The sequence below is a fragment of the Magnolia sinica genome, chromosome 14 (assembly GCF_029962835.1).
Source record: "Magnolia sinica isolate HGM2019 chromosome 14, MsV1, whole genome shotgun sequence".
Lineage (NCBI taxonomy): Eukaryota > Viridiplantae > Streptophyta > Magnoliopsida > Magnoliales > Magnoliaceae > Magnolia > Magnolia sinica.
Window position 1 is genome coordinate 77,720,681 of NC_080586.1, and position 144,179 is coordinate 77,864,859.

The following is a 144,179-nucleotide window of genomic DNA, read 5'->3' on the forward strand; positions in this document are numbered from 1 at the left end:
CACTCCTCATACCAGTCATACATATGATGCGTATGATGATAAATCATGGATCTATACTAAACATGCATATAGGGATGGGCTCTGCGTATCACAGAAATGGGCCTAGACGGCCTGCAGATTATAAGTATGAACCTATCAGTGACCTTAAGGAGTGTGACAATGCGGACATTTAACCAACATTGTCCTTGCAATGTGGACGTCAAACCAACATTGTTCCCAAGGCTTAGCCCGCCATAAAGCACCATTACACAAACCATAGGAAATCACACATTGCAATGGACTAATATACATCTCATTGGGCCTCGACCCATAGTGCTCAGATACATCAAATGGGCCATCTCCTATGGGCCTTATATAAGTCAAGTGGGCCGCATCAGTGGGCCTTATGTACATTGCAATGGGCCATAACCCATGGGCCTTTAAATACGTTAAATGGGTCGAATCACATGGGCCTTATGTATATACCAAGGTGGGCCTCAATAATGGCCACAAATACACATCCAGGTGGGCCTCAACAACGGCCATATGGTTGAATAACTTGGATGCAACACATGCATCATGGTGGGGCCCATATAGGCCCACCATCATATGTATATATATATATATATATATATATTATATAATATTAATATATGTAAATATATACAATATTATATATAATAATAATATAATATTATATATATATACACATATATATGTATATATATATATATAGATATGTATGTATGTATATCCACACACACACACTCACACACGTGCACACACACCCACATGCATACACATATGCACACACACCCACATGCATACACACGTGCACACACGTGCACATTCACGTGCAGCAGGGAAGGGTCCCACCGTCCAGGACTGTGCGGACGAACACATACATCAAGTAGGCCCCACCGTCCGTCTGGACGGTGGGCATGCAACACATGCACCACTGTGGGTCCCATGCGGAGCCCACCATAGTGTTTATCTTCCATCCGATCCGTTCATAAGGTCACACGGGCCAGGGAGGAGGGGAACAACAATTTTCAGCTTGATCTGGAACTTCTGTGGACCCAGAAAGGGTTTCAATGGTAGAGTTCAATTCACACTGTTTCTTGTGATGTGGGCCGCCCGAGCGCTGGATTGGCCTGATTTTTGAGGGGGGTCCATGTCAAATAGTGGACCACCAAATGGGCGGTGTGGATACAAAATATACATCATGGTGGGGCCCACGGATGGAGCCGTGGGTCCCTGCCTCTTGGCCGCCCGCCCGCCAGCCGCAAGCGCTGCCTGCACGTCCTGCAGCAGCAGCGTCAGCGCTGGTTCTCTCTCTTTCTTTTCTTTTTTTTTGTTTTTCCACGGTTTTTAGTAGATGGGGCCCGCATCGACAAGATCCAATCCGGCCATGTACTTTTTTATGATCTGGCATGTCTTCACATAGTTTTAGATGGTATGACCCACCTGATGATCAGATCGCCTTAAAATTTTGGCTCAACGCCTAAAGAAGACTGGAGAATAGATTGGACGGTGTGGATCACATACATACATCAAGGTGGGGCCTGCATGAGCAGTCCACTAAAAAGTAACCTTTTCTTCCTTTGCTTTTTTTTTTGTTTTTTTTTTTTTTTTGCTAGCCATGCCTACGTCCAGCGTCTCTGGACGCTGGACGGTTTGGGTAAACACCGCCTCATGGTGGGTGTGGATAAACTCATGCATTATGGTGGGTCCCACATGGACGTGGCCCACAGATATATATATATATATATATATATATATATATATATATATATATATATATATATACACATATATTATATTATATATATAATACATATTATATTATATATATTATATATATTGTATAAAATATAACATATATATATATATATATATATATATATATGTATATATATTTATATATATATATAGCATTTGGCCCATCTAAACAGTGGATGGTGCGGATCATCACCTATAATAGGATGGGCCACACCGTCTGATGTAGATGGACGGGAGAGATGTAACACATATTGGTGGGATCCACACCCTTGCAAAGAAAGAAAGAGAGAGAGATAGAGAGAGAGATACACGGTGAGATAGAGGAACCCCGCCACTATGGGCCCTCTTGATTAAATCACATACATCCAAATGGGTCCCACCAACAAGTGGGCCCTAAAATTTAAAATAATGGATAATCACCCACCTTATCTTCCTTCTCCTTGCTCCCTTGGACTCCTTAGCTCCTTACCTTCACTTTTAATGGAGGTTGATGAAAGATGAATGGTTGAGATTGGAGATGAGAGGGTGGGCCACACTTGAAGTTGAGAGAGAGAGATGGATGAGTGAAATTTCTCATGGAATTTGGAAAAGTTGCTAGAGAATGAGAGGGAGAGATAGAAATAATGGATGGAGGGATGGGTGGAGTGATGGTTGTAAGAAAGGAGTGATGAGAGGTATGGTTTAGTTTGAAATTGGTGGAGAAGAGGGATGGTTGAGGTTGAAAATGAGAAAAAGAGGAATGGTGAGGTGGAAAGATGGTGGACTTTTGGAAAAAGAGGGAATGGGTGAAGTACTTTGAGGTATGGTTGCATTTATGGTTAATTAGTGGGACTAATTGTGTAGAGATTCCCTCGAAATCCGCAACGCGCGGTATTTCTTCGGAATAAACGCTGATCGGCATCTTCTTACCTGGGTATCGGTTCGGTGCGCAAGTCACGGCGTTGGAACCGCGGCGACGACGCGGTCGCCAAGACATAAGTTTCAGATCGAGCCGACGTCGGTGCGCGGGACCTGGCTTAGGATCGTGCGCAAACACCGAATACGGTGCGAAGGTTGCCGGAATTTGACCGGAAGGACCGCGGAAGCTAACGGAATGGTACGGATTAGGACACGGGTCTTACAGCTCTCCCCTCCAAATAAAAATTTCGTCTTCGAAATTTACACAATTAACACAAGAAAAATAAATCATAATAGAAGAGGAAGCAAGGCATAGTCAAATAAATATCAGAGACAACATACAACATACAACATACAATCAATCATCAAAGAGATGAGGATAGCGCTCTCGAATCTCAGCCTCGCGCTCCCAAGATGCCTCATCAACAGAATGGTGACCCCACTGAACCTTCACCAAGGGGATGACCTTGGTCCGGAGGACCTGCTCCTTCCGATCAAGGATACGAACTGGCTGCTCGATGTAAGAAGCGTCCTCACGAACCTCCAACGGCTGCCAGTCAATAACAGGAACTATGTCTGACCCACACTTCCTCAACATAGAGACATGAAAAACGTTGTGGACGCCAGACAACTGAGATGGTAAGGCAAGCCGATAGGCCACAGCGCCAATGCGCTCAGTGATCTCGAAAGGTCCTATGAATCTCGGGGCAAGCCTGCCCTTCGCTCCAAATCTAACTACGCCCTTCATGGGCGAGACCTTGAGATACACATGGTCCCCTACATCAAACTCTAAGGGACGACGCCGGCGATCAGCAACACTCTTCTGCCGGCTCTGAGCTGTGCGCATCCTCTGCCTGATAATATCAATAACCTCTGATGTCTCCTGCACAAGCTCATGACCTAGGAGACGCCGCTCTCCAACCTCGGTCCAACAACTCGGAGATCTCCGGTTCGCCATATAATGCCTCAAAAGGAGCCATGCCAATGGTCGCCGATAGCCGTTGTTGTATGCGAACTCACCAATCGCAGATGCTCATCCCAGCTACCACCGAAGTCAATCACGCAGTTCGAAGCATATCCTCAAGGATCTGGTTGACCCTTTCGGTCTGGCCATCGGTCTGCGGATGATACGCGGTACTGAGCTGCAAATCAGTGCCCATAGCTCTCTGAAAGCTCCTCCAGAACTGAGACGTGAACCTCGGGTCTCGGTCAGAAACGATCGAGACTGGTACGCCGTGCAGTCTCACAATCTCCTCAAGGAATAACCTCGCAAGCCGGTCCAAAGGCCATGTCGCACGAATCGCAAGAAAATGTGCCGACTTCGTCAGACGGTCCACGACAACCCAAATGGCGTCGTGACCGCGCTGAGTCGTCGGCAAACCCATAATAAAATCTGTAGATACGTGCTCCCACTTCCACGTCTGGACGCTCAACGGCTGCAATAGACCGGGGGGTCTCTGATGATCGGCCTTTACACGCTGGCATGTGTCACACTTGGCCACAAATCTAACAAACTGGCGCTTACCCAAAAATACTGGCGCCTCATATCACGGTACATCTTCGTCGAGCCGGGGTGGATAGAAAACCGCGATCGATGTGCCTCGGTCATAAGATCTCTGCGCAACTCGGGAATATCCGGGACACACAATCGGCCTCGGCGAAGTCCACCATCGGCACCAATCTGCCAATCTGTCCGACTCCGCATCTGCTCGGTAATCCTGCAACGACTCATCTGTCGCCGAGCCTCAATCACCCTTGCGACAAGAGAGGGTTGAATCGACAGACTCGATAGCTGGACGATAGAAGACTATAGACTAAACTCGAAGTCGTATACTGCTATATCCTCGAGTATCCTCCACTCCTGAATCATCATGTGTGCCACCAGGCCTCGTGGCTGACGGCTGAGGGTATCCGTTACCACATTCGCCTTGCCTGGGTGGTATTAGAGATCAAAATCATAATCCTTCAGGAGCTCCATTTAGCATCTCTGTCTCATGTTCAGCTCAGACTGAGAAAATAGATACTTTAAGCTCTTGTGGTCGGAGAAGAGCTCGAACCTAACCCCATAGAGATAGTGTCTCCACACCTTCAGTGCGAGACTGCTGCCGGCTCCAAATCGTGCGTGGGGTAGTTCAGCTCATGAACCTTGAGTGACGAGACGCAAATGCTACAGTCTACCGCTGCATCGGGACAGCACCCAATCCAATACGCGAAGCATCGGTAAATACCACGAATCCATCACTCCCGAGGGAAGAGTGAGGACAGAGCGAATGTGACGGTCCTTCCGCTCCATAAATGCTCGCTCACGGGCGTCACTCCAAATAAACTCGCGCCCTTCCGAGTCAACCTGGTCAACGGCGCTATACCGGAGAAGCCCTCAATGAAACGCCGATAATATCCCGCTAAACCAAGGAAAGCTGCGGATCTCGGACGCAATCGTGGGCTGACCCCACACCGCCTCAACCTTCGAGGGGTCCATGCGACACCCTCCCTCGTCACCACGTGACCGAGGAATCTCACCTCCTCCCGCCAGAACTCACTTCTCCAGCTTCGCATATAGCCGGTGGGCACGGAGGGTCGCAATGCGACCAGATGATGCATATGGTCCTCACGGGTCCTCGAATATATCGAGAATGTCATCAATGAAGACCACAACAAACCGATCGAGATATGGACGAAAGACCTCGTTCATCAAGCATGAAGACCGTGGGTGCATTGGTCAGCCCAAAGGACATGACCCGAAACTCAAAATGACCATAACGCTCCTGAAAGCCGCCTTCGGGATGTCCTCCTCTCGACACGAATCGATGATAACCAACGCAGTCAATCTTCGAAAAGAACTGTGCACCTGCAGCGCTGATCAAATAAATCGCCTATCCTCGGGAGCGGGTATTTGTTCTTAATCGTGACCGGTTGAGCTCGCGGTAATCCACGTCGAGCCTCAACGAGCCATCCTTCTTCCTAACGAAGAGTATCGGCGCTCCCAAGGTGAACTGCTCGGACGAATAAATCCCAACTCACGCAACTCGTCCAATCGTCATTGTGGCTCACGCAACTCCATCGGTGCCATACAGACGGGGCCTTCGAGATAGGCGCGGTGCCGGGCACAGATCGATCTGGAACTCGATATGGCGGCGAGGAGGCAATCCGGAATCTCCTGGAACACGTCGGGAAGTCGCAGATAACCGGCCACCGATCAATACACAAGGCAATAGGCTCCTCGGCTGCGCACATCATGCAAGATAACGGCTCTCCTCGGGGCTCGGCGATGAAGCTGCGGCAAGCCTGGTATGCAGAATGTGATTGTCCTCGCAGAACAGATAGCGTGGTACTCGCCAAGCCAATCCATGCCCAAGATAACGTCGAAATCGGTCATCGGCAAACAAGTCAGCCGGCAAAAAGATATCACCGACAAGAACCGGGCAAGATGGACAGAGACGGCCCAATACCTGAGGTCCTCCCCAAGGGCGTCGATACGATCAATCCCTCACTAGTAGACTCTGTCGGCAATCCGATCGAATAAGCAGAAGCCCTCGGACATGAATGAGTGAGAAGCGCCGAATCAAATAATACTCGAGCGATGCATGAAGAGACGGAAAGTATACCCTCGACGGAGCTGCATAGAATCTAACCGGGAGGTGCCTGTCCCCTCTGCGGTCCCTGCTGGCTGCTGCCTCTGCGGCGGCCTATACTGCTGTCTCGCTACTGGGGCCTCGGCGGCCGAGGTGGCTGGGTCGCTGCTGCTGCGGTCGCTGCGGCGGCCTACCTTGCTGCTGTGGGAGCTGTTGTGGTGCTCTCGGTGGATGTAGGTGAGGCTGCTGTGATCCTCGACTGCTGGAGATGAGGGCGAGGGCACTCGGACAAGCGATGCCCTGTCCCACCACATCCAAAATAAGTCCTTGTAAATGGCTGCTGGGGGCAGCTCCTGGTGCTTCCGGCGGTACACTGCAGGTGGGTGGCTCTGTACCTCTCGTGGTCGCGCCGCTGGGAGCTCCTTGGAGGGTGTCTGCCTCTTGTCCCCTCCTCTGATCTCTGTCGGCCTGCGCGCCAGCCCACTCTGTCTCATAGATCTGAGCCCTCCGCACTACAGCCTGAAAGGTCGGAAGCTCGTGTCCAATCACACGGCCTCGAAGACCTTAATGTAAGCCGCTCTCGAAACGGCCGGCCTTCCGCCCCTCATCATCAACCATATATGGCGTAAACCTCAATAGCGCCACGAAGCGGGCCGCGTACTGCGCCACAGTCATGTCCCCCTGCACCAGAGTCTCGAACTCCAGTGCCCTCTGGCGTCGAATGTGGTCAGGGAAGTACTGCTCCTCGAATCGGTCTATAAAATCATCCCATGTCCAGACGTAGTCAGGCCCTGCGACGCGGGTAACCGAGGTCCACCAGTGCTCGGCCTCGCCCTGAAAAAGAAACACCGCCAACCGAACTCGCTGCTCGGTCGTACATGACATGGTATCAAAAATCTTCTCCACATCGGAGCGCCACCTCTCAGCTGCGGTCGGATCTGGCTCGCCTTGGAATCGCGGAGGGTCAAACTGTCGGAACTCTCGAAGTAGGGCACTCGCGCGCTCCTGCTCTGCCTGGGCCGGTGAAACAACCGGATGTCTACTCTGCCCCTTAAGTGCGGCCGTCACAGCCTGCAGCATCTGCTGCAACTGAGAAGCACTCACGGATACGGTCGGATCTGCACCGGTCTCTGGTGGAGGTACAGCATCATCAGGATGGGCGGTATGAAGCTCTGGTAGAGGAGCGACATCCTCAGGCTGGGCAGTAGGAATCTCTGGTGGTGGAGCAGGGGTCGTAGGTGGTAGTGCGGGAGCCGCAGGTGGTGGAGCTGAAGTATCCGATGGTGGTGCGGGAGTCGATCGGGTCACTCTCCTGCGCGCCATGTCCTACAGGAAAGAGCGAAGGCGCCTATCAACTTTGAAACTCTCGAAGGCACGCTCGTTAAGGGTCGCTAGGCTATCCGAACTTAGGACTTAATCATTCATAGCAGACATGTAATGTTGTTCTTGGTTATTCCCGAGTTATGCTCTGATACCAACTTCTGTCACGCCCCAAACTCGGAAACCGGGCTCACAAAATTCTCGATCGCCGAATCCGGCGCCGACAGCCTCCGTAGAACCCCATTTTCGGGTCCCAGCACCCATTCACCAGGTTCCGATCCTGGGATACTACAAGGAGGATTTCAAGTCATCAGTCTGATTCATAATGAGCATAACAAAAGCATAACCCACAAACAATAACCACAAGAACACCACCACAAAATTCACTATGATCAAAAACTTTTTAAGTACAATGCGACTGAAAGAAAATAAAATACAATGTAACAAAAGAAACAAAACTCCAGAAGCTCGGCTGCACGCTCCAACTACAACGAGACTATGGCTGCGACTGCGTCCTGACGTCACCTCCACGCATCAATCGTGCATAAGCTTATGGAAAGCTTAGAGGGTGGTGTAAGTGTGTGCGCAATGTAGACGTGCTCAAAATGCAAGGTCAGAGTGATGCGGAATCATGATGATGAGCACATGAATGCAATCAGCCGTACCAAGGCTATGCGGTGCAAGATATGAATGCTATCGGCCATAACACGGCCATGCGATGCAAGATGCAACTCAAGCATGCCAATCCTCAACATGTATCAGTACAGTTCTCATTCTGGATAATCACCGGGGTTCAATACATTCCAAATGGCACTGTGGCTCTCCTAGCCGCACAGTCCAAGTGAGCGTAAGAAACCTCACTATCCGCCTGACCAATAGTCTGCCAATACCTATCCGGCATGTCGATAGCGGACCCATTCGCGAGCTGGTCAAACTCAGCCTAGTATTGCCCCCTACCCTCGGGCGAGTAAGGCCACACTCCTTTCCAACCGACCACGACACAGTGGGAGACGCGGCCTCCTGGTATTCGGCCCTCATGCGCTCGTATATCCACTCGGTCTCGATGTTGGAGTCATCCTCTGGTACCATCGGGTTTAGGGATTTTCACCCAGGGACATCTATGGCGCCCGTATGCTAGAACCAAACATTTCCGGTATCCAATCCAGCCGCCCACGATGTGTTCGTGGAGGCTATGGCCCTGGTGTCACTAGGGCATACAGTAACTACAATCACACAATGCAAGTGCATGAGTCACACTGTCAGTCATGCAATAGTCCTGCGTAACCCATGCGCTCATACTGGGCAACTCCGCCTATCAGGGAGCTCGTAACAGTCTGCTCGAAGGCATATGCTATGATCAATCACTCCTCATACCAGTCATACATATGATGCGTATGATGATAAATCATGGATCTATACTAAACATGCATATAGGGATGGGCTCTGCGTATCACAGAAATGGGTCTAGACGGCCTGCAGAGTATAAGTATGAACCTATCAGTGACCTTAAGGAGTGTGACAATGCGGACATTTAACCAACATTGTCCTTGCAATGTGGACGTCAAACCAACATTGTTCCCAAGGCTTAGCCCGCCATAAAGCACCATTACACAAACCATAGGAAATCACATATTGCAATGGACTAATATACATCTCATTGGGCCTCGACCCATAGTGCTCAGATACATCAAATGGGCCATCTCCTATGGGCCTTATATAAGTCAAGTGGGCCGCATCAGTGGGCCTTATGTACATTGCAATGGGCCATAACCCATGGGCCTTTAAATACGTTAAATGGGTCGAATCACATGGGCCTTATGTATATACCAAGGTGGGCCTCAATAATGGCCACAAATACACATCCAGGTGGGCCTCAACAACGGCCATATGGTTGAATAACTTGGATGCAACACATGCATCATGGTGGGGCCCATATAGGCCCACCATCATATGTATATATATATATATTATATAATATTAATATATGTAAATATATACAATATTATATATAATAATAATATAATATTATATATATATACACATATATATGTATATATATATATATATATATATGTATGTATGTATATCCACACACACACACTCACACACGTGCACACACACCCACATGCATACACATATGCACACACACCCACATGCATACACACGTGCACACACGTGCACATTCACGTGCAGCAGGGAAGGGTCCCACCGTCCAGGACTGTGCGGACGAACACATACATCAAGTAGGCCCCACCGTCCGTCTGGACGGTGGGCATGCAACACATGCACCACTGTGGGTCCCATGCGGAGCCCACCATAGTGTTTATCTTCCATCCGATCCGTTCATAAGGTCACACGGGCCAGGGAGGAGGGGAACAACAATTTTCAACTTGATCTGGAACTTCTGTGGACCCAGAAAGGGTTTCAATGGTAGAGTTCAATTCACACTGTTTCTTGTGATGTGGGCCGCCCGAGCGCTGGATTGGCCTGATTTTTGAGGGGGGTCCATGTCAAATAGTGGACCACCAAATGGGCGGTGTGGATACAAAATATACATCATGGTGGGGCCCACGGATGGAGCCGTGGGTCCCTGCCTCTTGGCCGCCCGCCCGCCAGCCGCAGGCGCTGCCTGCACGTCCTGCAGCAGCAGTGTCAGCGCTGGCTCTCTCTCTTTCTTTCTTTTTTTTTTGTTTTTCCACGTTCAAAACTAGTTTCACCTGCATCCAAACTTCAGGTGAGTCCCACCGAGTACTTTTTTATGATCTGGCATGTCTTCACATAGTTTTAGATGGTATGACCCACCTGATGATCAGATCGCCTTAAAATTTTGGCTCAACGCCTAAAGAAGACTGGAGAATAGATTGGACGGTGTGGATCACATACATACATCAAGGTGGGGCCTGCATGGGCAGCCCACTAAAAAGTAACTTTTTTCTTCCCCATTTTTTTTTTGTTAGCCATGCCTTACGCCTACGTCCAGCGTCTCTGCACGCTCCATAGGCCACGCCCGTCCAGCATCCACTGACGCTGGATGGTGTGGATAAACTCATGCATTATGGTGGGTCCCACATGGACGTGGCCCACCAGATATATATATATATACACATATATTATATTATATATATAATACATATTATATTATATATATTATATATATTGTATAAAATATAACATATATATATATATATGTATATATATTTATATATATATATAGCATTTGGCCCATCTAAACAGTGGATGGTGCGGATCATCACCTATAATAGGATGGGCCACACCGTCTGATGTAGATGGACGGGAGAGATGTAACACATATTGGTGGGATCCACACCCTTGCAAAGAAAGAAAGAGAGAGAGATAGAGAGAGAGATACACGGTGAGATAGAGGAACCCCGCTACTATGGGCCCTCTTGATTAAATCACATACATCCAAATGGGTCCCACCAACAAGTGGGCCCTAAAATTTAAAATAATGGATAATCACCCACCTTATCTTCCTTCTCCTTGCTCCCTTGGACTCCTTAGCTCCTTACCTTCACTTTTAATGGAGGTTGATGAAAGATGAATGGTTGAGATTGGAGATGAGAGGGTGGGCCACACTTGAAGTTGAGAGAGAGAGATGGATGAGTGAAATTTCTCATGGAATTTGGAAAAGTTGCTAGAGAATGAGAGGGAGAGATAGAAATAATGGATGGAGGGATGGGTGGAGTGATGGTTGTAAGAAAGGAGTGATGAGAGGTATGGTTTAGTTTGAAATTGGTGGAGAAGAGGGATGGTTGAGGTTGAAAATGAGAAAAAGAGGAATGGTGAGGTGGAAAGATGGTGGACTTTTGGAAAAAGAGGGAATGGGTGAAGTACTTTGAGGTATGGTTGCATTTATGGTTAATTAGTGGGACTAATTGTGTAGAGATTCCCTCGAAATCCGCAACGCGCGGTGTTTCTTCGGAATAAACGCTGATCGGCATCTTCTTACCTGGGTATCGGTTCGGTGCGCAAGTCACGGCGTTGGAACCGCGGCGACGACGCGGTCGCCAAGACATAAGTTTCAGATCGAGCCGACGTCGGTGCGCGGGACCTGGCTTAGGATCGTGCGCAAACACCGAATACGGTGCGAAGGTTGCCGGAATTTGACCGGAAGGACCGCGGAAGCTAACGGAATGGTACGGATTAGGACACGGGTCTTTCAACTCGTCTTTTATTTTCGTTGTCCCATATGCATTTCATGCTTATTTCTTTTACATTGAAGACAATGTAGATTTTAAGTTGGGGGTGGGCGATTAGATTACCTGCGATCAGGTTACCTTATCAGTATTTTCTTGGTCTTGAGCACAAATTGTGAAATTTTTTTAAATTTCTCTGGAATTTCTTGTGCATTTGAAGTGATTGTGAAGGATAAGGGTGATTTTAACATTGCAAGGTACAGAATGTCGGTAATTTATAACTCTTGGATTCAGCCATCCGTTAGATTTCACAGTTAAGTTTGAATTGTTAACCCATAATTAGAACTTTTAAACATTGATTGAGTCATGATCTAACATATCACATCTCGGTTGCACATTAAGGTTCTGTTTCAACATTGAATGATTAACTTGGTAATCACTAAGCATGAAAGGAACCAGCCTGAAATTTTTAGCATCGGTCTATAACTAAGAATTGAGAAAAAGCGTAAGTCATATTATCTTCATCATAGGTTTGCTCCCTATAGATGAAGATTCGATTCCCCATGGTTGACATGAGAAAAGGGTTAGGTGTGCAATCTTTATCATAGGTTTGCTCCCTATAGGTGAGGATTTAATTCCCTTCCTTGGCGTTACTGTTCATAAAAAAATCAAAAGCTGATAGAATGAAAAGTTAACCTATCAGGCAAGTGTTGGTTTCAGTTGTCATGCATTCCGTTGTTGATTACTAATGATATCATGAAATTGACAATTGGATCTCTTAATGATAGTAAGCCGAGATTACACTATACACTCATGGAACTCAATGTTTAGAATATTCTAATTAATGGATTAATATTTTGAAATTGATTATGAAGTTTATCATGAGCTTGATTCCAAAAAGAAAAAAATTCTGTGCACCATTCATGAATCTTAGAATTCTCGCGTCTCGACGATTTGTTCACAAGTCACTCGGGTTCACAAGAATTGTCAAGTATTTCTGAAATTATTTTTTTCGCATGTTTTGCTCGGGACTAACAAAATGCTGGTTGGGGGTTGTGATGAGGGTCGAATATTACATATCAGACCCCAATTATTACCTAATTTTACGTACATGATAATGTTTAACGGAGTATTTTAATTATATTTTTGTTGCAGGATGAAATCAGGAGCGTTGATGGAAAAAGAGTACTACAAGCATGAATTTGACACTCCGAAGTCACCAGAGCAAGGGACGCACTCAAGGAAACCAATACTGAAGAATTCACATGCCAGGGATCTGAGGAAATCAAGCCGTTCAAGTTAAAAAGGCCCAAAAATGGTCCAGAATGCAAGATCACATGGTTTCCATCATCCGATTGACTCGAAACTTCATACATGGCCTGGAGGCCATAAATAAACCATACATATTAAATTTCAACCATTGGATATCTTGAGAAGTGGCCCAACGGCCAGATCATCCCATTAATTTCCAGCTTGGGGTCCACCTGCAAGCTACATATGCCCCATCTTTGGTATCAACACTTTAAACCATATGGAGAACCATATGGATGGAGGAGATTTGGTGCATACATCATGATGGACCTCACATGTGCACTGCATGCACACAGTGCGGACGCACACCAGCCGTGCACCCATACATTCAAGGTCGGTCAGCAGGCGCTGACCGACGAAATACAAAAAAATGGAAATTTCCAATAACGCGACAGCGTTAAATGCCGTCCGGCGTCGGTTTCAATAGTGGGGCCCAATAATAATCATGTAACAAGATCTGAACCGTCCATTGTGCCTCTTAGGTAGGGAAGACCATCGCCTAGGTGGAATTTCGGCATCATTTCGTGCGATCACATGATCTCCACCATCAAAGGCAGAACGGACGGTAGAGCAGGAAATCAGGTGGACCGCATCAAAAGCTATCCAAAAGTAGTCATTCCCAACTGAAATTTCAAGTAGATTACAATGGATGGCATGGATTTATAATCAGAACTCGATCATGGGTCATCTGACACCACCAACTTCAAACGGAAAGTTCCGTTTTGCTTCTGTCGTGAAACAGGGACTTGCGGTCCCCTGTTGTGGGCTCCACACATTGTTCTAACGGACAATCTGAGCTGTCCATCAGAATCCCTGGGCCCCTCTCATCCAAGCCTAGTTGACAGAGTTGAAAAAGAGAACGAGGATTGATTTTTCAACCGTTCAAAAGAAGAATGAACGGTAGGTTTAAAATCACGTGGGCCGCATCAGCAGACAGTGAAAACAGTTCATTCTCGGTCGAAATTCCGTCTTGCATCCAATGGACGGATTGGATTTATCAAAATAACATCGAAGTGGGTCCCACCAGCACCACAGCGGACGGAATCCGCATACCCTGCTTACGCGCGTCGGACGCTGTCCGATTTCTGCAGCGGTTTTGGCCCACCATACTTGATCAGATGAAAGATCTGATCCGTCCATCATGAAGATAACTCGGAAACGTCCTAAGGGACGATATTTATTTGGTAACTGAGCAAGGGAAGATGGGTGGTTTTTGCATCTGAAACTGGGCTGCGTAAAGAAGTTACGCACGCTGGTGCGTAAAGAATGTTCCACCGACTCTTTGTACACGTTCCAGCACATCTCTCCACCGCCAACACTGCTATAAGAAAGAGGAAAGAAGGCTCGTTTAAGGGAAAAGGGAGAGGAAGAGATCCAGAGAAGAGAAAAGAGAAGAAAAGAGAAGAAAAGAGAAGAAGAGAGAGAGATGTTTTCTTTATATCAATTTTATTTTTCTTTCTTTTTATTTGAAGTCATGGATTGCTAATCTTCTAGCTAGGGCTGAGATGAAGCCCCTAATTTGAATGACTCTTGTAAGTGTTGATTTCATCTGAATTTGATTGGTTTGTTTCTTTCTCTACTGTGCTTAACTGAAATATCCGTACTCCTCCATTCTAAGAGCTCAACCAAAGTTTAGTTATGGACGTTGTTTGGATTACTATTCTAGGTGCTTGTGTCTGACCATGAACAGGTTCCTATAGAGGAAGAAACAGGAATCTACATCTCTTCATGCCTGACCATGGATGGAAAGATGTAATCCATATGCTTTAAGGAATTATACATTCTGTGTGCCCGACCAAGGACATAGAGTGCGCTTTATTTATTTTTGATATCAATCTGAATTAGGGTGAATCAACAAGCAGAACAAGGTTTATGATAATTAGGGGTGGATTCGAAAGTCCTAGTCTTCTCTTTGATTGAACTTTCCTAATTATTCTCGGTTATTTTTCCATTGATTTTTATTTAGTTTACTTAATTACTATCGCAAATATTTGTTGGATTAGTTCAGAAGAGTCTTTAATTTTGAATTGTGACGACCAGTCCTCATGGGAACGATCTCGTAATACGTACCATATCTACATCTGATTCGTATACTTGCGAGTTTAAAATCATTTAAATCAAGTTGGTTTAAATTAAACATCACCTATCCAAGACTAAACGTCATTTTCTTCTTTAAAATAACTTTTATTTATTAATATTAATTAATAATTAAATAAAACAACTAAATAGACGTTCAAGTTGACTCTCTCTCTCTCTCTCTCTCTATATATATATATATATATATATATATATATATATATATACATGGGAGGTTAAGCTGTGTGGGCCTAACTTGATGTGTATCAAACATCCACACTTTACATTTGTTGGCTCACCACTAGGCTTGAGTTTTGTATATGGCTGAAATTTGGTGAGACCCCACATTCATCGGAACACACAATGGATGGTTTGGATGTGTGAACAACATCTTAATGCATGGGTCCTACAAATCATCACGAAGGTTTCAATGGTTGAGTAGCTATTCAATTGTTTTACGTAACCAGGTTCATCTAAGTCATGGGTTGGCCTGATATATATATATATATATATATATATATATATATATATATATATATATATATATATATATATATATATATATATATATATATATATATATATATATAGTTACATAGACCTCATGGAAACTTTTCATGAAATTGAGTTATGTGGGCCCTATCAAGATGTTTGTTGAACATATACCCCATCAATTAGATGCGCCATTTCATGGCAGGCCATGGGTTTAAAAATCAAGTCAATCCATGACTTGTGTCGGCCACACTGCATATAATAGTTGAGAGGGGTTACCGTCTTATTAAAATATTCATAATCATTTATTGGGCCCACCGAGATATGGTTCACAAATCCATCCCATCCATTGTGTGTGTCCCACTTGGATGAGAGGTCATATCAAGTTTCAGCAGGATCCAAAACTTCAGATGGACCTCACAAAGTGCTTTTATATATTTTAGGCATGTCTTCACATGGTTTTAGATGGTATGGCCCACCTGAGTTCTGTATGCAGTTGATTTTTGGGATATCCATTAAACTAAAGGAGACCCATCAAATGCACGATGTTGATGAATGTTGATGTTCGACACACATCACCGTGGGGCCCACACAACTCGACCTCATGGGAAGTTCCCATGATGTCCTATCCAAGACTAAACGTCATTTTCTTCTTTAAAATAACTTTTATTTATTAACATTAATTAATAATTAAATTAAACAACTAAATGAACTTTCTAGCTGATTCTCTCTCTATATATGTATGGGATGTTGAGATGTGTGGGCCTACCGTGATGTGTATAAAACATCCATACTTTACATTTGTTGGCTCAACTATAGGCTTGAGTTTTGTATATGGCTGAAATTTGGTGAGACCCCACGTTAATCCAAGTCACGTCATGCAGTTGAGCATATATTTTATTCACGCTATTCATCCATTTTCCAGGACAACACAACAGGAAAAAATAGGGATTAAATGCATATATATACCATTGAAAACTTCTTAAGGCCACAGTTGTTGATCAAAAAGACACGTGTTTTCCCTTTATTTAGGTCCATGTAACTTATGAATAGGTTGAACAGGTTGGGTGGCAAATAAATATCATGATGGGTTTAGGAAGGTTTCAATGGTGGGCATTAGGAAATGATACACTTGATCTTTTGATCATCTTCTTTTGATCATCTGCCTCATTTTAAATTATTATTATTATTATTATTATTTTTTTTTTCATTTTTGGACTCATGCCATTAGTTATATGAATGGACAGCGGGATAAAACACATACATTGCTTTGCCACTTAGTAACACTAGCCACGTGGGTGCTTGGTTCTGCACTATGCAATCCGGGTCTATTAAGCTTACTCTAGAAACATTTGCGGGGGATCCGTGGTCCTATGTAAGACCGGATCATTCGAGAGTACTCTCTCCATTGAGTAATAAGCAATAAGACATTCAATGGATGGATGAATTTGGACATGTGTGTGTGGGGCTTGGCAAAGTTCATCGGCAAAAGTTTAAGATAGACAGACTAGAAAGTAGAAATAGAATTCCAAGGTCACGTGCTTTATTCAGAACTCACCCATACGCTTGATACAATGGCTTGTAACAAGACCTATCTACCATGAGCGGGGTGCGTATTTTTATTTGAGGACGGCACTAATGTGCCATGCCCATTGCACTAGATAACATAAAAGTTCCATCGACGGTGGTCTAAGCATCCATCAGCACTGTATGAAGATACTCTGCCATGGAAACGGGCTGCAGCCGTTGATGCTGGTTCCAAACTCGATTTGCGGAACCCCATTGCAACTGTCGTCGTTGTACGCCGCACCGGCCTGCCCGTCGTAGGTGAAGATGTAGCCGCCGCTTAAGTCAACGGTGGAACACCCGCACTGGTTTAGCTGCTCCGTATTGCCGTTGCACCCGGGCCCAGAATACGCCGTGAAACTGCTCGCATGTGCATGGTTGCTTCCTAGCACAAGCAGTGCCATGACCACAATCACCATATGGATTGAAGTCTTCTTATGGGCCATCAGATTAAGGGATGATCAAAGGACTCATTACTCTTTAGGGAAAGTAGAAGGTTGGGGTGATGGATGGTGATGAATCTTCTTTATTTATAGGGGGCGAGAGATGGTTGAATGGGTCCATGCATGGATAAAATTATTGTCCTCGCAATTTCGTCTGGGGGAGATGAACGAATGGGTCCATATGCATAGCAACAATTCTTGTTATCGGCAATTTCTCTGCCGTGGAATTTTTCAGGAGATTTAAAAATAAAAGTAACTTGTGATACCATACACAAAATCTCACTAAAAATAAAATATTAAAAAATACTTATTAAATTACTAAGAGTGCGGATCCTCTGCCTGCTCCCTGCCTCCAGCGTTTTCATTGGTCAACGTCACTATAAGTGCCACCTCATCAGTTTTTTAAATATATCAGAAAAAGAACATTTAATAAAAACTATAACGGAGACGTCAAAAGGGAAATCGGATTGGTACTGAGTTACTCAGTACGCTCTTATCGTACTGAGTAAACTCAGTTGGGCCTACTACAAATGCATGTAGTTTATCCACGCCGTCCATTCGTTTTTCCATATCATTTTATGGGTTCAACCCAAAATTGATGTATATATACAAAACTCAAGTGGGCCATACCACTGGAAAAAGTGGAAGTATTGATTTCAACCGTTGAAAAATTTCTAAGGCCCCCACAGTGATGTTTATTTGTCATCCAACCTGTTCATAAGATCAGAAGGACATGGATGAAGGGAAAACACAAATATCATCTTGATTTAAAACCTCTGCTGTCCCTAAGAATTTTTCAATGGTAGATGTTCAATTAACACAGTTTCTGGTGGTGTGGTCTATTTGAGGATTATATATACTCCATTTTTGGGATAAATCCTTAAAATTATGTGTTAAAAGAGATGGACGGAGTGGATAGAATTCATGAATGACACAGGGGCCCACAGAGTTTACTCAGTACGCTTACCGTGCTGAGTTAAACGGAAGCAGTTTGCGTGCTGAGTAACTCAGTACAGTAAGCGTAATGAGTAAAGTCTGTGGAGTCCACCATCACTGTCATTCGTGCATTGTATCAACTCCATCCATCTCTTTTATCATCTAATTTTAGGGTTTTACAACAAAAATTAATCATATCCAAAGATCAAGTGGACCACACCACCTGAAATAGTGTGGATTGAATTCTACCGTTGAAAAGTTTTTGAGGCCCATGGAAGTTTTATATCAAGATGATGTTTGTTTTTTTCCATTCATCCATGTCTTTGTGATGGTATGAACAGTTTGGATGAAAAATAAAAATCATTGGGGGCTTAGAAACACTTCAATGGTGAATATCAATACTTCCACTGTTTCCTTTGGTATGGTCTACTTGAGCTTTTGATATACTTCAGTTTTGGGCTCAACTCCTAAAATGATCTGAAAATATGGATGGACGGCGTGGATAAACCACATGAATTCACAGTGGGCCCAATAGAGTTTACTCAGTACAATAAGACTCGGTACGCAATCCGATTTCACGTTAGAAAGGGATTTCCTGCCAAAGCCTTTTGTAGTAAGATCCTGCGCAAGGATTCCGAATGGGCCCACTGCGATGTTTGTGATAAACCAACCCGTTCATCCATTTTTAGATATCATTTTAGAACATCGTACCAAAACTAATGAATATACAAAACTCAAATGGTCCACACGAGAGGAAACAATGGGGATTTAGTGTCCACCATTGAAATATTTATATGACCACAAAAGTTTTGCATCAGTCTAATATTTTGGTGTTTTCACTTCATCCTAGTAAAAATGATCTTATAAATAGTTTGGATGGCATATAAACATCAAGAGGCCTAGGAAGGTTTCAACGGTAGGAATTTCTTTCTCCACTCTTTCATCTTGTATGGCCCAGTTGAGTTTTTGATCATCCTAATTTTTGGTTACATGTCTTAAAATGAGCTATAAAAATGGATGAATGGATTGAAATTCTTATAAACATCACAGTGGACCCCACCATACATCCCAGCGCTGGAACTTCATGCAAAAGGCTTTCCCCAGTGAATCTGCGTCCACAGTTTCCATTGGAAATGTATTGGCTACTCCCCTGCCACTTGGTGTTATGTAGACCCACCATGATGTATGTGTTTCATCCATGCCATCCATCTATTTTTCTAGATCATTTTATGGCCTGAGACAAAAAATAAGGTATAACCCAATCTCAAGTGGACCACATTACATGAAATAGTGTTGAATGAACGTTGACCATTAAAAACTTTTTGGGGACCATAAAAGTTTTGGATCAAGCTGATCTTTGATTTTTCTCTTCACCTGGGTCTTTATAACCAAACCAACAGATTGGATGTCACATAAACAGTACGGTGGGCCTTAGGAGGACTTTAACGATGGATATCCAATCACCATTGTTTTCCTGTGGTGTGGTCCATATGAGATTTATATCCCTCTCATTTTTGGGATCAACCGCTAAAATTACAAGTAAAAATAGATTAACGGAATGAATGAAACACATACATCATGGTGGGGAAGTGATGTCACCCATTTATATAGGTCCCACTATGATGTATGTTTTGTATTCACACTGGCCATCCATTTGGAGAGATCATTTTAGGGCATGAGCCAAAGAATGAATCGGATCTAAAACTTGAGTGGACCCCACCACAAAAAATAGTGGAGAGAGTCACGCCCACCATTTATTACGACTGAATCCAATCCAAACTTCGTCACTTTGTCTACTGAACCCCATCACTTTGTACTGCAACCCCGTCACTTTGTCTAATGAACCCCGTCACTTTGTACTGCAACCTCATCACTTTGTCTAGTAAACTTCGTCACTTTGTACTGCAACCCTGTCACTTTGTCTACTGAGCGCCGTCACTTTGTACTGCAACCCCGTCACTTTGTCTACTGAACTCCGTCACTTTGTATTGCAACATCGTCACTTTGTCTAATGTATCCCGTCACTTTATGCTACAACCTTGTCACTGTGTGCTGTAATCTCGTTACTTTGTCTAGTGAACTCCGTCACTTTATATTGCAACCTCATCACTTGGTCTACTGAACCTCGTTACTTTGTACTGTAACCTCGTCACTTTGTCTACTGTACCCCGTTACTTTGTACTGCAATCCCGTCACTTTGTCTACTGAACCTCGTCACTTTGTATTGCAACCACGTCACTTTGTCTACTGTACCCCATCACTTTGTACTGCAACCCCGTCACTTTGTACTGCAACCTCATCACTTTGTCTAGTAAACTTTGTCACTTTGTACTGCAACCCTGTCACTTTGTCTACTGAGCGTCGTCACTTTGTACTGCAACTCCGTCACTTTGTCTACTGAACTCCATCACTTTGTATTGCAACATCGTCACTTTGTCTAATGTACCCCGTCACTTTATGCTACAACCTCGTCACTGTGTGCTGTAATCTCGTTACTTTGTCTAGTGAACTCCGTCACTTTATATTGCAACCTCATCACTTGGTCTACTGAACCTCGTTACTTTGTACTGCAACCTCGTCACTTTGTCTACTGTTCCCTGTCACTTTGTATTGCAACCCCGTCACTTTGTCTACTGAACCTTGTCACTTTGTACTGCAACCACGTCACTTTGTCTACTGTACCCCGTCACTTTGTACTGCAACCCCATCACTTTGTCTACTGAACCCCGTCACTTTGTACTACATCCTCGTCACTTTGTCTAGTGAACCCCGTCACTTTGTACTACAACCTCGTCACTTTGTCTAGTGAACCTTGTCACTTTGTACTATAATCCCGTCACTTTGTCTAGTGAATTCAAACCTCGTCACTTTGTCTAGTGAACCCCGTCACTTTATACTGCAACCCTGTCACTTTGTCTACTAAACCCCATCACTTTGTACTGCAACATCGTCACTTTGTCTACTATACTTGTCACTTTGTTTACCGAACCCCATCACGTTATACTACAACATTGTCACTTTGTCTACTGTACCCAGTCACTTTGTGCTGCAACTTCATCACTTTGTCTACTTTACCTTGTCACTTTGTGAAGTACCTCATCACTTTGTGATGAGGTTTTACTAGACAAAGTGATGGGGTTAAGTAGGGTTACTAGACAAAGTGATGAGGTTAAGTATGGTTACTGGACAAAGTGACGGGGTACAGTACACGAAGTGACGAGGTTGCCGCACAAAGTGACTGGGTACAGTTGACAAAGTGACGATGTTGCAGTACAAAGTGATGGGGTTCAGTAGATAAAGTGACGGGGTTGCAGTACAAAGTGATGAGGTTCACTAGATAGTAACAAGGTTCACTAGACAGTGACGGGGTTGTAGTACAAAGTGACAGGGTTCACTAAACAAAGTGACGGGGTTCAATAGACAAAGTGACGGAATTGCAGTACAAAGTGACGGGGTATAGTAGACAAAGTGATGAGGTTGCAGTATAAAGTAACGGGGTTCAGTAGACAAAGTGATGAGGTTGCAGTACAAAATGACGGGGTTCACTAGACAAAGTGATGAGATTGCAGCACAAAGTGACGAGGTACAGTAGACAAAGTGATGATATTGTAGCATAAAGTGACGGGGTACAATAGACAAAGTGACGATGTTGCAGTACAAAGTGACGGAGTTCAGTAGACAAAGTGACGGGGTTGCAGTACAAAGTGACGGGGTTCAGTAGACAAAGTGACGGGGTTACAGTTCAAAGTGACGAGATTCAATAGACAAAGTGACAAGGTTTGGATTGGATTCAGTCGTAATAAATGGTGGTCGTGACTCTCTCCACTGTTTTCTGTGGTGGGGTCCACTCGAGTTTTGGATTTGATTCATTCTTTGGCTCATGCCTTAAAATGATCTCTCCAAATGGATGGACGGTGTGGATACAAAACATACATCATAGTGGGACCCATATAAATGGGTGACATCACTTCCCCACCATGATGTATGTGTTTCATCCATTCCATTAATCTATTTTTACATATGGACCATACCATAGGAAAACAATGGTGATTGGATATCCATCATTAAAGTCCTCCTAAGGCCCACCTTACTATGTATTTGACATCCAATCTATTGGTTTGGTCATAAAGACCCAGGTGAAGGGAAAAATCAAAGATTAGCTTGATCCAAAACTTTTATGGTCCCCAAAAAGTTTTTAATGGTCAACGTTCATTCAACACTGTTTCATGTAATGTGGTCCACTTGAGATTAGGTTATACCTCATTTTTGGTCTCAGACCATAAAATGATCTAGAAAAATAGATGGACAGCATGGATGAAACACATACATCATGGTGGGCCCACATAGCACCAAGTGGCAGGGGAGTAGCCAATACATTTCCAATGGAAACCGTGGACGCGGATTCATTGGGGAAAACCTTTTGCATGAAGTTCCAGTGCTGGATGTATGGTGAGGTCCACCGTGATGTTTATAAGAATCTCAATCTATTCATCCATTTTTAGAGCTCATTTTAAGACATGTAACAAAAAATTAGGATGATAAAAAACTCAATTGGGCCATACAAGATGAAACAATAGAGAAAGAAATTCCTACCGTTGAAACCTTCATGGGCCTCTTGATGTTTATATGCCATCCAAACTGTTTATAAGATCATTTTGACTAGGATGAAGTGAAGACACCAAAATATTAGACCGATGCAAAACTTTTGTGGCCATATAAATATTTCGACGGTGGACACTAAATCCTCACTGTTTCCTCTCGTGTGGCCCATTTGAGTTTTGTATATTCATTAGTTTTGGTATGATATCCTAAAATGATTTCTAAAAATGGAAGAACAGGTTGAATTTATCACAAATGTCGCAGTGGGCCCATCTGGAATCCTTGTGCATGATCTTACTGCAAAAGGCTTTGGCAGGAAATCCGCTCTAACACATGAAATTGGATTGCGTACCGAGTCTTATCGTACTGAGTAAACTCTATTTGACCCATTGTGAATTCATGTGGTTTATCCACGCTGTCCATCCGTATTTTCAGATCATTTTAGGAGTTGAGCCCGAAACTGAAGTTTATCAAAAGCCTAAGTAGACCATACCAAAGGAATAGTGGAAGCATTGATTTTCACCATTGAAGTGTTTCTAAGCCCCTAATGATTTTCATTTTTCATCCAAACTGTTCATAAGATCACAAAGACATGGATGAATGGAAAAAACAAATATCATCTTGATATAAAACTTCTATGGGCCCCAAAAACTTTTCAACAGTAGAATTCAATTCGTACTGTTTCAGGTGGTGTGGTCCACTTGATCTTTGGATATGATTAATTTTTATTGTAGAACCCTAAAATTATATGATAAAAGAGATGGATGGAGTTGATACAATGCACAAATGACAATAACGGTGGGGTCCACAGACTTTACTCATTACGTTTACTGTATTGAGGTACTCCGTGCGCAAACTGCTTCCGTTTAACGTCTCCGTTATAGTTCTTATTAAACGTACTATTTTTAATATATTTAAAAAATTAATGACATGGCACTTACAGTGACGTTGACCAATGAAAACGCTGGAGGCAGGGAGTTCCTGCCTCGGGGAGGCAGAGGATCCGCACTCAATTATTAAATGTATATGTTATGGGAAAATCTGAGCTGAGTCCTACCGAAGCCAACTTGGAGAAATCAAGGAGCAAAGCTTCGGACCGATAGCATCTGACCCACCAGCTCGACTAAGATCAGCTTACTCGTGAAGCTCGGATGGTCGTAAGCAAGCCTCGGCCCGGATGAAAACGTGACTGAGGATTACGCTGAAGGGTTTACTCCAGTAACTCACATCCAGAGAGTCGTTCGGCGCATAACCTCAGGATAACGGCCGATATCAGCGCGCGCGTGGCTCTACCTTGATGGTAGAGATTGTGCCAAGATTAACGGACACGTTTACCTTAACCCGAAGGTATAAATAGATGACATTACTATAGAGAAAGGTATGCAACATCTCACACCATAAGCCCACTCTAAACAACTTATGAGGGGACCCAGCTCCCTCCATGCTGAATTATGAGGGGAACCGCCGTTGCAGAAAAGGGACGTGGTCTGGTTAGTGACCCAACACCAGCCAGCTAGCTATTTTAGGGCGTGAGCCCAAAAATGAGGCAGATCCAAATCTCAGGTGGACCACACCACAGGAAACAGTGGGGATTAAACGCTTACCGTTGAAAACATTTTAGTGGCAATGGAAGTTTTGAATTTAACTGATAGTTGTGTTTTCCCTTCATCCAGGTCTGTATGACCTTATCAACGGGTTGGATAGCAAACAAGCATTACAATGGGCCCTAGGAAGTTTTAACGGTGGATGTTCAATCAACCGAGTTTGCTTGTGGTGTGGACTACCTGTGATTTGGGTCTGCCTCATTTTTTGTATCATGCCCTAAAATAAGCTGCAGAAATGGATGGACAGCATGGAAATCTAGCTGTTGTTGGGTCACTAGCCAAACTGCGTCCCTGGAAAACTGTCTTGTGGGGGCCAAGATGTTATCCATGTCCCCATGGATTAAAAAAATCAGATTGAGAAAACCCGTATGAGCCACGTTAATGATGGGAGCAATATAAAATTATGACTAAAACCACTAATCGTATGAGCCACGTTAAAGATGGGAGTAATATAAAATTATGACTAAAACCACTAAGTTAGTTGGGGCCGGCATGAGTTTTCAACTACACTATTTTTTTTTCCTCCATCTATTCTTTATTCACACGCAATCAATAGGTTATATGAAAATAGAAAGCATGCTGCATGATGCATCTATACAAACTAATCAACTTTGACCCCAAGCATCAAAATGAATAAATACTCCACTTCCAAATCGATCAACTTTGGCAACAAGCATTAAAATAAACAGATACATTCACAATGAACGTATATGCCTAGATTTTGAGGAGAATAATCGTTTACTCAGCCACTTGTAGAATTTGATAATGATCAGGCGATAAGTGAAGGGTAGGGTTCTTCCTCCTAAGATGATTTGCTTTGTGCCTTCCAAATTTTATTTTATTTTTTTTAAAATACCAGTGTAAATCAAACAAAAGGAAAACCTCACAATCGATCACTAAGATAAACTGCAAGAATGCGTCTCTTAAAAGAAATTCTTAATATTGGGTAAAGAATAAATCCAACGTACGAGCATAAACTTGAATTATAACTAAAGATTACATCCAAGAATTACTGTTACTCCTAAGATAAGCTGAGATAAAAGATAAATTGATAGATTTGTTGTTTGATTGGTTTTTAGATTTGTTGATTCAATTTTTTTGCTATATTGATTTCTTCTGCTATATATAGATTTCTGATGTAGCTTATTCTTCTATATCTTTCCTGCATTACTATAATGGTTAAAATAGTCATAAAATCTTTCTAGATCCTTCTCTTATCTTTTTTTTTTTCCGGTGACTATTCCTCTTCCGCTCGGCCAAGCTCTACTTTGGTAGCTAATCATTCATCGACCACACTTCGTCTGCATTTCTTTCATCGGTTTTCTGATGATGTGTAAAATTATTATTTTTAGATGTTTCTCTCTTTAATATAACATATTAACCATTGTCACAGCCTTCCAAATCCTTTTGTCTTTCTTCACACGTTTTCCTCTATCCGTTTCACTTCTGAACACTAATCGGATGCTCGCTTCACTTCTATTAGCTAAGGTTTTGTTTCCCTTGGTTGCCTTTTTATCTTAAACATCTCAACTGCGTTTCTTGTATGTCAACTACAACACTCCTTCAACCATCCACTCACATGGAGAATTAGATTTACACAAGTTGTAATCCCACATAAGGTGCTTCAAGTCTTTGAATATCTTTTCATCCACTCTGTATTCCTCATGCAATACTACATGTCAGCCTCTTACTGGCTCTCTCAAAATAGCCAAAAATAAGGTATAACATCTCCCCCTCACACCACTTTTACTTTTGGAAAAATGTGATAGTAACGTTGTTTCGTTGCCAAACATCATAGTTGTAATTGGTCATTAATCCATGTGTTATTTTCCATTTAATTCTATGTAACATCCCAAATTTTCACGGCAAGAGTTTATACTTGTGCCCGAGGAAATCGAGTGTTAATAATGTAAGAGGATGTCTCAAGGTCTCGCCTTGACTTCCCTCTCATCTAGCTCACATCCAGTTACATTTGTAATTGTAATCATTCATAAGAATAAAATTAACTGTATTTATTATTACATGATTAAATAAATTGTGTAATGCTCTCACAATGGGAGCTTATTACAATGTCTAAGTTGCATAGCAGAAGTATAAATAAAATAAACCAGAAATTATTTTCTTATTCTATTCAGTAAAATCTTCTATCGAGGACTAGTCTTCTGGGTCTTCAACCTGTACGTCACCTACATCATATGTACAGTTGGAGAGGGTCAACGCCCTACTCATAGTGATGGTTATCCTTTAAGATTAATAGAAATTCAAGAGATTTATAAATGAAATGTAAAGGTTCCAATACATCTCATACTCCACCACTACGAGTGGTATCAGTATGCATAACCAATATATGTATGAATGCATGCCTAAACTTATAGTCGATTATCTACTTTTTCTTTGAGGAAATTTTTAACGTTTAGATCGTCTTTTTCACCCGGTTCATTTATTTTGACCAAATTCACGAACAAACTTTCATTGGCCTCCTTCAAACTTTCTTCAAATCTTTTTACTCTGGCCGTGAACTCAGCCCCAACTGTTTTCTTCTTTGGTACTTCAATCATCGGATTTCTCAATGATATAACAAGGAACCAGCCGATAAGGGACAATATCCTTCGACCTGACATCATTAGTTCGAGTCACTTCCGGAATAACTTGCACCATACTTTCTGGGTTCTTTTTCTTATAGTAATTCCAGTAGGGTGATCGAGTTTATTTCTTACAGTAAACTTGATGGGTCCTACCTCTTCGTCATAATAATATGCTTCGTTAGCATTCGATGTGTTCAAGAATGGCGAATTGGTGGAGGGATGATGGGATGCATGCGAAAGAATGGATTCAATTCCTCCCTAACAACGTGTTATTGAAAAGGAGAGCTTGCGATGTCCTAGAGGGGTGAATAGGATAATGTCAAATAATCGAAACTAGTGCTGAATATGTAAATAATACAAAGATCTCAATTGCTTGAGCATTAAAACATTGATTCCAAATAATTCGTAGGACAATGTTTACCTAAAATTTTAGGCAGGACAACTTTATTTCATGAATATCTTTAAAATCAAAACTTCAAACTAGCAAGAGTAAATTAAAGAATAACAATATTCTCCACAGAACTGAAATTAAATATATCCAATCCACCAAAAATAAAAATAAGACATTCATCACATGGCACAAAGAAATATAGTGGTTCGATGCTTTAAAAATAGTCACACCTACTCCACTCCCAAAATTACTTCCCTCATACTTTTGGCTTTCACTATAAAAAGGTTTTCACAGGGTCACCTTAATAACCTGATACAATTCCTTGTGATTTTCACGGGCTATCACAATAAAAACCCAAACTGAGAGTTTACTAGGCTATCTCAGACAAAACTTTAATTGAGATTTTTATAGGATATCTTAGAAAAACCTAACAAGAGTTATAGAAGGTATACTTATCTTTAACCGTAGAAGATGTAGTAGAAGTTTATAGCAGAGGGACCTCTTTCTTCCATGTAAATGGTGTTGTGTTCAATCAGATAGAAAAGGTCTAGGATTCTATAGATTTTAATTTTGTTAAACCCAAAATCTACCTAATTCAATTCTCTTATATCTCAAAGAGAAGTATAGTTTACTCTCTTAGATTAAACTTAAAAGATCTAAGACTAAAGGGAATTGAAAAAACTATTTAAATAAAATTAGAAATATTAATTTCTCATAAGTTATAGTATGTTTTATATGATATTCGCATATGGATTAAACCTAATATAGCATATGGATTAAATAAATAATATTGATATACATGGGATTATATTTTATATAGACATATCCAAGGAGTCTATATTTTTTAATTTAATCATTAGCCAATTCATAAAAACATACTAATTGGATCAGACTAAAACCGTTGTTAATTTAATTTTACAACGGAAATGTTCCATCGCTAATTCACAATTTTTACATAGTGTCTGAAGCGATTACTGATCAATTGGAGGTCGTAGGAGCGATTATATTCCCATTAGAGGTCTCAAGAGCAATTATGAGCGCATCGGAGTTTCGAAGATTGATTAAAGGTCCCAAGAGGTCTTAAGAGCGATTACGGATTGATTAGAAGTCAAGAAAGCGATTACGGTCACTGGAGCGATTATGGACCGATTTAATGGCATAAGAGCATTTACGTTCAAAACATAGGAGGTCCTTGGGTGGACTGATCTTCGGAGTCCATCTAGCAGTTACATGATCAATCTCAGGGATTTTTTATTTTTATGACAGATAGGATTCGTCGCAAATTTGTGACGAATCTGAATCCATCGCATCTCCATCGTAAATTTTCAATGGTTCACATCTGTCCTTTAAATTTTTCGTCATGGCAAATAACGCGAACCAAAATCGTCGTTAGTTTGATATTGCAACAAGGTGGACCTAATGGACATTTTTGAACATTTTGCTTATTGGGGTGAATAGTGATTGAATCCATTATCCCATTAGTGCTCACATGTTTGAAGAAATGCTTAAGTGAATATATTACTCTATTGATGCTTACATGTTCGATGAAATGCCTAACTCGTTGCATAGTAGTATGCATGCTATAATTGCATGATGTAGTGTTTAGTTCATAGCGATGCTTAGGATTTCTACGATGTTGGGTCAGTCGGTAAATCGCCCAAATCAACAAGTGGCCCGAGTTAGGGCGGCCACCTTAGGGTTGTTTGATCGACCCAGGTGAATACGGACAACAGACAGTAGCTAGATTACACAAGATGCTTACACCCAATGCCGGTTACATCGAGGTTCTCCAAGGTCAATCAAATTAGTCCATTAGCTGATTGATCATGTACGTTCACAATGTATAACACAATCAAATTGAATCTGGGATACCCCGTTCCCAATGGATGGTCCATTCATAACCATTAGTGTGATACAGTCCCCTAAGACTCATGAGCGGGGTATAATGGCATGGGACACCGTGTACGAGCTATCGGCCTATGCCGAGGTGACGAACCTTCCTGTAGTGACTAGTGAGCACTAATGGAGGTGATAAACCATTATTCGAACGATCCCTGTCAACTTACCCATCTGATGGTTTTGTGCCAGAGTACCGTTCGAATGACCCGGGCGTGAATGAAATTGAATGATGAACCTTTTTCTTTATGTGTTTTGGTTCTATGTGACAAGCCCGCACCTCGAAATTGAGTGATCATACCCGGTATTGGGTGACGACTCATACCGAGTTGATTCTCATACATTTTGTATTGTTCTGTACATTTGGAATTATTGATTCATTATATAAACGAGTGATACTTAAATTTGGATCAAGGGATACTGGTGAGGAGCCGCTTTCGTACGTAACGAAACACATGATCCGGATAAGGTGTAATGCCTCAGTTTTCAGAACTCGAGTATAACACTCGTTTCTAAAAAACCCAAGTGTTAATAATTAAATAATTGTCAACATTGCAGAATCAGAGAGCAATAGCGTAACCAAGCATAAATAATGCCATATAATCAAATATCAATATTTTAGTCCAGCCAGCTGGGTACCTTAATTACAAAATTCTTAAGTTCTAAAATATGGCAAGGTAAATTAAGAAAGAAAACACTACAACTATTGGTTGAGGCCATAGTATTTCGCAGCGTCCTGGTGCGGCTTTGCCTTATAATATTCTTCCTTCAATCCTGCTGCCACGGCCTCGGGATCTGGGCCGTAGTCGTCCCCATTTAAATTTGCATTCTCTGTACGGTTGAATATTGGATGAATGAGTGGTCAGCTTTGTGAATTCCCATTAAGATTACACACCGCCGCCTTAGGTAAGTATAATATAAAAACATACAAGGTACACAAAATAATACGAAATGTAGTCTTATTATATGCATAGATGTATGACTGCACATCAACTGGGAATGCTCATCCAGTTGGCTTTTGGGCAAAACCCATGCATGTGGTCGGTCACCAGCGAAAGTACATAGTACATGTGTAGTGCCAAACTCACCGAAGGTGGGTCGATAGTCAAAGGTCTGAGAGCTAAGAAAATGATACCATGACTAAGGGCACGTGCTACAACATTCAGAATTAGCCACCTGTTATCGTCCGAATGTTATGAATGCATAATTAGCTCAACCGTTATTATTCCATTTACAACCAGCCAGTTTAGTGAAGCTCAAAGTCACTGCGGGGGACTTGTCACCGAGCGTAGGCCAACGGATCGGGCATAGTGTCTCATAACCACCATTCCTGACCCATGAGTCTACCACCCTAAGATGCTTAATAGAAGCCCATCGATTAATAGCCAATCATAGTTCAACATATGGAACTTACCATCTCACGGTTATGTAGAAATAAATCATCGAAGCTACATAGGGCAAATACTGAGTCGAAGCCACATAGTTCAAATAACAAATCGAAATCATATAGGGAAAATATCAAATTGAAGCTGCATAGGGCAAATATCAAGTCGATGCGATAAAAAGACTATCTTCAAAAGCCACTCAGACACAATAACCTATGGATGGTAGGCCTACTTCAATATTCACATCCTTCAAGATAACCACTAGATCGAGGGCCCATTATAAACACAATCAATCAAGTTACATCCCAAGTATGAGTGTACATTTATAAGTGAGGTTTTCCATTGATTGATGTACCAGTTTAAGTTCCATAAGCAATCCACAAGCATGAAAAAATATGCAAGATAAATATTGAGCATGTAATCTAGCATTTAATTCTAACAACTAACACATGTAATTATAAGATAAAGATATCAATTATCAACCGAAATTAAAATAAAAATAATCACTTAAGCTAATGGAAAAATGGAAAGCTCAAAGGAAAGAAATCATCACCTTTTGTGTCAAATTGCCTACATTGTCGCCAAGAAGTGCGTGCACCCTTAGAATTGAATCCTACCATGAATTATGAAATCTTACAGTTAGATCAATGTTCTATAATTATCTGTGGTCAAGATGATAACCTAGGGTTTTGATTACTTATTTTTAAGGTTTTGATGTAGAATTAGGGTTTCATCCTAGAGTTTAGTCATAGACTTAAATTCTATAATTTGATTTGTAGTTGGTGTACAATAAATTACAATGTTAATTTAATAATTAGAAAATAATTATTAACCTTCGTGCTATAATTAATATTGCTAACATAGTAATAAGAATCATTATGATGATAATAAATACCATGATCTACCATTAAGAATAATATTTAAGAGAGTTAAATAAAATAATACTATTTGATAATTACAATTTTGTTTATAAGAACTAGGTTGAGCACAAATAATCTGCTAATGGCTAACAATATCTAATGTTATCAATCCTCATAAAATAGTGGTAATAATTATAATAATACATTAAAATGAGTCTAGTATGGGAAGAAAGTGTTGACTCACCCACGTCGACTCGGTTCAACCCACGAGAATCCACTTTCTCCTCCCCTCTTCTTTATCCCTTTCTCTTCATGCTGGAACTCTAGCCAGGCTTGGACGAACCCCAAGCCTAACCCGACCCAGCTAGATTCAGTTCCAGATGAGTTAACTCGGTCCCAACCGGATCGACTCAGTTTTCTCTCTCTAGCTTCTCTCATTCTCTCTCTCTCTCTGTCTCTCTCTCCTTTTCTTTTCTCTCATTTTTTTCTTCTTCCCTTCTTCCTTTCTTCCCTACTGGAAATGTCCAGCAGACCTCTAACTCAAACCAGCTGACCCGACAGCGAGTCAGCTCACACTCCAACTCAAACTCTCCATGTATTTTCCTTATGCTAGAGGACTTCTAGCAAGCCTAGATTCAAACTAGGTCCTCCCCAAACCTGTCCTGACTCACCACACATGCCCTGACCCGTCACTGAACTCGACAACGAATAGAGGTGGCAAGGAGCAGCATATCGGTGAGCTTCTGCTGAGTTAACTTGGCCTAACTCGATGTGGCGCACCACCACAACTCGAATCCTCTCTCTCTCTCTCTCTCTCTCTCTCTCTCTCTCTTTTCTTCTTCTTCTTCTTCTTCTTCTTCCCTTTCTTCTTTCAATATTCCCTGGGGTGACCTGGACCGAACCAAGCCCGCCCCAAACATGACCGAGTCAGCAACCTGGTGGGCAGAGCATCATCACAGTGTACCCACACCACCTGCACTCTCTTCCTTCATCTCCTTCTTCCTCTCTATCTTCCCTTTCCTTTCTTCTCTGCTCTCTCTTTTCCCTTTACTAAAGGTCCAATGCCTCCGGGCGACTCGATTCAACCCGACTTGGCCGAGTCACCTGGTGCGACAACCCAACACACACATTGTCTTGATTAGATTTTCACCACAGCAATCCAGATAAGCTTTGGGATGATTATCCATGATCTAACAAGGTTTGGAAGGCTCACATGATGGACATTCAATGGCCACACAACTTAAACAATGACGACTTCCTGACGAGGAAGAAGACAGATCCCAATGCGAGGCAGTTTTCTTAGAACCAAATGCATTGGACTGTCTGATTTGATGGGATAGAGCTAGGGGATGCTGGGTTTCGAAGCTTCGATGAGGTTTTCCCAGTGGTTTTGAGCTTGGAAGTTGGTTGTCGTTTTTCGAGCGTGGCCGCCGAAAATGGAGAATGAGCCTTATTTCTCTATTCTAACGCGCTTATAATGAACCCTAGACCTCCGTAGAGCTGTTGGATTGACAACAAGCGTTCCAGTTTTGATCTGGTAGAAATCACCTCCAAAACGGTGGGTAGGGCTGAAACCGGCCGTGGTTTTACTCGAAAGCCCTAAACCATGTAGCTAGGAGTGAAGGGCTGAGATTCTCCCACTAAATGGATAGCGAGGATGGGCAGATGCAAAAAGGACACGAATCGCCAGCCTGTCGAACAGAACAATTGTCATTTTCGGTAATTATCATGCATGACACCTTTGTTTGGGCCCCGTTTGTGCGCATGCATGTATGCATGAACTAGTATGGATGGCATGGTTTTAGTCGGGCCCACTATCTGAATCTGATGGATGGTTCAGATCATGAAGGTGGGCCCCAATCTATGGGCCATGATAAAAAATTACGAACGTCTGTTCGTCCATTGGCAGAAAACAGTAAAAGAGAGAGGAATCCTTCCTCTTTACAGGAATTCTTGGGTCAAACCCGATTTGACTAGAGGTGCAGTCCATTGCATAGTAAGTGCACCACCCATGGTGCCCACGCAATGCCAGTGTGGGGTCCAACATGATGCTTACATGAAATCAACACCGTTCATTTGCTTAGGGGGTTCTAACTGGGACCCCTGGCTGAATATAAGGCAGATCCTAAACTCAGATGGCCTACACTTACTGATTACATGTTCAATTAGTGATTCTCACCAATCCAATGGTTGGATTTCTTCTAAGTTTGATCACGCTAACTCATAAGGTCTTAGGGTTCAAGGATGGGCTGATCAAAAACTTGGGTGGCCATAAAACTTCCTTTGTGCACCATAAAAGGCATTTTCCAACCATACAACGGTCAGATCAATTCACTGTCAATCATCATCGGTCTGAAGGGGTCCTAAACCAGCCTAGGTGCACCTGGATAGTTAGTATTATCATCTAATAGGCAAATTCACATGATCTAGTGCTAGATCGTTGAACAGGATGCCAAACCTGATGTATAGTAGATCTGACGAATTGGGTCTCAATTTTAAGATGATTTATAGTCAAGGCCTTCCATAGTCCACATTAAACGATTTCAATGGTTTCTAGGGCTATCTAGTTGTGTCTTAAAAGTTGATTTTATAACCTGGTGGATGAACTAGGGAAATCAAGTGTTGGAGTGATAGAAGGAACATTGTGGACCTCTGTGAACGCTGGGGGTTCGACGCTCATGGTTTAGGCGATCTCACTTTTTGTTTTTGTGTGGTTGTGTAGGGGATGATTTGGATTGATGTAAGTTTGGAGTTGACACTAGCCACTTAATCTCAAAATCCTGCAATCGGCTAGAACTTGCCGAATATGTAAGGCTAGAGAAATTCAAAAACTCTCTTGCCTTAAGTTGATTCCTGGTCTTAGATCCGGGATTCCAAGTAAGGGACCTCAGTTACAAAGAGGGAAGGTGTTAGGCACCCTCTTCGCCTGTACAAATGTACGGTCTCTACTTAGCGTGGTAAGAAATCTTAAGGGATAAATGATATGATCGAAGTAGAACTAGGCACACACGGATTTCTGATGTGGCAAGATCCGAGATTCCGGCAAGCTACAGAGCATACGTCCAAAGACGTGTCTAGAAAGATGGGCGTAATGATGCTTATGTAAAAGTAAAGAAGAGCAGACTAGATCACGATGAGTTTCTTATGTGAAAGGATCCGATGTACGACAAGTCAAGAGCATACATTCGATATTAATCTAAAGAAGCAAGGGGATTGAGAAGAGAGAAGATGTTATGATGAATGCTTGAATAGAAAATAAAACGATCTTCGACTTACTCTTGAGTTGGCTAAAATGTGGAATACAACATGATCAATCCGAGTTAGACTGTGGGGTCGAGATGGCTAGGGGGAGGCTAAGGGGTAGCTAAAAGATCAGATCTTGGAGGCTTGGAGCTCATTCTCACCATCTCTCTTTCTCTCTCTCTCTCTCTCTCTCTCTCCCTCTCTCTCACTTGAAAATTTTAGAATGAGATAGTTGTTGTGTATTTATGAAGAGGGGAAGGCTACTTATAGCCTTTTGTGATGACAATGTGGTAATTGTTGGGTTTATTAAGGGTAAAAACTGACATGATAGCTTGGGATTGGTTGAAGAGAGAGAAATTTCATATGACATGCTTTTATAGGCTCTTAGGGTTAGGTAAAATGGTAAATATGGTGAGCTTTAGGGGTAATTCTATATGAAAGTTGACTTTAAAATGAGGGACAACTGTGTGCTTAGAGGGGACACTGTCGGATAGAGAGCGGCAGTTGGATTACTGCATGTGGTAGTGTAACACCCCATACTTTCCAATACTCGAGTGTTACCATGTAGATTAATTTAATATAAACAAATATATATATATATATATATATATATATATATATATGGAAACGCTCACCTGCGAACCAGTTCGTATCTGTTACATACGAATTTTTTTGAGAACCCATCAAACGTGATGTGGATCCAAAATCTGAACCGTTCATGTGAAGCAACACCTTGTGAAACCCCCCAGGACCAAGTTTTACTTTGATTTAGAACTTTGATGGGCCATGAAAAATTAAAACAGTTTCCTCCCTCGATTTGCATTTCTCTTTGCTATGGCCCACCAGAATTTTAGATTACGGTGAAAATTTCTCACGTGAGGTTTCATGGGATTCCGCATCACATGGACCGTCCAGATTAGACACCCATGACACGTGTGCAAAGGTGCGCACATGCGTAGGTGCGCAGGGGAGCATGACTCTCTCTCTCTCTCTCTCTCTCTATATATATATATATATATATATATATATATATATATAATGCAACCTAAATATGTACACTATGAAATGTATACATGTTGTAAAGATTTAAAATTTCATGCTAAAATGATAAGTATGTATTTAATGTATATAAGACATTATGAAAATAATAATATATTAAATAAACGTAATGAATAATAATTTCACAACATAAAATCAAATTATAAATAATAATGTAACATTGACTATCTTTTATAAGTATGTATACAAAAATCATTAGATAATTTAATGGAATTGTATATTATTTAACAATATTATCAAATACAAATACAATTTTAATTAAATATGATATTGTACAATCTTCAATTCATTTATATGTATAATATGATATTGTATATTATGAATTATGTATATTAATGAATGTGTGAACAGCAGCATGTAATTAGTAATATGTTAATATTAAAAGTGTATATATATATATATATATATATATATATATATAGATACGGAAACGCTCACCTGCGAACCAGTTCGTACGTACTACGTACGAACTTTTTTGAGAACCCATCATAAGTATGTGGATCCAAAATCTGAACCGTTCATGTGAAGCAGCACCTCCTGAAACCCCCCGAGCCCAAGTTTTACTTTGATCTAAAACTTTGATGGGCCATGAAAAATGAAAACAGTTTCCTCCCTTGATTTGCATTTCTCTTTTCTATGGCCCACCAAAATATTAGATCGGGATGAAAATTTGTTACGTGGGGTTTTATGGGATTCCACATCACATGGACCGTTCAAATTAGACACCCATGGCACGTGTGCAAAGGTGCGCACGTGCGTAGGTGCGCAGGGGAGCATGACTCTATATATATATATATATATATGAGATTTTAAATATATGGTAATTATAAGTAATATACAAAAATAATAAAAATTATATTAATATTAGCATCAGTTAGTAATATATGACGAAAGCCTTACAAATGGCTCATTAGGATCTTTTAACCATTGACGTCCAACTTTGGAATTATCCAACCACTAGATTGACAAGAAACCATCATACGACTACAAATCACGTTGTGGGCCCCACCTAGGCATTCAACGACCTGATCCATGATCCCAGATCCTGCTTGGGAACTTCTAAATGGATTGGACGGAGTGGATTCCCCATAAACATCACGGTGGGCTCCACACATGTGTTGCTAGTGCACTCGCTGTGCATCAGTCCGGCAACCCGGTCAAAGCGCGCTGACCCGCCCTTTCTCCATAAAAAGAGAGATTTCTCTCTCGCTGCTGTTGACAGCAAACGGACGGGCGTCCGTAGTCAATCCAGACCGTCCATCGCGTTCAGAGATTGGGCCCTACCAAAACCTAGTAGACCCTACATGTATTCATATTAACGTGTGTACACAAACACTGGCGCAAATGGGGCCTGGAAACGCAATGTTTCCAAAAATGGAAACTGCTTCCACTCCATGTTGGTGATCCACGTGAGGTCGAATCCGCCAACCCTGACCGACCATCTCAAAACAATCCTGGCCCTACGAGCTAGGTCTTTTTGCTTAAAAGAAAGAGAAGGTGAGGGAACCGGCCGTCCCTTCTCAAGCTCAAACCCACCGATCCATTCTCTCCAGAGCTTCGATGGAGCTTATCTGGGAGCTTCATACGGTCCATATGGACGATCTGAAAGGAAGAAAACAGAGGAAGAAGAGCTGGAAGGGGAAACGCCATTAATGGCAGCTTCTTCTTCCTCGTTGGAGCCGCACCGAGCTGTCGGGTCAGGACTAGCGGGCACGGCTCGGTTTGGTTCGTGGTGGGTCGAGTTGCTGCCCCACTGGATCCTGAGACCGGGACACTTCATCAGGAGTCCGTTGCTACAGCTGTGGTTGTAGCTGTAACTGAGTTTGAGTCGACTCAACCGGCGTCAGATTGGGCCAGGTAACGCCCTACCTCCCTTCGTGCTCCTTCCTCTCAACGGTCCTAATCCCGCCTTTGTTTAAGATGGACCACCGATCATCAGTGACCATTTCATCAAACAGCAAGGATCATCTGAGGGACGTCCGGCAGGCGTTCTGGGCCGAGCCAGGCTTTCAGCCGTGAAGTGGGCCGAAATCAGCCCACGTTCTGGACTGAGTGCGGTCCTGACGGTAAGCTGAAAATGGCCTTCACCTGGGCCTTGAATCAAGCAGAAATCAGGCCTTTGTATGGGCCGTTGTGTAGCTAAACTCCAGCTGGGCCGTCAAACAGCCCCCAGCTGTTGCATGATGTGGGCCGAAACCAGCCCACGTTCTGGGCGGAAATTAGTTCAAAGAATGGGCTGGGACCAGCCCTTCGGTTGGACCAAAACCAGCCTAGAGGTGGGCCAGCTATAGCCACAAGCATGGGCCACGCCATGTACAGGATGGGCCTCACATGGAAGGTGCAGGTGGGCCTCACCAAGCAGTTTCTGGGCCTAGATGCATTGAGTCCAGGCCCAATGTTGGACCACCATGGGACAACCACTTCTGGGCCAAAACATGCCAAACCAAGGGCCAGTTTCCATAGGTTGGGTCCCTATAATCCCCACCTACTTGTGGTGGCGTAGAAACCTAGTGGGTCACTCAATGATTGTCATGCATGTGACTTGGGGCGTATGGAAAAGGGCCTCATCGTCATTGGGTGGAAGAAAAACCCGAGTTGAATCAGGCCTAAATAGCTATGAGCTCAAGTCCACCAGGTCGGATCCTAGAGTTATAATAGAATAAATTGAACTAAGCTTGAGAATAAATAAGCCGTTGCCATCACCATTGTTATCATTTCTACCATTAGTAGAATTGTTAGTATTAGAAATGCATAGCCATTAGTAAATTATCTATAGTTATCATAGATTGTCATTCTTAAATATTATCATAAAAGTAGATCATAATATTAATAATTACTATTAATATGTTATGTTAATGTTAGTACTATAAATGAAACTACCACTAATGATATTAGCATAGTATCCATCACTTGAAAATATTATCTTTAATAATAGATTATACTATTTTATTACAATTGTAGTACTAACCATTACTATGGTCACAAATATTAATTATATCATTAACGTGGAGTTGTAACTAATCATATTATTATTATATTGTATTTTATAGTTCTACTCCTAGAACTAAAACTCTAGGATAAAAATCTAGTTCTACATCAAAACTCTAAAAATAAGAAATCCAAACCTCAGGTTAAATGGTAGGTAAAGGTCCACTAGGTAGCATAAGTAAGATCCTGACGTTGAACGTAATCGTAGATAGTTTATAAACTTTGATCTAACCATGCGGTTTGCAATTCATGGTAGGATTTGATTCTTAAGATGCATGCGCTCCCTAACAACATTAGTTAGCAGACCGAGTCGTAAGGTGATGATTCTTCCCCTTGAGCTTTTTATCTTCTCATTAACTTAAGTTTTAGTTTTATTTTAATTTATAAATGATATCTCCATTATATAATCACATGTGTTAATTGTTGGAATTGAGTTACTACATCACATGCTAAATGTTTATCATGTATATTTAATTTATGTTATTGGATTACTTGTGGATTGCTTCTGGGATTTAAACTAATACATTAGTGGGAAACCCACACTTATAAATGCACAACCATACTTGGGATATAACTTGGTTGAAGGTAGATTGTAATGGACCTTCGACTTAGTAGTTATTGAACGGTCGATAATTCTTCGACAATGGATGTTGTTGGTCTACCCACTCAGGGTATAGTCTGTGATACATAGGAATAGCATTGAGGCCCAATACTTGGCTGGTGACCTCCTTAATGATCTGTATTATCTGATCCCAATCGACTCATTGAGGTTCTTTGACTGGTGGTTGGACGGAACCGAATCGATTGGGATTATCATGAAACTTGAAGCCCTGCTGCAGATTGAATCTGACTGACGACCCTTGGTTTTTATTGTCAGGTGTAAAATCTTTAATACCTCGTTCATGTCACCTGACTTCCATAGGAGGTAGCACATTCCTAATTTCTGAGATGGGAGTTAGTGGTGGATTACGTTGTCATGGTGGCATAGGTGGTGCTAGAATCACATTGCCGACTGAGCCACCATTATATTGGGGCAATGATTGTGTCCATTTTGTTATTACGGCCAGTAACTGTTGCATAGCCTCAGTTTGACTAGCTATGAAGCGATTGGTATCTTTTGCTTGGTTACAGAATTGGTTAGCATAGGGCCTCCCATATTCTTCCACCATTTGGAGGCTCATTTGGACACCCAAAGCACCATATATGCATCATCTAAGAGCACGAATCGAGACGTAGAGGGTCCAGCCTATTTTTTGGTCGAGTTCATGCTTAAATTAGATACCTCAGGGGGAACTTGAACCTTTACATCATCACTAGGAGGTAGTGCGATCGGTGTTGCGGGTTCAGTACCAGAAGCATGAGTCATTCTTCTCATTTTTGACACAATTCAAACGGATGGTTAACAAAATAGCGTCCCAACGGGCGTGCCAAAAAAAATATTCGCCTCTTTTTCGATCTCTTCCAGCATGGATGGGGTGCGGGCGTGCTAGAATTGGGATTGCAGTTTCAATTCAAACCGAACAACAATAACCCCGAGCGCCAACGTAGGCAGACACAGAGTATGATCCGATTCTGAGGAGTTCGGTCGCCTATTTAGCCACTCGCTCAATGTGTAAATTGATCAAGCGATAGTCAGAGGGTGGGTTTCATCCTATGATGATGGGTTACCCATTCGCCTTCTGTACGAAAGGGATTTTCAATACAAATAGAATGAGATAGAAAAAACCCTTATAATTTGCCGCTATTAGTTGTTGAAAGATACTCCTCTAGTGGTCGAGTGAAGTTCAGCGTGCAAGCGCAAACTCCGATTACAACTAAAGTTACCAGCTATAGGATTAGTGCTACGAATTACACTATGGAATGTAAATGGCAAATTCAGAAAGTAAATAGTTGTGCTAAAAAGAGTAATTTATTGATCAAAGAAAGTAAATAGTTATACTAAGGAGTGTAAATCTGACAAGGTAATTGAAAGGTAGATTTTGGTTTGATTGGTTTTGTATAAGATGAATTTTTCTCCTTTGCTTTATTATTTATAACTTCAATTTAGACATTTTAGGTTCTTCTCATGTTCAGATAGTTATTGTAACCGTTTCTCCATCACTAACTTCTGGATGCTTCTCACATTCTTGTTCCATTTGGTCTCTCTTTCAGCTACATGTCCAACAGTCATGAGAACCTGATCGTTGGCCACCTGTAACTTGACCATCCAAATTCGACTGCACTTTCCTTAACTGCTTTAATGCAGTTGATACATTATGGCTTTGTTTATGAAATGTGACCGTAAATATTAGCAGAAAATCCTGTAACCATAGCATGTGCATTCGTATAGATTGAAAGTATACGGCTTTGGTTGGCCAAAAACACAACTCAGCTGAATAGGGTACAAACAGGTGGGGCCTGCCACGACGGTTGTCAAGAATTAACCATATTCATCGGTTCTTTCAAACACTGTTATGAAATGGGCTAAAAAAATAAGGCAAATCCAAAACTCTGGAAAAAAGAAGAAGAAAAGAGTAGTTAAAACCTCGCTTGTATACTTTGATAATTATATGCCATCCATACAAGGTCATTCCTATTCAGATGAATTAAAAATGCAAAAATATTACCCTTATTGTAGACTTCTATGACCTGCTAATGTTTCAACATTTGTGGATGTTCAATCCTCACTGTTTCCTATCATACGGCGTACTTGAATTTTGAATCTGCCTCATTCTTTTTTGTCTTATGTTGTATTATGATTCTGCGAAACGGATTATTAATTTCTCTTAAAAATCACCATACAGTGGGCCCCACCTAACTTCCTACCGCCAGCAATCCGCATTAAAAGATTTCCCAACTTTTATAATTCAAATGGCACGTATATGATAGAAGCCCTGGGGTTTCCTTTTAGCCTTTGGCCTGCCCGAAGGTGTTGTTTTCTCTAGTTGTAGTCTTGCCTGGTTTATCCAAAGTTCCTTTCTTAAAATAAATAAATAAATAATGAAGATAGATCCCATGGAGGCGGACCACATGTGAAATCATAGCCCACACACTTAACGATCCAATCTCCATCTTCATCAGGTACGCCCCATCAATCAAAAGCTGTGGCCCAAAATATCAGGCCCGTCCACTTTCCAGTTGGGCAATATCTTGTTTAAAGAATGGACGGCTGAAGAGGGTTTGGTCAACTTCTTCTTGCAGCATATGTTATTGTTTGACGTGCCTGATTTGGGCAAGAAGATCTACACGGTCGATCTCACATGATGGACGGCTGGATCTCCAATCATGTACCATGGTTGTGCATGTAGTGGCTACATTCAAATGGAACGGTTGCAAGACTAGTGGCCAGGATTTTCAAACCCGACGCTACCTTTTATCCAGCGTCCTTTATTCAGCGTCCAAAACTTACCTTCCCAACTTAGACCTTGCATGTACGGACAGCATTTTAGGACTAAAATACCGCTACTTTTTACGTGGCATTGCAAGTACGGACAGAGGTATTTTCGTTCTCAAATGCTCAGTCTGTACGTACGAGGTCTAAGTTGAGAAGGTAAGTTTTGCACTGTTCACAAAAGAAGCTGGATAAAAGGTGACTTTACAGTGATAATCTTCTCCTATCAATTACCATGATAGAAGACGTCGACGCGCTGGACAAATGTTTATATATACACCTCGGACTTTATGTCTGGTCTTGTGAGATGTGAAATGTTTACCAAATCTCATGTTTGGACAAGATGTGAGATGTGCGTCGAATTGTTACATTAGGTCGACCTCATGGGAATTTTTCATGTAATCGAGCTGTGTGGGCCTCACCGTGATGTGTGTTGAACATCTACCCCATTAATTAGATGCACCATTCCATGGTGTGGGCCACAGACTTAAAAATCAAGTCAATTCATGACTCGTGTGGACCACACTTAATATAGTAGTTGAGAGGGGTTATCCTCCCATCAAAACATTCATTATCATTTATTGGGTCCACCAAGAAGTGGTTCACAAATCTGCCCCATCTATTATGTGTATCCCACTTGGATGAGGGGTCATAGCAAGTTTAAACAGCATCCAAAACTCAGGTGGACTTCATGAAGTACTTTTATATTTTTTAGGCATGCCTTCACATGGTTCTAGATGGTATGGGCCACCTGAGTTCGGTATACAGTTAATTTTTGGGATATCCAATAACTTAAAGGCGACCCATCAAATGCACCATGTTGATGTTCGACCCACATCACCATGGGGCCCACATGGTTCAACCTCATGGGAAGTTCGCATGAGGTCCTACCCAGACTAAACGTCATTTTCCTCTTTAAAATAACTTTTATTTATTAATATTAATTAATAATTAAATAAAACAACTAAATGAATGTTCAAGTTGACTCTCTCTCTCTCTCTCTCTCTCTCTCTCTCTCTCTCTCTCTCTCTCTCTCTCTATATATATATATATATATATATATATGGGAGGTCAAGCTGTGTGGGCCTACCTTGATGTGTATCAAATATCCACGCTTTACGTTTGTTGGCTCATCACTAGGCTTGAGTTTTGTATATGGCTGAAATTTGGTGAGACCCCACATTCATCGAAATGGAACACACAATGGATGGGTTGGATGTGTGAATAACATCTTAATGGGTCCTACACATCATCACAAAGGTTTCAATGGTTGAGTAGCTATTCAATTGTTTTACCTAACCTTGTTCATCTGAGTCACGGGTTGGCTATATATATATATATATATATATATATATATTTTGTTACATAGACCTCATGTAAACTTTTCATGAAATTGAGTTGTGTGGACCCCATCATGATGTTTGTTGAACATATACCCCCATCAATTAGATGCACCGTTTCATGGCAGGCCATGGGTTTAAAAATCAAGTCAATCCATGACTCGTGTGGGCCACACTGCGTATAATAGTTGAGAGGGCTTACCCTCCTATTAAAATATTCATAATCATTTATTGGGCCCACCGAGATATGGTTCATAAATCCATCCCATCCATTGTGTGTGTCCCACTTGGATGAGAGGTCATATCAAGTTTCAGCAGGATCCAAAACTCAGATGGACCTCACAAAGTGCTTTTATCTCAAATTGTAGTCTTGTTTGATTTATCAAAAGTTCCTTTCTTAAAATAAATAAATAAATAAGGGCAGATAGATCCCAAGAAGGAGGCGGATTAGCCACCGCCACATGTGAAATCATAGCCCGCACACTTACGATCCAATCTCTATCTTCATCAGGTACGCCCCATCAATCAAAAGCTGTGGCCCAAAATATCAGGCCCGTCCACTTTCCAGTTGGGCGATATCTTGTTTAAAGAATAGACGGCTGAAGAGGGTTTGGTCAAGTTCTTCTTGCAGCATATGTTATTATTTGACGTGCTTGATTTGGGCAAGAAGATCTACACGGTCGATCTCACATGATGGACGGCTGGATCTCCAATCATGTACCACGGTTGTGCATGTAGTGGCTACATTCAAATGGAACGGTTGGAAGACTAGTGGCCAGGATTTTCAAACCTGAGAAATGTTTGGGGCACTGGAAACTAGTGTACACGTGTGTGCCGGTCTACAAACCTGTGGATGGAAATTATCAAGAGAAAATTACCATTGTAGACGCTACCTTTTATCCAGTGTCTTTTGTGAATAGTCCAAAACTTACCTCCCAACCTAGACATTGCGCGCACAGACAGAGCATTTCAGGACGAAAATACCCCTGCTCTTCAAGTAGCATTGCACGTACGGACAGGGGTATTTTCATCCTTAAATGCTCTGTCCGTACACACAAGGTTTAAGTTGGGAAGGTAAGTTTTGCACTATTCACAAAAGACGCTAGATATAAGGTGAGTTTACAGTGATAATTTTCTCTTATCAATTACCATGATAGATGACGTCAACGCGCTGGACAAATGTTTATATATAGGGAGATTGACCGTACTCGCCTCAAAGTTTGGGCAAATTACTTAAAAAGCTAGGTCACTCTATATATTCTAAGAGTGGCCTTTTGACAAGCTTTCGAAATTTACTTGGACCAAAATGCCCTCTCCTTGTTTCAGTAGTACAGTTTTCTAGGAAATAAGAAGTTACGTCGTATTTAATGCAACTCATGGGGCCCACATTGATGTATGTGTATAATTCATGCTGCCCATCTTTTTTGTCATGTCATTTTAAGGCTAGGGCTCAATTATCAGCTTGATCCAGAGCTCGTGTGGGTCACATAATAGAAAATAATGGTGACAATGGAACCCATTGTTGAAACTTTCTAGGCTCACTGTGATGTTTGTTAGAAGTGGACGTTGCCTAAGTCAGTACTTTTTGGGCCCACGACGAGCAGACCGACAAGGTGGACGGAACGGATCACTCCATTGTGGGCCTTAGACTATTGTACCTATGACTATCCTTTCATTTGGTAGTAAATGAAGTGAACATGTAACAACCGCGACCTATATCACACCAGAACCACGACCCATATAACATGATAACTATCACCCACGACAACCATGACTCATGACAACCACGACCCTTACCACATTACAACCACGGCCCGTATAACATGACAACCATGACCCATGTAATATGAGAACCACGACCCATATAATATGATAACTATGATTCATGACAACTACGACCCATGATAACCACAATCTATGATAACTACGACCGATGACAACCACAACCCATATAACATGAGAACCACGACCCGTACAATCACAACCTGAGAATTTGACCATACATCGAGGCCCACATTGATTGATGTATGTGTATAATCCATGCCACCCATCCTTTTTTCCGTGTCGTTTTAGGGCTAGGGCCCAAATATCAGCCTGATCCAATGTTCGTGTGGGCCACATAATAGAAAACAGTGGCACCCGCTCTTGAAACTTTCCAGGCTCACTGTGATGTTTGTTAGAAGTGGACATTGCCCAAGTTAGGACTTTTTGAGCCCATGACGAGGTGGCCGACAAGGTGGATATATCAGATTACCCCATTATGGGCCTTACGCTATGGTACCTGTAAGACCCATATCCTACTCTATACTGTTCTGTAGGCTTCCACGGTCATTCTAGTTGAATTTCGGTAACCCTCGACCCGTATTCGACATTTGCACGTGATCCTAAGCCGAGTCTTGCATACCGAAGTCGGCTTGACCCGAAACTTGAATCTTAGCGACCACGCCGTCGCCGCGGTTCCAACGTCGCGACTCGTGCACCGAACCGATACCCGAGCCAGGAGATGTGGGCCTGCGTTCATTACGAAGAAACGCTGCGCATTGTGAATTTCGAGGGAATCTCTACAATATGTCTCATCAATCAATCAATCAATTAAGTCAAGTATACTCCATACCTCAAGTACCAACACCCATCCCTCCTTTTCCACAAGTCAACTCTCTCTCTCCCCTACCCATCCCCCTTTTACAAAAATTCAAACTCACCCATACCTCCCCATCCCCGTCATTACAACACCCATCCCATATCATCACATCACTTATCTCTCTCTCATTTCCCAAACTTCCTAAGCAACACCCCACATCCAAGCCTTCCCAAGCTCTCTCCTAAATACTAAGTGTGGCCCACCCACTCATCTCCCTTCTCAACCTTCCAATCACCATCAACCTCCATAAAAAGTGTAGGCAAGGACTATACAAGTCCAAGGAACTAAAGAATGAGTGATATAGGTGGGTGGTTTACCGTCGATTTGCATTTGAGGGTCTACTTCTAGGTGGGACTCGTTTTGATGTATATGTTGTAATCATGAGGAACCCATAGTGGCGGGGTCCCTCCACCACCGTCTTTCTCTCCCTCCCTCCCTCTCCCTCTCTCTTTCTATCTGTTTTGATGAAGTGGACCCCACTAATTTGTGTTTCATCTGCATTGTCCATCATGATTGGTGGGACTCCACCATGAAGTGCATCTACATCCAGGCTGTCCAAGGTTTGTACACACCCAGATCCATGGCTCAACTGGCAGACCGAGTGGAGATACCTCGTCTTAACACTTGAGGTCTTAGTGGGGGTGGCTAACATGAAGTGTGTGTTCCGACGTGGGTGTATATTAACAAGCTAACCTGGTGGGTCCCACATATGTGGACCCACCTCATGTGTACGTTAAATCCCAACCGTCCATCAGTTTGACGTCCAGCAGCATGTAGCTGCTGGACCGTCAGCTAGATTTGTGGGCCCCACCACATGATGTATGTGTTGCATCACAACTGTCCAAAAATGTCGGACCCACCATGAACCGTCCGTCCAGACGCGGACAGCGCTGACCCTCCCACTCCCCCTCACACACACACACGTATATATATATAATATTAATATTATATTGGTGGGCCACACGTGTGGACCCACCACGGTTCATGCATCTGATCTGCACCGTCCAGATTATCAGACCTAGACGGTGGCTTTTCTCTATGCCATCTTATATTATATTATATTATATTATATTATATTATATATGATATGGTGGGCCCTACGTGGGACCCACCTGCTTCGTTTAAAGCAGCTGTACCTGCAACGTACAACAGCTATATAGTTTGCTGTGTACATCTAGCATGGGACGTGGACCCCACCTGTTTCATCCAAAACCGTCCACACATCTGACGAGTTCTTGGCCCCACTCTAATGGATGAGTTCCATCCAAACAGTCCATCCGTCTGACGTGCTAGTGGGCCCCACTTTGATGTATGTGTAATATTCCAACCGTCCAGATGGCTGGACGGTGGACTGTTTTAAAAAAATAAATAATAATAATAATAATAGTAATAATAATAAGAATAATAACAATAGCTGAATCAGTTTTTGGTGGGCCACGTATGTGGACCCCACCTTGATGTCTGTGATTCATCCAAATCATCCATACTTTTGGTGAGCTCGTCCTTGAGCTTAAGAGGAAAAATAAGACAGATTTAGTAACATGTGGACTACACTGGCGAAACAGTGATGTTGACGCCTACCATTGAAACCCCCATGGGTTACAACAGTTTTGAATCAATATAATATTTGTTTTCCTCCCTGTTCAGATCTTTGTGACCCTGTGAACAGTTTGGATGAGAAATGAACGATATGGTGGGCCATCTAAATTTCTAATAGTGGGAATTATATCACCATTGTTAAGTGTGGTATGGTCCAGATGATCCTTGGATATGATTCATTTTTGAATAATGCTCTAAAAAGATCTTTAGCAATAGGTGATTGGTGTGGTTGGATTCGACCCATCGACTCGGCTTATTTGATTTGGCCTATCGATTCGGCCCAATTGACTTGACCTATTTGACTCGGCCCATTGATTCGGCCCAATTGACTCGGCCTATTTGACTTGGCCCATCGATTCGGTCCATTCAATTCAACTCAATTGACTCGGCCCATTTGACACGGTCCATTTGATTCGGCCCATTGATTCGACCCATTCGATACAACCCGATATGATATATATATTCGCCCATGAGTGAGGCCCAATGTGATGCGTATATGCCCCGTAAGAAAGGCCCATGATGATGTATATTAAGCCCTTATATGAGGCTATGGGCCCATTATACGATTGGCCCTATGAGTGCCATTTCTTGGGAGCAATGTTGGTTAAATGACTACATTGATGGGCAATGATGGTTGAATGCCCACATTGTGACTTCCCTTAGGCTTTGTTAGGCCCTTCCTCATCATTTTCTCGTGGGTTAACTCAAACGCATGAGCCCCATTTATTTTAATTGGACCATCATCGGCCGTCCATCTATGGACCTCGCCTTGTGTTGAGGTTGATCATCGATGCCGATTATTATTGCCGATTACCGATACTGACTAGTGTTGCCGATTGTGAGTTGTGACAGCATAGCATCATGATACATGCCCATACACATCATCTGTATGTTTGTTATGTGGTGTGATTGGCCATTGCATATACCATAGTACAAGTGATTTATGGGACTCCCTGATAGGTAGAGTTATCCCACATGAGTGCACGGTATGCGTATGATTGATGCATGATTGGGCTGTGTGATTCATGCACTTTGTACTTGTGTGATTGTGATTGCTGTATGCCCTAGCGACATCAGGGCCGTAGCTTCCACAGACACATCGTGGGTGGCTAGATTGAATACCAAAAATACTGTTTCTAGCATTGGGGCGCCATAGATCTCTCTGGGTGAAAATCTCTAAACCCAATGGTACCAGAGGATGACTCCAACGTCGAGACCGAGTGGATACATGAGCGCATGAGGGCCGTATACCAGTAGGCCGCGTCTCCCACTGTGTTATGGTCGATTGGAAAGGGTATGACCTTACCCTCCTGAGTGAGGGGTAATTTCTAGGTTGAGTTTGACCAGCCTAATGTCTCTTCCACTCTCCCAGTTGTGCGTTCAGATAGGGGCGACAAGCTAGCATAGAGTGTACTAGACCCCGGTGATTATCCAAAATGAGAACTGTACTGATATTTGATGAGCTGTATGAGGATTTGGATGAGGATTGTCATGCTTGAGTTGCATCTCATATCGCATGGTCTTGATATGGCCGATAACATTCATATCTTGCACCGCATAGCCTTGGTACGGCTGATTGTATTCATATACCCATCAGCATAATTCTGCATTACTCTGGCATTTTATTTTGAGCATGTTCATACTACGCACATACTTATACCACCCTCTAAGCTTTCTATAAGCTTATGCACAATTGATGCGTGTAGGTGACGCCAGGACGTAGCCATAGCCTAGTCGCAGTTGGAGTGTGCAGATGAGCTTATGGAGTTTCTGTTATTTTTATTATCTTGTATTTCTCATTCATATGCATTGTACTCAAAGTTTTTGATCATAGTGGACTTTGTGATGATGTTCTTGTGATTATTGTTCGTGGGTTATGCTTATGGTTATGCTCATTACGAATCAAAACATGTTTGAAATCCTCCTTATAGAATCCAAGGATCGGAACTTGGTGTATGGGTGCCGGAAGTCAAGAATGGGGTACTATGGAGGCTATCAGCGCCGGATTCGGCGATCAAGAATTTTTTGAGCCCGGTTTCCGAGTTTGGGGCGTGACAGATCGGAACCTGTGGGTTATGGGTGTCGGGAGCCGAGAATGGGGTACTATTGCCGGATTCGGTGATTGAAAATTTTGTGAGCCCGGTTTTCGAGTTTGGGGCATGATAGTACTAATGGCTATCCTTTCATTTGGTAGTAAAGGAAGTGAATATGTAACAACTGCGACCCATATCACATGAGAACCACGACCCATATAACATGATAACTATGACCCACGACAACCACGGCCCATTTAACATGACAATCATGACTCATATATCATGACAACCACGACCCATGACAACTATGACCCATGTAACATTACAACCACAACCATGACAACTACAACCCATATAATATGACAACCACGGCCCATGATAACTACAACCCATATAACATAACAACCATGACCCATTTAACATTACAACTACGACCCATGACAACCACGATCCAGTTTTGATAGTGTAAATGAATGAAAGGCTACAAATTAAGGTCGTGGTATAATCCAATTAATCTTTGGATATGCTTAATTTTTTGGCTTAACACCTTAAATTAGATGGAAAAATGGATGGATGGCATGGATAGACCACATACATTTAAGGTGGGCCCAACCGAGTACTCAATCCAATTTCCTCTCTAGACTTAGGGCTAGTTTGTTAACGCTGATTTTCTACACTTAATGCAGAATTGGGAAAATATGAAGAAGGAAAGCGCTGAGTGGTATTTCACTGAATTCTTTCCGCGATAGGAGTCTAGCTTAATGGTGAATGCAGGAATACGCAAAAATTTTTTCTCTTTGAATTGTTTGCGCAATACAAAACCAACTTTTAACATGTAAAACTTCTTTATGCCCCACCATGATTTATGTGGTTGATCTACACCATCCATCAACTTTTTCAGATCATTTAAGGTGTGAGCCAAAAAAAGAGGCAGGTCTAAGGATTAATTAGACCACAAGGTGGGGATTGAACGTCCACCATTAAAAACTTCTTGGGAGCTGGAGAAGTTTCAGATCAAGTCGATATTTTTGTTTTCACTTCATCCACATCTACATGACCTAATTAATAGGTTGGATGGTAAAAAAAAACATCACAGTGGCCCTTAGAAAGGTTTCAACGGTGGATGTCATTATCACTACAACATCCTTTGGTGTGGTTCACTGGAGCTGTGGACTTACTTCATCTTTAGGATTGTATATTAAAATAATATAAGAAAAAATATGTACAGCTTAGATAAAACACTTACGTCACAGTGGGTCCCATAGAGCCTTGCTCGGAAGGTAATCCGACCAGGTGGGGGTAGGACACAATCCGCGTTAAAAGCGGATGGGCTGGGCGGATTTCCTGCTAAAGACTTCCGCAAGAAGTTCTTAGGCTGGGAACCTAGGTGGGGCCCACTGTAATATTTGTGAGAAATCCTATCCATCCATCCGCTTTGTGAGTTCATTGTAGGACATGATGACAAAAATGAACCGTTTCCAGAGCTCGAGTGGGTCGAAAACATGATAATTGAGCATCCACAGTTGAAATATTCGTGGGCCACAGAAGTTTTGAATCATGCTAATATTTGTGATTTTAGTTCATCCCAGTAGGAATGAAGTTATTAATGGTATGGATGGCATGTAAACATCACTGTACAACCCAGGTAGATTTCAACGGTAGGAATTTCCCTAACCACATTTTCCTTTAGTACGCCCCACTTGAGCTTTGGATACGGTTTATTTTTGACATGATGTCATGAAATGAACTCACAAAACGGATGGAAGGGGAGGATTTCTCACAAACATCACAGTGGACCCCACCTGGGTTCCTGGCGCACGAACTTCCTGCGAAAGGCTTCCGCAGGAAATTCACGTGCATGGCTTTGGACGGGATTGGGAAGCGGATTGGCTGGTGTATTAATGTCAGCAAGTTCTGTGGGTCCCATGATGTATTTGTTATATCCAAACTGTCTATCCATTTTGTGAGCTCGTCGTAAGGTTTGAGCCGAAAAATAAGATAAATCTAAAGATAAACTGGACCACACTATAGAAGTGTTGGATCAAGCTTATATTTATTTTTTTCCCTTCATCCACGTCCTTGTGATCATATTAATAAGATTGATGAGAAATAAACATAATTGTGGGCCCTAAAAAGGATTCAACGATGGAATCATTATTCCAACTGTCCACTTGATCTTTGGGTATGATTAAATTTTGGGTTCAACTGCTAAAATAAGATGGAAAAATGGATGGATGGTGTGGATAGACCACATACATTCACGGTGGTACACCAGCTGATCCACTTCCGCTTTCGATGCGAATTAGAAGTTACTCGACTTACGTGTAGCTGTAGGAGTCTTTGAGGAGTCTAGATTCCCAAGACCTCAGGAAGGCTATTTTAGTAAGTCACGTTACTCGACTTACGCATCCCAATATATGTAGAGATGAATGGTCTTATTGGGCCCATTGTGATATATATATATATATATATATATATATATATATATATATATATATATATATATATATATATATATATATATATATATTTTATCCATGCCGTCCATTCATTTTGAAAGATCATTTTAAGGAATGAGCTAAAAAATGAGGCATATCAAAGGCTCATGTGGACCACACCATAGAAAGCCGTGAAATTGAAAACCTACCATTGAAAACCTTTTGGGGCATGACAACCACAACCTATATCAACCATGACCTACATAACATGACAACCATGACCCATATAACATGATAACTACGACCCGTGACAACCACGACCTGGATGATAACTATGACCCATAAAACATGACAACTACGACCCATATAACATGATAACTATGGCCCATGACAATCACGACCCATATAATATGACAACCATAACTTGGCAACTACGACCCATGACAACCACGACCCATATAACTTTACAACCACGACCTTTACTACATGACAACCACGATCCATTCGAAGGGTCGTGGTTCACATGCACGATGGATCGTGGTTTTCATCCACAAAGGGTCGTGGTTAATATTTGACCCTACCCCTAAAATGACACAACAAAAAGGATGGGCAGCATGGATTATTCATATACATTAATGTGGGCCCATTTGGGTCATGGTTTGCATGGGTCATAGTTGCCATATTATATGGGTCTTGTTGCTATGTTGCATGGTTTGTGGTTTGCAACGTGTTCACTTCCTTTTCTACCAAACCATTGGTATCATAGCTTAAGGCCTAAAATGGGGTGATTCGATCCATCTACCTTGTCGGCTAGCTCGCTATGGGCCCAAAAGGTCCTGACTTGGGCATTATCCACTTCTAATAAGTATAACCACAATCCATATAACATGATAACTACGACCCACGACAACCATGACCCATATAACATGATAACCACGACCCATAACAACTACGACCACATTACAACTACGACCCATATAACATGACAACCACAACCCATATAATATGACAATCACGACCCATATAACATAAGAGCCACAACCCATATAACATGATAAATACGATCCATGACAGCTACGACCCATGACAACCACGATCCATAACAACTACGACCCTTACCATATTACAACTACGACCCTTACTGCATTACAATCATGACCCATATAACATGATAACTACGACCCGTGACAATCACGACCCTTATAATATGACAACTACGACCCATATAACATGACAACCGTGACCTATATCAATCGCAACCTATATAACATGATAACTACGACCCTTGACAACCACGACCCATATAACATGATAGATACGGCCCGTGATAACTACGACCCATGTTATATAAGAATCACTACCCATATAACATGAGAACCACGACCCATGGCAACTACGACCCCTACCATATTACAACCACGACCCTTACCACATTACATGAGGAAAGGGTCATGGTTTTCATAAGGTAAGGGTTGTGGTTGTCATGCTATATAGGTCGAAGTCTTCATTTTGATAGGCCTTGGCAAGGACCATCTAGTGGGGCCTATATTGATGTATGTGAATAATCCATGCCGCCCATCCTTTTTGTCATATCATTTTAGGGCTAGTACCCAAATATTTGCCATATATTAGAGCTCGTGAGGGCTTAAATATCAATAGTGCGTGTCATTTTCACCATTATTTTCTATTATGTAGTCCACACGAGCTTCGGATCAGGCTGATATTTGGAACCTAGCCCTAAATGACAAGACAAAAAAGGATGGGTGGCATAGATTATTCACATACATCAATGTAAGCCCCACTAGTTGGTCCTTGCCAAGGTTTATAAAATGAAGACTACAACCCCTAGTTATCATATTATATGCATCGTAAGGGCTAAAATATCAATAGTGCGTGTCGTAGTTATCATGTTATATGGGTCGTGGTTCTCATGTGATATGGGTCGTGGTTGTTATATGTTCACTTTCTTTACTACTAAATGAAAGGATAGCCATTGGTACAATAGTCTAAGGCCCACAATGGGGATATCCATTCCGTCCATCTTATCGGCCTGCTCGCCGTGGGCCCAAAAAGTCCTAACTTAGGCAGTGTCCACTTCTAATAAACATCACAGTGATCTTGAAAAATTTTAATAGCGGGTTCCATTATCACTATTATAAGACCCGTATCCTAGCCCGTACCCTTTCGTAGGCCTTCGCGGTCCTCCCGGTCGAATTTCGGTGACCCACGATCTGTTACCGACATTTGCGTGCGATCTTGAGTCATGTCCCATATATCAGAGTCGGCGTGACCTAAGACTTGTATCCTTGCAACGGCGTCGTCGCTGCGGTTTCGACGCCACGTCTCCCACGCTGAGGCGATACCCAAGCCAGGAGATATGGGCCCGCATTTAGTTTGAGAAAAACACCGCATGTTGCAAACACCGAGGGAATCTCTATGACACATCATATCACTCCATCAATCAAAGTCAAGTACAAGCAACCCTACCCTACCCTTATCTCTCTCTCTTACACAAGTACCATAAAGTCAACAAGCACCTTACCTCTCATGTCACTCACCATCCCTCTCCCCATCACTCCATCACTCACATCACCTCTCTCTCTCTTACACCTTTCTCTCATCTCTCTCATTCTTCAAAACAAACAACCCAACGTCCAAGCTCCTCCAATCTGCATGAGAGAGCTTGGTGTGGCCCACCTTCCTATCTCCCATCTCCACCATCCTAAGTCGATCTCAACCGTTGAAGTCCATCTATTGGATCTTTAGCATGCATTGATGGAAGAAGAAGTCCAAGAAGATCTAAGGTGGGTGATTTGTATGATAGGTTGTGTTTTTTTTTGATGGGCAAGTGGGACCCACCAATCGATGGTGAGGATCCCATCTTGGCCCCACCATGATGCATTTTCTCCAAGCTATCTATCTAATGGAGCCCACCTTTCTATCCATTTTGGGACAGGCATGGATAGAGAGAAAATATTAATATCAACCTTGATCCAAAACAGGTGGGCTACACTGACGTGGACCCCACCTGATATATGTGTTTCATCCATGCTTTCCACCGTCCAGTAAGGGACGATGGAGCGCACTTGATATATGCGTTGAATATTCACCGCCAGCAGTAGGCGCTGCTGGAGGGAACATCAGAGATATCAGCCATCTCTTGATGCATGAATTTGGTGGCCCACTCATGTAGACCCTACCTTAATGTATGTGTCCGATCCACACCGTCCACCCTACTTCCCAGCTCATTTTAGGCGTTGAGCCGAAAAATGAAGCTGAACTGAATCTTTGGCGAGCCATATCATAGGAAATAGTGTATATATTGTTAAAAATCTGATAGGACCCGCTGTGATGTTCTGTGCATAAAAAGATATTGGATATTGGGCTTGCTAGAAGCGTCCCGGGGCATAGAAACCAGCCGACAAACTGGATCATCTTGATAGGGGTCCCACCTATGCAAAACCTCAATAAAATAAAAATTAAAATATATGGCAAAGAGAGTGGGCCCCACCTCAGGCCCCCACTGTGATGCTTGTGGAGCATCCACACCGTGCATATTGATGGTCCCCTTTAAGCACAGGAATATGCCAAAAACCAGCCGTATATGAGACTCAGGTGGCCCACACCATCAAATCAGTGAGGGATTGAACATCTACCATTGAGACCTTTTTTTTGGGTCCCAGAAGTTTTGGACCGATATGAAATTTGTTTTTCTTCTTTAATTGGGTCCTTGTGACCTTATGAGTAGATTTGATGGAAAATAAACATTATGGTGGGCCCCACATGGGACCCACATGTGAAAAGGATTGGTTGGTGTACGTAAACACAACTGATATAGCTGCTGTGTTGACGTCCCAAAGTTCAGTGGGTTTAATCACGAGGTACATGCTAAATCCAAACCGTCCATCCATCTTCCTGGATGGGTAGGAGCTTTGAGTAGCCACCTTGATGATGTGGTATGCCTACCGTCCACACGTGGGACGTGTGGACCCCACCACAACCCATGAGTTGTATCTGTACCGTCCATCTCTGGATGGTGCACCTTGAAGTATACCCTTTACAGGGCCTGGACGCTGGGGTCCTTCAAAACATAAATAAAATAAAATAATATAATAATACTATTTATATATTATATATACATAACTCATGGTGGGCTCCATGTGGGACCCACCTTTACTGTACGTATTTCATCCATCTGTAGATCCCATCCACGTGGCCACCATCTCGTGGCAGATGATCCAAACCGTCCATCATCTGGACGGTATTGGGCCTGCAACCCTCACACCTGCTTATAGCTGATGTATTGCCGTCAGTGGGTGGGGTCTAATGATCTAGACCGTCCATCTATGTGGACCCACCTCCTTTCAGTTTGCTGAGGACATCAGCAAAGTTCTATCGTTCCCATGTATGATGTATGTGTTGATGATCTACGCCGTCACACGTGTGGACCCCACCCTGATGTATCGGATCTCCGCCGTCTTGTAACAGCGGAAGGTGGTATCCATCTTGGCGTATGCATTGCATCTCTATCGTCTAGATGGGACGATGGGACGTACTTGATGTATGTATTTTGTCCATTGTCCACACATGGGACGGTGGGACCCACGTTGATGTATCTGTTATTTCCCACCTCTTATAGCAGCGGATGGTGGGGCCTGCCTTGATAATATGTGTTGTATACGCCTTCCACCCATGTGGGGCCAGCCGTGATATAATTATTATCCATGCCGTCCATCTGGGCAGTGCTACGTGGGCCCAAATGATGAATGTGTTGTATCAGAACACTGTTTATTTGGATGGTGCTGCGTGGCTTAGACGGTGTCACAAGTGGCTTACCATTGATGCATGTATGGTATATCTTCGCTGTCCGTCCACCTGGCCAGTGCGACCCATCGTGACGTATGTGTTTCATGCAGAATGTTCATCTCCAAGGCCCACTTGTAGCATGTAGGGCCCACTTATTGCATGAGCAAGGCCACTTATGACATATATTTGAGGGGTACACCCTGATGTATTTGTTTCATCCACACCGACTAGATGTTTGGAGGTGCTGGACAATTTGGATGGTGATGTGGACTCCACCATGATGCATGTATTTTATGTCTATGCCGTCCATCTGCCGGCCCCACCTTGATGGATGTGATACATCCACACCGCTTGACCTTGATTAATGGGCCCACCTGCCATGTAATCGCAGGGCCCATTATGATGTGCGTATTTCATCTATGCCGCCTGCCTATATGGCCCACCTTGATGTGTGTATAGTAGGCACACTAATCATTATTGGGGCCCATTTGATATGTGCAGGGCCCACCTCGATGTGTTGTATCCGAAGCGCCCATCCATCTTACCAGTAGGGCTGTGGGCCCCATTATCTTGTGAGGTCCACCATGGTATACATGTGTTATACACACACTGTCCATTTATTTTTGGGCCGTAGGCCTCATTACCTTGAGGGACCCACTTGATGTATACGAGGCCCAATGATGCGGCCCATTGATGTGGCCGACTTGATGTATACGAGGCCTAATGATGCGACCCGTTGATGTAGCCAACTTGATGTATATGAGGCCCAATGATGCAGCCCAATGATGTGGCCGACTTGATGTATATGAGGCCCCTTGTAATGTATATTTGAGGCCCACTTGCGATTTATTGAGGTCCATGGGTTGTGGTCCCTTGTATTGTGTATAAGGCCTTTATGTGAGGCCATGGGCCCACTACGATACGTTTGGCACTATGTGGGCCACTCCTTGGGAGCAATGTTGGTTAAATGGCCACAGTGTTGGGCAATGATGGTTTAATGTCCATATTGTGACCTTCCCTTAGGCCTTGTTAGCCCCATTCTCATCATTCTCTAGTGGGTTAACCCAAACAAATGGGCCCCCATTAATATTGCTTGGACCATCATCGACCATCCATCTATGAACCCTGCCTTGAGGTCGATTATCGTGACTGATTGCCGATTCCAATTATCGAACGATTCTGATTGTTGTGGTCGATTGCCGATTCTGATTATCGATCGATCCTGATTGTTGTGGCTGATTGCCGATTCCGATTATCGATCGATTCCGATTGTTGTGGCTGATTACCAATTATCGATCGATTCCGAATGTTGAGGCCGATTGTATAGACCGATTGTCAAGGCTAGATATCGAGGCCGATTGTCAAGGCCCAATGTGATGTATATGAGGCCTATGTGATAAGGCCCACTGTGATACATTTAAGGGTCAGGCGATGGAGCCCATTGTGATGTATGTTAAGCCCATGTGAAAGGCCCAAGGTGTTGTATATTAGGTCCTTGTATGAGGCCATGGGTCCACTATATGTTAAGCTATATGTGGGCCATGCTTTGGGGGCAATGTTGGTTAAATGTCCACATTATCGAGGTCGATTGTCGATGCCGATTATTGATACCGATTATGAGTATGTGACAGCATAACATCATGATACATGCCCATATGCATCATCTGCATGTTTGTTATGAGATGTGGTTGATCATTGCATATGTCATTAAGCATGTTGTTATGAGACTCCCTGATAAGCGGAGGTTATCTCACATGAGCGCACGGTATGCGTATGATTGATGCATGACTGGATTGTCTAGCTCATGCATCTTGCATTATGATTACTGTACACCTTAGCGACATCAGGGCCGTAGCCTCCACAGGCATATCGTGGATGGCCAGACGAGACACCAGAAATTCGTTCTAGCATCGGGCTGCCATAGATGGCCCTGGGTGAAAATCTCTAAACCCTCTTAGTACTAGAGGACGCCCCAACGTCTAGACCGAGTGGATACATGAGTGCCCGAGTGCTGAATACTAGGAGGCTGCATGTCCTACTGTGTCGTGGTCAGTTGGGAGGGGGTGTGGCCTTACCCGCCGGAGCATAGGGGGCATTACTAGGCTGAGTTTGACCAGCTCATGAATGGGTCCGCTATCGACATGCCGGATAGGTATTGGCAGACTATTAGCCAGGCGAATAGTGAGGTTTCTTACGCTCACTTGGATTGTGCGGCTGGGAGAGAGGCAGTGCCATTTGAGTGTATTAGACCCCGGTGATGATCCCAGAGTGGAACTGTACTGATATGTAGACTTATTGAGCAGGAGTTGCATACTCATTCATTCATTTATTCACTATCTACTCGGGCTGGTGGTGCGCAACTATTTGTTACGTGTACCTTCGCAACAGCCAGAATTTCGGTTGGGGCACGCGACTAACCTGAGATCAGGAGTTTATTACATTGAGTCTGACTATCCAAATTTAGGTATGAGACTGATTTGGATAGAAGTCCCTTGTGGTGGACCCCGTAGCCTACGATACTATCATCTTGACTTCACACTCCAACATGGCCATTCCATTCGCACCGCATATTGCATTACATTCGCGACATATGGCATTTTGGGTTACCTGTGTTTCTGCATTTATATGGTTTAGATACGGCATTTGATAATTGACTCTTTATGACTCCTCATTTGTATAGTTGATCTGTATCGCGTATTCTGTTATTGTTCTTCATTTATATAGTTGATTTGTATTGCGTATTTTGATATTGTTTGACTCATGAACTTGTCAGTATTTCTACTTATTCTGATATTGTACGGTTTATGGATTACCAGTAAGTCCGGTATTGTATGATTATGGCATTGTATTGGATACTTGGCACTTACCTTGTGCACACACTTACACCACCCTCTAAGCTTTCTATAAAGCTTTGCATGATAGATGCGTGCAGGTAATGTTATGATGCAGCAGCGTGGAGCTTGGAGTATATAGCTGACTTTTGGAGCTTTAATTTTTACATATGTATTTCCCTTTCAACATTGTATTTAAAGGTTTATAGTAGTGGATATGTGATGATGATGTTGCCTTTATGATTTGGGTATACTTGTGGTTATGCTTATTATGAGTTAAATGTATATTGAAAAAAAAATCCTCCTTGTAGGATCCCATGATTGGAATCTGGCGTATGGACACTAGGAGCCAAGAATGGGGTACTGCGGAGGCTGTAGGTATCGGATTCGGCGATCGGAATTCCTGTGAATTCGATTTCCGGGTTTGGGGTGTGACAACCATTATTTTCTATTATGTGACCCACACAAGCTCTGGATCAAGCTGATATTTGGGCCCTAGCCCTAAAATGACATGACAAAAAAGATGGGCGACATGGGTTATACACATACATCAACGTGGGCCCCACGAGTTTGGTCCTTGGCCCCGCGCAAAAAAGGGTTCCATGAACATCACTTTTTCGGCATTAAATAAGACATAACTTCTTATTCCCTAGAAAACCGTATAACTACTGAAACAAGGAAAGGGCATTTTGGTCCAAGTAATTTTTGGAAGCTTGTCAGAAGGCCACTCTTAGGATATATGAAATGACCTAGCTTTCTAGGTAACTGACCCAAACTTCGAGGTGAGTACGGTCAATTTCCCTTACACCTCGGACTATAGGTCTGATCTTGTGAGATGTGAAATGTTTACCAAATCTCACGTCTGGACAAGATGTGAGATGTATGTGTGGAAATGTTACATTAGATCGACCTCATGGGTATTTTTCATGTAATCGAGCTGTGTGGACCCCACCGTGATGTGTGTTGAACATCTACCCCATCAATTAGATGCACTATTCCATGGTGTGAGCCATAGGCTTAAAAATCAAGTAAATTCATGACTCGTGTGGACCACACTACATATAATAGTTGAGAGGGGTTATCCTTCCATTAAAACATTCATAATCATTTATTGGGTCCACCGAGAAGTGGTTCACAAATCCGTCCCATCTATTGTGTGTGTCCCACTTGGATGAGGGGTCATGTCAACTTTAAATAGCATCCAAAACTTAGGTGGACTTCACGATGTACTTTTATATCTTTTAGGCATGCCTTCACTGGTAAATGCAGTGTAAACACGTCATAATTATTTCCTTGTGTATTTACCGCCCTCTTTCGTATATCTAATTTGACCGCTTACTTTTTTGACGCAAAAATCGAAAAAGCTAAAATATTTGTGGGTCCCACCATGATGTATGTTGCTTATCCACACTGTTCATCCATTATGGCAGATGAATTTATGGCATGAGCCAAAAAATGAGGCATATTAAAATCTTAAATGGACTATGCCACAGAAAAAAGTGAATCAGATGCTTACAGTTAAAAACTTCTCAGGGCCATTGTTTCTTTGTGGGCCACTTGAGTGTTGGATCTATCTCATTTTTTGGCTTATGTCTCAAAATGTTGTGGTACAACGGATGGACGAAACAAATATGTCATATCCATCACCATGAGGTCCAAAAATTTAAACTAACACTTTAAAACCGGTTTTCAAGGCAGAAATTCTCAAGGATTTTCAAACAGGCTAAACGGTAATAATTACCCATTTACCAGGTATTTACACCTGCATTCAAAAATCAAACAGGCCTTGAGGGCGACCCATTAAATGCATGATGTTGATGTTCAACACATCACTGTCGGGCCCACACAGCTCAACCTCATGGGAAGTTCCCACTAGGTCCTATCCAAGACTAAACGTCATTTTCCTCTTTAAAATAACTTTTATTTATTAATATTAATTAATAATTAAATAAAACAACTAAATGAATATTCAAGCTGATTCTCTCTCTCTCTCTCTCTCTATATATATATATATAGTTACATAGACCTTATGGGAACTTTTCATGAAATTGAGTTGTGTGGGCCCCACCATGATGTTTGTTGAACATATACCCCATCAATCAAATGCACCATTTCATGGTAGGCCATGGGTTTAAAAATCAAGTCAATCCATGACTTGTGTGGGCCACACTGCATATAATAGTTGAGAGGTTACCCTCCTATTAAAATATTCATAATCATTTATTGGGCCCACCGAGATATGGTTCACAAATCCATCCCATCCATTGTGTGTGTCCCACTTGGATGAGAGGTCATATCAAGTTTCAGCAGGATCCAAAACTCAGGTGGACCTCACAAAGTGCTTTTATATATTTTAGGCATGTCTTTGCATGGTTTTAGATGGTATGGCCCACCTGAGTTCCATATGCAGTTGATTTTTAGGATATCCATTAAACTAAAGGGGACCCATCAAATACGCGATGTTGATGGATGTTGACGTTCGACACACATCACCATGGGGCCCTCACAGCTCGACCTCATGGGAAGTTCCCATGATGTAGTTCCCATGAGGTCCTATCCGAGACTAGACGTCATTTTCCTCTTTAAAATAACTTTTATTTATTAACATTAATTAATAATTAAATTAAACAACTAAATGAATGTTCAAGCTGATTCTCTCTCTATATATATATGGGAGGTTGAGATGTGTAGGCCTACCGTGATGTGTATCAAACATCCACACTTTACGTTTGTTCTTTAGGCTCGGGTTCTATATATGGCTGAAATTTGGTGAGACCCCACATTCATCCAAGTCACATCATGCAGTTTTTTTTTTACACACACACTCACGCCTTAGTGGGATTTCACCACCTATGGATACTCGAACCCTTGACCAGGTGTTGAAACTCTTGAGAGTCTACTACCGAAGTAAGAGTAAGGATCCATCCACGTCACGTTGTGCAGTTGAGCATGTGTTTTATTCACGCTATTCATCCATTTTCCTAGACATCACAACAGGAAAAAATAGGGATTAAATGCATATACCATTGAAAACTTCTTAAGGACATAGTTGTTGATCAAAATGACATGTGTGTTTTCCCTTCATTTAGGTCCATGTAACTTATGAATAGGTTGAACAGCTTGGGTGGCAAATAAATATCATGGTGGGTTTAGGAAGGTTTTAATGGTCGACGTTAGGAAATGGTACACATGATCGATCTTTTGATCATTTGCCTGATTTTCATTTTTTTTTCATTTTTGGACTCATGCCATTGGTAATATGGATGGGCAGCAAGATAAAACATATACATCGCTTTGCCACGTAGTAACACTAACCACGTGGGTGCTTTGTTCTGCGCTACGCAATCCGGGTCTATTAAGCTTACTCTAGAAACATTTACGGGAGATCCGGTCGTCCTATATAAGACCAAATCATTCGTGATGTAGAGAGGGTCGCAGACAGTTACATGGCCAAGATGGATCAGAAAAGGCCCAGTTGACGACAGAAGTGATCCGGACTGTCGTACCTTAAATCAGGCGTATCTCGCAATTCAGAATGAGTTATCGGACGTAAAATATATGATTTTGGGGTAGAACGAGCTACTTTAGCCAATCAACCCCACTATGCCAGGTTGCGCAAGCCGGATTTGTGAAATACCACCAGATCGATGGTCGTTTCCCTATTTTTAATTCCGTTTTTACTATAAATAGTAAGTTTTAGTTTGATTATAACTCTTCATCCGTTGGGCTTTAGGAGTTGCACCCAAAGCGAAAAGAGCTTAAAAAAATTAGGAGAAAAGCTTGGTGAAGCCAAATAGGACACTTAGGCCGAAAACCTTACACACTAGTAGACATGATGACTGTTTATAAATAGTAAGTTTACTATTTATAGTAAGTCACGAATTCTTAGAGTTTTAGTCATAATTTAATTCTGATTTCTCTCCCATTGCTTGGCATCCCTAGTTAAAGGGTTATGAACTCGTTTTTATTTGTTCATCAATTACTTTTGAATTTATTAGAATTTTTTTCTATTTTCTTACTTTCTTTCCTCGTGGATTCGAGGAGTCTCTGTGAGGAGTCCAAAGAAGTTCCATGGATTCGAAATAGTTATCCTCTTGAGGAAGATGGTGCTCTACCTCACGTCCTTCGTGCGTCAATTCGACACTCTCTCCATTGAGTAACAAGCAATAAGACATCAACTGCAAGGAGACTAAGGTGTTGTCCACAGAGAAGGATGGCTGCACCTATTGTATTTTAAATTATTTTAAAATAATTTAGTATTTCAAAATATCTGTTAGGACAGACCATGGCTGTGGCTGTCACGCCCCAAACTCAGAAACTGGGCTCACAAGATTTTCGATCGTCGAATCCGGTGCCGACAGCCTCCGTAGTACCCCCTTCTCGGCACCCAGCGTCCATACGCCAGATTTCGATCCTGGGATCCTACAAGGAGGATTTTTCAATGTACATTTAACTAGTAATAAGCATAACCACAAGTATACCCAAATTACAAAGGCAACATCATCATCACATATCCACTAATATAATCATTTGAATACAATGCTAAAAGGGAAATACATATATCAAAAATCAAAACTCCAGAAGGCCGCTACACTCTCTAAGCTCAACGTTGCTGCAACCTAATGCCACCTGCACGCATCTATCGTGCATAAGCTTATAGAAAGCTTAGTGGGTGGTGAAAGGTAAGTGCCAAGCACATAGATATCGGAGTAAGCAAAAATACTAATAATTCTATAAGTCATACAATATCAGAGTAAGTAGAAACATACTGGTAAATTCATGAATGCTATCAGCCGTATCGAGGCTAGGCAATGCAAAAACATAAGCAGCCAATATCATATACTGAGGATGCAAAGCAATATGCAAATCAGGATGAGTCCACGAATACCGTCAGCCATATCTAGGCCATATAAATGCAGTAACACAGTAACCCAAAATGTCATATGTTGCGGATGTAATGCAATATGCGGTGCTAATGGAATGACCATGCTGAAGTGTGAAGTCAAGATGATAGTACGTAGTATTGCAGGCTATGGGGTCCATCACAAGGGACTTCTATCCAAACCAGTCTCATACCTAAATTTGGATAGTCAGACTCAATGTGGTAAACTCCTGATTTCAGGTTAGTCGTGTGCCCCAACCGAAATCCTGGCCATTGCGAAGGTACACATAACAAATAGTTGTGCACCACCAGCCCGAGTGGATAGTGAATGAATGAATGAATGAGTATGTAACTCCTGCTCAATAGGTTTACATATCAGTACTATTCATCTCTGGAATCATCACTGGGGTTTAGTACACTCCAAATGGCACTGCCGCTCTCCCAGCCGTACAGTCCAAGTGAGCGTAAGAAACCTCACTATCCGCCTAGCCAATAGTCTGCCAATACCTATCCGGCACGTCGATAGTGGACCCATTCACAGGCTGGTCAAACTCAGCCTAGCAATGCCCCCTACGCTCGGGCAGGTAAGGCCACACCCTCTCTTAATCGACCGCGACACAGTGGGAGACGCAACCTCCTGGTATTCGGCACTCGGGCGCTCATGTATCCACTCGGTCTCGACGTTGGGGCATCCTTTGGTACCAAGAGGGTTTAGAGATTTTCACCATCTATGGCAGCGTGATGTTAGAACAAATTTTTGGTGTCTTGTCTGGCCATCCACAATATGCCTGTGGAGGTTACGGTCTTGATGTCGCTAGGGTGTACAGTAATCATAATGCGAGATGCATGAGTCATACAATCCAGTCATGCATCAATCCTACGCATACTATGTGCTTATGTGAGATAATCTCTGCCTATCAAGCAGTCTCATAACAACATGCTTAATGATATATACAATGATCAACCACATCTCATAACAAACATGCGGATGATGCGGATGGGCATGTATCATGATGCTATGCTGTTACATACTCATAATCGGTATTGACAACTGACATCGACAATCAACCTCGACAATGTGGACATTTAACCAACATTGCCCCCTAGGAATGACCCTCATAGATCCTAACATATAGTGGACCCATGACCTCACACAAGGGCTAAATATACAACACTATGGGCCTCACTCAAGAGTTTAATATACGTCACGATGGGCCTCTCACATGAGCCTAACATACATCACAATGGGCTCCATCGCCTGGCCCTCAAATGCATTACAATGGGTCTCATCACATAGGCCTCATATATATCACATTGGGCCTTAAAAACGGGCAGAATACACATCATAACAGGCCTCAAATACGAGCCGCATATACATCACATTGTGCCTTAAACACGGGCAAAATATACATCACAATCGGAATCCACAATCGGTCACGATGATTGGCCTCGATTGATAATCGACCGATTAGCCACGATAATTATAATCGGTAATCGGCCACGATAATCGGCCTCGATTGATAATCGGTCAATCAACCATAACTATCATAATCAGTAATCGGCTACGATAATCGGCCTCGATTGATACTCGGTTAATCGGCCACGACAAATCATAATCGATAATCGGCCTCGATCGATAATCGGCAAATGGCCACGACAAATCAGAATCGATAATCAACCTCGATCGATAATCGTCAAACGACTACGACAAATCATAATCAGTAATCAGCCTCAATCGATAATCGGTAAATGGCCATGACAAATCATAATCGGTAATCGGCCTCGACAATCAAAATCGATCGATAATTAGAATCAGCAAATTGGTCATGTTAATAGGAATCGGCAATCGGTCACGACAATTGGAATTGATCGATAATCAGAATCGGTAAATCGGTCACGTTAATAGGAATCGGCAATCGATCACGACAATAAAAATCGATCGATAATTAAAATTGGTAAATCAGTCACGTCAATTAGAATCGGCCTCAACAATCGGCCTTGACAATCAAAATCGGCCTAAGGGAAGGTCACAATGTGGACATTTAACCATCATCGCCCATTAATGTGGATATTTAACCAACATTACTCCCAAGCAGTGGCCCACATAGCCAAACATAAAGTGGGCCTTCGGCCTGGTACAATGGCCTAATATACATCATAATGGGCCTCATAATATAGGCTTCGAATACATCACATTGGGCCTCGCCCACGAGCCTCAAATACATCACATTGGGCCTTGCCCACGGGCTTTAAATACATAATAGGTGGGCCCTACACATGGGCCTAATATAAATCACAGGTGGGCCCTGCACATGGGCCTCATACACATCAAATGGGCTGCATCAATGGGTCAGAGCAAATGAGTCAATCAAATGGGCCGAATCAAATGAGTTAATCAAATGGGCCGAATCAAATGGGCCGATTCAGATAGGGTGAATCAATGGGCCGAGTCGAAAAGGCCGAGTCAAATGAGCCGGATTAACTACACCATCCATTCATTTTTTTTTTCTTTTATCAATTTAGAGTATTATTTAAAATCATATCAAAAGATCATCTGGATCATACTACAACTAACAGTAGTGATAATGATTTCCCACTATCAAATTCCAGTGGGCCCACCATAACATTTAATTTCCATCCAGTCTATTCATAAGGTCACAAGGACCTGAATATAGAGAAAAAACTATTATCATATTGATTCAAAACCCTATAACTTGAGGGGATTTTCAATGGTGGATGTTCAAACCCACTGATGGTGTGGTCCACTTGATAACTGGATCTATCTTATTTTTGGTCTTGGGCCTTGAGAAAATCGCCAAGTGGATGAACGGTTTAGATGGAGCACATCCATCATGTGGGGCTGCTAACACGTGGGCCACCCACAATGGTGGGTGTTATCCACTGCTGTCCAGCAGCGTCTGCTGCTGGATGGTGGATTTTGAGATGCCATCCCTCATTAAGAGGGCCCCACCATCAGAAATGGATGGTTGGATGTACCATATACAACAAGGTGAGGTCCACTACGTGGCCCACTAGAGACATGAATCTGCTTCATTTTTTAGTCTCAAGCTTAAGACGAGGTAGCCAAATGGATGGACGGCTGGATGTAGCACATCCATCAGTGGTGGGCCCCGATGCCACCGTACAGATGGATGGATGGATAGAACACATACATCTATGGTGGGTCCCACCCGTCCAGTGTGCTGGACGGCGTGGTAAAACCCACGTGTCACGATGGCCCCACGTCCACACACAGGTGGACGGTAGGGATACAACACACGTATTGTGGTGGGGTCATACCTGGCATGCCAGATCCATCATGATATTTATAATATAAAATATTATATCATATTATGATGATATAAAATATTATATTATATAATAATATATATTATCATATACATACTATATATGTGTGCGTGTGTGAGAGGGAGTGGAGGGTCAGCGCTGTCAGCGTCCAGCATACAGAGACGCTGGACGGACGGCTGATGGTGGCCCCCACATGCATGGACAGTTTTAATGCAACACATACATCATGTGGTGGGGCCACATCACATACATTAAATGGGTGGGGTCCACGTGGTGGTTTGGATGTGCTGCACATCAGGTGGGGCCCACACCATTATTTATAAAAGAAAAAGAGAGAGATAGACGGTGTAGTTGAGGGACCCCGCCACTATGGGCCCCTCATAGATCATAACACATAAATCAAGATGGGTCCCACCTCAAGTGGGCCCTCAAATCATCAAATCATACAAATCAAACCTTAGGAAACACTCACCGTTCTTACTTCTTCTTGGGCTCCTCCTCATCTTAGCTCCAATAAGACATGATTCAATGGTTGAGATCGATTATGGAAGGTGGGATTGGGTGGTAGGAAGTGGGTCACACTAGCTTCTCTCCATGGGAGGCTCTCTTGCTTGGACGGTTCTTGCTTGGGGAAAGAGAGAGAGAGAGAGAGAGAGAATGAGAGAGAAAAAAGAGAGGTGATGGGAGAGAAGTGATGGGAGAGAGGGATGGTGGAGTGACATATCCTAACAATCTTGAAATCGATTTTTTTTTGAAAAACTATTTAAGAATTACGGTTGCATTTATTTAGTTAGAATTGCCCAAAATGAAACCACACCAACCCGATTTATGGGTCATGACTCATATAATCTAGAGTTGTCATATCTCACCTAATGGTCAAGATCTTGTAAATACTTGTTATGTAAGTTCTTTACATCACATGTACAAAAGTAAACGTATGCATCGACTGAGAATGGTTAGAGTACTTTAGATCTTGATATCTATAAATGAGAATGATTAGACTATGATCAAACATATAAGAGGCTTGGATTCCTGAACAATTGGCTGAGTTTGTTATAACCCTCGTTAGCACAAAGTATGATCCTCAAGTTGTCAGATAGGTTGGACTATGGCTATCTTGAGTACTAGAGCTATAACCTACATATGGTTTTTATGTCCCAAAGATATGTCATTCTATCATACACATATAAAATCCAAGAAATCTATAGTGCATACTTCTTGGATAATGTCAGGCCTTGTTCACTCATAAGAAAGTCTGTATTTAGTAGATTTTCTCAAAATCATGATATGACATTAAGGAGCATTTCTTTTTATATCTCAAAATTTACGATTTATTTTCTCATAGCTTGAGTCAATGTAACTTTCACATGAAAATAAATCAAACTGTTGAACCATACTGAGTAGGATATACACTAATATCAACATCCATGTACAATAAAGATCAACCCAAAATGCATTTCAAAATAAGATTTTGTGTTGGGATTCCCATCATATTAGGAATTCTTCTTTATAGACCACCATGCATGGTTAAAAAGAAAACTTTGGAAAGAAAAATGTGAAAGAAACTTAAAAATGTAATCTTCCAAAGTATCTTCTAAAATGGGCCTGATAGGTTGATGGTGTGGTCATTATCTCATAAGTCTGCTAGTTGCTCACATGCAGATGGGTAATATTCATTATACAGTCAACTGATTGATGGATCTAAATCTGTCACGTATGTGCCAGAAATAAAATTCTTAGCTTTGGGAAATGTAGTTGTTAATTATGTGCCTTCCCATCATTTTCAAGTTGGTGCAACCCTTAAGGGTTCTAATAAGGAGCATCTAGTGGTTATAACAGTTCTATATGAACTTAACATGTTGCATGAGAGCAAACGGTATTCTGATGACCCTTGCTCTAGTTCACTGATTTGATGGACCTCACATGAGAACAAAATCACCAAATATGGAAAGACTTGAATGTCTCAATAATGAGATTTCTTGGACAATCTCATTAAATAAATAAATAAATATGTGAAATGGCTCAAATCCAAATGGGTGTAAAAAAAAAGTAATAATGAACTGATACTCTGATCACTTGTTCAGCGAAAATGAAGTGGACGGTTAGAATCATCTATCCTAATTGCTCATGGGTTTATACTCTTATGAGTTTCCTCTTCTAGGCAACATTTTAATACTTTAATAGATCACTGTGGTTCATACACATGCAATCTATAATTCTATATGATATATGTCTTTGGATAATCTAATCCGGGCCCAATTTTGATGATCAAGACTATTCAGTTAATGTGCCGGACCATGGTGCCTACTATATCACTGGTGCTAGAACAAATATAACATATTATTTTGATCAAGTGCATGTTAAGGAGTTGAGTTTGTGTGATTGATGCGCATAGAATGAATAGCTATATTAATGTTGATATTTAGAAATGCAATAGAATTCACGGTTACATACTAAGGCGTCACTGCACACATGTGTGTAACATAAGTAGTTCATTAGTGAAAAATTAAGTTATAATGTGGACCAACCATTGGTATGAATGACCTTGATGATAATGAGTGCACACAAGGAATAAATGAGTATGCTATATTGAACTTGATCAGATCAACGACCAAGTTTATCAAACCATGGGCCCACTTATCACTGTGTATCTATAGATAACGCACATTATTCCTTTTGTATCATTGCATGTATCTTGTGGCCTTTGATCCATCCTATGTGGATTTATGATTGATATGTTTGAATATTGTATTTATGTGTCACATGTATAAAATATAGTCTTCCTATTATAATATGAAATATTAGACAATGTATGACACTTGATACATAGACACTCAGAAATTATACATATGTGAAAAAGTTCCCATTTATAAAGATTTTAAATTGTGGGGGTTATGTACTTAAATGCACTACAATATTCCAAAGTTATAAATTCATACAAATATTATATTGGCCCATGTGGGATGATTGGGCTGGTGTATTTTTAAAATATTACCTTTTGTAGGCCCAATAGATAAAAGGTCTAGATCTTACATGTGTGTTACTTTTATGAATATTAAGTACTTAATAACTCACATTATATGAATGCTCGTATCTCTGGAGTTTCACTTACCATGAAGCAATGGGTAGCTTGAGTTTATCAAATGGACTATTAGTGAATGTCTCTTAATTCATTGTTAAATCTAACTTACATTTCATTATGTAGAAAGTCATATAGAATATTAGGTCCAATAACAGACAGACTTTTGGCAGATATCACTTAACTGTTTAACACACTTATCACTGTTTTTTTTTATAAACGGTTCATATTATTGCTCTTATATATAAGGTTGTTGATAAGGTGACGAGTGTACAAGCCTAATTTATGAGACAAGTTACATTCACTTTTGGTATCGATCACCATACTTTTTAGACAATATTACTTACTTAGAAAGGTAGAGGAAATGTTATCTTCATCTGATCATATGCCAACTTAGGACACGCGTTAGATCCAGTTAATTCATATGATAGTTCTTACAAAAGATTTTTCTTAATAGATTTATCAGGTGGGCCATAGATATATCAATTAAGGCTAAATCTGAAATTGTGAGGGTGCACTCGGATGCATAAACCACTTAACACATGGAATCCAAGTTTAGTCAATATGTATTTGATAAATGGGTTGACATAAAATTGAAGATTTGCACTAAGGAAACTATATGTTGAATGTTATGAATCAATATATACATGTTTTACGTTGATGTGTAGGTCTTTGAGACAAGGTGTCTATAATTAAACATATTGCATGTTTTAATGATCAAATTGGTAGCCATCAAATAAATGATAGAAAGAATATTGATAGCGGTTTGAATTCATAAGATGATTATTGGATCAATGAGTTTTTTAGTCTATATTCTATTCTCATTTGAGGCTAGATTTGGACATTTGAGATTGATATTCATATAAAACTATAAGTTTATGTAATTAACTGTGTTATTTTACCATAAACAAATGTATCTAATGGCCAAACTTATGCACATATGGAGCTTATTGTTCAATCCATCGATCAAGATACTTGATAATGAACTTGGATATTTCTCCTCTATATTCAGTTGCCAAATATCCATTAATTGTATTGAATTCTAATCACTAATTAATAAATTGGCGAACCTTTCATGTGTTAGGGAACATATGATAACATGATAATGTTGCGATATGATTACATGAAAGTTATACTCTATTTTAGTTGTCATATATCTATGCATGACAGATTACTCCAGCCTCTTTGTATTGTAAATACAATAAGGTCGATTGACTTTACCACCAGTTAGTTGAATGGTGGGCTAGTGAAGTTGCTTGAATTGTAAGAGTACATTCAAGGCTAAAAAGTTGGTTATATTCAAAGCCGGTGATACAACAACTATCATAATAAAAGTGATGCTCAGTATCTGTTACTTGATGGAGTCATAATTGATGACTCTGTGAGGTTAGAAATGAGTTCAGTATGCTTTGACTTGAGATATGAATAATTAAAGAGGCTGTAACTGACTGCCAACGACTTAATTGAGGAGCAAAAGGAGGAATCTGCCTAGGTAGAGGCTCATTTATGAATAGCTAGTTGGTGAGGTAATAATTTGCTAATACGATGATCCCTAACTAATCTAAAAGGATGATTAGCCATAATGGGACTAAGACATTGCCAAACTTGTATGAGAAAAAAGCCTAATGGAGCAAAGACGGATGAAGGTAAAAGGCCTATAGGTTATAAATCCTCAAACCAAGTAACTATCTAAAAGATTAGTCAATGATACATCGAAGGAAATGAGGCTGAGCCTAATATATGAGCTACCAGTGTTGGTGTTTCGACAAGAAAACAAATGCGTTTGACTTGAGGGATTTATTCAATGATAACAAAGACTTTGATAAGAGAACATTGATCACATTTATTCCGAGTTCATTTACATCCTCAGATTCCCTTAATTTTGAAAACAAAGTATAATTAATCTAATGCAACGAATGAAAGAGAAGACAGTCCGATGGAAATTTCGGCAGTATTTCGACAGTTGCTTCAGTCATCTCCTAAGACTTAGGAGGAATGTTGAATTAATTGACCAATCTCCAAGGAGATGGGGGTTGTGCGGGCTTGAAATACTTGATCTGATCATTGAGATCAGTTCTGAGTATCCTTCCGGTCATTCTTCCTTGAATCCTCTTTGAAATGTGGAGCGGTCTCCTGAAATGTGACACAGAGACAACTAGGGGACTGAGATCAATGAATTTACACAGCCAGGATCTGAGAAAATCAGGTCGCTCACATTAAACTGGCCTAAACAATCACCCAAAATGCAAGATTATAGGGTTTCCACCATCCGTTCGGCTCGAAACTTTATATATAGCTTGGTATCACGCCCCAAACTTGGAAACCGGGCTCACAAAATTTTCGATCGCTAAATCCGGTGCCGACAGCCTACATAGTACCCCATTCTCAACTCCCAGCGTTCATACGCCAGATTCTGATCCTGGGATCTTATAAGGAGGATTTTTAACATGAATTTATTTCATAAGAAGCATAACCACAAGTATACCTAAATCATAAGAACAACTTCAATACCACATATCCATTAATATAATCATTTGAGTACATTACTAAAAAGGAAATACATGCATATAATGAAATCTCCAGAAGCTCTGCCGCACACTCCTGCCTCAACTCGACTACGTCCTTTCACCGGCTATACGTATCTATCGTGCATAAGCTTATATAAAGCGTAGAGGGTGGTGTAAGTGTATGCACAAGAGAAGTGTCAAGTATTCAATACAATGCCTTAATCATATAATATCAGAATTACTGACATGAATCATACGATATCAGAGTAAGCGGAAATATTACAAGTCCATAAAAATATCATCAACCTCATTCAGGATATGCGATGAAAAAATATTGCAAGGCAATATCATATACTGAGAAAGTAATGTAAATCGGATATATAATGTAAAAACATAATGAACCAGATATCAGATATTGAGGATGCAATACAATATGTAATTTGGAAGAGCTATGAATATCATCAGCCTTACCTAGGTCATATAAATACAGAAATATAGTAACCCAAAATGTCATTTGCCGCGGATATAATGCAATATGCGGTGCGAATGGAATGACCATGCTGGAGTGTGAAGTCGGGATGATAATATGTAGTATCGCGGCTATGGTGTACATCACAAGGGACTTCTATCCAAACCAGTCCCATACCTAAATTTGGATAGTTAGACTCAATGTGGTAAACTCCTGATCTCAGGTTAGTCGCGCGCCCCAACCAAAATCCTGGCCATTGCGAAGGTACATGTAATAAATAGTTACGTACTACCAGCCCAAGTGGATATTGAATGAATGAATGAATGGGTATGCAACTCCTGCTTAATAAGTCTACATATCAGTGCTGTTCATCTTTAGGATCATCACCGGGTTTAGTACACTCCAAATGGTACTGCCCCTCTCCCAGCAGCACAGTCCAAGTGAGCGTAAGAAATATCATTATCTGCCTAGCCAATAGTCTGCCAATACCTATCCGGCATGTCGATAGCAGATCTATTTACGAGCTGGTCAAACTCAGCCAAGCTATGCCCTTACCCTCGGGCGGGTAAGGCCACAACCCCTCCTAACCTACCACGACACAGTGGGAGACACAGCCTCTTGGTATTCAGCACTCGGGCGCTCATGTATCCACTCGGTCTCAATGTTGGGGTGTCCTCTAGTACCAAGAGGGTTTAAGGATTTTCACCCAGGGCCTTCTATGGCAGCCCGATGCTAGAACAAATTTTCAGTGTCCCGTCTGGCCATCCACGATATGCTTGTGGAGGCTATGACCCTGATGTCGCTAGGGCACACAATGTAAGATGCATGAGTCATACAATCCAGTTATACATCAATCCTACGCATGTCGTGCGCTCATGTGAGATAACCTTCGCCTATCAGGGAGTCTCATATCAACCTGCTCAATGACATATGCAATGGTCAATCACATCTCATAACAAACATGCAAATGATATGTATGGGCATGTATCATGGTGCTATGTTGTCACATACTCATAATCGATATCAATACCCGGCATCGACAATCGGTCTCAACAATGTGGACATTTAACCAACATTGCCTCTAAGGAATGACTCACATATAGTTGACCCATGGCCTCACGCAAAGGAAAAATATATAACACCATGGACCTCACTCAAGAGCTTAATACATCACGATGGGCCTTTCACATAGGCCTAAGATACATCATAATAGGTTACATCGCTTGGCCCTCAAATGTATCACAATGGGCCTCATCACATAGGCCTCATATACATCACATTGGGCCTTAAAAACGGGCTGAATGCACATCAAATAGGCCTCAAATACAGGCCGCATATACATCACATTGGGCCTCAACAATCGGTGTCACGCCCCAAACTTGGAAACCGGGCTCACAAAATTCCCGATTGCCAAATCTGGTACTGACAGCCTCCGTAGTACCCCATTCTCGGCTCCCAGCGTATATATGCCAGATTTCCAATCCTGGGATCTTACAAGGAGGATTTCCAATGTACATTTATCTCGTAATGAGCATAACCACAAGATTACCCAAATCACAAAGGCAACATCATCATCACATATCCACTAATATAATCGCTTGAGTACAATACTGAGAGGGAAGTACATAAATAAAATAAATCAAAGCTCTAAAAAAAATCGCTGCACGCTCCAGGCTCAATGCTGCTGCAACCTAGCATTACCTGCACACATCTATCGTGCATAAGCTTATAGAAAGCTTAGTGGGTGGTGAAAGTGTGTGCATAAGGTAAGTGCCAAGTAAGCAATATCAGAGTAATCAGAGTAAGCGGAAATACTGATAAACGCATAATCATACAATATTAGAAACACTAACAAGATCATGAATCATATGAAATCAGAGTGATACGAAAACATACTGATAGGCCCATGAATACCATCAGTCTTATCCAGGCTATGCGACGCAGAAATATAATAAAAACGATATCATATACTGATGGAGCAATGTAGATCAACTATGCAATGCCGAGACAACAAGCAAAATATCAGATGCTGCTGATGTAATGCAATATACAAATCCTGATAAGTCCATGAATACCGTCAGTCATATCTAGGCCGTATAATGCAGAAACATAGCAACTTAAAATGCTAAGTACTGCGGATGCAATGTGGTATGCGGTGCGAATGAAATGACCATGCTGGAGTGTGAAGTCGGGATGATAGTACGTAGTATCGCAGGCTATGGGGTCCACCACCAGGGACTTCTATCCAAACTAGTCCCATACCTAAATTTGGATAGTCAGACTCAATGTGGTAAACTCCTGATCTCAGGTTAGTCGCGCGCCCAACCGAAATCTTCGCCATGCGAAGGTACATGTAGCAAATAGTTACGCACCACCGGCCCGAGTGGGTAGTGAATGAATGAATATGCAATTCCTGCTTAATAAGTCCACATATCAGTACGGTTACTCTCTGGGAAATCACCGGGGTCTATTACACTCCAAACCAGATTGCCGCCCCATCGCGCGCAACAAGGTGAGTGGAAGAGACCTCACTATCCACCTGCCAATATCGGGCCCGGCTCGTCGATAGCGGACCCATTCCTCGAGCTGGTCAGACTCAGCCTAGCATTGCCCCCTCCTCTCGGGCAGGTAAGGCCGCACCCCCTTCCAACCGACCACGACACAGCGGGAGACGCGGCCTAACGGTATACGGCCCTCATGCGCTCATGCATCCACTCGGTCTAGACGTTGGAGCAACCTCTGGAACCAAGAGGGTTTAGGGACTTTCACCCAGGGATATCTATAGCACCCCATGTAGAACAGATTTCCGGTGTCCCATCTGGCCATCCACGAAATACCTGTGGAGGCTACGACCCTGATGTCGCTAGGGCGTACAGTAATCACAACACATAATGCAAGATGCATGAGTCATACAATCCAGTCATGCATCAATCCTGCGCATACCGTGTACTCATGTGAGACAAATCTCTGCCTATCAGGGAGTCTCATAACAACATGCCCAATGTCATATGCAATGGTCAACCACATTTCATAACAAACATGCAGATGATGCGTATGACATGTATCGTAATGTTATGCGGTCACATACTCATAATCGGTATTAATATCGACATCGATAATCGACCTCGACAATGTGGACATTTAACCAACATTGCCCCCAAGGAATGACCCACATAGAGTCTAACGTATAGTGGACCCATGACCTCATACAAGGGCCAAATATACAACACCATGGGCATCACTCAAGAGCTTAATATACATCATGATGAGCCTCTCACATGGACCTAACATACATCACAATGGGCTCCATCGCTTGGCCCTCAAATGCATCACAATGGGCCTCACCACATAGGCCTCATATACATCACATTGGGCCTTAAATACGGGTTGAATACATATCACAACGACCTCAAATAAGGGTCGTATATACATCACATTGGGCCTCAAACATGGGCCAAATGCACATCACAATGGGCCTCAAATACGGGTCGCGTATGCATCTCATTGGGCCTCGACAATCGGAATCGGCCTCTATAATCGGAATCGGCCTCTACAATCGGAATCGACGATCGATCGATAATCAGAATCGGCAAATCGGTCATGTCAATCAGAATTAGCAATCGATCATGACAATCGAAATCGATCGATAATCAGAATCGGCAAATCAGTCATGTCAATCGTTAATCGGCCACGATAATCGAAATCGACCGATAATTAAAATCAGCAAATCGGTCACGACAATCGGGATTAATCGATAATCAGAATCGGCAAATCGGTCACGACAATCGGGATCGATCGATAATCATAGTCGGTAAATCGGTCACGACAATCGGGATCGATCAATAATCAGAGTCGGAAAATCGGTCACGACAATCGGATCGGTAATCAGTCATAATAATCGGAATCGATCGATAATTAAAATCGGTAAATCGGTCATGTCAATCGGATTAATCGATAATCAGAATCGGCAAATCAGTCACGACAATCGGAATCAATCGATAATTAGAATCAGCAAATCGGTCACGTCAATCGGTATCAACAATCGGTCATGACAATCGGAATCAATCAATAATCAGAATCAGCAAATCGGTTATGTCAATCGGTATCGGCAATCGGTCATGACAATCGGAATCAATCGATAATCAGAATCGGCAAATCGGTCACGTCAATCTGAATTGGCAATCGGTCGCGACAATGGAAATCGATCGATAATCAGAATCGGCAAATCAGTCATGTCAATCGGCAATCGGCCACGATAATCGAAATCGATCGATAATCAAAATCAGCAAATCGGTCACGACAATCGGGATTGATCGATAATCAGAATCGGTAAATCGGTCACGACAATCGGGATCGATCGATAATCAGAGTCAGAAAATCGGTCACGACAATCGGGATCGATCGATAATCAGAGTCGGTAAATCGTTACGATAATCGGCCTCGATCGCTATTCGGTCAATCAGCAAGAATGGACCTAACAAGGCCTAATGGAAGATCATAATGTGGACATTCAACCATCATTTCCCATCAATGTGGACATTTAACCAACATTAATCCCAAGGAGTGGCCCACATAAACATCATTACATACATCATGGTGAAATCACATATCTCAACGGGCCTTAAATATACAACCGGTGGGCCCTGCACCTAGGTCTCAAATACATCACATTGGTCCCTCATCACACGAGCCTCAAATACACAAGAGTTGGGCCCTGCACCTAGGCATCATACACATCACGTTGGCCCCTCATCACACGGGCTTCAAATTCATAACAGGTGAGCCCTGCACCCGGGCCTCATATACATCAAATGGGTCGAAATGCATGGGCCCCGAATACATCAAATCGGGCCGCATCATGTGTGCCTCAATCAAATTGGCCGCATCATATGGGCCGCACCAACGGGTCGCACCAATGGGCCTCATAAACGACAAGTGGGCGCTGCATCAATGGGCGGCATAGATATACAATACTTGCATCACGGTGAGGATAAGACGGATACACCATGGTGCATTCCATGGACAGATAGCAGGGATAAGACATACGTCATGATGGTCCCTACCACTGTCAAAGGCATGGATGGTGTGAATATACATATGCCATCAAGGTGGGCCTTACTCAGCACCGTCCAAATGAACGGTGGGGATACAAGACACATCAGTGTGGGCCCCACCCGTCCAGGACGGACGAACTGTTGAATAAAACACATATATAATGGTGGGTCCCACAACACGTCTATGTACGAACACTGTGGATATAAAATAAATACATCAAGGTGGGTCCCTCCCCCACACGTGCCACATGTGTGGGTGGGCCCTACACCATGAAAATGGATGGACAGAGTATAAAATACATAGATCATGGCAGATCTCTCTGCACTGTCCAGACATGGACGGTGTGGATATTAGAACACAAGCAAGGTGGGTCCCATGATTTAGACGGTGTGGATCAAAACCACACATCACCTGAGGGTGGGCCACGTGGATGGGATCCACGGACGGCGTGTATGTAACACATACACGAAAGGTGGGTCCCACGCAATCAAGATGAACAGCATAGATAAAACATTAATGGGTCCCCACCGTCCAGGGCTAGACGGTGGGTGAAATGGATGAAATACGTACATCTGGTGGGTCCACACGTGTGGCCCACCAGCTTGTACCAAGCTGATATCTGTGTTTTCATTTTATCCAGGCCAGTGGACGGTCGGCCTGGATGATACATGGCTGTCAGGTGGGTCCCACAGCTGATGTAGCACGTCAAGATGGTGGACCCCATATTGGATCAAGCTACCATTTGTGTTTTCTCTTCACACGGGCTGGACGGTCCGGATGACCATCATTAAGGCGGGCCCATGATTTGGACGGTGGTGTGCTCCACCTGATATCTGAACCTACCTCATTCCTTCGACTGGACAGACGGTGAAGGAATACAATCCATCAAGGTGGGTCCACGTCAGTGTGGCCCACCCGTTTTTGAACCAAACTGATATTTTATTTTATATTATTCTATTTTATTTTTGTACCAGCGTCCAGGAGGGATGCAACACATTTATCAGTGGTGGGCTCACCGTTCAGTGATATGGACGGTAGGGATAAAACACATATATTACGTGGGCCCCATGGACGGCGTGGATCCCACTCACTCATCAAGGAAGCCCCACGTCCAAGCAATGGACGGTGGGGATAAGGCTCACATCAAGTTCCATCCCACCGTCCAGGGACTGGACGGTGGTGGCATGGATAAAATCCATACTATAGGTGTCCACACGTGTGGCCCAACAACAGCTCTAATAGGGCTGATATTTGTGATTTCCCTCCCATCCAGGTCTGTTTGAGGACGGACAGCGGGGATAGGTGGGGTCCACGTGGGTGGGCATCCGGTTTGGTCCACTTGGTTGGACGGCATGGATCATACATCAAGGTGGGCCATCATACACAAAGTAAAAGAGAGAGGGAAGGAGAGAGAGAGATCGGTGGAGGGGAGGGACCCCGCCACTATGGGCCCTCCCTATATAATGCATACATCAAGATGGGTCACACCCTATGTGGGCCCTCAAATAACAAAATCAACGGTTAGATCACCCACCTCAAGATCTCCTCTTCTTCCGCCTATAGCGTCTAGAGCTCCGAGGGAACGTTTTCAACGGTTGAGATGGACTTTAGATGGTGGGATTGGGTGGTAGGAAGGTGGGCCACACCAAGCTCTCTCATGGAGATTGGAGGAGCTTGGACGTTGGGTTGCTTGAGAGATAGGTTTGAGAAATGAGAGAGAGAGAATTGTAAGAGAAAGAGAGATGTGTGAGTGATGGGTGAGGGATGGGTGAAAGGTGATGGAGTGATAGGTGTACTTGACATGTAAGGTTGCTTTGACTTTGGGGTTGCTTGGGGATGAGTGTTGTACTTGACATGTGAGGTGATTGATGGGATTGATTGATGGGATGGGATGTGATTGATTTGAAAGATTGTCTTGGGTTTACAAATGCGCGGCGTTTTCCTCGAACTGAACACGGGCCCACATCTCCTGGCCTGGGTATCACCTCACCGCGTAATACGCGGCGTTGGAACAGCGGCGATGGCGCGGTCGTAATGATACAAGTCTCGGATTGAACCGACTCTGGAATACAGGATGCAACTCAGGATCGTGCGCAAACACTAGTTATAGATCGCGGGTCGCTGGAATTCGACTGTGAGGACCGCGAAAGCCTATGGAACAGTACGGTCAAGGATACGGGACTTACAATCGGCCTGTATCGACAATCGGAATCGGCAAATCGGTCACGTCAATCGGAATCGGCAATTGGCCACGACAATCGAAATTGTTCGATAATCGAAATCGGCAAATCGGTCATGTCAATCGGAATCAGTAATCGGTCATGACAATCGGAATCGATTGATAATCGAAATCAGCCTCGATACTCAGCCTCGACAATTGGAATTGGCCTCAAGGTGGGGTTCATAGATGGATGGCCGATGATGGTCCAAACAATATCAATGGGGCCTATTCGTTTGGGTTAACCCACTAGAGAATGATGAGAATGGGCCTAACTAGGCCTAAGGAAATGTCACAATGTGAACTTATTATTTAACCATTATTGCCCATCATTGTGGTCTTTTAACCAACATTGCTCCTAAAGAGTGGCCCACATAGGGCCGAACGTATAGTGGGCCCACGGCCTCACACAAGAACCTATCATACATCATCATGGGCCTCACTCAAGGGCTTAGTACAATCACATTGGGCCTCACTCATGGGCCACATATACATTAAGTGGGCCGCATCAATGGGCCGCACTAATGGGACTATACATCAAGTCGGGCCTAAGCATACGGGCCTTATATACATTAAGTCGGGCCTAATCATATAGGCCTTATATACATCACATCAGGCCTCACCAAATGGGTTGAAAATATATCACAATGGGCCACGACATATGGGCTGGAAACACGTCACAATGGGCCTCGACCCATGGGCCGAAAATACATCTCAGTGAGCCTTACCAAATGGGCCACAAACACATCATAATGGACCATAACCATGGGCTTCAAACATATCATAATAGCTACAACCATGGGCCTCAAACATATCATAATAGCTACAACCATGGGCCTCAAACATATCATAACAGCTACAACCATGGGCCTCAAACATATCAAAACGAGCCACAATCATGGGCCTCAAACATATCATAACGAGCCACAACCATGGGCCTCAAACATATCATAACGGCCACAGCCATGGGCCTCAGTATACATCGTAATGGGCCGCAACCCATGGGCCTCACATACATCATATGGGCCGCAATATACGAGCCTTAGATACATCACAATGGGCCCCAACACCTGGGCCGGGTATACATCTTATTGGGCCTCAAACATGGGCCATATATACATCACATTGGGCCGCACATATGGGCCTCAAATGGGCTTCGACCACACCAAAAAAATCACTTCACTAGTTGCAAGTGTAACATGTATATCATTGTACACTATCATTCTATGGGGCACATGGCACCAGTGATGATCAGCACTGTCCAACATTATCCATGAAAAATCAGCACCTACCAGACAAATTCCAGCATCGTCCAAACACTCTGGACAGTGTGGATAGAATACATACATCTAGGTGGGGTCCACAACACCATCCAAAGGTGGTCTAGCACTGTCCAGACACTCTGGATGGTGTGGATCACAAAACATACATCATCAGGGTCCCATGGAGGGAGGATGTGGGCACAACGCATACCACAAGGTGGGCCCACACAGAACTTGTTGACGTCAATCAGCAGTGGGACCCACCGTCCTGAAAATTAGATGGACAGTAGGGATATAATAAGTGCACCAACGTGGGCCCTGCCCATCCAAAACGGACGGACGGCATAGATAAAGCAAATACCTCATGGTAGGGTCCACACATGTGGCCCACCAAATGAAATGGACGGACGGTTTGGATTTCCCACGTCCAGGGCAAAGGCCCCACCGTCCAGAGTACATGGACGGTGGTATATATGTTACATACAGCATGGTGGGTTCTCATATGAGGCCCACCATAATATACTTTATATTATATAAATATACACACCATATATTATATTATATAAATTATAATATTATTATATTATTTATAACAACACGTCCTGCCTCTGCACATTGAAATATAATATTATTATATTATTAGTTGTATAAGCCTCTGGACGTTGTTGACGGACGGCTTGGATATGGTGGGACCCACCGTCCTGATGGGTGTGGGTATAAGAATACATACATCACGGTGGGCAGCCTGCCTGTCCCAAACGGTGGACGGTGTGGATAATACATTCATCAAGTGGGCCACAGTACCGTACAAACTCTGCCAGCACTGACCAAACATGTCCAGCACCGTCCAAACATCCGGACGGTGTGGATGAAACAAATACATCGCGGTGTGGCCCACATAGCAAAACAGGTGGACGGCTTGGAGATCCCATGCACCAAATGGGACCCACAGAACTTGCTGACACTAAGTACAGCAGCTATGTCAGCCGGTGCGAGGTACTCCAGTGGACCCAGCCTCCCACCGTCCAGAGGTTGGACGGTGAGGATGCAACATAGCCATCGTGGTGGGGCCACCATAACGTCTATTCTCCATCCAATCTGTTAATAAGGTCAAAAAGACCTAGATTAAGATGAAAAACAAATTTCATAAAGATCCAAAGTCCCTCTGACCCAAAAATGGGGTTTCAATGGTAAGCGTTCACTCTCATGCTGTTAGTGGTGTGGACCACCTGAGTGACATTAACGGTAGATTTTTGCGGTAATCTCATGCCTAAAGAGACCCATCAAATGCACGGTGTGGATACTCCACATGCATCAATGTGGCGGCCTGAGGTGGGGCCCACTCTCCCTGCTCGTTTACATGCATCAGGACGTCGCTGGCTGCAGCGTCCTCTGGACGCTAGCAGCAATAGCGTCAGTTATGTGTTTAATTAATTAATTTATTTTTTTCAGGGAGATTTTGTAGGTGGGGCCCACATCCAGAGGATCCACTCTGTTGATTGGGTTCTCCGGCTCGTGACGGGTCTAACAAGCCCTATATTCAATAATTTTTTTGATGCACAACGACATCATGGTGGGCCCTGACAGTTATTCACTATTAAAATAAAGTTTTTGATGGTGTGGCCTATTAGAGATTTGGATTGGCTCCTTTTTCTGGCTCAACGTCTAAAATAAGTTGGGAAATGAGATGGACGGCGTGGATTGAACCAATACATCAAGGTGGGGCCTGTATGAGTGGCCTACCCAAAAGTTTGGAATCAAGCTGATACTTTGTTACTATATATACATTTTTTTTCTCTGCGCAAGCGCACCCCACTATCGGTTCACACCTCACTGGACGACGTCCAGCGTCCAGGAACGCTGGACGTGTGAATGTCCAACAAGGTGGGTCCCACACGGATGTGGCCCACTCGATCAATCTGATATTTGTGTTTTATTTTCCATCCCATTAAGGTAGGGCCCACATGACTTGGATGGTTTGGACAAGACATACATCAAGGTGGGGTACATTCGGTGGGCCACACCGCCACATCATCACTCAAAAAAATGGAAAAGAGAGGAAGAGAGAGAGAAGCACTCACCTTTGATCTTCCATTCCTTCTTCCCCCTATGCAATCTAGAGCTCCAAGGGGACAATTTCGACGGTTGAGATGATGATCCAAGGGTTGGATTGGGTGGTAGGAAGGTGGGCCACACGAAGCTCTCATGGGGGGTTGAGACGTGGGTTGCTTATTTTGGAGAATGAGAGAGATGAGAGAGAGGTGTGTGTGTGTGTGTGTGTGTGTGTGAGAGAGAGAGAGAGAGAGAGAGAGAGAGAGAGAGAGGTGATGTGAGTGATGGAGTGATGGGGAGGGGGATGGTGAGTGATGGGTGAATGTACTTAGTTGTAAAAGAGAGTTGACTTTAAGAGATGGGTGGTTGTACTTGACATTGATTGATGGAGTGATGTGATGTGTTGTAGAGATTCCCTCGGTGTTTGCAACATGCGGTGTTTTTCTCGAACTGAACGCGCCCACATCTCCTTACCCGAGTATTACCTCGGCACGCGAGATGCGGTGTCGGAACAACGGAGATGGCACGGTTGCAAGGATACAAGTCTCGGGTCGGGTTGACTCTGATATAAATGATACGACTTAGGTTCGCGCGCAAACGCCGATAACAGATCGCAGGTCACCGAAATTCGACCAAGAGGACCACGAAACCCTAAGGAACGATACGGACTAGGATATGAGCCATACACTTGGGGACCACAAATTAGCCGTAAACATCAAATTTTAGCTCCTGGATCAGTGTATAAGTGACCTGATGGGCAAGATTAGACAATAACCATTAAGAAAACATCTTGGACATCCTTGGGAGATCGGGACCCAAACTGAACCGATGGAAAGAACATGAAAAATGGTGGATATCTGTCAAATTTCAAAGCGTTTGGATGTGCACGCTAGCATAATTGACGCCGGAAGGTGATTGAGGAATTGATGACAAATCTGTAAATAAGGATAGAATCATGCTTATTACTATTCAAGTAGATTTAGCGGTAAGTGTCAATTTCTACTTATTTAGATTGTGCGCCCCACCTGATTTACGAAACTTCCTCATCTCTACCTCATGTCATAACATAGCCGGAAAAAGACGGTGAACGGAGTGGATTGCTTACCAAACATCACAGTGGACCCCACTCAATATCAAGTAAGTCACGTAACTTTTACGTGATTTCAATACAGTGACTTCATACCTTTTACCGATTGAGGTATGCTCACTTATCACATGTGTTGTGACCCACTCGGAGGTCGGATCTGCCCCATCTTTTGACCAATGGCCTAACATGATCTTCTCATGCTAATGAAGGGATCAGATCTTTCGAAATACCATCACAAGTGGCTGTAGTAAACAAATATCACTCAACAGAGATGTGTGAACAGTCTTCTTCAATGGGTTGCATGGAACTGCGCAATGAACTTTTTCCATCCAGACAGGGCTTCGCTTTAAGTGGTGTAATGGGAATTCTCCCAAATTGATTGTGCGAAACCGCGCAAGGGACTTCCTCTAGGTTCCCTTGAAAAGTGGCACAGATGCTCTTTCTCTACTTCCATTGCCCGGGTCCGCGCAATGACTTCCTGTTGCGCGGACTAGCACAACTACTTCTTTCTCTCTCTCTCTCTCTCTCTCTCTCTCTCTCTCTCTCTCTCTCTCATCTTCTAGCCCACCAACTGATCCAACCCTTCAAATGAGGCAGGGGAGGGGTATTTATAGGCCCTTGCTCTCTTACAAAGTGGTGATCACCACCAATTTTCCCTTCACATATGTACATCTTCTTCTCTTAAACTACGGTGTTCACCAAGCTCTCTCGTAAATGGTGGTGTACAACCTCTCTCCATTAAAATGACACCTGTGCACCCTTTATTACCAAAATACCCTTTTTAATACCTTTTACTGAAATACATAAACTACCCTTGGACATAGATTTTTACTAAAATACTTAAAATACCCCCGGACATGGATTTTTACCAAAATACCCCCAGAGCTGATTTTTACCAAAATAACCTTGGAGCTGATTTTTACCAAAATACCGCCAAGCTGATTTTTACCAAAATACCCCCGGAGCTGATTTTTACCAAAATACGGAGTGCACAACCCTGAAAAAGATCCGCACCATGAAATTCTCTGACCACTGCAATGGAATATTTTTTATGCCTTAACAGATGCCCCATGATCCTTTGATTGATTCATGAAATCAAATGTAAGATCGATCTTCTTCCGACCAAAGAACTGAATGAACCGCAACTAAAGGATGATTGGATGATCATACTTGCATGGAAGACTGGACGATCGCGCTTGAAGGGAAGACTTGAACGCTCACATTTGAACGTAAGATTTAAACGATCATGCTCGAACGGAAGATTTGAACACTCATGTTCGAATGTAAGGTTTGAACCATCACGCTCGAACGGAAGATTTGAACGCTCACGTTTGAACGAAAGATTTGAATGCTCGCGCTCGGACGGAAGACTTGAATGATTGCACACGAACGGAAGACTTGAATGATTGCATTCGAACGGAAGACTTGAACAATTACGCTCGAACGGAAGACTTGAATGCCCCTTGCTAGCAGTGTCGAGTGGATGCTTCACTAGAGAAGATGAAATTCTCGTTTCATCGAAACTTGCCATTGTAACAGCTGTGACGACTTTGTCTTTGAGCAACTTGATCAGAGAACTATCTTTCAACACCGTTGCTACTGCAACGGTCTCTTTAATCAATTCCAGCAACTTTTTCCTTCAATTCTGTGTCTAGAGAGTTGTTCTTTAATGCTGCTCCTGTGGGAACAACTTTTTCGATTGTTTCCTTTATTTATGATCTGCATAACCCAAGCTTTCTTTCTTTTCAACTTGATCAGAATTAGTATATCAAGACATTATAATTTTTTCAATTTAGTTTCATCAAGTATTTATAATTTTGAAATATATTGAAAGCTTCTTCTCTCTCTCTCTCTGTTTTTTTTTTAAAGGCTGATTGTCATATTCGCAATATGATAATGATTTAATCATTTCATCTTTACGCTTTGTCATCGTGCTTCGCATTCTTTGTATTCTTTATATTGCGCTCTTGGAGATTTCATCTTTAACTCTAAAGATTCATCCGCTGAGTCTTTTATTGAGTCTTTTCTGGTTTGTGCTCCTTGGCATTTCTTCATAGACTTTTCCTTAGATTTTTGTTGATTTTGAAAAATAAACAAGACTTCTTTCAATTTCCATTTAATAACTTTTCAAAGGACATAGAAGTTACTGATGATGATTTTGTTTGTTCTTTGTCTCCATCATTACTCATAACTCTCGACATATGAATTTCTCCACCGTGCATAAGAGATTATCAAAAAGACCGAGGCATAGATTACTTTGAAGACATAAATCCTGCCCCCTTTCTAGGTTAACTTTGCATAAAGATTTCTTCAGAAGATAATATTTCCGAAGTGAAGCCTTTTGAGTAGATAATTGCCAATATTTTTGAAGGCATTTGCTGATGCTATAATTTGAACCTGATTCAATAGAAATGCATTTTTTGCATGTTGTTTTCTTAACATTTAAAATTTTCATCAGGCAATTGCATATTTGAGCATATCTAAATTGAAATGTGTATTTGCGGCATTTTGAATGCTACACATAGTTGATGCCTTTGATGGAGCTAACATATTTTGACTGATCATAACTTAACTGGACACGACCTAAGTTGACTGGATTTTACTGAACTTAACTCGACCAGACAACTGAACTGGACTTGACACTGGGCTCAAAGAGCAAGATAGTTTACCGCCAATTTTGGGCAAGGCTCAAGGAGCAATTCTAGTTTACTACCAATTTCGGGTAGGGCTCAAGGAGCAATTCTAGTTTACCGCCAATTTCCAGCTGGGCTCAAGGAGCAATTCTAGTTTACCGCCAATTTTGAGCTTTAAATGATGATAGGTCTTAGGCATAGTTGGCCATATAGGCTTGGTTAAGCTGCCTTAAAGGATGATAGGTCTTATGCGTAGTTGGCCATATAGGCTTGGTTAGGCTGCCTTAAATGATGAGCTACCATCGCTGTCGTAAAATTTATATGGTTGACCATGTAGGTTTATTGCACTGCTTCTTTCACTGCCATGAATGGTAAATCAATAATTGATACATCGCCACTGCTGATATGTTCTGACGTCTTGATAATGACAGCAATAGTTGCTAATTTTTGCGATAATCATCGGTACTTGGCGATTTTAATGGAAATCTTCGGCGTCGGCGACAATCGTCAACGCTTGACAGCAATCATCAATGCTTGACAGTGATCATCAATGCTTGACAGTGATCATCAATGCTTTTCATTTGGCGATAACTTGATATACTTAAAAGCCTGCATTTATTCATATACACAAAAGAAATACATTCTATGGTGAGAAATATATTTCACAGTTTTTACTCACTTGTCTTGCCCCCTTTTGATTAGGAAGCATTGCTCTAGGAATCTTCGTAATCAAAATCACGATGTTGCGACCTTTAACAAATATGCTAACTCTACACCATCTCATACTTTTTGCCCAAGATTAGCTTTGCCCCCAGTCTCAAACTAATCAGGCCTGTGTACTCTTATTTCTTCTCTTATGTTGTATACCTTAACAATTCTGCTTTTATCAACCGTCTTCTGTAACTTGTTCTTCAAGCCATTCACTTTTCTTTCTTCTTCAATTGTATCTCCTGAATTTCTCTTGAAATTCAAAGTCAATTGAAAATTTGCGCTTTTATTCATTCGCATAAGGGAGCATGCATGACTTTGTCTTTTGCAATCCTTTTGCTCCTCGAATTATCGGTGACAATCGCCAATGCTTGATAGCAATCATCAATGCTTGCTTTTGCCCCAACTTTAACTTATAAAAATTGATGTAGACAATTATCATAAACAATTATCATCTCGGGAAATCAACAATTATCTCATTTGGGATTCCGAGATTTTGTCATTCTGAGACTTTTCTTGTCTTACCCTTTTTTGATTTGAAAGCATCAAAACTGTAGTTTATCTTCAAGGATAACATATTTTGTATGCCCTTGTCGGCCCCTTGAATAATTGTGTCGTGAATCTTCTGAGTCAACATGCTATCTTGCTTTCTTCTTGCCTGTTCTTCCTTTCTTCTTTGCTTTATTTCCTTTAATACGTTAACCATGGTAATTCGATTTTCTACGCAACTAGCAATCAAAAGGACTATGCCGTTTGCTTCAAATGTATATTTCATGTAGTCTTTGAATTGTCCGAACCCTTTCTTTACTTTCTTATTGGTAAAATCGCCGATGTTCTCTTTAGCGAAATTTCAACTATTTACCTTTAACAATCCTTTGTTTTGCTTTCTTTCTTCGGCAATATCTGCTGCTACTCTTTTAAGGCTTTCAAGCAGTTGATTCATATGAGAGTTTGAGTAGCTTCACTTTAACCCTTCCCAAATTGCAAATTTAACTTGATCTTTACTCTGTCAAGTTGTGACGATGCCCCCAGGGTTCTCTCTCATCTGAAGGTTTTCTTAAGGTTTACTGTTGTTCATGGTAGTCGTTCGAATGTACTGTTATCCGTGCTCGACAGGATGATATTCCTTTCACCAAATCTCAGATGTCGTCATTAGCTTGATCGAATCATCATTGTCCCTGTACGTGCAGTACCCTATACCTTTAACACACTATCATCCATTCTTCATTCTTTTGTTGCGCTACTGATGAAGCAGAAACTGCTTTCGACATTACTTGGCATTATCTGTCTTTGTTCGCAATTGATTTTGATCTTCTCTGATACTTTTTGGTGGAAGTCTATCGGATATGAAGTAGACAACTATATTAGTCAGGAGAAAGATCGTTGCGGTATATCTATTATTCAGAACAGAGTGTTAGTTAATTTATTAAATAAAATCGTACTTTATTTTTAGAGATGAAAGGGAGGATGTTTCCGTTGAGAGTCGCCATTTTGACATCTTTATAGACGCCAAAAAGTGATAAATGTTCTCTGAATATTTTCGAAGTCACCATCGAATAATAAATCCTCAGCAGAGTCGCCATTTTGTTTCGACAAGGAAACAAAAGCATTTGATTTAGGAGATTTATTCAATGATAATAAAGAATTTGATAAGAGAACATTGATCACATTTATTATGAGTTCATTTAAATCCTCGGATTCCCTTGATTCTGAAAACAAAGTATAATTAATGTAATGCAATGAATGAAAGAGAAGACAGTCCGATGGAAATTTCGGCAGCATTTCGACAGTTGCTTCAGTCATCTCTTAGGACTTAGGAGGAATGTTGAATTGATTGACTAATCTCCAAGGAGATAGGGGTTGTGCGGGCTTGAAACACTAGATTTGATCGTTGAGATCAGTTCTGAGCATCCTTCTAGTCACTCTTCCTTGAATCCTCCTTAAAATGTGGAGCGGTTCGCTGAAATGTGGTGCAGAGACAACTAGGGGACTGAGATCAATGAATTTACACGGCCAGGATCCGAGAAAATCAGGTCGCTCACGTTAAATGGGCCTAAACAATCACCCAGAATGCAAGATTATAGGGTTTCCATCATCCGTTCGGCTCGAAACTTTATATATAGCCTGGGGACCACAAATTAGCCGTACACGTTAAATTTTAGCTCCTGTATTAGTGTATAAGTGACCCGATGGGAAAGATCAGACAATAACCATTAAGAAAGCATCTTGGACATCCTTGGGAGATCAGGACCCAAACTGAACCGATGGAAAGAAGATGAAAAATGGTGGATATCCGCCAAATTTGAAGGCGTTTGAATGATGTACGCTAGCATAACTGACGCTGGAAGATGATTGAGGAATTAATGGCAAATCTATAAATAAGGCTAGAACTATGCTACTATTCAAGTAGATTTAACGGTAAGTGTCAATTTTCACTTATTTAGATTGTGCGGCCCACCTGATTTATGAAATATCCTCATCCTCTACCCCATGTCATAACATAGTGGGAAAAAGACAATGAATGGAGTGGATTGCTTACCAAACATCACAGTGAACCCCACTCAATATCACAGCAAGTCACGTAACTTTTACGTGATTTCAATACAGTGACTTCATACCTTTTAACGATTGAGGTATGCCTACTTATCACATGTGTTGTGACCCACTTGGAGCTCGGATTTGCCCCATCTTTTGGCCAATGGCCTAACATGATCTTCTCATGCTAATAGAGGGATCAGATCTTTCGAAATACCATCACAAGTGACTGTAGTAAACAAATATCACTCAACAGATATGTGTGAACAGTCTTCTTCAACGGGTTGCACGGAACCGCGCAATGGACTTTTTCCATCCAGACAGGGCTCCGCTTTAAGTGGCGCAATGGGAATTCTCCCAAATTGATTGCGCGGAACTGTGCAAGGGACTTCCTTCAGGTTCCCTTGAAAAGTGGCGCAGATGCTCTTTCTCACTTCCATTGCCCGGGTCTGCGTAATGACTTCCTGTTGTGCGGTTATAGGACCTTGCTCTCTTACAAAGTGGTGATCACCATCACTTTTCCCTTCACATATGTACATCTTCTTCTCTTAAACCATGGTGTCCGCCAAGCTCTCTCTTAAATGGTGATGTACAACCTCTCTCCATTAAAATGACACCTGTGCACCCTTTATTACCAAAATATCATTTTTAATACCTTTTACTGAAATACATAAACTACCCCTGGACATGGATTTTTACCAAAATACCTAAAATACCCCTAAATATGAATTTTTACCAAAATACCCCCGGAGCTGATTTTTACCAAAATACCCCTAGACATGGATTTTTACCAAAGTACCCCCGGAGCTGATTTTGACCAAAATACGGAGTGCATAACCCTGGAAAAGATCCGCACCATGAAATTCTTTGACCACTGCAATGAAATATTTTTTATGCCTTAAAAGTTGGCAACCCAACCTATACGAGTAGAGATCCTATTAGATAAGTTCAATGGGTAAACAAAAAGACACGAGGTAGACGATTGCACTGATATAAATGAGCCCCTTCTATGGTGTACAGTGCGAGTAGCAATGAAGAAGGATGAGTTTTTGAACTCTTAATGAATCCATAGCCATATATTTGGTGGTGTACCCAATTGCTGCGTACACTTGATGAAATTTACCTATATGGGTGTAGAGGTAGAGGCCGCTTCCTATGAGAATCTAGGCGAATTCTCTAGAGTACTTATGAAATCAAGGTAATGGTGCATGGCCTAAACGCACCGAACCACAGAATCACTTGTAGCGAAAAAGTTATGTGAGTCGCATGTACTTGCGATCTACATCAAAAGGAATCAGGTTCAAGACTATGGTGTCATCTGATTCCTCTAGATCTGTTAAGTTTACTCTAATGTCGGTTCAAGTCATGGTGATACTGGCACTATTGCACAATTCTTCCATCTTAACCCGAAATGTCAAAAATTTTGAAACATGTGGGGGATTGTTGTATTTTAAATTATTTAAAAATAATTTAGTGTTTCAAAATATCCGTTGGGACAGACCATGGCTGTGGCCATAGGTGCGCATGTGCCCTACGGATGTGTCTTTTCATTGAAAGGTTATATCCTTTCAATTTTTATTTTGAAAAGTTATGTCTTTTGAACCCTAAGGGTCACACCACTTGGGTTTAAACCCAATAGTCATAACCTTTTGTGAAATGTTGTCTTCACAAAGTCTATAAATAGACTTTCTCTCATCTATTTTAAAAAAAAGTAAGAAAAAGTTTGTTTTATATTAAAAGTATGGTTTAAGTGTTTTCTAGTTCGGGTTAAGACTACAAAGTGGTTCGAGCCTGTGTACAGTGAGTGCACCGCTGGAACCGGGTCATAGTCGTTGTATCTTGAAGGTCGATTGCTCTAGAAACCCGTTGCACTTGAGACGCTGTCCAAGGGGAGCAAATTCGATTTCAAGCCGAGTGACACACGTCACGCCTTAACTTCTATAAACCAGTAAGTTATCTCTTTTTCTCAATTTAAATTTATTTTATTTAAATAGTTTTTCAAACTCCATATCCCAACAGCACCCACGTCATTCAATGGATGGATAGATTTGGACATGTGTGTGGGGCTTCGCAGAGTTCGAGATAGAGAGACTAGAAATAGAATTCCAAGGGCACGTACTTCATTCAGAACTCACCCATACGCTTGTTACAATGGCTTGTAACAAGACCTATCTACCATGAGCAGGGTGCGTATTTTTATTTCAGGACGGCACTAATGTGCCATGCCCATTGCACTAGATAACATAAAAGTTCCATCGACGGTGGTCTAAGCATCCATCAGCACTGTATGAAGATACTCTGCCATCCAAACGGGCCGCAGCCGTTGACGCTGGTTCCAAACTGGATTTGCGGAACCCCATTGCAACTGGCGTCGTTGAACGCCGCACCGGCCTGCCCGTCGTAGGTGAAGATGTAGCCGCCGCTTAAGTGAACGGTGGAACACCCGCACTGGTTTAGCTGCTCCGAATTGCCGTTGCACCCGGGCCCAGCATACGCCGTGAAACTGCTCGCATGTGCACGGTTGCTTCTTAGCACAAGCAGTGCCATGACCACAATCACCATATGGATTGAAGTCTTCTTATGGGCCATCAGATTAAGGGATGATCAAAGGACTCGTTACTCTTTAGGGAAAGTAGAAGGTTGGGGTGATGGATGGTGATGAATCTTCTTTATTTATAGGGGGCGAGAGATGGTTGAATGGGTCATGCATGGATAAAATTATTGTCCTCGCAATTTCGTGTGGGGGAGATGAATGAATGGGTCCATATGCATAGCAACAATTCTTGTTATCGGCAATTTCTCTGCCGTGGAATTTTTCGGGAGATTTATTTAAAAAAAAAAAAAAAACGTGTGACACACAAAATCTCACTAAAAATAAAATATTAAAAAATACTTATTATAAATAATTATTAAATATATATTTTAAAAAAACGCATGTATAAACTATTCATTTCAATTTCACAAAAAAAAAAAAAAAAAAAAAAAAACCAATAAAACCGCAATATTTTCAGAATACAATAGCAAAAACTTAAAATCTGGTGACACATTGAATATATTGCCACATTATCCTGGTAATATCGTTTGATCAAAATGTCACAACATTGTCATGAGATTTACAAGATCTCGGCAATATTTTTCATAGTAGGTCGAAGGAGAGGACCCAGCTCCCTCCATGCTGAATTATGAGGGGAACGGAATCGCCCGCCATTGCAGAAGAGGGACGTGGTCTGGCTAGTGACGCAACACCAGCCAGCTAGCTGATGTCAAAGCTCCAGGGGCCACCATGATTTATGTGTTTTATCCAAGCTGTCAATCCATTTTTTTCAACTCATTTTAGGGCATGAGCCCAAAAATGAGGCAGTTCCAAATCTCAGGTGGACCACACCACAGGAAACAGTGGGGATTAAACGCTTACCGTTGAAAACTTTTTGGTGGCAATGGAAGTTTTGGATTTAACTGATAGTTGTGTTTTCCCTTCATCCAGGTCTGTATGACCTTATCAACGGGTTCGATAGCAAATAAGCATTACTATGGGCCCTAGGAAGTTTTTAACGGTGGATGTTCAATCAACCTAGTTTGCTTGTGGTGTGGTCTACCTGTGATTTGGGTCTGCCTCATTTTTTGTATCATGCCCTAAAATAAGCTGGAAAAATGGATGGACAGCATGGATATCTAGCAGTTGTTGGGTCACTAGCCAAACTGCTCCCCTGAAAAACTATCTGTGGGGCTCAAGATGTTATCCATGTCACCATAGATTAAAAAAATCAGATTGAGAAAACTCGTATGAGCCACGTTAATGATGGGAGCAATATAAAATTATGACTAAAACCACTAAGTTAGGGCATGATTTTTCAACTATACTGATTTTTTTTTTCCTCTCTCTATTTTTATTCACACGCAATCAATAGGTTAGGTGAAAATAGAAAGCATGTTGCATTCAAGGATAGATACAACGGATCGATCCAAACCAATCAACTTTGACCCCAGGCGTCAAAATAAACAAATACTCCACTTCCAAACCGATCAACTTTGACACCATGCATCGAAATAAACAGAAATGTTCAATATGAACGTATATGCCCAGATTCTGAGGAGATTGGTTTACTCAACCACTTGTAGAATTTGATAATGATCAGGTGATAAGCGAAGGGTAGGGTTCTTCCTCCCAAGATGGCTTGCTTTGTGCCTTCCAAAAAAAAAATAAAAATAGAATACCAGTGCAAATCAATCAAAAGGAAAAACTCACAATCGATCACTAAGACAAACTGCCTCTCAGACGCTCGCTCCACTTCTATCAATTAAGGTTTTGTTTCCCTTGGTCGCCTTTTATATCTTAAACAGCTCAACTATGTTTCTTGTATGTCGACCACAACACTCCTTCAACCATCCATTCACATGGAGAATTAGATTTACACCAGTTTTAATTCCACAAAAAGCGCTTCAAATCTTTGAATATCTTTTCATTCACTCTGTATTCCTCATGTTATGCCACATGTCTGCCTCTTACTGGCTCTCTCAAAATAGCCAAAAGTAGCGTAGTATAACATTGCCCCCTCACGCCAATTTTACTTTTGGAAAAATGTGACAGTAACATTGTTCTGTTGCTAGACATCTTAATTGCAATCGGCCATTAATCCATGTGTTGTTTCCCATTTGATTCCATGTAACATCCTAAATTTTCATGGCCAGAGTTTATACTTGTGCCCGAGGAAATCAAGTGTTAATAATATAAGAGGATGTCTCAAGGTCTCGCCTTGACTTCCCTCTCATCTAGCTCACATTCAGTTACATTTGTAATTGTAATCATTCATAAGAATAAAATTAATTGTATTTATCATTCCATGATTAAATAACTTGTGTAATTCTCTCACAATGGGAGCTTATTATAATGTCTGAGTTGCGTAGCAGAAGTATAAATAAAATAAACTAGAAACTATTTTCTTATTCTATTCAGTAAAATCTTCTAAGGAGGACTGGTTTTCTGGGTCTTCAACCTGTACGTCACCTACATCATCTATACGGTTGGAGAGGGTCAATGCCCTACTCATAGTGATGGTTATCCTTTAAGATTAACAGAAATTCAAGATATTTATAAAGGAAATGTAAAGGTTCTGATACGTCTCATACTCTACCACTACAAGTGGTATCAGTATGCGCAACCAATATATGTATGAATGCATGCCTAAGCTTGTAGTCGACTATCTGCTTTTTCTTCGAGGAAATTTTCAACCTTTGGATTGTCTTCTTCACCCGGTTCATTTATTTCGACCAAATTCACGAACAAACTTTCATTGGCCTCCTTTAAACTTTCTTCAAGTCTTCTTATGGCCATGAACTCGGCCCTAATCGTTTTCTTCTTTGGTACTTCAATCATGGGATTTCTCGATGATGCAGCGAGGAACCGACCGATAAGGGACAATATCCTTCAACCTGACATCATTAGTTCGAGTTACTTCCGGAATAACTTGCATGATACTTTTCGGGTTCTTTTTCTTATGGTAATTCCAATAGGGTGATCGAGTTTATTTCTTACAGTAAACTTGATGGGTCCTACCTCTTAGTCGTAATAATATGCTTCATTAGCATTCGATGTGTTCAAGAATGGCTTATTATCGGCCAGAACTGGCTCTACCTTATTTTGATTCTAGATGATGGGATGCTGCGAAAGAATGGATCCAATCCCTCCCTAACAACGTGTTATTGAAAAGGAGAGCTTACGATGTCCTAGGGGGGGGGGGGGGGGGGGCCAAATAATCGAAATAAGTGCTGAATATGTAAATAATACAAAGATCTCAATTGCTTGAATATTGAAACCTTGATTCCAAATAATTAGTAGGACAACCTTAAAATTTTAGGCTGGACAACCTTATTTCATAAATATCTTTAAAATCAAAACTTCAAACTAGCAAGAGTAAATTAAAGAATAACAATATTCACTATAGAACTGAAATTAAATACATCCAATCCACCAAAAATAAGAATAAGGCATTAACCACATGGCACAAAGAATTATAGTGGTTCGATACTTTAAAAACAGACACACCTATTCCACTCCCAAAATTACTTCCCTCATAATTTTGGCTTTCACTATAAAAAGGTTTTCACAGGGTCACCTTAATAACTTGATACAATTCCTTGTGATTTTCACGGGTTATCACAATAAAAACCCAAACTGAGAGTTTACTAAGCTATCTCAGACAAAGCCTTAACTGAGATTTTCACAGGAGATCTCAGAAAAACCTAAAAAGAGTTATAGAAATTATACTTATCTTCAACCGTAGAAGATGTAGCAAAAACTTGTAGTAGAGGGACCTCTTTCTTAAATGTAGATGGTGCCGTGTTCAATCAGATAGAAAGGGTCTAGGGTTCTATAGAATTTAATTTTGTTAAGCCCAAAAGCTACCTAATTTAATTCTCTTATATCTCAAAGAGAAGTATAGTTTACTCTCTTAGATTAAACTTAAAAGATCTAAGACTAAAGGGAATTGAAAAAGCTATTTAAATAAATTATAAATATTAATGTCTCATAAGTTATAGTATGTCTTATATAATATTCACATATGGATTAAACCTAATATAACATATGGATTAAATAAAATAGATTAATATACATGGGATGATATTTTATATAGACATATCCAAGGAGTCTATATTTTTTAATATAATCATTAGCCAATCCATAAAAACATAGTAGTTGGATCGGACCTAAACTGTCGTTAATTGGATTTTACGACGGACATGTTCCGTCACAAATTCACAATTTGGCATATTATCTAAAGTGATTACTGATCAATTGGAGGTCGTAGGAGCGATTATATTCCTATTAGAGGTCCCAAGAGCAATTACGAACGCATCGAAGTTCCGGAGATTGATTAAAGGTTCTAAGAAGTCTCAAGAGCGATTACGGATTGATTAGAAGTCAAGAGAGCGATTACAATCACAGGAGCGATTATAGACTGATTTAATGGCACACAAGTGTTTACGCTCAAGAAGTAGGAGGTCCTTGGGTGGCCTAATCTTTGGAGTCCATCTAGTCGTTACATGATCAATCTTAAGGATTTTTTTATTTTTATAACAGACAGGATCCATTGCAAATTTGTGACGGATCTGAATCCGTCACAGAGCCATCCTAAATTTTTGACGGTTCACATACGTCCTTTAAAATTTCCATTATGGTAAATAGTGACGGACCAAAATCGTCGTTAATTTGATTTTGCAACAGGGTGGACCTGATGGACATTTTTGAATGTTTTGCCTATTGGGGTGAATAGTGATTAAATCCATTATCCCATAGGTGCTCACATGTTTGATGAAATCCTAAGTGAATGTATTGCTCTATTTATGCTTACATGTTTAATAAAATAGCTAGGTCGTTGTGTAGTTGTATACATGCCATAATCGCATGATATAGTGTTTAGTTCATAGCGATGCTTAGGATTTCTACGATGTTGGGTCAGTCGGTAAATCGCTCAAATCAACAGGTGGCCCGAGTTAGGGCATCCACCCTAGGCTTGTTTGATCGACCTAGGTGAACACGGACAACCGACATTAACTGGACTACACGGGATGCTTGCACCCAATGTCGGTTGTACCGAGGTTCTCTAAGGTCAATCAAATTAGTCCATTAGCTGACTGATCATGTATATTCAAAATGTATAACATGATCAAATTGAATCTGTGATACCCTGTTCCTAATGGATGGTCCATTGATAGCCGTCAGTGTGATATAATCCCCATAAGACTCATGAGCCGAGCATGGTGGTATGGGACACCATGTCTAGGGTGACAAACCTCCCCATGGTGACCAGTGAGTACTAATGGAGGTGATAAACCTATAACACCCGGCCTAATCGGAACAGTGTCTTGAGACGTCCATGTGTGAATTGATACAGGACCATACGATTTAATCGCACGTGTGAAGTTATCACCAATAAATTAACCCAGATTAAGCCACTAGTGCGATTGAGTCCAATTATGTTCGGGCCGAACACGGGCCATAGAGCCGGTCTGCCCAAATTGTACTTGGCGACTGTCTGTACGGGTCGTGCATCGCCCAAGGAAGGGTAAAAAAATCTGAAGCTTTAGGAGGCCATGGGCCTCACTGGGCTTATAGTCCATCACGGGCGACAGACTCGGACGATGCCTAGAAACGAACTATTCGCACCATCCAGTCGGCACTTGTAAAGTGCAACTCGCCCTAGCTAGCTTTGAATTAAAATATGAAATTTTAAAACAAATGGCCCCACCACTTGGGATAGTCAATTGGGCCATTTCAACCATCGAATTTCATCCAAATTTACACTAAACGTTGAAGATATTTCCCTGCACTCGTCCACAAAATCTAACCCCCGATTAAGAAACGGTGACCATTGATTGCAAATCGGACCTTACGATAAAACTCCGCTAAACTTTTCATAGCCCCTTATCGAACCATAGGGCACCAATCCCATAAATCAAAAGGGTCAGGGGGCCATCACGGCAGCCCCAACAGTCAAAAGTGGGCCCCAAAGGGCCATTTGAAGAAATTAATGGAACCTGGGGTCAATTGGACAAAAATCCAGGGTATAAAACCCATTAACTCCCTCTCTCCCTCACTCCCACAGCAATCTCAACAGCTGAGAGAGAGGAGAGAGAAGACAAGAGAGAGAGATGAGAAGAGAGAGAAGAGAGAGAAAGTGAGAAAAGGAGTGAGTGCGGGTGCATGACATGCTAGGGGATTGAAATTCCCGCACTCCCATCCCCACCGTTTGCTGGAAATCTCGGCCCTATCACTGTAGAGGTGAGGTGTGTCGATTTAAGGTAATAATCCGAGCTTCCCTTCGTTGTCCTTAGCTAGGGTCACATGCATGTGCCTTCACACGAAGTTCATGTGACACAGGGCCCCGACATGTTAAGTTTGCGGACCTGACGGTGCAAGAACGACCGCAAGAGCTTCCAGTCGACAATAGGTGCAGACCATTACTTATAGGTGGCCGATTATCATGCCTAGTGTAAATCATAGTGATTTTGGTGGAAAACCTGTGTGTGTGTGTTGCTGATTTCTATGTATTTGTTGATTTAGAATCCATGCTTAGAATTTCCCTAAAATTGGGAAAGGGATTCAAACCTTGAGGTTCCTTGATATGTAAATTGCCGAACCGTTGGTCAATTTATAGAATTACATGTGTTTCCCCAATGTTGCTGATTTCATGAGCTAGACTTCGTCGCATGCAATTGATATGTGTGAATTGGGTGTATTGCTATCCACATTGTTGAATTTCTGAAATATGTTGAACCTCTAGCTGGAATTGTCCTTGAAATTGTTAAAGGTACACTATACACTTGTGCACATGCCTCTCGTAGACCCGAAATGGGAAAAATTACCACCCATACCTCGCCACGGAAGACAAATGCTTCCTATAGCTAGCTACGGTGTACATTCCTACGTCGCAATCCCTTGAAACATAGATCCGCATACTTGTACCACTAGGATTTCCCCAAATTTAGGTATTGCTATGCCTTATGCTTTGATTTTGAATGTGGATTACATTTATACATTGCCCCTTTGCGGATCGGCCAGCCAACCGAAATATTCTTGGGCAACCTTTCCATTAGGTCAGCCCACAGGCGAGTTTGGCCCGATTAGCCAAACCACGAGCTGTCGGCTGTAGTTAGACTACACAAGACGTTGCTCTCAGGTCGTACGATCCGTGGTTCATCTTATGGGGACAGATTGGTCCACTAGTTGGCCATCCTTGTACGTTAACCATGTTCGTAAATGCCTGTTGGAACCTAAGGCACCCTGTAACCTTTGCACCCACTGATAACCATAAGTTGCAACCCACAAGACTCCTGAGCCAGGGATGGTGGTATGGGCACAGTATAGGTGTTGAAGAGTGCGGGGTGGACTCGGAACCTGCTACCGCTGAGGAGTACTCTGACGAAGAGTCGCAACAGGAGGCGGCTGTCTACTTTGGCTTAAACTAATAGTTTAGTTATCATGGTTACTTTTTAGACAATTACATTTCTTTTTTTAGAATTTTGTATATGGCCCCAATTGAGTGGCCTTAAATATTCATTTGAAATAGAATATATCTAAGCTACGCTTGTTTCCACAAATCGCACTTTGATAAATTGACTATTTTGACCACTAATTAACACCGGGTTTTTGAGGAAGGGTCGAGTACTCGGGTTTTCAAAAATTGGAGCGTTACAGTTGGTATCAAAGCGGAGTATGAGATAGCCTGGCTGTGGGACCCATAGACAATAGCCTCGTTGAAATAACTTAGGATAAACATAGGAATTTTCCCTTAGGAAGAAACTGGAACGGATGAACGTTGACACAAAATACTTAGGGTCCCTCAGGTAGCTGTAGGATGGATGAACTGCATTTACACCAAGTATTCAGAACATAGAATAAACCCATTGGATCCTTAGAAAGCATCGAGATAGTCATTGGAACAAGAACCTTAGCCCTTGGAAACTTAGTTGGAAATGCCATCTAGAACTAGGAAATAAATTGAACACCACGTGGTGAGGATAGTAATTTGACCTCTAACCCTAGTATTCTTCATTATTGGCCCCGACGCCTAAACCACAAATTTTCTTTCAGGAAAACATGCCGCCCGTACTTCGATCACATCGTACCAATACGATTGACATTCACCCCATACCCTCGACTGAACGGCAGAGGGAGCATAGTCCCGAGTACACACCAGGTCTCCTACTTGGAGTGGCCAACATGGACAATAGGTCAGAAGCAGTTGGGGAATCCTCTTCCCCCCGGATCCTCACATCCGGCCTACCGCCACGATACTTTGAACAGAGGACGCCTACTGTGGATGCATCCACAGAAAGACAGACTGGGACTGCAGCCTTTGCAGCCATCGAACAAATGGTTGCAGCCATGCAGCGGCAACAGGACATGTTCACGCATCAACAGCAAGACATGCATATGCTAATGATAGAGTCCTTAAGGAGTAGGGACCATGGGGAGGCGTCCCGGGAGAGATATGGTAGAGGTGCAAATATCTTTGAGAGGTTCCAGAAGCTTCGGTCGTCGATATTCGAAGGGGTGTCGGATCCAGTGTAGGCAGAGCACTGGTTGACGAGAATTTTCAAAATAATGCGGCCCCTGGAATGTTCCGACTCATAGATGGTGAGCTTGGCCACATACTTATTAGAGGGAAAGGCAGAGAACTGGTGGCAGAGCCTATAGCGGCGTGTCTCAGCCACCTATTCCTAGACATGGGGTGGTTTCAAAATGAAATTTTTAGAAAAGTATTTCCCATGGTCATGCCGCAATGAGAAGATCGCGCAATTCTTATGACTAAAGCAGGAGAGTCTTACGGTTGCTCAGTACGAGGCAAAGTTCGACGAGCTCTCCCGATATGTGCTAAAGGCCCTCAAAGATGAGGAATATAAGTTGTAAAAATTCAAGGAGGGGCTTAAGCCCAGAATTCAGTCTCGGCTGTGCATGTGGGATTTTGGGGACTTCCCGAAACTAGTAGACAAGGCAATGAGAGTGGAGAAGGACTTCGTGCGCACCATTCGCTCCCGCCTCCTAGCTCAAGACGCCCAATTCAGACAAAGGCAGTTGCCTCCCACTCCGTCTACTCCTACAGAGAGGTCCAGGCCAGTACCGGCACGAGCATCGCCCTTGCCCTCCGGTGGAAGTTGCGACTACTATGGCAAGAAGAAGCACATCGCCCGAAACTGCTTCAGGAGAATGCGCGACCAGGGAATTTCACTTCCAAGAAACCATCCCCAGCAGAATCTGGGGACAGCCAGGCCGGCACCCAGGCCCCAGCACCCTAGGCTAGGACCCCCAGCCCCACAAAGAGCACGAGTGTCCGTAGTCGCCGCTTCAGATGTCGGGCATGATCCACTCCAGACCATCCACGATACTGCGCACATTAACGGTACCCCTGTACTTACCTTGTTTGATTCTGGTATAACTATGTCATTCATAGATTCCGCCATTGCATCTAGATTAAAACTAAACACAACTCCCATGCATACTCCCCTAGTAATAGCATCCCCTATGGGAAAATTTGTAGAAACTGACAAAACTATGCAGGGCATGTCCCTTCATCTTCGCAACTCATCTGGTGACCATAGACTTGGTCATTATGCATATCAGGCAATTTGATGTCATCCTGGGGATGGACTGGCTTACATTCATGCGCGCAGTCATGGACTGTCGTGGCAAGATAGTTTCCATAACCATCCCAGGGTGATCCCCCTTTATTTTGAAAAGGAAGGGCAGCACGGAGAGTTTGGGAGCTTGTAAGCTCTAGCCGAGGTCGAGACAGAAGAAGTCTCCATCAGTTGAATACCGGTCGTGCGAGAATTCTCAAAAGTGTTCCGAGAAATACCAGGGCTGCCTCCTAGGCGAACGGTGGATTTTTGCATCAATCTCAAGCCAGGGACCACCCCCATTTCACTGCCCCCGTTTCGCATGCCTCCATGTGAGATGGAGGAATTGAGGAGCTAAATCGATGAATTTCTAAACCAGGGCTTCACCAGTCCTCTTCGTGAAGAAGAAGGATGGATCGATGCGCCTCTGCATTGATTATCGACATCTGAATGACGTAATGATAAAGAATAGATACCCCTTGCCACATATCGACGATCTATTCAATCAGCTCAAAGATGCCAAGTATTTCTCCAAAATAGATTTGCGCTCTGGGTATCATCAACTGAGAATCAGGGATGAGGATATCCCTAAGACAGTATTTAGAACTCGGTATGGGCACTACGAGTTCTTGGTAATGTCCTTTGGACTTACAAACGCTCCAGCGGTGTTCATAGACCTCATGAATCGAGTCTTCATGCCGTACCTAGACCGGTTCGTGATCGTGTTCATTGACGATATCCTAGTCTATTCTAAGAGCTAGAAGGAGCATGAACAACACTTGCGCATGGTTCTAAGCACTCTCAGAGAAAATCAGCTATATGCTAAGCTGTCCAAGGGTGAGTTTTGGGAAGAAGAAGTAAAGTTCTTAGGACACGTGGTTAAGGCTTACGGGATAGCAGTCGATCTAGCAAAAGTGGAAGCAATATTTAAGTGGGAGCAGCCCACTACAGTTACCGAGGTTCGAAGTTTCCTCGGCATGGCAAGATACTACAGGCGCTTCATCAAGGAGTTCTCCCGGATCGTGCGGCCACTCACCCAACTGATGAAGAAAAACAACCAATTTAAATGGGATGAGAACATAGAAACGGCTTTCCAGGAGCTAAAAATGAGACTGACTTCTGCACCAGTACTCACTCTTCTGCAAGAAGGAGAAACGTTCGTAGTATACAACGACACTTCGAAGATGGGTCTGGGCTGTGTTCTGATGCAGAACAATAGGGTGATCGCTTACGCTTCTCACCAGTTGAAAAAGCACGAGGAGAATTACTCGACGCATGACCTAGAGTTGACTGTTGTAGTCTTCGCTCTAAAAATATGTAGGCACAATCTCTATGAGGAGGACTTCCAGTTATTCTACGACCACAAGATTCTAAAATACATATTCACTTAGAAAGACTTGAATATTCGTCAGCGTCGGTGGATGGAGACGCTTAAAGATTTCCATTTCGATATATCCTACCATCCTGGTAATGCAAACTCTATGGCTAATGCTCTGAGTCGGAAAAAGAAGCATGAACTAATGGCCACCTGATGATCCAAGAGTGGGAGATGATGGAGTTAGTATAGGACTTCGACATCCAGCTCATGCTCGATGAGCTAGATGCTTACGTAACTCTTCTAACCATCGAACCGACCCTAATGTGCCATATAATTTCAGTCCAAGATCAGGACGAATGGCTGGTTAAGATGAAAGAGAGGTGTAAGAGTGAAGGAATGCCTGATTGGAAGATCGATGACGACGGTGGTCTCTGATACCAGGGGCTAGTATGCGTACCCGATGATGTTGACTTGAAGAGAGGAGTAATGATGGAGGCCCACCATTCCAAGTTAGCCATACACCTAGGTAGTACGAAGATGTACAACGACGTCAAAAGACAGTACTGGTGGGGCAACATCAAGAGAGATATAGCAGAATTTGTGGCGAAGTGTATGGTATGTCAGAAGGTCAAGGCCGAGCATCGCAGGCCTGCAGGCCTTTTGCAGCCACTACCAATGGACAATTGGAAGTGGAACAATATCTCTATGGACTTCATTGTTGGACTTCCTAGGACCCAGAAGAAACATGACTCGATATGGATCATTGTGGACATGCTGACGAAGTCTGTTCGGTTCCTCCCTATCCGGACGACAGATTCAATTGACAACCTGGCAAGGCTCTACACCATGAAGTCGTTCTGTCCTACGGGGTCCCTCAGGAGATCATATCAGATCGTGACTCCTGGTTCACATCCACCTTTTGGAGAAGGATGCAGGAAGAACTCGGCACGGAACTCAAGTTCAGTACAACTTTTCACCCCCAAACAGATGGGCAGACAGAGAGAGTAAATCGGGTTTTGGAAGATATGCTGAGAGCGTGTGTCCTCGACTTTAAGGGGAATTGGGACGACCATTTGGCCCTCGCAGAGTTCGCCTATAATAACAGTTTTCAGTCCAGCATAGGCATGGCACCTTACGAGGCCCTTTATGGTCGCCCCTGTCGAACCCTGCAATGCTGGGCAGAAGTAGGAGAACGGAGTTTGCTGGGACCTGAACTCATCCAAGTTACCACCCAGGCAATCGATGTCATTTGGAAGCGTTTGCGCATTGCCTAAAGTAGGCAGAAAAGCTACACAGACAATCGACGATGCGATCTGGAGTTTACAATTGACGATCACATATTTCTAAAGGTTTCACCTATGAAGGATTTGATAAGGTTCGGACAGAAAGGGAAGCTTACACCTCATTTCATCGGACCTTTTGAGATCTTAGATTGTGTGGGAGCCATAGCATACCGCCTTATGTTACCTACTGCACTGACAGGTATTCACAACGTCTTCCATGTATCCATGTTAAAGAGATACACGCCGAATGAGTCACATGTTATTAGCTGGGAGCCAATTGAACTTACAGACAATGCTTCTTATACCGAGGAACCTATCCGCGTCCTAGACCATAAGGAGCAAGTCCTACGGACGAAGACTATACCATTGGTCAAGGTCCTTTGGTCGCATCACGAGGAAGAAGAGGCAACTTGGGAGAGAGAAGCAGAAGTCATTGAAAAGTACCCTCACTTATTTAACAACACACCTCAGGTAATTTCGAGGGCAAAATTTTTTTAGGGGGTAGACTGTAACACCCCATACCTCCGGTGCACGGGTGTTACCTTTTAAACCCGGAATTATTGAAACATGAGATCAATTAACTAAATGACTTAACTTAACACATACAGGGTGGGATTTCCAAGCAACGTTGAGACCATCCACTATGACGCTGGAGACTCAGTTTACACTCCACACCAGTCAAGAAGGTAATCTCGATCAAATATCTTAAGCCAGATCAGTTTCTAAGTCAACTAGTGATAGCAGTTGTCACGCCCCAAACCCGAAAATCGGATTCACAAGATTCCTGATCGTCGAATCTGGTGCCAACAACCTCCGTAGTACCCCATTCTCGGCTCCCAGTGCCTATATGACAGGTTCCGATCTTGGGATCCTACAAGGAGGGATTTCAACATGAATTTATCTCATAAGAAGCATAACCACGAGTAAACCCAAATCATAAGAACAACATCATTACCACATATCCACTAATATAATCATTTGAGTACAATACTGAAAAGGAAATACATGCATATAACAAAATCTCCAAAAGCTCTGCCGCACGCTCCTGCCCCAGCTTGACTGCATCCTATCGTCACCTTCATGCATCTATCGTGCATAAGCTTATATAAAGCTTAGAGGATGATGTAAGTATGTGCACAAGATAAGTGCTAAGTATTCAATACAATGCCTTAATCATACAATATCAGAATTACTGGCATGAATCATATGATATCAGAGTAAGCGGACATACTGCAAGTCCATAAAAATATCATCAACCTCATCCAGGATATGCGATGAAAAGACATAGCAAGCTAAGGTCATATACTGAAAAAGGAATGTAAATCGGCTATGTAATGCGGAAACATAATAAACCAGATATCATATATCAAGGATGCAATACAATATGCAATTCGGAAGAGCCTAATACCATCAGCCTTATCTAGGTCATCTAAATGTAGAAATATAGTAACCCAAAATGCTAAATGCTGCGGATGTAATGCAATATGTGGTGAGAATGAAATGATAAGGCTGGAGTGAAGTCAGGATGACAGTACGTAGTATCGCAGGCTACGGGATCCATCACAAGGGACTTCTATCCAAACCAGTCCCATACCTAAATTTGGATAGATAAACTCAATGTGGTAAACTCCTGGTCTCAGGTTAGTCGCGCGCCCAACCAAAATCCTGGCCATACGAAGGTACACAACAATTAGTTGCGCATCACCAGCCTGAGTGGATAGTGAATGAAATGAATGCATGAGTATGCAACTCCTACTCAATAAGTCCACATATCAGTACAGTTCCTCTTTAGGAAATTACTAGGGTCTATTACACTCCAAACTAGATTGTCGCCTTATCGTGCGTAATAAAGTGAGTGGAAGAGGCTTCACTATCTGCCTACCAATATTGGGCCCAGCTCGTCGATAGCGGACCCATTTCTCGAGCTAGTCAGACTCATCCTAGCATTGTCCCCTCCTCTCATGCAGGTAAGGTCGTACCCCCTTCCAACCGACCATAACACAATGGGAGACACGGCCTAACGGTATACAGCCCTCATGTGCTCATGCATTCACTCGGTCTAAACGTTGGAGCAACCTCTGGAACCAAGAGAGTTCTAGGATTTTCACCGAAGGATATCTATAGCACCCCATGTAGAACAGATTTTCGATATCCCATCTGGCCATTCACAAAATACCTATGGAGGCTATGACCCTGATGTCGCTAGGGCATATGGTGGTCATGTCACATAAATGCGAGATGCCTGATTCACATAGTCCAATCATGCATCAATCCTAAGCATACTGTGCTTTCATGTGGGGCAACTCTGCCTATCAAGGAGCCCCATGAACAACCTGCCCTATGGCATATGCAATGGTCAATCACATCTCATAACAAATATGTAGATGATGTGTATGGGCACGTATTATGATGTTATGCTGTCACATACTCATAATCGGTATCAATAACTAGCCTTAATAATCAGCATCGACATTCAGCCTCGACAATGTGGACATTTAACCAACATTGCCCCCAAGGAGTGGCCCACATAGGGTCAAATATATAGTGGGCCCATGGCCACGCAAAGGGCTTGATATACAACACCATGGGCCTCACTCAAGAGCTTAATACACATCACGATGGGCCTTTCACATGGGCCTAACATACATCACAATGGGCTCCATTGCCTAGCCCTCAAATGCATCACAATGGGCCTCATCACATAGGCCTCACATACATCACTTGGGCCTTAAACACGGGCTGAATGCACATCACAATGGGCTTCAAATACAGGCCGCATATACAGCATATAGGCCGAATACACATCACATTAGGCCTCAACTACGGGTCGCATATACATCACATAGGTCTCTACAATCGGCCTCGACATTCGAAATCGGCCTCGACAATCGAAATTGGCCTCAACAATCAAAATCGACACTCAAAATCGGCCTCGACAATCAGAATCAGCCTCAATAATGGGAATCGACCCTCAAAATCGGCCTCGACAATCGGAATCGGCCTATACAATCAGCCTTGACAAATTAGAATCGGCCTCGATACTCAGCCTTGACAATCGAAATCGGCTTATACAATCGGCCTCGACAAATCAGAATCGGCCTAGATAATCGAAATAAGCCTATACAATCAGTCTCAAGAAATCAGGATCGGCTTCGATACTCAGCCTCGACAAATCAGAACCGGCCTCGATACTCAGCCTCGACAATCAGAATCGAAATTGGAATCAGCAATCGGAATCAGCCTCGACAAATCAGAATCAGCCTCGACAATCGAAATCGAAATCGGTAATCGAAATCGGTCTCGATAATCAGCCTTGACAATCGGAATCAGCCTCAACAATCAGCCTCGACAATCGGAATCGAAATCAGCCTCAACAATTGGCCTTGACACTCGGAATCGTAATCGACCTTAACAATTGACCTTGACAATCAGAGTCAAAATCGACAATTAGAATCGAAATCGGTATCAACAATCAAAATCAGCCTCGACAATCGGAATCGAAATCGGAATCGGGCTCAACAATCGGCCTCGACAATCACAATCGGCCTCGACAATCAGAATCGGTGTCGACAATCGAAATCAGTATTGACAATTGGAATCGTTCGAACAAGGCCTAAGGGAAAGTCACAATGTGGACTTTCAATCATCATTGCCCATCAATGTGGACATTTAACCAGCATTGCTCCCAAGGAGTGGCCCATATAAAGGATTCATACACAACGTAACGAGCCATACATACATCGCATTGGGCCTCAACCATGGGCCTTGAATACATCACAATGGGCCTTGCCCATAGGTCATGAATACATCACATTGGGCCTCACCCATAGGCCTCAAATACATCACATTGGGCCTCGAATACATCACATTGGGCCATGCCCATAGGCCTCGAATATACAATAGGTGAGCCCTACACATGGGCCTTATATACATCAGTGGGCTACATCAATGGGCCGCACTAGTGGGCCTTATACACATCAAGTGGGCTGCATCAATGGGCTGCACTAATGGGCCTCATACATATCAAGTGGGTTGCATCAATGGGCCGCACTAATGGGCCTCAAATGGGCTATAATTATATCAAGGTGGGCCTCATAGATGGGCCACAAAATATATTAAGGTGGGCCTCATAGATGGGCCAAAAAATGCATCAAGGTGGGCCTCAAGTGGAAGCTTGGGTTACATCTAAAATTATTTCAATAGTTACAGGTGCAACATGTGTATAACTGGACACTATCATTCTATGGGGCACATGACCCATTAATGATGATCAGCACTGTCCAAACATTATTTATGTAAACTAGTACTATCCAAACATTCTTCACCACCGTTTGGCATAATCTGAACGGTGTGGATGAAATAAATACATCATGGTGGTATGGTGGCTCACCAGAGATTTGAATCTGCTCAGTTTTTGTAACGCCCTAAAAATCGAGGGGCGAGCAAGGGCCCAACTCCCGAGTTCCAACGCATCACTTATGCAACATAAATAATGATGATTAAATGTTGTCTGTATTAACTTGTTAAACATGAATGGGATTACACTAAATCAACATATCATACTCCAGGGACAATTAAATTACACAAGCGGAAGACTGTGATAAGTATATAGAGCATATAATTGGTAAGTCCCTAAAATATCAACATGTCGCCAGGTTAAATAAATTACATGTATAGTTCCAAAATATAAAAAATGATATAATGTAATGTTCGACTAATTTGTATCCCTGAAAACCCGTCGACGCAACTCCAGGTATACGTAGACCCACTAGAGAGTTGCATGTAGGAGAACTCCTCCTCGTCATCATAATAGTTAGGCTCCACTTCGTAAGCATCGCCATCACCTGCAACTAAGACAGATTCTAGTTGGTATTTTAAAATATCATCCCAGAGTGGGAGTAAGTGATCAACTCAATGGAGCTATAAGGTAAAGGTTAACATATTATCAATTCAGTCAAGTAGTAATGATAACACAATACAACAAGCATTCCTAAGTACTCTGATTAATGTAAGGATGATATGTATTAATAATGCATGCCCTCACCTGCACTCCCTCTACGATATCATCTCACGATCACGGTATGCACCTCTTCCTCTGTGCTCAACTCCAATGCCAAAGGCACATGTAATGCGGTGTATGTGCATGATTACCAAGTTCTTATTTAGGTCTTTTCATACAGCAGGATTGGGAAGCTAAGACACCTCCCTTTATATCACTTACCCAAATAATGATCCATCTAGGGTCGTCAATCCTAGCTAGTCACATACGATAGATGGTTCCAAGTCATTACAGAGAGGCTCGTCACCTCAGTGCAGGCCCGGTTTATACTCGAGCTTACTACGGAAAGGCTCGTCACCTTAACGTAGACCAAGTGTATGCTCAAGGTCACTACGAGTGGCTCGTCACCTAATCATAGGCCGACAGCTCAAATACAGTGTCCCATACCACCGTATTCAGCTCACAAGTCTGGGTTGCTCACCGGATACAACGAGAAGGCTCGTCACCCCAGCGTAGGCCGACAGTACGACCAGGTGTCCCATACCACCATTCCCGGCTCATGAGTCTTAGCGGATCGAGGTACTAAGGTTAAAGGGGCTTTGCACTGGTAAGTTGGTACCTTAAATTCAAGCAGTAGCGTCCATAAATGGTGAAAATACATTGGGTCAATCGGGTTACTTGAAAAGATCGACTGGTACGAGCGCACGTTGAGTTGATCGACATGAAGCACGTAAGCACTCCGTGTGGCCTAATCACTGTCGACAACCAGTGTACGACTCGGATTCATCGAACGCGTCTTACGTGGCGAAACCACCTCAGCCACTGATTCAGAAATTATTATCGATTGCCTGGACTACATCGTAGTCCCAATCACAGTCAAATATAGGAAGTAAGCATACATGATAATCATACGGCATGTAACAACCAATTCCGACATAAACATCATTTGAGCATATAATTCGACATGTATAACATACATATACATTTGTTACACAAAGCATACAATTTAAATTGAAGTTACATGAAGGGAAGCATACATATAGCTAAGGTAGTTGAGAATCCTATCTCAACAACCCTTGTAAGTACAAATCATCAAGCAATAACTCATACAGGCATTTTATCAAACACTTAGACTACACATATCAACATACATGTAATATAGTAGTTATAACAGGTATTATAGCAAATCCTTTCACATAGGAGTTACCACACGTACAACGATCATGTAGCCTCAAGCATCAATCATAACAAGCACAAATCATAGTTCCATATTCAATCACACATTTCAGCAAACACCTAGAATGCATTTAAAATCAACATGGTACACATATAGATGTAATATACGAAAAACCTCATATCTAAGCATATGTGATAGCAATCAAGTCAGTCATAAATCATTAACTAACATTGAAAGCCTTGAAAACCATAACCTAAACGTTTATAGTCTGTACCTTATGCCAGTAAACTCGCAACGAACTCAGTTTAAACACTAAGTCCTCGTCTACGGCACAACAGCAACCTATAGCATGAAATAGGTTAGCTATTTCACATTTTACTCTATTTGAATCCCTAAAACAGATTAGGGTTAGGATTTCTTACCCAAGAATGGAATAAGAAACACCGGAATAACGATACGGTAATGGTGGTTAAGCACGTGGAGTGGTGGGATCGAATCTCTGGAACGATCCCTCACACTCTCTCTCAATTTCTCTCTTACCTTCTCTTTCTTCTCTCTTCTCTCTCCTAGGGTTTGAAATTCGTATGGAGTGAGAGAGAGAGGGTTTAAGGCCCTTATATATACCCAGAACTGATGGGAATGGCCCCAGGGCCATGGTATACTTAGGTTATAGCCAAACGGTGGCCGTTTCGGTCCAACGGAGCACATGTAGAGGCCCCTTTTTCTGCACACAATCCGGAAAAAGTTTCCTGTCATTGGATCTAGGTCAGGCTAAGTTTTTGGTCCGATCGGATTACGGGTTGACCGCGGAGGACAATTTCAGTTTAACGGTCATCGCCACTCGATCAGGTCCACCAGTACACTGACATGTGTATGAAAATTTTCCTGATCTAATGGTGTATTTGGGTCAGATTCTGATGGTGTATTTGGGTCAGATTTTGATGGTCTGAAACCTTAAAATTGGCCCGCAAGCGAATGACCTAGTTTACTTAAATATGAGTACATATCCTAAAGATATTCGCGTTCTCACACACTTCGCTCTGGGCTCAAGTTGTGTATTTCTATATACTATTAGGACTTGATTTTCGAAATGGTTGTCAAGTCCAGTGAGGTGGTCATAACTGTATAGTTTCATAGTTATCGGACTTTCGACGCGCGGTCCAGGTCCGATACGGAGTTTCAATGCGCTCCTAGGAGTAACTGGGTTTAGAGGTTGATCCTATGTTTTTCGATAATATAGCGCTAGCGAATCTGCTGGTTTTGGGTCTTGCAGTTTGTATTTAAAGTGGTTCAAGGTAATTCCACAGCCAATCTAGTTTAGCACTTAGTTAATTCTTGTCTAATTTCTAAAGGATTTGGTCCTAAGTGATTTCTGCCTGAGGTGGTACTCGGGTCTTTGTACAAATTTTTCTGAGGCATTACAATCTACTCCCTTTAAAGAAAAATTTTATCCTCAAAATTAATACTTTTTCGTCCTCTTTGAGAATCTGAGGGTAGTTCTTACGAACATCGGCTTCTGTTTCCCAAGTAGCCTCTTCTTCAGTGTGGTGTGTCCACAGTACCTTCACAAGTGGGATAACCTTACAATGCAGCACCTGTTCCATCTTGTCTAAGACACGCGTCGGTCGTAGTACATAAGTAGCATCTTCACTCAACTGTACCTTCTCCCATCTGATAATGTGGGAAGGATCGGGAATGTATTTCTTTAGCATAGATACATGAAATACGTTGTGCACGCCCACGAGTAGTGTGGGCAAAGCAAGGCGGTATGCTACCAAACCCACACGGTCTAGTATCTGAAATGGGCTAATGAATCTTAGCGTGAGTTTTTCCTTTTTACCAAACTGAAGGACTCCCTTTATGGGGAAAACCTTGAGAAACATATGGTCTCCAACCTCAAACTCTAGCTGTCACTGCCTCGTATCGGCCTAGCTCTTCTATCTACTCCGTGCTGCCAGAAGTCGACGCCTGATAATGTCGATCTGCTCTGAGGTCGCCTGAACTAACTTTGGGCCAATCAACTCTTCTCGCCAACCTCTGCCCAGTAATGCAGTACTCTAACAAGCACCCATACAAGGCCTCATAGGGAGCCATGTCAATACTCACCTGGAAGCTGTTATTATAAGCGAACTCTGCATAGGAAAGCCAGTCATCCCAACTGTCCTTGAAATCCAACACACAAGCTCGCAGCATATCTTCCAATAACTGATTTACCTGCTCCGTCTGCCCATCAGTCTGTAGGTGGAATGCGGTACTGAACTTCAGTTTCACACCCATCACTTCCAGGATACGAGTCCAGAAGATAGATGTGAATCGCGTGTCTTGGTCCGACACGATCTCTATAGGAACTCCGTGTAGATGTACAATCTCCTTGATGTACAACCTAGCCAACTCGTCTGCAGAGTTCGAGACTTTAATCAGGAGGAAGTGAGCCGATTTCGTCAACCAGTCCACAATCACCAAAATAAAGTCATGCCCCTTCCTCGTCTTCAGCAATCCTGAAATGAAATCCATAAAGATGAAATCCCACTTCCACTCAGCTATGGGCTTGGGCTGAAGCAGTAGCGTTCATAAATGGTGAAAATACATTGAGTCAATCAGGTTACTTGACAAGCTCGACTGGTACGAGCGCACATTGAGTTGATCGACATGAAGCGCGTAAGCACTCCGTGTGGCTAAACCACTGTCGACAACCAGTGTACGACTCGGATTCATCGAACGCGTCTTACGTGGCGAAATGACCTCAGCCACTGATTCAGAAATTATTACTGATTGCCTGGACTACATCATAGTCCCGATCACAGTCAAATACAGGAAGTAAGCATACATGATAATCATATAGCATGTAACAACCAGTTCCGACATAAACATCATTTGAGCATATAATTCGACATATATAACATACATATACATTTGTTACACAAAGCATACAATTTAAATTGAAGTTACATGAAGGGAAGCATACATATAGCTAAGGTAGTTGAGAATCCTATCTCAACAACCCTTGTAAATACAAATCATCAAGCAATTACTCATACAGGCATTTTATCAAACACTTAGACTACACATATCAACATACATGTAATATAGTAGTTATAACAGGTATTATAGCAAATCCTTTCACATAGGAGTTACCACACGTACAACGATCATGTAGCCTCAAGCATCAATCATAACAAGCACAAATCATAGTTCCATATTCAATCACACATTTCAGCAAACACCTAGAATGCATTTAAAATCAACATGGTACACATATAGATGTAATATACGAAAAACCTCATATCTAAGCATATGTGATAGCAATCAAGTCAGTCATAAATCATTAACTAACATTGAAAGCCTTGAAAACCATAACCTAAACGTTTATAGTCTGTACCTTATGCCAGTAAACTCGCAACGAACTCAGTTTAAACACTAAGTCCTCGTCTACGGCACAACAGCAACCTATAGCATGAAATAGGTTAGCTATTTCACATTTTACTCTATTTGAATCCCTAAAATAGATTAGGGTTAGGATTTCTTACCCAATAATGAAATCGGAAACACCAGAATAACGATACGGTAACGATGGTTAAGCACTTGGAGTCGTGGGATCGAATCTCAGGAACCATCCCTCACACTCTCTCTTAATTTCTCTCGTTCCTTCTCTTTCTTCTCTCTTCTCTCTCCTAGGGTTTGAAATTCGTATGGAATGAGAGAGAGAGAGAGAGGGTTTAAGGCCCTTATATACGCCCAGAACTGATGGGAATGGCCCCAGGGCCATGGTATACTTAGGTTATAGCCAAACGGTGGCCGTTTTGGTCCCACGGAGCACATGTAGAGGCCCCTTTTCTACACATAGTCTGGGGGAAGTTCCCTGACATTGGATCTAGGTCAGGCTAAGTTTTTAGTCCAATCAGATTTACAGGTTGACTGCAGAGGACCAGTTTCAGTTTAACGGTCATCGCCACTTGATCAGGGCCACCAGTACACTAACATGTGCATGAAATTTTTCCTGATCTAAAGGTGTATTTGGGTTAGATTCTGACGGTCTGAAACCTTAAAATTGGTCCGCAAGCAAATGACCCAGTTTACTTAAATATGAGTACATATCCTAAAGATATTCGCGTTTCTCACACACTTCGCTCCGGGCTCAAGTTGTGTGTTTCTAGATACTATTAGGACTTGATTTTTGAAATGGTTGTCAAGTCCAGTGAGGCGGTCATAACTGTATAGTTTCATAGTTATCGGACTTTCGACGCGCGGTCCAGGTCCGATATGGAGTTTCAATGCGCTCCCAGGAGTAACTGGGTTTAGAGATTGATCCTATGTTTTTCGATAACATAGCGCTAGTGAATCTGCTGGTTTTGGGTCTTGCAGTTTGTATTTAAAGTGGTTCAAGGTAATTCCATAGCCGATCTAGTTTGGCACTTAGTTAATTCTTGTCTAATTTCTAAAGGATTTGGTCCTGAGTGATTTCTGCCTGAGGTGGTACTCGGGTCTTTATACGGATTTTTCTGAGGCATTACAATCTACTCCCCTTAAAGAAAAATTTTATCCTCAAAATTAATACTTTTTCGTACTACTCGAGAATCTGAGGGTAGTTCTTACGAACATCTGCTTCTTTTTTCCAAGTAGCCTCTTCTTCAGTGTGGTGTGTCCACAGTACCTTCACAAGTGGGATAACCTTGCTACGCAGCACCTGTTCCTTCCTGTTTAAGACACGCGTCGGTCGTAGTACATAAGTAGCATCTTCACTCAACTGTACCTACTCCCATCTGATAATGTGGGAAGGATCGGGAACATATTTTTTCAGCATAGATACATGAAATACATTGTGCACACCAGCGAGTGGTGTGGGCAAAGCAAGGTGGTATGCTACCACACCCACACGGTCTAGTATCTGAAATGGGCCAATGAATCTTGGGGTAAGTTTTCCCTTCTTACAAAACTGAAGGACTCCCTTCATGGAGAAAACCTTGAGAAACACATGGTCCCCAACCTCAAACTCTAGCTGTCACCGCCTTGTATCGGCCTAGCTCTTCTCTCTACTTTGTGCTGCCAGAAGTCGACGCCTGATAATGTGGATCTGCTCTGAGGTCGCCTGAGCTAACTCTGGGCCAATCAACTCTTCTCGTCAACCTCTTCCCAGCAATGCGGTGCTCTACACAGGCATCCATACAAGGCCTCATAGGGAGCCATGTCAATACTCACCTGGAAGCTGTTATTATAAGCGAACTCTGCATAGGGAAGCCAGTCATCCCAACTGTCCTTGAAATCCAGCACACAAGCTCGCAGCATATCTTCCAATAACTGATTTACCCGCTTCGTCTGCCCATCAGTCTGTGGGTGGAATGCGGTATTGAACTTCAGTTTCACACCCATCACTTCCTGGATACGAGTCCAGAAGATAGATGTGAATCGAGTGTCTCGGTCCAATACGATCTCTATAGGAACTCCGTGCAGACATACAATCTCCTTAATGTACAACTTAGCCAACTCGTCTGCAGAGTTCGAGACTTTAATTGGGAGGAAGTAAGCCGATTTTGTCAACCGGTCCATAATCACCTAAATAAAGTCATGCCCCTTCCTCGTCTTTGGCAATCCTGAAATGAAATTCATAAAGATGAAATCTCACTTCCACTCAGCTATGGGTATGGGCTGAAGTAGTCCAGGAGGTCGGCTATGTTCAGCCTTGACCTGATGGCACATGAGACAATGGGACACATAATCTGCTATGTGGGCATTCATGTTGTCCCACCAGTATGACCTCCTCATGTCTTGATACATCTTCGTACTACCAGGATGCATCGCCATTTTCAAATTGTGAGCTGCCTCAAGAACTTCCCGTCTCAGGTCGTGAAGGTTTGGGACGCATAGGTGGCCACAGTAACATAAGTCACCATCCGTACCAACTCTCCATTCCGAATCTACATCGTTACCGACTCGCTTCCTCAACTCTGTCAACCCTTCATCTTCCTTCTGAGCCACAATGATTCGGTCATCGATCAGTGGCTGCACACGAACATGTGCGACACTTTCAAACGGTTCCTCCACCGTGAGCTTCTGCTTAAAATCACGCATAAAATCCATCATATTCCACTCCTCAATCATCAGCGGAGCTGCAAATGCTATCGCCTTCTTGTGGCTTAACGTGTCTGCCACAAGGTTGGCCTTGCCAGGATGGTAGGAGACCTCGAACTTGAAGTCCTTCAAGGTTTCCATCCATCGTCACTGCCTTATATTCAAATCCCTCGGCGTGAATATGTACCTAAGGCTCTTGTGGTCTTAAAAGAACTCGAACTCCTCTCCATAGAGGTAATGTCTCCAGAGCTTCAATGCAAAGATTGCAACCGTTAATTCTAGGTCGTGTGTAGGGTAGTTCTCCTCGTGTTTCCTCAACTGCCTCGAGGCATAAGCAATCACCTTGTCCTTTTGCATAAGGACACAACCCAAACTAACATGAGACGCATCAGTGTATATTGTATACTTGACCCCTTGCTCTGGTAATACTAGCACAGAGGCGGACATCAACCCATCCTAAAGCTCCTGAAAAGCTGCTTTTGCCTTCTCATTCCAAGTAAACTTAAGATCCTTCCGAGTCAGCTGAGACAATGGTCTAGCTATCTTGGAGAAGTCCCGAATGAATTGTTGATAATTACCTGCCAGGCCAAGAAAACTCCTCACTTCAGTAACCGAACCGAGCTGCTCCCAGTCCTGTACTGCGGTTACCTTAGCAAGGTCCACAGCTATGCCTTCCTTGGACACCACCTGTCCCAGGAACTTGACTTCTTCTTTTTAGAAGTCGCACTTCTTGTACTGTGTAAACAACTGGTTCTCCCTGAGAGTATCAAAGACTGCTTGCAGGCGCTCCTCGTGATCTTCCCGACCCTTGGAGTATATTAGGATGTCATCTATAAACACGATGACGAATCGGAAAAGATACGGTCGAAACACCATGTTCATCAAGTCCATGAACATGGTCGGTGCATTTATAAGTCCAAACAACATTATAAGGAACTTATAGTGCCCAAAGCTGGTCTTGAATGCTGTCTTCTGTACATCCTCATCCCTGATGCACAACTGATGATACCCTAACTGTAAATCGATCTTCAAAAAATATTGTACCCCCTTCAACTGATCGAACAGATCATCTATCCTGGGCAAAGGATACTTATTCTTCACTGTCACTTGGTTCAATCTATGGTAATCAATATTACACAACCGCAATGACCCGTCTTTCTTCTTTACAAACAACATAGGCGCTCCCCAAGGAGATACACTCGGTCGTATGAAGCCCGAATCCAACAAGCCATCAATCTGTCTCCTCAATTCCTCCATCTCACATGGAGGCATGCGATATGTGGGTAACGAGATGGGTGTCGCACCAGGCACAAGATCAATGGTAAAATCGATCTCGCGCTGAGGAGGTAGTCCAGGAATCGTCCTGAACACGTCCTTAAAATCTTAAACTACTGGCGTATTCCCCAACATTGGGCCATCAACCCGCTTTAACAAGGTAGCGTAACAACTAATGCGGCGGGGCCAACTGACTTGAATTGGAAAAGTAAAGACTGTGCCCTCAGGTCCATAGGTTGTCACCACTTGGGTATCGCAGTCAATATCTGCCTTCATCTTGGTGAGCCGATCCATACCGAGGATAACATTGTAGTGCCATAAGAGGGCGATAATCAGGTCGACGAGCGCTGTCCTGCTACCCAAATCTACTGAGCAAGCCTCACAAATCCAGGTAACATCTGAAAAGGTCCCTATAGTGGTAAGGATTCTCACTCCCTTCGTAGGAGTAGTATCTAACCTTAGTCACTTGACTGCTGCGCACGATATGATCGAGATAGTGGACCCGGTGTCCACCAATAAGAAGACGGGTGTACCTTGAACATGAGCCGTGACCTCAAAAGACATCGGTGTTATAGCCGTTGTCTCAGGTGCTTCAGCTGCAAGCGCGTGTACTCGTGCTTGCTGAGGACGGTTGGGCTGAGGTACCATAGGTCGTTGAGGGGGCCTAAAATGAGGTGCAAGCTATCGAAATGATGGATGTGCTGGTGCTGACCGTAGAGGTGGGGCTAAAATATCTTAAGGAAGCTGGCGGTTGATCCTCTGAGGTAGTAAGAAGTCGTTGTCCCTCATCTTGGTGAAGCAGTAGGTATTTGCATGGCTCTGCCTCTTGCAGTAGGTACACCACAAGTCTAATCACCTCATCGGGGCTGGTGGAGCCGCAAGTCTAGGAGGCAAATCTGCACGGGGCATTTTGCCGAGGAACGGTCGGCTTGACAGATCTGGTCGAGGCCTCTGACCTATAGGTACACGCATGTGGGATAATTTATCCCTATCCTGCTCTGCTCGTAAAGACATGCTCACTAGCTCAGCATAATTGGGTATGCTAGCGCAACACATCTTCGAGCATATCTCAGGTCGCAGAACCTAAGAAAATCGAAGCATCCTCATCGGCTGATCAGCTAATATCAATAGAGCATACCTAGCCAGCTCCGTGAATCTGTTCTTATACTCCACCATTGTCATCCCTCCCTGTCGGAGGTGAAGGAACTTTTCCTCCTTCTCATAGCGGTACATGAGGGGGAAATACTTCTCATGGAAATGCGTCTCAAAGGCTTCCCACGTCCATACGTAACCGACAGTAATGGTCCAAAGGATGCTGTCCCACCATAAATTGGCCTCCTTCTCAAACATAAAGGTGACCAACTCAGCCTGCTTTGCCTCAGTGCAGTGCAGTGGCTTCAACATCTTAGAGATGCGGTCAAGCCAATACTCGATATCCTTGAGTCTGTGAGTACCCACAAAAGTAGGAGGTCACAAGCGCTGGAATCCCTCAAATAGGCCTCTAGCACCCACGTTTCCAGCAAGGTGCATGAATGGTGCAGGTGGAACCACACCCATGCTCTAGGCAAAGGCCCCTGCGATGCTGGCCAAGAACTGCTGCTGGTGGTGGTGCTGCACTACTACTGCTATATCAATAATATCATCTGCTCCAACCTATCAGGAGGAGGAGCCGACTGAGGCACGGTTCTGCTCAGGAACTGGTGGTGCAACGGGTGGTGTCATTGGTGGTGCTACAGATGGTGCGGCAGGTGTCGGCCCATTGGTGGGGCCGGCTGAGAATCCATCAGAGTGTCAACGTGAGTCGAGCCCACACTAGGGTCTATATGGTTATCTCTTAGGGGAGGTGCCCCATCAATCGAGTCGTCAAGTGCAACACGTGCCGCACTCCATGTGGCTTTAAGTGGCATTCCCTATATACAACATAGGGTGCAAATCGTGAGATTTAGCATACAATCATACGTGCATTTGCAAGGGCATTCGTATTTCAAATTCAAAGAAGCTTCATGCATTTCATTTAACAAAATTTGTCACAATACATAAGATGTAGTCTTACATGGATCATGACAGAAGATGCATGTGAGCTAATTTAAACAAAGTTTTAAACACAAACACACATCAACCTACTCTACTACTACGCCCATTAAGGCTAAAACATAGAAACCAGGAATCAAGCAACAAAGCAAACTAAAAGACGATTGTACGTATGACTAGTCGTCCGAGTCTGTCGATGGAGGAGGTGCACCCTTATCTTGCATGCAGCACAGGATAGCCCTCAAGGTGCGAGACACTTTGCTAAACTTTCGCTTCATGAAGGCCTAATTTTTTTAAGCTTGGCTTGGGTTTCAATGACCTCCCATCGCAGGGCAACTTGGCCCTCCTCAAACCTGAGCCAAACGGGCTTCTAAAGCAGGCCGATCGCCAGAGTGCTCTCGTGTAACAGGAGGAGAGCCTTCATTAGTGTCCTGGGCCTCCTCTTCTTCCTCTTCCTGGTCACTTCCCTATTCATCATTTCCTTCCTCTTCCTCTTCTTCTTCACTCTCTTCACCCCCATCACTACTTTCCTCGTCCTCGGACCCAACACGTCGTTGTAGCAGCCCAATCTTCATGTTGGCGAGCGTGGTGTTATTTATAAAGTGAATCAGCACCACCACATCAGGGCAAAGTCTATAGCCGAACTCATGAGCAATCTTGCATATGAGTCGACCAAATGGGAGTGAGATAGCTATTCTAGTAGAACGGGCGGTCAGGACTATCTCTTGTAGGACGAAGGTAGGCAAGTACAGCTTGTCTCCCTACCCAGCACTGTACAAGAAGTCCACCATCAAGCGCGTACACTCGCCATGATTGCTCTACCTAAGATACACGTTGTGCGTGAAGATGTGGTGGAGCAAACAAAAGTCATCGGTCATCTTGGACCCTAAAAGGGTACTGTTTGGATTCCAGTGGGCTAGATGGTCACAAAGGAATCGGGTGTGGGGGTCCCTTTCATGCTCACTCCTATAATACGTCTCACTGGCATGTATCTCACCACACTGTACTCCCAGAAGCCGAGATATCAGACAGATATCTACAACCGCTTCCCGCCTTGCCACGGGGATCTTGAATTGTAGAGGCTCCAGCGATGGGTCTTGTATATGGGCGTAGAAGGCTCGGACAGTGTTCACAATCACCTGTGACTTGCCTTCAAATATGGGCCCCCATCCGGCCTCAGACTAGCAATCCATAACGAATAAGGCCCAAATAATCTCTCATCTATATGTGCTTTAAAGAGAACCCTACGGCCTCAAAATCTTCCATGTGACAGATCCGTTAGAAGAGCTCTTTCGAGAGGAGACTGGGGATCGAGGTCTCGCTTGGTCCTTATCTCTCGATCGATTCTTATACTAGCCTCGGCGTCTTTTTGTCTCCTTAAACGAGTAGGACGGCTAGGCTTGGCTTCATCTGTGGGAGCCCTCTTCTTCCCCATGAGAGAAAGAAGCATGGAAATGGAGAAAATCACCACCACGAGCTCGAAAAGAGTCATTTGAGCGAAACAAGGTGGAGGGATAAAAGGGATTGTTGAACTTTGAGATTTTTGAGACACAAAGAAGTGTTTGTGTGCTCAAATGAGAGGGATTTAAGGGAGATAGGTGGTTGTAGAAGATAGGTTTGAGAGAATGATAGAGGTGGTGCAAGGATTGAAGGGGTGATTTGAGAGAGAAAAAGAAGGATTTGAGGTATTTAGAAAGCTTGGAGTGGTAGGAAAGGAGGAAAAGAGGTAAAAGGGAAAGGTATAAAGGGTCCCACACATTTTATTGGGGCCCACAGCTGTGCACAAGTGCCGGCCCGCTACGGCCCGACAGGCCCGGACAACCCGACCGGCGAGGTCGCACCGATCCAGCGATGGCATCGCCGGTCCCTGCACAATCCGACGAGGGCTCGCCCCAAGGACGATGCCATCCATCCCCCCCCCCCCCCTCATGGGTGCCAGAAATGTGCGGGGTCCACTTTGGGTCCCCCCGATTTGCACCATTTAGGCCCCGGAGTCCGTTTGAGTGGTTTTCGGTGTCCATTGCGCGTATATTCACGCGTTTCAGATTGTTTGAGTGTGGAATAAGATGATGTATAATCCAAACTCATCGATCGATGGTCTAAAAAAGATCTGGGGTCAACACACATGATCACAGATGAGTACTGGCCCCGATTTCGACGGTCAGTTTCACCTATGAATGATCAGTTTCACCGACAGGCGAAACCTGGGAATCCTAGGACTATTTCTACGTTTCATCGCACCCTCCTAAGTTAAAGTACGTCAGTGTACGTCGTGTGACCATAACCCAGGTCTAGTTTAATCCAAATCATACTCTGATACCAACTTGTAACGCCTTGAAAATTGGGGGCCGAGCAGGGGCCCAACTCCCGAGTTCCAACACATCACTTATATAACATAAATAATGATGATTAAATGTTGTCCGTATTAGCATGTTAAACATGAATGGGATTACACTAAATCAGCATATCATACTCTAGGAACAACTAAATTATGCAAGTGGAAGACTGTGATAAGTATATAGAGCATATAACTGGTAAGTCCCCAAAGTATCAACATGTAGCCAGGTTAAATAAATTACATGTATAGTTCCAAAATTCACAAAATGATACAATGTAATGTTCGACTAATTTGTATCCCTGAAAACCCGTCGACGCAACTCTAGGTCTATGTAGACCCACCAGAGAGTTGCATGTAGGAGAACTCCTCATCACCATAATAGTCAGGCTCTGCTTCGTAAGCATCGCCATCACTTGCAGCTAAGAAAGAGTCTGGCCGGTGTTTTAAAACACCGTCCCAGAGTGGGAGTGAGTGATCAACTCAGTGGAGCTATAAGACAAAGGTTAACATGTTATCAATTCAGTCAAGCAGTAATGATAACACAATACAACAAGCATTCCTAAGTACTCTGATTAATGCAAGGATGATATATATTAATGATGCATGCCCTCACTTGCACTCCCTCTGTGACATCATCTCACGATTGCGGCATGCACCCCTTCCTCTGTGCTCAGCTCCAACGCCAAAGGCACATGCAACGCGGTGTATGCGTATGATTACCAAGTTCTTATTTAGGCCTTTTCATACAGTAGGATTAGGAAGCTAAAGCACCTCCCTTTATATCACTTACCCAAATAATGATCCATCTAGGGTCGTCAATCCTAGCTAGTCACATACAATAGATGGTTCCAAGTCGCTACAGAGAGGCTCGTCACCTCAGTGCAAGCCTGGTTTATACTTGAGATAACTACGAAAAGGCTCGTCACCTTAACGTAGACCAAGTATATGCTCAAGATCACTACGAGTGGCTCGTCACCTAATCGTAGGCCGACAACTCGAATACAATATCCCATACCACCGTATTCGGCTCACGAGTCTAGGTTGCTCATTGGACATTACGGGGAGGCTCGTCACCCCAGTGTAGGCCGACAGCACGACCACGGTGTCCCATACCACCATGCCCGGCTCATAAGTCTTAGCGGATCGAGGTACCAAGGTTAAACGGGCTTTGCACTGGTAAGTTGGTACGTTAGATTCAAGCAGTAGTGTCTATAAATGGTAAACATACATTAGGTCAATCGGGTTACTTGACAAGCTCAACTGGTACGAGAGCACGTTGAGTTGATCGACATGAATGGCGTAAGCACTTCGTATGGCCTAACCACTGTCAACAACCAATGTACGACTCGGATTCATCGAATGCGTCTTACGTGGTGAAACAACCTCAGCCACTGATTTAGAAATTATGACAGATTGCATGGACTACATCGTAGTCCAAATCACAGTCAAATACAAGAAGTAAGCATACATGATAACCATACGGCATGTAACAACCAGTTCCGACATAAACATCATTTGAGCATATAATTCGACATGTATAACATACATATACATTTGTTACACAAAGCATACAATTTAAATTGAAGTTACATGAAGGGAAGCATACATATATCTAAGGTAGTTGAGAATCCTATCTCAACAACCCTTACAAATTCAATCATCAAGCAATTACTCATATAGGCATTTTATCAAACACTTAGACTACACATATCAAGATACATGTAATATAGTAGTTACAATAGGTATTATAGCAAATCCTTTCACATAGGAGTTACCACACGTACAACGATCATGTATCCTCAAGCATCAATCATAACAAGCACAAATCATAGTTTTATATTCAATCAAACATTTCAACAAACACCTAGAATGCATTTAAAATCAACATAGTACACATATAGATGTAATATACGAAAAACCTCATATCTAAGCATATGTTGAAAGTGCCCTGGTTCGTCAATTAGCGTGTGTGTTGAGTCCGTCAGATAGAAGAGCTCCATAGGAAGATCAATCAAGTGTCTGCCTCAACCGGATGTGGGCCTGAACTAGCCACAGGTAAATCTAAGCCTCCCATCCCATGTCCCAAAACACCAGGTATCTAAAACCCTTAAAACATGCTAGAATATCATACGATTTTTAAGTTAACAAAACTTTTTTCAAAATCAGAAAATCTCTAAGCTTTCTTGCTCTGTCGATTTTATCGATACACTTTCGATATGATCGACATGCGCTGTCGATGTCCTCGATACATAAATGATATCATCGATATGAGGACTAAAAGTGTCCAGCAACCATATACTTATCTGGACGGAATTATCGATATATCGATGTACCTATCGATATCATCGATATACAAATCTCGAGTCTATCGAAGTTGACTCGATCTCATCGATGGCAGAGCTTTTGAGTCCCTGTTTTTTCTCAGAAATATCATAAGGCCTTCGATATATCGAAGGACTTCTCGATGTCATCAGAATTCATATCTCGATGTTATCGGAAGGGCTTCGATGATATCAGTCTTGGACTCAGTATTTTCCAGCAAATATTTTAGGTTGTTTTTATCTCTGATCGAGGGGCCTCTCGAGAAATCGATATTCATATGTCGAAGATATCGAGGCCGAGTCGATTGCATCGAGATTGGACACAATCTGTCCAGCAAGCTTACTGAAAAATCCATGGGATTTATCGATGCATCGACACTACCTTTGATATCATCGATATGCAAATTTTGATAATATTGATTGACCCCCGATCATATTCTAAACCTGAAATATTTCAAAGATAGTCTCTCTCATTTTTCATGTGTCGATAGATCGAACCTAGTATCGATAGAATCGGAGTTCGAAATTCGATGACATCGACACCTGTTTCGATTTCATCGACCAACTGGCAAAAGGTTTCAAAAGCGTATGACTTTGAGTTTGTGCCATCGAGCGGACCGTCGATGCTATCGAGAGTATACGCTCGATGATATCGACACCGCTCGATGATATCGACACCGCTCGATGATATCGAACTCTATCATAAATGTGACCGTTTTATATCCGTTGGAACCTTTTGCCTATTTAAAGAGAGACTTGTCTTTATTGCTGGTAGAGAAAGAAGAGAGTACTTTTGAGTGTTTTAAGCTTCAGATCATTTACCCAAAGCCCTTTCTGTCATGGGAGTTCATCCTCCAATCCACCCTCATCATTGACATTCAATAGAGTGGATTGGGGAATGAACTTCCACATTCAAAGATCCTTCAGCTACTACCTTAATGGCAAATCATTAAGCTGGGATGCCTTGAATGCATAGATGACCGGAATCACTCTATCTTCCTTATAGAAAAATATTTCAGAGAGTGGGATTCCGCCTTGACCTTGACCCAACTCGACGCCATATATTGGTACATCATTTGTGCTGCGGATCAACGGAGCAAAAGACTCTTCATCAACAAGGAGGAGATCTTCATCGACGTGCTGAATGGGACTCATCCAGTTATTTGTAAGTATCTAGAGTCCAAAGGACACTTGCGATCATTCCTTTCTAGGATTGGGTCATAGGTGTTTCTCACCTTTGAAGTTCTCGTATGAGGCTTCCAGCGGGAGTGTATGTGGTGGATGCGTTGTGTTGACCCTTGCTCTGTGGAGAGCATAGATAGTGAAGCCCTCATAGGAGGCCTCCGACGGGAGTGTACGTGGTAGGTGCATTATGTTGACCCTTGCTCTGTGGAGAGCATAAACAGTCAGCGTAGGTGTAGGTTGTAAATTGAAGGTGAACCTGATTTAAAACCTTAGGTTTGAGGTAAACCGCTGTGAAACCTCCTTAGTGAAATCCGGTACACTCAAGGGTTGAGTGTGGTTACTGGGAGTGGAGTAGACAAGTAGTCGAACCACTATAAAAATGACTATGTTTAAGATTGCTATTGTCTTTCATTTATATGATTTCTATGACATGCTTTCATATCTGATTATCTGAGATCACATTTCATACACACACAGTCACATCCATCATAAACTAGTTTGCATATTGTTCATCTTTTAATTAGTTTGTTAGTGGATCCCCTACAAGGCTTGGAAGCCTATAGAGTTAATTTTGAGTAATCTTAATATATGCTTGTTGTTAGGATTAGTGTGATAGAATTTTTAAATAAACCATAAAAACCTTAAAAAGTCCTATTCACTCCCCTCTAGGACATATTGACATATTCTTACTTCAACTAAAGTGGTCTTTACCGTAATTTCATATGTGATAGCAATTAAATCAGTCATAAATCATTAATTGACATTAAGAGCCTTGAAAACCATAACATAAATATTTAAAGTCTGCACCTTATGCTGGTAAACTCGCAACGAACTCACTTTAAACATTAAGTCCTCGTCTACGGCACAACGACAACCTATACCATGAAATAGGTTAGATATTTCACCTTTTACTCTATTTGAATCCCTAAAATAGATTAGGGTTAGGATTTCTTACCCAATAATGGAATTAGAAACACCGGAATAGTGATACGGTGATGGTGGTTAAGCACGTGGAGTGGTGGGATCGAATCCTAGGAACTCCTCGTCATCATAATTGTCAGGCTCCACTTCGTAAGCATTGCCATCACCTGCAGCTAAGACAAAGTCTGGCTGGTGTTTTAAAACACCGTCCCAGAGTGGGAGTGAGTAATTAACTCAGTGGAGCTATAAGACAAAGGTTAACATGTTATCAATTTAGTCAAGCAGTAATGATAACACAATGCAACAAGCATTCCTAAGTACTCTGATTAATGCAAGGATGATATGTATTAATGATGCATGCCCTCGCCTGCACTCCCTCCGCGACATCATCTCACGATCGCTGCATGCACCCCTTCCTCTGTGCTCAGCTCCAACGCCAAAGGCACATGCAATGCGTTGTATGCGCATGATTACCAAGTTCTTATTTAAGCCTTTTCATACAGTAGGATTAGGAAGCTAAGGCACCTTTATATCACTTACCTAAATAATGATCCATTTATGGTCATCAATCCTAGCTAGTCACATACAATAGATGGTTCCAGGTCGCTACAGAGAGGCTCGTCACCTCAGTGCAGGCCTGGTTTATACTCGAGGTAACTACAAAAAGGCTCGTCACCTTAACGTAGACCAAGTATATGCTCGAGCTCACTATGAGTGGCTCGTCACCTAATCGTAAGCCGACAGCTCGAATACAGTGTCCCATACCACCGTATTCAGCTCACGAGTCTGGGTTACTCACTTGACACTACGGGGAGGCTCGTCACCCCAGCGTAGGCCGACAGCACGACCACGGTGTCCCATACCACCATGTCCGGCTCATGAGTCTTAGCGGATTGAGGTACCAAGGTTAAAAGGACTTTGCACTGATAAGTTGGTACCTTAGATTCAAGCAGTAGCGTCCATAAATGGTGAACATACATTGGGTCAATCGGATTACTTGACAACCTCGACTGGTACGAGAGCACATTGAGTTGATCGACATGAAGCGCATAAGCACTCTGTGTGGCCTAACCACTGTCGACAACCAATGTACGACTCGGATTCATCGAATGCGTATTACGTGGCGAAACGACCTCAGCCACTGATTCAGAAATTATTACAGATTGCCTGGACTACATCGTAGTCCCAATCACAGTCAAATACAAGAAGTAAGCATACATGATAATCATACGGCATGTAACAACCAGTTCCGAAATAAACATCATATGAGCATATAATTCGACATGTATAACATACATATACATTTGTTACACAAAGCATACAATTTAAATTGAAGTTACATGAAGGGAAGCATACATATATCTAAGGTAGTTGAGAATCCTATCTCAACAACCCTTGCAAATACCAATCATCAAGCAATTACTCATACAGGCATTTTATCAAACACTTAGACTACACATATCAAGATACATGTAATATAGTAGTTATAACGGGTATTATAGTAAATCCTTTCACATAGGAGTTGCCACACTTACAACGATCTTGTATCCTCAAGCATCAATCATAACAAGCACAAATCATAGTTCTATATTTAATCAAACATTTCAACAAACACCTAAAATACATTTAAAATCAACATGGTACACATATAGATGTAATATACGAAAAACCTCATATCTAAGCATATGCTGAAAATGCCCTGGTTTGTCAATTAGCGTGTGTGTTGAGTCCGTCAGATAGAAGAGCTCCATAGAAAGATCAATCAAGTGTCTGCCTCAACCGGATGTGTGCCTCAACTAGCCATAGGTAAATTTAAGCCTCACATCCCATGTCCCAAAACACCAGGTATCTAAAACCCTTAAAACATGCTAGAATATCATACGATTTTTAAGTTAACAAAACTTTTTTCAAAATCAGAAAATCTCTAAGCTTTCTTGCTCTGTCGATTTTATCGATACACTTTCGATATAATCGACATGCGCTGTCGATGTCCTCGATACATAAATGATATCATCGATATGAGGACTAAAAGTGTCCAGCAACCATATACTTATCTGGACGGAATTATCGATATATCGATGTACCTATCGATATCATCGATATACAAATCTCGAGTCTATCGAAGTTGACTCGATCTCATCGATAGCAGAGCTTTTGAGTCCCTGTTTTTCCTCAGAAATATCATAAGGCCTTCGATATATCGAAGGACTTCTCGATGTCATCAGAATTCATATCTCGATGTTATCGAAAGGGCTTCGATGATATCAGTCTTGGACTCAGTATTTTCCAGCAAATATTTTAGGTTGTTTTTATCTCTGATCGAGGGGCCTCTCGAGAAATCGATATTCATATGTCGAAGATATCGAGGCTGAGTCGATTGCATCGAGATTGGACACAATCTGTCCAGCAAGCTTACTAGAAAATCCATGGGATTTATCGATGCATCGACACTACCTTCGATATCCTCGATATGCAAATTTTGATGATATCGATTGACCCCCGATCATATTCTAAACCTGAAATATTTCAAAGATAGTCTCTCTCAATTTTCATGTGTTGATAGATCAAACCTAGTATCGATAGAATCAGAGATTCCATCAATCAGCTGGCAAAAGGTTTCAAAAGCGTATGACATTTGAGTTTGTGTCATCGAGCGGACCGTCGATGCTATCGAGAGTATACGCTCGATGATATCGAACTCTGTCATAAATGTGACCGTTTTATATCCGTTAGAACCTTTTGCCTATTTAAAGAAAGACTTGTCTTTATTGCTAGTAGAGAAAGAAGAGAGTGCTTTTGATTGTTTTAAGCTTCAGATCATTTACCCAAAGCCCTTTCTCTCATGGGAGTTCATCCTCCAATCCACCCTCATTATTGACATTCAATAGAGTGGATTGGGGAATGAACTTCCGCATTCAAGGATCCTCTAGCTATTACCTTAATGGAAAATCATTAAGCTGGGATGCCTTGAATGCATAGATGATCAGAATCACTCTATCTTCCTTATAGGAGAATATTTAAGAGAGTGGGATTCCGCCTTGACCTTGACCCAACCCGACGCTGTATATTGTTACATCATCTGTGTTACGGATCAACGGAGCAAAAGACTCTTCATCAATAAGAAGGATGAAATCTTCGTCGATGTGCTGAATGGGACTCATCCACTTATTTGTAAGTATCTAGAGTCCAGAGAACACTTGTAATCATTCCTTTCTAGGATTGGGTCTTAGGTGTTTCTCACCCTTTGAAGCCCTCGTAGGTGGCCTCCGACGGGCGTGTACGTGGTGGGTGCATTGTGTTGACCCTTACTCTGTGGAGAGCATAAACAGTGAAGCCCTCGTAGGAGGCCTCCGGCGGGCTTGTACGTGGTGGGTGCATTGTGTTGACCCTTGATCTGTGGAGAACATAAACAGTCAACGTAGGTGTAGGTTATAAAGGTTGAAGGTGAACCTGATTTAAAAACTTAGGTTTAAGGTGAACCGCTATGAAACCTCCTTAGTGAAATCCGGTACACTCAAGGGTTGAGTGTGGTTACCAGGAGTGGAGTAAACAAGTAGTCGAACTACTATAAAAATAACTATGTTTGAGATTGCTATTGTCCTTCATTTATATGATTTCATTGACATGCTTTCATATCTGATTATCTGAGATCACACTTCATACACACACAGCCACATCCATCATAAACTAGTTTGTATATTGTTCATCTTTCAATTAGTTTGTTAGTGGATCCCCTACAAGGCTTGGAAGCCTGTAGAGTTAATTTTGAGTAATCCTAATATATGCTTGTTGTTAGGATTAGTATGATAGGATTTTTAAATAAACCATAAAAATCTTAAAAAGTCCTATTCACTCCCCTCTAGGACATATTGACATATTCCTACTTCAACTAAAGCGGTCTTCATCACAATTTCATATGTGATAGCAATCAAGTCAGTCATAAATCATTAAATGACATTAAGAGCCTTGAAAACCATAACATAAATGTTTATAGTCCGCACCTTACGCCGGTAAACTCACAATGAACTCACTTTAAACACTAAGTCCTCGTCTACGGCACAACGACAACCTATAGCATGAAATAGGTTAGCTATTTCACCGTTTACTCTATTTGAATCCCTAAAATAGATTAAGTTAGGATTTCTTACCCAATAATGGAATCAAAAATGCTGGAATAGCGATACGGTAATAGTGGTTAAGCACGTGGACTGGTGGGATCGAATCCTAGGAACGATCCCTCACTCTCTCTCTCTCTCACTTTCTCTCTCTTTCTCTCTCTTTCTTCTCTCTTCTCTCTCCTAGGGTTTAAAATTCGTATGGAATGAGAGAGAGACGGTTTAAGGCCCTTATATAGGCCCAGAACTGATGGGAATGGCCCCAGGGCCATAGTATACTTAGGTTATAGGCAAACGGTGGCCGTTTCGGTCCAATGGAGCACATCTGGAGGCCTCTTTTCTGCACACAGTCTAGGGAAAGTTCCCTGACATTGGATGTAAGTCAGGCTAATTTTTTGGTCTGATCAGATTTACGGATCGACCGCGGAGGACCAGTTTCAGTTCAACGGTCATCGCCACTTGATCAGGACCACCAGTACACTGACATGTGTATGAAATTTTCCCTGATCCAAAGGTGTATTTAGGTTAAATTATGATGGTCTGAAACCTTAGAATTGACCCGCAAGTGAACGGCCCAATTTACTTAAATATGAGTACATATTCTAAAGATATTCGCGTTTCTCACACACTTCGCTCCTAGGCTCAAGTTGTGCATTTCTAAATACTATTAGGACTTGATTTCCAAGATGGTTATCAAGTCCAGTGAGGCGGTCATAACTGTATAGTTTCACGATTATTAGACTTTCGACATGTGGTACAGGTCCGATACGGAGTTTCAATGCGCTTCCAGGAGCAACTGGGTTTAGAGATTAATCCTAAGTTTTCAGATAATATAGCGCTAGCTATTCTGCTGGTTTTGGGTCTTGCAGTTCGTATTTAGAGTCGTTCAAGCTAATTCCATAGCTAATCTTGTTTAGCACTTAGTTAATTCTAGTCTAATTTCTAAAGGATTTGGTCCTGAGTGATTTCTGCCTGAGGTGGTACTCAGATCTTTGTACGGATTTTTCCAAGGCATTACAGTTTTAGTCTCAAACCTTAAAACGAGCTTACCAAATGGATGGACAGTTTGGATGGAACACATCCATCATGGGAGGTGGGTCCCACCAGTAGAAACGGATGGATGGCTGAAAACAAATCATACAACATGGTGCGTCCCATTCACACCATCCAGGGACGGACGGTGGATATAAAACATATACATTTCAATGGGGACCACACCATCTGGACAGATGGCAGAGTGGATATACAATTCATACACCAAGGTGGATCCCATCCCACACATACAGCACGTGTGGGATGGCCCCACGTGAGCTGAATATAGATGGACGATGCGTGTGAAGCACATACATCAGGTGGTTGCAGGGCGGCTGGTCGTCAATCCAGCATGTCCATTGATGGACGGCTAGGAAAACACATACATCACGTGGTAGGCCCTACACGTGTGGTCTAGATGGTGTGGTCCCCACTGAAATGTATATGTTTGTTATCCACCGTCCATCCCTGGATGGTGTGCGTGGGACGCACCATGTTGTATGTTTTATTTTCGGTCGTCCATCCCTTTCTGCTGGTGGGACCCACCTCCCATGATGGATGTGTTCCATCCAAACCGTCCATCCATTTGGCAAGCTCGTTTTAAGGTTTGAGACTAAAACTGAGTAAATTCAAATCTTTGGTGAGCCATCACACCACCATGATGTATTTATTTCATCCACACCGTCCAGATTATGCCGGACAGTGCTGGAGAATGTTTGGACGGTACTGGTTTACATAGACAATGTTTAGACAGTGTTGATCATCATTAGTGAGCCATGTGCCCCATAGAATGATAGTGTCTAGTTATACACATGTTGCACCTTCAACTATTGAAATGATTTTAGATGTAACCCAAGCTTCCACTTGAGGCCCACCTTAATGTATTTTCTCCCATCTGTGAGGCCCACCTTGATATATTTTGTGGCCCACCTGTGAGGCCCACCTTGATATAATTGTAGCCCATTTGAGGCCCATTAGTGCGGCCCATTGATGCAGCCCACTTGATGTGTATGAGGCCCATTAGCGCGGCCCATTGATGCAGCCCACTTGAAGTGTATAAGGCCCACTAGTGGGGCCCATCGATGTAGCCCACTTGATGTATATAAGGCCCATGTGTAGGGCTCACCTGAATCGCTAGTTTTGGGTCTTGTAGTTCGTATTTAAAGTCATTCAAGCTAATTCCATAGCTAATCTAGTTTAGCACTTAGTTAATTCTCGTATAATTTCTAAAGGATTTGGTCCTGAGTGATTTCTGCCTAAGGTGGTACTTAGGTCTTTGTACGGATTTTTCCGAGGCATTACAGTTTTAGTCTCAAACCTTAAAACGAGCTTGCCAAATGGATGGACGGTTTGGATGGAACACATCCATCATGGGAGGTGGGTCCCACCAGCAGAAACGGATGGACGACTAAAAACAAATCATACAACATGGTGTGTCCCATTCACACCGTCCAGGGACGGACGGTGGATATAAAACATATACATTTCAGTGGGGACCACACCATCTGGACAAATGGCAGAGTGGATATACAATTCATACACCAAGGTGGATCCCATCCCACACGTACAGCACGTGTGGGATGGCCCCACATGAGCTGAATATAGATGGACTTTGCATGTGAAGCACATACATCAGGTGGTTGCAGGGTTGCTGGTCGTCAATCCAGCACGTCCATTGATGGACGGTTAGGAAAACACATACATCACGTGGTACGCCCTACACGTGTGGTCCTCACACGTGTGGATGGATGGATACAACACATAGCTCGTGCAGGGACCCACAGAGCTTGCTGTGTCAAAACAGCAGCTGGAACTGTTGATGTAGGGCCCACTGTTGGGACAATACTGATGAAATACATATAACATAGTGGAGTCCACACATGTGTGGGTCCCACGGCTACAATGCAGTAGGGATAAAACACATCCAGACGGCTTGGGGACCACACGTACAAGTGGGCTGCACCGTCCAGAAATGCTGGATGGTGCGGATATAACAAACACTTTAAGGTGGGTCCCATGGGGCTTGCTGACGTGATAAGCTGGTGTGAAGTACACCAGCCAATCCACTTTAGATGGGTGGGTCCCACATGGGGCCCACCACCCATATATATATATATATATATGTATGTATATATATTAGTGTACATATCTCATATAACATATATATATATATATATATATATATATATATATATATATATATATATATTTATATTTATATTACGATATTTATTTTATCACATATATTATTATATCTATATTTTACAAGGTAGACCAGCGCATGTGGGATTCCCACCACCTAATAGTGGACGGTGCGGATGATCACATGAAATACGGTGGGCCACACCGTCAGATGGACAAAGTAGATATATCACATATATTGGTGGGGCCCACTCCATCATAAGGGGGAGAGAGAGAGAGAGAGAGAGAGAGAGAGAGAGAGAGACGTGAAGGGGAGGGACCCCGCCACTATTGGGCCCTCCCAATACAATGCATACATCAAGTGTGTCCCACATCAAGTGGACCCTTAAATCATAAATTCAAAATATAAAATCACCCACCAATTCCATTTCTTCTAAGCTCCATGGACTCCTTAGATCCTTATCTTTAACTTTGATGGAAGTTGATGGAGGTTGGACGGTGGAGATTGGAAATGAAGGGTAGAAGGTGGGCCACACATGGCTCTCTTTTTCTCCTTGGAAGCCATGGACATCCACCCTTAGGAGTTGCTTGAAAAATGGAGTTTGAAAATGAGAAAGAGAGAGAGGATGGGATGTAAGAGAGAGAGGGATGGGTGTGATGGGTGTGAGTGAGTGATGGAGTGATAGGGGTACTTGACATGTAAGGGTGTGTAAGAGAGAGAGTTGACTTTGGGGTTGCTCTTGTACTTGACATGAGGTGATTGATGTGCACTTGATTGATGAGACATGTTGTAGAGATTCTCTTGGGATTGCAAATGCGTAGCATTTTCTCAAACTTAACGTGAGCCCACATCTCCTGGCCAGGGTATCGTCTCGGCGTGGGAGACGCGGCATCGAAACCACGGCTATGGCGCGGTCGCTAGGGTACAAATCTCGGGTTGAATCGACTTAGGTTAACAGGACTCAGCTTAGGATCAAACGCAAACGTCAGATAAAGGTCAAACATTGCCGAAATTCGACAGAGAGGACCGTGGAAGCCTACGAAACGGTACGGGCTAGGAAACGGATCTCACAGCTCTCCCCACCTAATAAAAATTTCATCCTCAAAATTTACAGAACAAATAAGGGAAGAGGAAGCATCGACTTATACATATACTAATCAATACCATACGAGGCATAATCAATCTATAAACAAATAACGCTCTCTAATCTGAACCTCATGCCCTCAGGATACCTCATCAACGCTTATGATGACCCCACTGATCCTTGGATCCCGGATCAGAAACGATCGAAACGGCAATACTATATAGCCTCATAATCTCAACGGTAGGGAGCTATATCAGAAAATCTCTGAGCTATTCAAACTCGGGGATCTCACCGTTCTAAGTTCTCAACAATCATAGAGTGCAAGGTAGCTATCAGCAGATATGTGATATTATCCTCAGGTATTCTCAAGTTATGCTTTGATACCAACTTCTGTCATGCCCCAAACCCGAAAATCGGATTCACAGGAATCCCAATCGCCGAATCCAGTGCTGACAGCATCCATAGTACCCCATTCTTGGCTCCCAGTGTCCATATGATAGGTTCCGATCCTGGGATCATACAAGGAGGATTTTCAACATGAATTTATCTCATAAGAAGTATAACCACAAGTATACCCAAATCATAAGAATAACATCATCACCACATATCCACTAATATAATCATTTGAGTACAATACTGAAAAGGAAATACATACATATAATAAAATCTCCAGAAGCTCTGTCGCACGCTCCTGCCCTAATTCGACTGTGTCCTATCATCACCTGCACGCATCTATCGTGCATAAGCTCATAAAAAGCTTAGAGGGTGGTGTAAGCGCGTGCACAAGATAAGTGCCAAGTATTCAATACAATGCCTTAATCATACAATATCGAAATTACTGGCATGAATCATACGATATCAGAGTAAGTGAAAATACTGCAAGTCCATAAAAATATCATCAACCTCATCTAGGATATGCGATGAAAAGACATAGCAAGCCAATGTCATATACTGAGAAAGTAATGTAAATCGGCTATGTAATGCGAAAACATAATGAACCAAATATCATATATCGATGATGCAATACAATATACAATTCGAAAGAGTTACTAATACCATCAGCCTTACCTAGTTCATATAAATCCAGAAATATAGTAACCCAAAATGTTAAATGTTGTGGATGCAATGCAATTTGTGGTACAAATGAAATGACTAAGCTGGAGTGAAGTCGGGATGATAGTACATAGTCTGCAAGGCTACAGGGTCCATCACAAGGGACTTCCATCCAAACTAATCTCATACCTAAATTTGAATAGATAGACTCAATGTGGTAAACTCCTAGTCTCAAGTTAGTCGCACGCCTAAGTAAAATCCTGGTCATGCGAAGGTACACAATAATTAGTTGCGCACCACCAGCCCGAGTGGATAGTGAATGAAATGAATGCATGAGTATGCAACTCCTACTCAATAAGTCCACATATCAGTACGGTTCCTCTCTAAAAAATCACTGGGGTCTATTACACTTCAAACCAGATTGTCTTCCCATCGCGCGCAACAACGTGAGTGGAAGAGACATCACTATCCGCCTGCCAATATCGGGCCTAATTCATCGATAGCGGATGCATTCCTCGAGCTGATCAGACTCAGCCTAGCATTGCCCCCTCCTCTCAGGCAGGTAAGGCCATATCCCCTTCCAACCGACCACGACACAGTGGGAGACACGGCCTAACGATATATGACCCTCATGCACTCATGCATCCACTCGGTCTAGATGTTGGAGCAACCTCTGGAACCAAGAGGGTTTTGGGACTTTCACCCAAGGATATCTATAGCACCCCATGTAGAATAGATTTTTGGTGTCCCATCTAGCCATCCACGAAATACCTGTAGAGGCTACAACCCTAATGTCATTAGGGCATATGGTGGTCATGTCACACAAATGCGAGATGCATGAGTCACACAGTCCAATCATGCATCAATCCTGCGCGTACCATGCGCTCATGTGGGGCAACTCTGCCTACTAGGGAGCCCCATGAACAACCTGCCCTATGATATATGCAATGGTCAATCACATCTCATAACAAACATGCAGATGATGCGTATGGGCATGTATTATAATGCTATGCTGTCACATACTCATAATCAGTATCTATAACCGGCCTCAATAATCGGCATAGACATTTAGACTCGATAATGTGGACATTTAACCAACATTGCCCTCAAGGGGTAACCCACATAGGGTTAAACATATAGTGGGCCCATGGCCTCACAAAGGGCCTGATATATAACACTATGGGCCTCACTCAAGAGCTTAATACACATCACGATGGTCCTTTCACATGGGCCTAACATACATCACAATGGGCTCCATTGCCTAGCCCTCAAATGTATCACAATAGGCCTCATCACATAAGCCTCACATACATTACATTGGGCCTTAAATATGGGCTGAATACACATCACAATGGGCCTCAAATACAGACCGCATATATATCACATAGGCCGAATACACATCACAATGGGCCTCAACTACGGGTCGCCTATACATCACATAGGTCTTAACAATCGGCCTCGGCAATCGAAATCAGCCTCGGCAATTGAAATCGGCCTCAACAATTGGAATTAACACTCGGAATCGGCCTCAACAATCGAAATTATCCTCGATACTTGGCCTCGACAATCGAAATCGGCTTATACAATCAGATTCGACAAATCAGAATCGGTCTCGATACTCGGCCTCGAGAATCAGAATCGGCCTATACAATCGGCCTCAACAAATCAGAATCAACCTCGATACTTGACCTCGACAATCGGAATTGGCCTATACAATCGGCCTCGACAAATCAAAATAGACCTCGATACTCAGCCTCGATAATCGGAATCGGCCTATACAATCAGCCTCGACAAATCAGAATCAGCCTTAATACTCGGCCTCGACAATCAGAATCGGCCTGTACAATTAGCCTCGACAAATCAGAATTGGCCTCGATACTCGGCCTCGACAATCAGAATCAGCCTATACAATCAGCCTCAATAAATCAGGATCGGCCTCAAAACTCGGCCTCGACAATCAGAATCAGCATATACAATCGGCCTCGACAAATCAAGATCTGCCTATACAATCAGCCTCGACAAATCAGAATCGGCCCCGATCTCAGCCTCGATAATCAGAATCGAAATCGGCCTTGACAAATTAGAATCGGCCTCGATACTCAGCCTCGACAATCAGATTCGGAATCGGTAATCAGAATCGCTCTCGATAATCAGCCTCGATAATCGAAATCGGCCTCAACAATCGGTCTCAACAATCGGAATTAAAATCGGCCTCGACACTCAAAATCGGAATCGGCCTCAATAATCGGCCTCGACAATCGGAGTCGGAATCGACAATTGGAATCGGTATCGACAATCAGAATCGGCCTCGATAATCGGCCTCAACAATCGGAATCGGCCTTGATAATCAGCCTCAACAATCGGCCTCGACAATTGGAATCAGTCTCGACAATCAAAATCGGTATCGATAATCGAAATCGGCCGAATAAGGCCTAAGGGAAGGTCACAATGTGGACTTTCAACCATCATTTCCCATTAATGTGGACATTTAACCAGCATTGCTCCCAAGGAGTGGCCCATACTAAGGATTCATACACAACGTAGCGGGCCTTACATACATCGCATTGGGCCTCAAGCATGGGCCTCAAATACATCACATTGGGCCTTCATCTAATATCTTATGTATGTCCTTTTGGACCTTATGGATACTTGTAAAAGTTTAAATTCATAGTAAATTTTGTGATGTGTGCCTTTGTTATTCTCAGATATACTTGTTATGATCTTGGGTATGCTCATATTGGTAATGACTATATTGTTATGGAAATCCTCCTATTAGTCCGGCAAAACCATGAGAATACTTAACAAAATATAAACTGTGATTCTAGGGGGTTCCTTGGGTGACTTTGAGCCGTAAGGTGTTCACGAGAACTTAGACTAAGTACGCGAACACGACCCTACAGGTGATGATTTTCTTCCCCTTGAGCTTTCCATCTCTAAACTAGATGAGGAATAGTCTTTTTTTATATAGTTGGAAATGATCTCATAGGAGCAAATGATCATCCAACCTATTTAATTGGATACCTACCTCATAGTCTAGATACAATTGGTCAATAATTGCATGCATACATTTAAAATGGGTCAAATCTTTAATCTATATTATAATGTGACCAATCTATTGTATGCTCCTGGAACCTATTAAATCACCAATTAGTTTATCTTGGACACATGATTTGGATTTTCTAGAATATTTGATTTGCTTAATTGAGATGCATGCTTTAGAATTTGATAAGTTAGGATTATACGATTCCTGAACTACTTGCACATATGAGTTTTATTTCATTTATTAAAGCATTTCTGAAATATCTATAAGATTGTATTGGTTGTAAGACACACATTATTGGAATCTCTCTCTATGGAAACTCCTATTTAAAGAGAGTCCGAGCTTAGGGTGTAACGGAACGAATCGCGATGGAGATAGGCCCTTAACACGGGCGTTGTGATTAGTGGTAAGTGATTATGGGGACCACCATCTATGGAGTGATTCCACTTACCTGACTATGCAGTGAACCACACCATGTTTTACCCACCGCTATTTACTCACTTTGATGCATACATACCGCCTCACTTTGATCATTGAATTTAATGATTTATATAATTCATTCCTAGTCAGCATATGGTGGTAGCTCCCTAACATTGGAATTGATTGGTCACGTGTTGATGGGTTTTATACACAAACCATAAGGCGGTAGCCTCATGAGCCAGGGATGGTGGTATGGGACCCATGCCCGAGCTGTCGGCCTACACTGGTGTTAAGCCTCCGTAGTGTCCTTAAGCTTACTTAAAATAACCGATTGTAATTGGACTAATAATGGTTTGGCTAATCATGCATACATGGTACAGACCAGCGTCTATCGCTAATGTACGTGATGTACGATGGGCAGTTGTTACGCTGCACTTAGTATGCTTCGCTGACGACTAGCCTCTGTCCAACTGGATGTCTTTTCCAGGTCGATGATTGCATGGGTGATGAGCCCAGCTTCTGTACGGATGTGCATCCTCGGGGCGATGACTACATTCACGCATCCATGCACCTAATAAGACTGCATTTGCCATGTTTTGGATTGCCTGTATGTTTTATGCTATTTTTTGTCTAGGGTGGTGGTGTGTAATCTTGAGGGGAGATCACACTGAGCTGGCCACTCATTCATCAATGTTCAACCATATAGATGAGCCAGGTACAGGTGTTAAAGAGCGCAGGGTGGACCCGGAACCTGCTACCACTGAGGAGTACTACGACGAGGAGTCGCAACAGGAGGCGGCTGCCTACTTTGGCTTAAACCAATAGTTTAGTTATCATGGTTACTTTTTGGACAATTACATTTCTTTTTTTAAAATTTTGTATATGGCCCCAGCTAAGTGGCCTTAAATATTCATTTGAAATGGGATATATCTAAGCTACGCTTGTTTCCACAAATCGCACTTTGATAAATTGACTATTTTGACCATGAATTAACACCGAGTTTTTGAGGACGGATCGAGTACACAGGTTTTTAAAAATCAGGGCATGACATACTAGGGGACTGAAGAGAGAGAGAGAGAGAGAGAGAGAGAGAGAGAGAGAAGAGAGAGAGTGAGAGGAGTGAGTGCGAGTGCATGGCATGCTAGGGGACTAAAATTCCCACACTCCCATCTCCACCGTTTGCCTGAAATCTTGGCCCTATCGACGTAGAGGTGAGGTGCATCGATTTAAGGTAATAATCTGAGCTTCCCTTCATTCTCCTCAGCTAGGGTCACATGCATGCGCCTTGACACGAAGTTCATGTGACACAGGGCCCCGACACGTCAAGTTTGCAGACCCAACGCCGTTAGAGCGACCGCAAGAGCCTTCGGTCGATAATAACTACGAACCATTACCTCTAGGTGGCCAATTATTGTGCCTAACGTAAATCATAGTGATTTTATGTGGAAAACATGTGTGCATGTTGCTGATTTCTATGTATTTGTTGATTTAGAATCCATGTTTAGAATTTCCCTAAAATTGGGAAAGGGATTCAAACCCTGAGGTTCCCTGATATGTAAATTGCCGAACCATTGGTCAATTTATAGAATTGCATGTGTATTTCCCCAATGTTGCTGATTTCATGAGCTAGACTTCGTCGCATGTAATTGATATGTGTGAATTGGGTGTATTGCTGTCCACATTGTTGAATTTCTGAAATATGTTGAACCTCTAGTTGGAATTGTCCGTGAAATTGTTAAAGGTACACTATACACTTGTACACATGCCTCTTGTAGACCCAAAATGGAAAAATTTACCTCCCACACCTCGCCACGGAAGATAAATGCTTCTTATAGCTAGCTGCGGTGTCCATTCCTACGCCGTAATCCCTTGAAACATGGATCTGCATACTTGTACCACTAGGATTTCTCCAAATTTAGGTACAGTCATGCCTTATGCTTTGATTTCAAATGTGGATTACATTTACACATTGCCCCTTTGCGGATCGGCTAGCCAACCGGAATCTTCTTGGGCAACCTTTCCGTTGGGTCAACCCACAGGCGAGTTTGGCCCGACTAGCCAAACCGCGAGCTGTTGGCCGTAGTTAGACTACACAAGACGTTGCTCTCAGGTCGTATGGTCCATGGTTCATCTCATGAGAACAGATTGGACCACTGGTTGGCCATCCTTGTACGTTAACTATGTTTGTATACGCCTGCTAGAACCTAAGGCACCCCCTGTAACTTTTACGCCCACTGATAACTATAAGTTGCGGCCCATAAGA

The 144,179-nt window shown here is 42.5% G+C and overlaps 1 protein-coding gene and 1 long non-coding RNA gene across 2 annotated transcripts; one reads left to right on the plus strand and one right to left on the minus strand.

The window, feature by feature from the left end:
• Positions 1 to 17,107: 17,107 nt before the first annotated feature.
• LOC131226307 (uncharacterized) lies at positions 17,108 to 94,836 on the minus strand. Its single transcript, XR_009161713.1, has 2 exons — positions 94,207 to 94,836; positions 17,108 to 17,305 (listed from the first exon to the last, which is right to left on the minus strand). It is a non-coding gene; the product is annotated as an uncharacterized LOC131226307 (long non-coding RNA).
• Positions 94,837 to 104,900: 10,064 nt separating this feature from the next.
• LOC131225034 (uncharacterized mitochondrial protein AtMg00860-like) lies at positions 104,901 to 105,506 on the plus strand. Its single transcript, XM_058220459.1, has one exon. The coding sequence runs from the start codon at positions 104,901 to 104,903 to the stop codon at positions 105,504 to 105,506; it is 606 nt and encodes a 201-aa protein (XP_058076442.1).
• The last annotated feature ends 38,673 nt before the right edge of the window (positions 105,507 to 144,179 follow it).

Excerpts from the sequence above, each read along its gene's own strand:
- LOC131225034 (XM_058220459.1), top strand. The coding sequence starts at position 104,901 with ATGGTTCTAAGCACTCTCAGAGAAAATCAGCTATATGCTAAGCTGTCC.